Genomic DNA, 126,050 nt, shown 5'->3' on the forward strand with positions numbered 1-126,050 from the left:
CCTGTGCCATCTCCCCAGAGTAGGGGTTGCAAGCATGTGCTGCTGTGTTTTGCTGTTTTACCTGGGTCCCAAAGGAGCTGAGCTTGAGTCCTCATGCGTACAAACCAAGTACTTTACTCACCAAGCCATACCCTCAGCCCTGCAGTTCTTTGGTATACACGATCCTTAAAGCTTGATTTTTACTAATTCTAATTGCCAGCCAGAGGAGTCTTTCTTTTGGTTTAGTTTGGTTTGGTTTCGTTTTTCAAGACAGGGTATCTCTGTGCAGCTCTGGCAGTCCTGGAATTCACTGTAGACCAGGCTGGCCTCGACTTCCGAATTCAGAGGTCTACTTGCCTCTGCCTCCCAAGTGCTGGGATTAAAGGCCTGCACCACCACTGCCCAACTCTACCAGAGTTTTTAAATGCTTTACAGGACAGATATTAAAAGGATGGCCTGGGCCTGTTAAAACATGTAAAATAAAGATTTTTTTTTTTTTAAATTGGAGGCTGGAGAGATGGCTCAGTGTTTAAGAGCACTGACTGCTCCTCCAGAGGTCCTGAGTTCAAATCCTAGCAACCACATGGTGGCTCACGACCATCTGTAATGAGATCTGATGCCCTCTTCTGGTGTGTCTGAAGATAGCAACAGTGTACTCACATATAATAAATAAGTCTTTAAAAATTGGATTATTTTAATGTTATAAATATGAGCGTTTTATCTGCATGCACGTGTGTATATGCACGTACGTGTGTGTGTGTGTGTGTGTGTGTGTGTGTGTGTGTGTGTGTGTGTGTGTGTGTGTGTTAACTGGAGCCCAGAAATGCTGGGGTTCACATGACAGCTGTTCACCTTGGCTGCTGGCCAGAAGCCCTATCTCTGTAGAGTGTGCCTGGACTGTAGAGCTCACACCTATCTGTGGGCATATCTTCCCTTGAGCACTTCAGGGGAAGGAGTGGCAGAGTCGGCTACCCTTGTCCCTTATGCTCTTGACAAGCACTCTTTCTGCATGTTGGAGGGAAATTCAGCTCCCTTCTGTACAGCGTCCAGCAGCAGCAAGTGGTACGCTCTGGTGTTTTAGCTCTTAGGCCTGGGTGCCTGCTCTCAACAGTGTGTGTCTGGATCCCAACCCTTGATACCAGTTAGTGTCACAGTAATCAGGTCAGAGTGTCTGGATCCCAGCCCTCCAGAGTCTGGTGTTCTAGATCTCGGCCTTTGACTGCTCCCTGTAGCTCTCCTAGCAACTGAGGCCTTTGTTTTCTTCCGATTTGCACAGCTCTTGCCTCCACCACACTTGTTTTTATTGCTCCTACCCTAGCTTCTGGAAATCTCCATCTGTGCTTTTTTTTTGTTTGGTTGGTTATTTTGGGTTTCGTTGCTTGTTTGTTTTTGTTTTCTTTTGAGGAAGTATATCACCACATATCGCTGGCCGGCCGGCAACTTGCTCTGTAGATCAAACTGGCCTTGAACTCACGGGTAGCTGTCTGCCTCTGCCTCCCAACTACTGAGATTTAAGTCATGACCTACCACCCACAGCTCCAGATGCCCTCTTATTGCTACTCCCATTGCCACGGCTGCTATTCTTCCGGTTATCCGTTCAGCGGGCTTTATCTATAACTCAAGTCAGACAAGACCCCAGTATGGAGACAGGAGATTGGCAGGAAGTCCCACCCCTAGCTAAGGAACTGTTGGCAACTGATAGTTGCTAGGAGAAGAAGAGTCAGGTTTTTGTTTTTGTCTTTAAGAATGTAGCCCTGGTAAGTGGACCGTGCTCCAGTGGAAGGCTGTGAATCCAAGAATCCATGGGCAGCACAAGTTTGACTTCCGTGGGTTTAGAAAAAGGAAACAGAAGACAGGAAGTTGGGTGGGTAGGGAGGCAGGGGTGGATCTGGGAGAAGTGGAGGAGGACTTTGACTGTGATCAAAACACATTGTGAGGAAGAACTCATAAAAACGAAAAGGGAAAAGATCAGAACTGAGAAAGCAGTGGAAAACCAGTACCAGGGGCAACACAGGAAACTGCCTTCCTCCGACTCACAAAGGGTTTCCTTCACGTAGCCTATCCATATAGCTGGAGCAGAACATTGGCCGAGAGGGTCTGGCAAGGGTGACTTTAACAAGTGAGGCAGGCCTTCATTCAAATGGGGAACTCTGCACCAGTCAAGCGTCTTCTGCTGGGTCACCAGAAGAAGTGCTGACCCTCAAGTCCTGGTAGAAATGGCTGCAGGGTCATGCAGGGTTCACGGAGGCTGTAACTGGCAGAAATCCAGGGGCAGGCTGATGAAGTGGGTGTGGCTGAACCGAGCTTTAGGAGACAGACCTGGGCTTCCGTGGCAAGCAGCGCTTCTTCAAGACCCTGCCTACCTCAGAGCAGCAGCCCGCTGGCTATTTGGCAGATAATAGTGGGGCGCACCAGGGAAGGGAGGGTCTAACAGCTACCAGCTAGGGAGTCCATGTCCCTCTGACTCTCAACATCTCAGCTTAAAACAAAAACGCCCCCGAGAAAGGATGGTTCCAACAAAAGCTAACTGTTAATGGTGTATCAATAGTATTTACTAGTCATTTGTCAATGCTTAGGTCCTTTCTTGGTGCCTTAGTGAGAATAAGTCCCCCTAACCTAGCTTGATTCCTAACTCCGTTTAATTCCTGTGTTCCCCAACAGAGCTGCAGAGACAAGGAAGCAGCAGCCACACTGGGGGCCACAGGAGGGCCCTCAGTGGTGTTCATGGCTGGCCTGGACCCCACACTGAGCACAAGTCACCCATTCTATGATGTGGCCAGACACGGCATCCTGCAGGTGGCAGGTAGGTGAACTATCTGGCTGGTCCCCAGGACTAATCGATATTGTCTTTAGGGGCTTGCAAGGTAGTGGGTTGTCACGGGCTGCCTGTCTCTAGCTGGGCTACCCGAATGAAGAACATAGAGAGAACAAGAGAACCCACCAGTGTTCCCAGACAGCAACAACAATGGTGTATGTGTCCCGAGTGCTGTCTGAACTGCTCAGGTTAGCTCCCCCCCACCTTCTTAAGTGGATGATGTCTTTAAGTGAGGACACTGCTGTGTCTCAGCCACCACAACAGACATGTGTAAAAACTATGACAAGCAGCTTGCCCTCGCAGGGTGTTAGGAGTCAGGACAAAGTTGTGCTTCATAGAAGTTAGGCCTTCGGACCTCTCAGCATGCACTTAGAACCTGACGCTAAGTCCCCTGCACCAGCTGTCATTGTTGGCTCTTTCTTCTAAGGAGCTGGGTTCCTACTGAAGTAGTAGACAAGACGTACTGTCCCCAAATAATTGAAAACCCCCAGAAACAGGAGTAAAAAATGTTCTGGCACCTGCTGGGTGTAGAATGATCATAAAATGGCTGGGACCAATGGGCACTTGGTTGTTTGAAGCTTTTAGTGTCCTTTTTTGAAAAAAAGTTTTAGACTTAGGAAGGAGGGACGCTAGATCAAATACGGAGGACATGGATCTACATATCACATACCTTCCAAAGAAAGGAAAGAAATGGTCACTTAAAAAAAAAGATTGATTTATTTATGTATATGAGTACACTGTAGCTGTCCTCAGACACACCAGAAGACAGCATTGGTCAGCATCACAGATGGTCGTGAGCCACCATGTGGTTGCTGGGAATTTGAACTCAGGACCTCTGGAAGAGCAGTCAGTGCTCTTAACCTCTGAGCCATCTCTCTAGCCCCCTAATTTAACGCTTCTTATTTAACAAGTATTTATAAGTAGAATCCTTTAGTGTGCATTTAGCCTCAGCACATGGGAGACAGAGGCAGGTAGATCTCTATGAGTTCCAGGGCTGGCAGATCTACATAAAGAAACCCTGCCCTCCTTAAAAAAAAAACAAAGGGTTGGGGATTTAGCTCAGTGGTAGAGCGCTTGCCTAGCATGGGCAAGGCCCTGAGTTCGGTCCCCAGCTCCAAAAAAAAACAAAAACAAAAACAAAAAAACAAAAACAAAAAAAAAAAAAAAAAAAAACAAAAAAACCCCAAAAAACAAAAAAACAAAACAAACAAACAAAAACCCCATAGAACAAACAAACAAACTGAAAGCAAAATTAAAAAAAAAAAAGCCTGTTTATCTTTTATTTTATGTTTGTAAGTATTTTGCCTACCTGTATATCTGTGTACCACGCATGGGCCTCATAACTCTCAAAGGCTAGAAGGGGTTGTTGGATCCTTTGGAACTAGAGTTACGGATGATCGTGAGACCCTGTGTAGATGCTAGGAGTAAACCTATTTGTTCGCAAAAGTAGCCAGGTGCTCTGAGAGACAGCTCTTAACCTGAGGCACCTCTCCAGCCTCAGAACCCATATGATTTTTTTTTTAATTTTTCAATACTTGGTGTGTGTGCACTCACTCCTGTGTCCCACACATGTGTATGTGTGGTGTGTCTGTATGCGTGTCTTTGTGCACGTATGTACAAGTGCACACATGTGCATGTGTGGCGCGTGCATGCGTGTGCGTGTGCGTGTGCGTGTGTGTGTGTGTGTGTGTGCATTTGAGACAGGGTCTCTGACTGAATTCAGAGCTTACTGACTGGCTAGACTGGCCAGCCAGCCTTCTCTGGGAATCTCCCTGTCTCTGCCTCCTCAGAGTTAGGGTTACAGATACTTGCCGTCATAGCAAGCCCAGATTCTGAGTAAGAACATTAGAGTATTGCTAAGGTTAGAGACTTGAAAATTTAGGGACCAGAAACTCGGCATGTGGTCAACCTGCACACATGTCCCTTGTACCCTTGAAAAGCATGTGTACTTTACACTTTACATGTGCTGGGAATGATATTGTGCCTTTCAGTGAGGTTAGGTTGGTTAGTGGTGATGTCATTCAAAATTTCTGCATCTTTGTCCTGCTTTGTGTCTACCTAGCACAGGAATTTCTAAAGCTCTGGAAAGTGCACTTGTTTGTTTGTTTGTTTGTTTTAAGTGGACATGACTCCCATTGGTTCTGTCCATCTTTGCTCCTTCTGGGTTTTCTGTTTTTCCACCTTAATATTATTTATTATTATTGTTGGGCTGTGTGCATGCCACAGTGTGCACACGAGGTCAGAGGACGATTTTGTGGAATCAGTTCTCTCCTTCTTTATGTGGGCTCTGGGATTCGAACTCAGGTCATCAGGCTTGCGCATGAACTCGGTACCCGCCGAGCCATGCCACTGGCCCCAGAAGAAAGAGCAGCGATGCAGCCTTTCTGCTGTGGAGTCGGTTTGAGAAAGGATCTTCCGTAGCCCAGCTGGAACAGGCGCTGGCTGAGGCCAGGGAAGACCTTAAACTTCTGAGCCCCTGGAGCAGCCAAGATGGCAGTCTTTCCTGTATACCACCACCCCAGGTGAAGGAGGTGCTGGGGAACTGAACCCAGGGCCTTTGGTGTGTTAGGGGGCACTCTACCTACTAAGTGACATACTAAGCTTGTTTTGTTTTTGAGATAGGGTCTCCCTTTGCTAGCCTCCACCTGAGTGTCTTTTTCCCTCAGTCGCCGCCTGAACACTGGATTATGTGTACCCATCCTGGTCCCTGCCCTGTGTGTGAGGTTTTGTGATGAGTGTTGTATATTTGGGGTTATTCTGTCCGAATGATGTGTTGTCAGTAATTCCCCTTTATACCTTCTAACACTTGTCTTTTTTGTTTGGTTGTTTTTGAGGTGGGATCTCATGTAGCTCAGGCTGGCCACAAACTAGACAGCCAGGAGGACCTCAAACTCTTACTACTTCTTCCAGATGCTGGGGTCACAGGCCTGCACCTCCAGCCCTCTCTCCCCCTTGCTGTAGAGTGTGATTTTCCTCACCAAGACCCCACCTAGCTGTCTCATTCTGGGAGGAGGCAGATGTGCCTCTCCATTCTTTCTCTTCCAACCTGAGTGTCCACACACATCTCTAGAGAACATGTTGTCCAGGGTCTTTAACACTTTTGGGAGAGATGGAAACAGAATGGGAAGCCTTTTCTCAGGGCCTTGTCGGGCGTACTGAGGAGTCTGCGCTTGGCCATGATAGCTCCGAGGCCACAACCAACTTTGTTTTTCTTTCTTTTTCCTTTTTTCTTTTTTTTTCGGAGCTGGGGACTGAACCCAGGGCCTTGTGCTTGCTAGGCAAGCGCTCTACCACCGACCTAAATCCCCAACCCACAACCAACTTTGTGATTGACAGTTATTCTTTTTTGCTGAGGAGGAGAGTGCTGATGGCAGAGGTGTGTGAGTGTGTGTCCTTGTGTGTGTGTCCGTGTGTGTGTGTGTGTGTGTGTGTGTGTGTGTGTGTATCTATGTGTGTCTGTGTGTATCTATGTGTATGTTTGTATATGTGTCCATGTGTATGGTATGTGTGTATCCATGTGTGTGTGTCTGTGTGTGTGTGTCTGTGTGTCTGTGTGTGTGTGTGTCCGTGTCTGTGTGTGTGTCCGTGTGTGTGTGTCTGTGTGTGTCTGTGTGTGTGTCTGTGTCTGTGTCTGTGTGTGTCTGTGTGAGCATTTGCATGTGAGTGCAGGTGCCCACAGGCTAGAGCATCAGATAGCCTGGAACTGAAGTTACAGGTGGTTGTGAGCTACCCAACATGGAAACTAGGAGCTGAACTTTGGTTCTCTGCAAGAGCAGTCAAGGCTCCTAACCATTAAGCCTTCTCTAGCCCAAGAGATGGTTGTAAAGTGTTGAGCGGGAGGCTGAGCTGAGCTTCTGGACTGAAGATGAGGTCGTTACAGCGTGGGTCAGGTCTCTGGTGTGCAGAAAGACACTGTAAGAGAAGATGGTGTCGTTATAGTGTGGGTCAGGTCTCTGGTGTGCAGAAAGACTGTAAGAGAAGCGACTTGTCTTTCTTGGCCTCTGTCCCGCCTGCTCTGCTGGCAGATGCCCCAGCGCTGGCTTCATTCACCGTGAGATATCCCTGTGGTTTGTTATGGGTCCTTCCGTGTCATGAAGGGTTTGCCCTAGTTTGATTTCTATTGCTCTGATAAATACCATGTGAGGAGGGCTTATTGTATCTTATAGGTTAGAGTCCATGGTGCAGAGAAGTCAGGCCTGGAAGCAGGAACTGGAGCTGAGGCCATGGAGGAACACTGCTTGGTCCTTCTGCCCATTTAGTCCGATCAGCAAAATGTCATCAGTATAGTGGACCAGTATGATATTTTGTGGAAGAGATGACGTAGAACTGTAAAAGTATGAAACAAAGAGCTCCTGGAGGTCCCTGGGACATTTGTGATCAATAGGTGCATACCTTGTAGCAGGATATATGCTAATCTGTTCAAGCAAGGACACCATCTCTGGAAGCGAAGTCACTAGACTAGGTTCCCGATAGTCAGCTATCATTCCCCATGATCTGTCTATCTTCTGCACTGGCCAGGTAGGAGGGTTAAAAGGAGATGGATGACATGGGAGCCACCACCTTCCAATTTCTTGATGGTGGCACTAATTTCTGTCATTCCTCCTGGGATACAATATTGTCTTTGGTTTACTACTTTCTTTGATTAAGGTACTCCAATGGCCTTCATTTAGCTTCCGTAGGTCAGGGAACCAATGAGGAAATTCCGCCAACTTCTAAGTATATCTATCCCAGTTAAATATAACTGGAACTGGGGAAATAATCACATGATGAATTGAGGGGACCCACTGGACCTACTGTGAGTAGGACTTTAGCCAGAACTCCGTTGATCACCTACCTGACCTCCATATGCCTCTACTTTAACTGAAGGGCTTATTCTGGGGAAGAATTTTTAAAACCAGTTTCCTAGGAGTGTTTGGAAGGAGAGGGACAGAAAGAGAGAGAGTGAGTGTGTGTTCGTGTTATGGGGTTCTCCTGGCTTCTGAGTGTAGAAACCCCTGTTTGCAGCAGTAGAGGACAGCTGTCTTGTGCCTCCTGAGCTGGGCCGAGACACCCTATCCCCAGCCTGCAGAAGTAGCATCTCCTGCTGGCCTCAGTGAACATTGGCTAAGTCATCTTGAGATCAGGCAAAGGGAGAAGGAGAAAGAAGCCTCCAAAAAGAAGGTGTTGCTGACGAGCCTGGGTATCACAGGTGGTAGCATGGAGCTGCAGGGGAGGGAGGACAGAGGCGCTCTGGTGCAGGGAAGCAGAGGGTGATGGGAGGAGCCACAGATGGAGGCTGTTTCATGGGACCCAGGCCTTCAAACTGATGCGGTAGTTTGCTGAGTCTAATCTGACTGGGGGTCGAGAAGAGCCCCTTGGGTTCTGACCTTGCTGGGCTAACCCCACTTTCTCTGTGCCATTTAATCATGGTGTCTTTTGGAGCGGACGTACTGTGACTCTGAACATCATCTGAGGGATTAGTGGGCCTCAGGCGTGGGCTACAGTCGGCACTGGAACCCAGTGGCCCAGGCAAGAAGACCCAGTTTGGAAGACTCACTGTTTCCTGCTGTTGTGCCCAGAGCCCATGCCAGACAGGGGAGGGGACTATGCGGTTGGTTAGAGCATAGATCTCTGAATAAACAGAGGCCTGGCCAAAGGTCTTAAGGAGAGGGAGATGAATGGATGCTGTATCTGCAAGCAGATTGTTCTGGAATCTTAAACACCACGCAGGCTCTGGAGCTTCGCAGAGGAAGTACGGCGTGGTGCTGCACGTAACAAACAGCTTTCCAGCCGCAGAGGTGGGAACAAAGCCCACCCGGGCCCACACAGTGAGCGCGTGCGATTCGGGTTTATTCTGGTTCATTATCTTTCCAGGCATTCGTTCTTCTGTCCTGCATCACGTTTTGGGGAGTAAGGGAGGAGAGACCCGGAGAATGGCTATAAATATTCCTTTAAAACACAAGCGAGTTTAAGAGAGGTCTCCTTCTAGAAGGGGGCTTTTGTTTTCTTCTGGGTCCTGGTCCTTCAAGCAAGCAATCACCGATGATTGGAGCTGCAGGGAAGGAGATAGGCAGCAGCCCACAAGGGAGCTGGAGGGCTCTCCTCAGACTTCTCTGGGAAGAGTCTCGGCTTAGACATCCAGCCTGCTGGGTTCCCAGAGGCTCCTGGGATGAGGCCAGGCAAAGGGAGAAGGAGAAAGAGGCCACAAACAAGAAAGTGTGGCTGAGGAGCCTGGACATCACGGGTGGCTGCATGGGGCTGCAGGGAGGACAGAGGCGCTCTGGTTCAGGGAAGCAGAGGATGATGGGAGTCACGACTGGAGGCTGTTCCGTGGGACCCAGGCTTTGTGTGTTGAGAGACCGGCAGACTAATGCTGAGGTCAAGTGAGCGGCTGTGGCCGTGTGTCCTGGTCCTCGTATAAACGAGACAGGATGTGGGATAGAACATCCTGAGTTCTAAGTAGAGACATGTGTGCCCTTCCTTCTGAGAATCGAGATTGGGTTGGGGGGGTAGCCTGAGGTTCAGTGTGGCCCCCCACACCCCAGGAGGGGACAGGTTCAGTCACATCACAGCGGTGTCTTCTCTGGCCTTTATCTCCTGGATCCCTGTATGTTGTAAGATGAATAACACAACAAATTGTTTTATTTCTCACCTCGGTCTGTGCAAACTAACTGTAAATGAGTCCATTTCCCTCCACTGAGTTCTGTTTCCTAAGACCCTCTGGAACACAGAGAAACTAAGATTATGAACCCAAGTGACAGGTAGTGACACTAGGGCTGCTGGAACACAGGGCCCCAATCCTAGGAGCTTCTAACAGTAGATATTCAGTCTCATGGTTCTAGGTATGGGTGGGTTGGTTACTCCCAGAGGCTCTGGGAAAATCCACCCCAACCTTCCAGCATCTGGAGTCCCGGGGTTCCTTTGTACCCCATGGCCTTTGCCTATCCCTACACTGCCCACCTCCCAGGCCCACGGCTGGATTCTCTCCTGCCTCTTTGTTCTAAATCCAAGACGGCACCATCTTGAACTTTAACCTAATTAAATCTTTGATGACCCTATTTGCAAATAAGGTCACATTTAGAGGCTCTAGGAAGTCATGAGTTAGGCTTGGGGGGTGGAAACGGTACTCAACCCAAAGCCACCTCCATAACGTCTTTCCCTAAAGCCTATCAGAGATGTCCACTCAGGGGCGGCACTGCCCGGTGCAGTGTAATGGAAGTGCAGTGTCTACTCTGCCCAGCATGGTGGCTTCCCGACACGTGTCACTGCCGAACCTGAAGTGTACAGTGAATTCCCTGAGGGTACGAGGTCCCCATGGCAGCCAGCAGCCCTTGTACACACCTTGGCCCCACAACACACGCCCAGCTTCTCAGTCCTGTCCTGTTGATGTGTGCATGGGGTGCTGTGTTCACAGATGTGGGGCACAGTGTGGAGGGCCAGGGGGCAGCAGCTCGGAAAGAATAACAGGCGGGTTGACTCAGGTCAGAGGACTCGGGAGGGGTGACATCCAGGGCTGGAGCAGGAGGATGATTTCTATGAAATGAAAGCCAGATGTGGCAGAACAGACCTATATAATTCTAGGGCTTGGGGACTTAGGAGTGTCAGAGGTTCCGGGGAATGAAGCCTGACCTTGACTTTCAGCCTCTATGCGAGAATGGAAATATATACACACCTTACAACACATACAAAGATGAGAAAGGTTTAAAAACTGAAGTTTAAAAAATTAAAAAGAATTTTTTTTTAGGGCCTGGAAAGATGATTCCGTGGTTAAGAACGTTGAGACAGGGAGTTCGATTCTCGGTGCACACATGGAAGCTTGTAACCATTTATAACCCCAGGGGATCTGACGCCCTCTTCTGGCCTCTGTGGCACTGCAGACACATGACACACAGAGACACACATGTAGGTAGAACAACCATACGCATAAGGTAAACTAATTTAGTTTTCTTTTGCTATCTTTTTTAAAGATTTATTTGTTATGTATACAGCATTCTGCCTGCATGTGTGCCTGCAGGCCAGAAGAGGGCATCTGATCCCATTACAGATGGCTGTGAGCCACCATGTGGTTGCTGGGAATTGAACTCAGGACCTCTGGAAGAACAGTCAGTGCTCTTAACCACTGAGCTATCTTTCCGGCCCAGTTGTGTTTTGTTTTTAAAGCTGGTTGGCATATTTCTTTTCATTCCTTTGGTGACTGCCATTGTGAGGTGGATTTATGAGTTGCCTGGTTTAAATTTAGGTGTGTGTGTGTGTGTGTGTGTGTGTGTGTGTGTGTGTGTGTGTGTGTGGTGTGTGTGACTTGTGACAGTTGGTTCTTTCCTTCCATCAATGTGGGACCCAGGATCAAATTCAGCCTTGATGGTGGGCCTCTGACCCACTGAGCCATCTCAGTAGAACACCCCCCCCTTTGCAACAAGGTATGAATATGTAGCCCAGGCTGGCCTGGAATGGGAAATCCTCCTGAGACCGGGATGAGAAAAAAATAAAGGGACAGAGAAGGGAGAGATGCTCTCAACCTGGGATCCTGTTTGTGCTTCTTGCTAACTCTTGGTTCAACATAACCAAAAGACTATGCCACACCCTTTCTCTCTGTCTCTGTCTCTGTCTCTCTCTGTCTCTGTCACTCACCACACACACACACACACACACACACACACACACACACACACACACACACACACGTGAAAGGGACAGAGAACTCTAAGTGAAGGCCCTTGCAGCCAGGTCTCCTCTGTTTTTGAACCCTAGGGAGCTGGTCTCTCCCTTGTGTCCTGGTCCTCAGCACATGTCCCAGTTGTACTCACCTGTGTCCTGTGTTCCCCTGTAATAAAGTGTCAGGGCAGAGCTGTGTGGGAAACAAATCCAGCTCGCAGGAGCTGTGACATACGCTGCTGGCCCTCAGCATCGTTTGTCGCTAGTCCCGACCCTAAGTCTTCCAGTGTGCACGCTGGGGTTCCGTAGAGATAGAAAGAGCTGCCCATAGGGCTCATGGCCTGTAGTGTATGCAGTGTTTGGGACCTCAGCAGTTACCTTCCCTCTGGAGAGAGGCTGTGTGGTCTAGCTCACTAAGTGTCACTCTATGCCTGGCATGAGCCTGGGCTCAGCGGATAGGACATGAGAGCCATCTGAAAGGGCTCCTGTCACCAAGGCTACCATGGCTGCCACAGTATCGGTTATATGCTGGGGACAGCTTGTTTCTTTCCTAGCCAGCTGAGCTGTATGTATCTCTCTGAAGCGGAAGACCATCCCCTGTCCTGGGTCCAAGGAGACCAGAAGCTTCAGATCTGGTGGCTGTTGACAGTCCTCAGAACACGTTCGTCCCCAAGGTCTAATGGCAGTCTTGTGTCCCAAGAGCTGATCACAGCACAGGGTGACTTGGCCTCCTGTATTGGATGTGTGGTCCCGTCCCATTCAGGGACAACTGGCCCCTGACCCCTCTGGCTTTCTCTAAGACTCAGAGTCCTCGGAGAATACTGAGGGACACTTTTGTAAGAAAGAGGCAGCCATATCCTGTACTTTGAAGTCAAATGTGGCAAAAATTAAACCCAATAGATGCCACCCGTGGGACCTGGCAGTGCTGACCTAAGCCGGCAGCTCCAATGTTCCACCTGTTAAATGGGAGTGATGGACAGTTGGAAGGCTTTCTCAGGAAATGTGTCCGTCACATATCCCCCCTGGGTGTCACCTGAGCCCCAGTCCTAGGCATCCTAGCTGTTGCTCAGTCTGGCTTGCTCTGGCCACTAGGACTTATGACTGAGGAAATCCAGCCCAGTGGCTGGAGGCTCACACCTTTGTTCCTCCAGGGGATGACCGCCAGGGGAGACGCATCTTCACTTTCAGCTGCTGCCGGTTGCCACCCTTGCACCAGCTCAACCACCAGCGTCTGCTGGAGTAAGTACTCTGTTCTCTGCCACATGCCTCTGCCTCCCAACGTGGTCACCTTGGTCTCTGTTTCCAGTGCAGCCGTAGAGAGGCAGCGAGCTCAGGATCTCCAGAATCTACCTGATAACTATCTGAGGGAGGCTCTCACCACTAGGGCTACCAAGGCTTCACCAGCACTAGTGGAATGGTGGATGTTGGCATGAATTCCCTCTTAGCCAGCTGAGCTGTGGGCACTGACCTTGGAGGCTGGAGACAGTCCGCTCTACTGAGTGCATGGAGACTTGGTCTTCCATACCTGATGGACGAAGGCTGTCTAGAGAGCAGAAGGTGTGTTTCTGGAAATACAGTAGGTCAGCAAGATGGCTGAGGTGGGACTGTAGTGGTGAGTCAGGGCAAGGCTGATAGTTACGTGTCCCTGAGTTCGAATCTCAGCCCCTCCTTGAACGGTTTGCTGTGGCTATTATAAGTGACTGTGAATTTAGTGAACTGTCACTTCTCTGTGAAACAGCAGAACTGTATTCTATCCAGCATGGAGGTGTGCCTCAGATGTGCCCCCTTAGTGCTCCCTCCAAGGAGCAGAGCAGGTGGCTAGTCTCCTTTAGTTCCAAGTACTGAGCCAACCTTTGAACCTTTCACCGGGGCTGCATCACATCTACTCTGCCTGCACCTTCACGCAGTCTTGTCCCTCTAGGGTCTTCTCTGTGGACCCTCGAAGGGGCCTGGGTCCAGGTTTGCATCTCTTTTTTTTTTTTTTTTTTTTGGTTCTTTTTTTTTTGGAGCTGGGGACCCGAACCCAGGGCCTTTGCGCTTCCTAGGTAAGCGCCTACCACTGAGCTAAATCCCCAGCCCCCCAGGTTTGCATCTCTAAGACTTCTGGAAGCCATCCTGGCAGATCCAGCATCCACCCACCCCTTAAAACTCCAGATTCATCTGCAAACACCTTTTGCCCCCCAAATACTGGGTGGTCACGGTTTCTGGGGCTTTACTGTGGCTGTCTTTGGGGAGGTGCCATGTCCCCTTGCTAGCTGTATGACCTTGGGTCAGTGAGGTAACCTCTCACCTGAACCTCAGGTGTCACCATGGGACAAGGAGAGTCTCCACATGGTTCTGGATATGGCCTGAGCATGGCCGGCTCCTGACCCCTGCTGGCTGACCGTAGCTGCTGTTTCATGTAGAGCTAACTGTCTTGTGCCCTTCAGGTATCTGAAGTACACACTGGACCAGCATGTGGAGAACGACTATACTATCATCTACTTCCACTATGGCCTCAGCAGCCAGAACAAACCATCTCTAGGCTGGCTCCAGAACGCCTACAAGGAGTTTGACCGGAAGTGCGTACAAAGGGGGACAGGGGGGTGGGAGGACACAGGGACTGAATAGGGGTGGGGTGGGGCATGGGTTATGCAGTGAGTACGGACAGATGCTAGCACCTTATTTCAGTGATGGAGAGAGTCCATTGGGGAGAAGGCTACAGAACCTCAACACTTCTGTCCTGTTGCTGGAGGCAGACATGTCTAAGGTAGCTGGAGGATTAGCATCTGGGCAAAGGGCAGTGATTATGTTTGGGTTTTTAAGGCAGGTTCTCACCGTGTAGCCCTGCCTAGCCTGGAACTCTCTATGTAGACCAGACCTCTGCCTCCCAAGGGCTGGGATTAAAGGAATGTGCCACCATGACTAGCAAGCCACTGGTTTTTGAAGGGCGACAAAGTGAGAGGTCACGTCTGCAAACACAGGAGGCCTCCTATATCCACTGTAAACAGCCATTCACCCACATGCTGCAGGACATCAGAGAACACAGCTGTCCCTGGGGTGGGATGGAGTACTTCCTGACTTCCTGCTCTCTTAACTTGGGCCAGCCAGTGCTAGGTAGAGGTAGGAGGAAGAGGTGAAGTGGTCTTCAGATTGGAGGAGCTGAACTCACCTGCTTTCTTTCCGACTCTCAGCTGGATATGGTGGGGCCTGCCTGTCACCCCAGTATTCTAGAGGCAGGAGGACCAGAGTTCAAGGCCATCCTAGGCTACGTGAGGCTGAGGCCAGCCTGGGCTACATTTGACCATGTTTCAAGAATCAAACCCAAACAAAACAACTTGGTAAAGATTTTCCCACTCTCTAGGGATGGGAGGTGGGGGCAGTGAATGGGAATTTTTATCTTGGCTCCATAGAAACAAAACAAGTGGGTGCTTTAGGCACGGAAACCATCCAAGACTGTGATAGGTGGACGATAATGAGCCCTCTGTCCCTAGAGGCCTGCAACTGGGATTCAGCTCTGATCTGTGCTGGGAGGGCCTTCAGAAGCCTCCCACCAGACTACTTCTTATCACCCTCCAAGCCGGGCCACGCTTGCTAAGCTAAGCGTCCACTCCTTACACAGCCTGATTCCAGGAGTGCTTGCCCTGTTTGAGGCTTCGAATGAGAGCAGCTCCCTCTCCGGTGGGTGTGGAGCAGCTCCAAGCTCTCCCACCTCGTGGCCAGGGCTTTGTAGATGTGATTCAAGTGATGCTCTGGGCACATGACCTCAGCTTCAAATCTCCAGATGCCACTGGTGGCCTTGCACTTTTGGCTTCCTGCACTCTGCCAAGGGACTAGATGGCAATGGGGCACTGGCCAGCACTGACTTGTAGGATGCGCCCTCTCCTCTCTCCCCCTCCCCTCCTCCCTCTCCTCTTCCCTCTCCTCTCTTCTCCTTTTCCCCTCCTTCTCCTCTGCTTCTCTCCTCCCCTATCTCCTCCCTCCCCCCCCTCCCTTCCCTCCCCCTCCCTCTCCTTTATATCTTTCCTCCCCTCCCTCTTCTCCTGTCCTTTCCTCCCCCTCCTCTCTTTCCCTCTCCCTCTCCCCCTTCCTTCTCCTCTCTTTTCCCTCTCCTCTCCTCTACTTCTCTCCTCCCTGCCTCCTTTCCTCCCTCCCCCCTCCCTCCCTCCCCCTTCCCTTATCTCCCTCCCCACCCCTCCTCTCCTCTCCTCTCCCTTCCTTCTCCTCTCCTTTCCTCCCCCTCCCTCACTTCCCCTCCCCCTCTCACTTACATCAACAGGGACACGTGACTTGGTGTGTCACTCAGTGGTGTCTGTTTGAGAAATAAGTCAGTGCAGGAAAAGGAAAGAACAGACTCAGTTCAACCTCAACATGACAAGAGCAGACCTTGTTGGTCTGAGAGGTTGGTGTCCTCGTCGTGCCTTGTGGCTTAGAACCGAGGGTACAGGAAAGCACACTGTCCAGGAACTGAGAGTCAGTTTTGGTGGAAAGTAAGAGGGCCTGGCTTTTCCAGTCCCAAAACTGACTTTTGAAACTGTGTGAAGTAGGAGGTAAGCTGCCTGTCTCTGTGACCTCTGACCTTTCTGGCTGCAGGGCGAAAGGTAAGTCGGGTTGCCTGTTCTGTTTTTATGACCTCTGGTCTCCTGGGTGCGTAGAGAGGGCAGCTGCCTTCTGGGATTCTACAGCAGCGGTTTCCTTTCTGTCTTTTCTTAATTTTTTGTTGTTGTTTTTGCTTTTTGTTTTTTGAGATGAGGTTTCTCTGTGGAGCCCCGGACTGTCCTAGAACTCACTCTGTAGACCAGGCTGGCACCGAAGTCACAGTGACTGCCTCTGCTTCCCGAGTGTTGGGGCACCGTGCCCAGCTGGTAGCAGATCCCCCCCCCCTTGGAGCTGAGGACCAAACCCAGGGCCTTGCGCTTCCTAGGCAAGCGCTCTACCACTGAGCTAAATCCCCAACCTGGTACCAGATTTCTTGAAGCCTCTCTATGCCCACGATTCTGGAGGGGTAACTTCCTTTAATTTGTACTTCACTATTATTTATTGCTCACATGACACAAATCTTGTCTCCACCATTGCCCCTCAGCCTGGCTCAGGGTCCTATCTCACTCTTTCATTCTCTCCAGGCTTCTTCCCACCTCCCCTCAGCCCTCCCCACCCCAGCCCTTCTCCCCTCCCTCAGCCCTCCCCCCCTCAGCCCTCCCCCCTCCCCTCAGCCTTTGAACCTGTCATTTCTCCAGGGATCCTGCCTCCTTTCTAAGGACTGTTTATTAGAGGTCCCATCCCTTTGTTGCTTCAGGCTGTGGTGTTATTGGTCGGCCTCATGAGTTGACAGTGAGTTCCCAGGGAGCCCTGCATGCAGTCCTCTGTGTGCCCATCCCAGCTCTCTGCTCTGGCTTAACTTCTCCCTGATGCAGCCCCTCTTCCTCTTGGCCTGGCTCCCTTTCCTCCAGATGTCCTTCCCCACTCTGCTGTGTGTCCCCAGCCAGGCCACCTCAGCTCTCTGCTTAGATGTTTTCTCTTCTCCGTCTGAGTTCTGATCCCTGTCCTGAGACCTGCGTCACACTCACCCCCTAACCCTAGCCAGGTCGGGGCCTTCTGGTGTGCTATTGTGGTTGAGCAGCTGGCTCTCAGGTGGGCTGCAGCCCTCACAGCAATCTGTGGAGGAAGCTGTGCCCTCCCCCCAGTCCCCTTGGCCTTATGCATACTACCCATAAGGCATCACTACTGATGAGTGCCCTGGGCAGATTTACTGGGTTTCATTCTGAAAGCAGCAGCTAGGCTTTCCAGGTTTAGGGCCATGCTCCACGCCCTCGTCCACCCACCTTCTGCATCTGTGAGAATATCCTTAGCCACCGGCTCTACCTCACTCATGTGTCATGTAAAACATGCATTGGGGGCTGGAGACATGGCTCAGAGGTCAAGAGCACTGACTGCTCTTATGGAGGTCCTAAGTTCAAATCCCAGCAACTATATGGTGGCTCACAACCATCTGTAATGGGATCCGATGCCCTCTTCTGGTGTGTCTGAAGACAGCAATGTTGTACTCACATATATGAAACAAATAAATAAATTTTTATAAAACAAAAAACAATGCCGTGGGCGAGCCAAGGTGGTGAGATCAGAGCCTGTGTGTGTGCAAGCCGGAGGTCAATTTCAACTGTCATCCCCTCTTAGGCACCACCCACCTTGTTTGTTGAAACAGGGTCTACCATTTGCTTAGAACTTGCCCAGTAGGCTTTCTGGCCCAGGATCCTCCCGTCTCTGAGGATTACAAGCACCTGCTGCCAGATCCCAGATTTTCTTATGTGGGGTCTGGGGTTCCTCAGGCACTTTACTTATTGAGCCATCTCCCCAACTCCTTTCTGGTTTTGTTTCACAGTAGGATCTCACTGTGTCTCCCTGGCTGGTCTGGCACTCTCTACGTAGACCAAGCTGGCCTCGAACTCACAGAGCTCCAAAGGAGTGTTCCTCTCAACTCAGTTCCTTCTGGGTTTTAATCCATGTCCTTTAATTGAACTAATGGAGAAACGGATTTTCCGAGTCTCAGGCCTACCGCGCAGTCAGTCAGCCATTCAGTGCGGAGTGTGGTGGAGTTGGAGGACTTGAAATCACCTCACCTTTCCCTTCTCAGGTACAAGAAGAACCTGAAGGCATTGTATGTTGTGCATCCCACCAGCCTCATCAAAGCACTGTGGAACATCTTCAAGCCCCTCATCAGGTGAGCACGCACCCTGTAGACCCCCATGCCTGCCATCATCTCTGAGGTGCACCTCTGTTGGAGGGCTCCATTCAGGTCTGCTTCTGAGGCATCTATCTATAGGTTATCATGGGAGTCGCATGACCACCCAGGCCATGGTACCGTGGCTCTCTGGGGTTTGTGGACAGGAAGGCTGCTCATGACGTTGATGTCACAACTAGTATTTTGAGTACACCATGACCTGAATGCCCACATTCTGCATCTGTATCTTGGTTCTGAAGGTCACCGTCGAGTTCTTAAAGCCCAGGAAGGGCTCTCGTTTACCAAGCAGGGTAACTGTAAACGCAGAGTCTGGGACACAGGCACACGGGTGCTGCTGTAATAATAAAATGCTGTCTTTTACCCCGCACGAGGTCCAGCACCGCAGTGCCCCAAGACATATGGTAGATGTCTTCATCTCAGTCAGCAAAGCCTCTCACCCGCTCTGCTCCATCCCATATCACAGTGCCGATGGTTTCTCTCTGAGCCTGGCAACAATCTCTCTACCCATCCAGTTCCCAAGGCAGGTTGCCACCATGCCAGACAGACACATCCCAATTCCATGGCAGCCTAGTGTCTCCAGCCACCACATACTCTCTTGAACTTAAATCGCCACATGAAAGAACACACAACACAGTAACCTCCGATCCAATTGATAAGATATAATTGCCCACCTAGACATACAAAGCCCTGTACATATCCATCCCTTAAGAATATTCATAACAGGGGGTTGGGGATTTAGCTCAGTGGTAGAGCGCTTGCCTAGCAAGCGCAAGGCCCTAGGTTCGGTCCCCAGCTCTGAAAAAAAAAAAAAAAAAAAAAAGAATATTCATAACAACCTGTAAATGTGCAGACAGGAATCTTAACATCCGCCTCCATGTTCTCTCAGCCACTTCTCTCCTTGGCTCCAGTCTCCTCCTCTCTAAAACTTTTCTCCCTCCCATTCTTCCTTCTTGTCCAATGACAGGCCTCGTTCTATCTTGTACCTGCCTTCACCTGCGTAATAGTATCATCCTACACATGGCTTCTCTGTCTTCAGGGAATGACCCAGGATAGCCTGTCCCCTGCAGCTGAGTGTGATATATCCAGGAAGGTCAGCCATGCTCAGTGCCCTGGTGTTGTCGTAGAGTTGGTCCTGTAGGTGTGGACACTCCACAATGGGCTTCAATGACTCGGTCTCCACTCCCCCTGGGTGCAGACAGACCACCCCGTGAGGCGCTGTCTCTATCGTCTGCTGGTATAAACTGTGAGACACGCCCATGGCCATGTTTCAGACATCCTTTCCAGAGCAGGTGAGGGCACTGACTTTTTCCTGGAAGCTTAGGATGGGTACCCCAAGCCCCAAGCCTTTCACTCCCAGCATCTGAGCCAGCAGCGCAAAACACGTGAGGACTTCTGTGAACTCTGTCCAAGTCTGGACTCTTTCTCACTGGACAGCGAGTTCTCTGACAGTATCAGGAAGAGCTCCAAGGGACAGTAAGGCCTGGCTCTGCAGGGACCCCATGAGCATCTTCAGTTCCTCTCCATGTAGCCACAAGCACCAGGCACAGACTGCACCCAGGCACATGGTGAGTGGGTGAACATCATTCAGGAAAGCCCAGTGTTTGCATAGGGCAGGTTGGGACACTCAGGTGAGGGAACACATTCAGAGAGGAAGTGGCAGTGTCCTTTCTGGTCAGCCAGGAGGACTCAGGAGGGTTCTCGGGAGGAGCATTTTAGTGCAGGGAGGGCACACACATAATGAGTGGTCACCCTCTGCAAGACATGGCCCTCAAACTTTTCTTGCTGCCACCGCCGCCTCCTCTTCCTCCTCCTCCTCCTCCCCCCCTTCCTCCTCCTCCATCGTAACCCTCTGATCCCTTCCATTTGCTGATAGCTGTCTACAGCGGCTCAGAAGTCCACAGCCAAAAGGGACATTCATGTTGTGCCCCGTGTATAGGTGAGAAAGCAGGACAGGGACAGGAGTGGGCATCACATCTGTTCTCTCCCCTCCCCTCTGACTTCAGCAGCCCAGCTCTCCAACTGCATGGGAAACTCCCATCCTCCTGCATCCCCACCTCCTACCTGCCTTCCAGAGGGCTAAGCTGTGTCTTTTCCCATGCTCTGTTCTCAAGTCTTCCTCACTGAACCACAGCCACACTGCCGGTATCAGACCCCTCTTCACTGGACAATGAGTGCCCCTAAAGGTCATTCAGGTCCCAGAGCCTGCAACTATGTCACACTCCACAGCACAGGGGTTATGCAGATGAGATTAAGCTGAGGAGATGCAGACAGAAGACAACTTGGATTGTTTTCCTGAGCTCGAGGTGAACAATGGGGTCCTTAATGAATAGCCTTTCCCAGCGCTGTCGAAAGACGCTCAAAGGTGCCACACCGCTGGCTTTGAGGCCAAGGGTCGAAGGCACCTTTAGGAACTGGGAGAACTAAGAGGCTGCGGTCCTGCCTGCCCATAGTCTTCCCTAGTGACCTGGACACATGGGAGGTACCCTAATGCCATTTTAAGCTGTTTCTTTTGCCCTGGGTTCATGGCAGCTACCTGGGGGACCACCCCTCTATATCCTAGGACCCCAGAACCCAGTGATACATGCTTTTGAATGTCTTCCTGCATCGATGTGTGTGCTTACACAGTGCATCTTCACTTGCATTCACACAAGTACACACACATGCGTGCATTCACACACACACTCCATCAATGGCTCCTGGAAAGTGCTGCGGCTCTGCCTCACCTCACGCCCCATCCCACATGTCAGCTGGCCTACAGTTCAACATGCCTTTCCCACAACCCTCATGCTTTATGGAACGGGGCATACACCACCATGCCTGGTTTATTCTAGAATGCTTTTAACTACCCCTTGGGGATTGGATTATCTACACACCTTATGTTACACACACCGAACCATCTTATGTAGTCAGCCATGCCTTCTCTACTTCTAAATGGTGTGTGTGTGTATTTGTGTGTGAGTGTGTGTGTGTGTGTGAGTGTGTGTGTGTGTATGTGTGTGAGAGTGTATGTGTGTGAGAGAGAGAGAGAGAGAGACACAGAGACACAGAGACACAGAGAAAGACAGACACAGAGAGAGAGTGTGTGTGTGAGAGAGAGAGAGACTGCGTGTGTGTGTGTGTGTGTGTGTGTGTGTGTGTGTGTGTGTGTGTGTGTGGGCTGGTGCTCAGAGAAGTCATACAGCTTCCACAGGTCACACAGCTTGTGAAGGACTCCAGACTGGGATCTAACAGCAGAATGAAACCAGATCACAGGATGAAGTGTGAACCCCACAGACTTGAGTTGGATCCTGGGCATTGTCCTGACGCAGTCTTTTCTGGCAGCTGTGGCCATAGCACAAACCTTGTCCCGTGCCTGTGCTGGAAGTCCTGACTGAGGGGCTCAAGGCCCTCCCACCAGATGGGTCATTTCTCCCTACCCTTGATAATCGTAGGGTCCAGCAGGTCCCTGGTTTGCAGAAATCGGCAGGCAGCTACAGAGAGAAAGGTGGTGCGCGGCTCCTGAGTGAGCAGGAGTGACATGGGAGGTCCCCAGAGTGCTGATGCAGATGTCACTGTCTGAAAGTTCCACAGGGTAGCTAAGTCCTTAGTAGGCTCAGTGGGTCCTTCCTGTCCACACACAAAATATTACGAGCACTTCAGACCTCGGAGGAAACTTTGATGTCCCCAGAGCATAGGCCAAAGTGTCCCCGAGTTGTCTGTTATCTGAACAGACAAGAGGTGAGGACATCCCACAAGACTTGTCCCAACCCCTTCCTCAAGACCTAGGGCCTGTGTTCTTTCTTCCACAGCTGAGGTTCCCTGGCTGGCACCCCTTGCTGTGGCTGGAGTCTGGCCCCTATGTCAGATCCACTCTTGTCCACAAGAGGGAGCCAGTGCACAGGCCTTGGCCTCCCTTGGGGCATGGGAACTGGTGTAGGCTGGAGCTGGACCCAGAATTCTGTACTCTGCTCACTCTCACGTGTGTGTCCCATCTATCAGTTCCCTGTGGTTTTGTTTTGTTTGGGCAGCAGTAAGTTGGATAATCTTAATTTCTACAATGTGGAGCGGTTGTGCTAACTGCTATGGAATCTGCCATTGCCGAGCACGGAACTTAGCTTTTCTAGTCATTCCAGTTCTGTGCTCAAGCTCAGAGTCTGTATCAGTGGGACCCAGGCCTTGACAGGGTCCCTGGGAGATTCCTGGGAGAGAATAAAAAGGCTGTCAGAGGTTGTGCTGTCTCCCCATGGCTTTCTAAGACATCCCTGGACAGTTTCCCAAGGTCCCTGCCCTTTGGTCTCTCAGATAGAGGAGATGGCCCAACACAAAACCACCATTCACCTCGGCCAGACTCCAGACTTGCAAGCTCGGCCCACTGGTCCTCTGAGCTGGCACATAGTTATGGGCAGTGTCAAGGTCAACCTGGCAGTACAGAGAATCACATGGGAGACTGGCCTCTGGGCGTGTCTGTGAGGGGTTATCCTATTAATTGAAGCAGGAAGACCTGTCCCCTGTGGGTGGGACCATTCCCTAGGTAGCAGATCCTGGGTTGTATAAAGGGAGAGGGGAGCTGAACAGTAACATACATTCCCGTGATCTCTGCTAACCTGGACAGAAGGTGACCCAGAGCTTCAAGCATCTCCCTCCTTGACTTCACCACCATGATGGAGTATAGCATGAATTTGAGCTGAAATAAGCCTTCTCCCCCTTATGTTGTCTTTGTCTGAGTATGTTACCACAGCGACAGAAAAAGAAACTAAGACACATACATCCACTCCACATAGACAGGAGGCCCTGTGCTGTGTGCACTATGTAAATTCACAGCCACTTCAAAGTGGAGACATAATTATTTTATATAGGCGAGCCTCTGGGGCCTTTGAAATATTCTGGGTAAAATATTCTGTGTAAGTCCTGTCTTTTGTTTGTTTTTTGGGGTGGGGGTTCAAGACAAGGTTTGTCTGTGTAACAGCCCTGTCCTGGAACTCTGTAGAACAGGCTGGCCTTGAACTCACAGAGAACCACTTGCCTCTGCCTTCTCAGTGCCGGGATTAAAGACATGCACCTCAATGTTTTAATCTCTTGTTTCTCCTTCCCCAGTCACAAGTTTGGGAAAAAAGTCACCTACTGCAGCAACCTGCGTGAGCTCCGGGAACACCTTCAGTGCGACCAGCTGCTCATCCCCCCGGAAGTAGTGCGGTGAGCGCCCCCTCCCCCCACGCATGGCTCCGGGGTCCAGTATCCACACACATACGTGAGGGAGAGCAAGCCGCGGAGGCTGCGTATTAGTGCAAGTACAAACTGATTAAAAACACATCCAGGCATGGGTTTGCCGTTCTGCTTCTGAGCCGTATATGAAAGGGGTTCCCTGGTGTGCCGGTGAGCCGTGTGTCGAATGAAATGTTCCAGGAGTGGCAGGCGCGGGGGCTCGGGAGGACAGCTAGCCGGGGTCCATTCAGTTCCTGCTGAATGCCTCACTGAGTGTCTGGCAAGCTGGAACGCAGGGTCAATGAGCAGAGCCGCCCTGGCTCCAGGCCTGTGCCGGCCAGTTCCAGTGTAGTTCCTGATCCTCATCGTCACTTCTCTCTGAGAATGCAGCGCTCTGCCCAGGATGCCTGAGACTTAGAGATAGGATACGTGGGTTTCCCACTGATGCCGATGGGGCTTAGTCTCCACAGAGCGCTTGGAGACGGCTCCCATGGCTCAAAGGCTGTCCCCCTGGGAGGTGACACTCCTGTTGTGTCCCTAGGTATGAGGAGAAGCTGCGAAACCTGCACAAAGGCCAGCCAGCCCCTCCCACCAAGACGCCGCCACCTCGGCCGCCTCTGCCCACCCAGCAGTTCGGCGTCAGTTTGCAATAGTAAGTGAAGGGTAGATACAGTGCTCTCCTGAGCAGAGGGACCCCTCTCTGTCCAGGGAGGTTACCCCGGGGCCTTTGCCTCCTGCCTACAGGAGAGATAAAGGGTCGAGTCCCCTCTGAGGCTGAGTGGCCACTGTTCCATGTGTGCCTGGGCAGAGGACAAGAGCTTTCTGGTCACCCTTCAGTTCTGGCTCCCTGCTCTTTCGGCCTCTTGCTAGGACCCCTCCTGTCATATTCCAAGTGAGATGTGTTCCTGAGACTTTGATGGATCTGTCATCTTCTACCTGTTTACCAGGCCTGCTTCATTCCCATGCATCTTGGGGCCCTCGCCCAGTAGCTTTCCCTGGTAGCCTATCACACAGCATCCCCAGCCTACCCCCAATCCAGGTTCCTATGTGCCTCACCCTCCGGGTCATGTTTGTCCCTCTTTGGGGACCTCGTGCCCTGGTAGTAGACCTGGGCAACATAAATTCAAGGCAACATTTAATCCTAAAGCAGCTGGAGCAGCCTGGCCGCCCACAGCACACTCAGGAAGAGCTGGGTACGCTCACTGATTGCTATGTGTTAGAAACCTGCACGAGGTTTGATTTTTACTTAAAGCTCTAGCCACCTTAAAGGCCCACGAGGAGCTGGGAACCCTGGGAAGAGTTTAAGGGAAATCTGGTGGGGGTTCAAGTTTGTCCCTGTCCTTCCTGGACTACCAGGACAGAATTCCTCATGCCCTCATGTGTGGACCCTGGGATAAGACCCATCCACATGCTCTCACGGTCTGCAGGGCATGTGTAGAAAACAAAATATGTCGCATCCTAACCCCCAGTACCTGTGGCTGCAACTGGCTTTCAGGAAGGACTTTGCAGGTGTGAGCATCGTCTTGAGATGGGGCTATCTGGGACACCTTGGTGAGCCCAGGCTAGCCCCTTAGGGTTATATAAGCAAGAGTCTGAAGCTGCAAAAGCAAGGAGTATATCCTGGAACCTCCAGGTACCAGCCTTACACCTATTCCAGACCTGAGCTGTAGAGTAATCCAAGGTGTTGTTTTAAGCTAATTAGACATCACAGCCATCAGGAAGCAGGTGGTGAGGAGGCTGTCTCATGGCTCTGTGCCTGTCAGCTGAGGAGGTGTGATAAAGCGGTGTTCCCTGAGTGAGGCAGGGGTGCATCCAATGACTTGAGTGGATGGAGCAGGATGAGTCTGCAGGGGAGGAGGGGAGCATCTTGGGATATCCCAAAGAGGACTGTTGTTCCATGTGTCTCCCTGGATCCACACTGTCTGATGGAGCTTTCTGTTGTGATGGGTGTGGTCTGCTGGACCAACTTCCTGTCTTAACAACTTGAGTAGCACCCGTGCCTGCTCCTACTGGGTCACACAGTACCTCCCCACGCAACCACACATTCTCAGAGAGGAAATGCAGTATACGGTGAAATAGTTTGCCTTCCCCCCACCTCCCAAACTAGAACACAAACTTGCCACTAAAGAGTACTTTCTCTTTTCATGGGTTATGAAAGTTTGCTGCTGTGACTCCCTGGCGGTCCACACGTCATAGGTCATAGATGCTCCCTACGGCCACCCCAAAGGCAGGGAGAGCAGGTGCCTGCAGTAACTGGGATAGCCTCTAGGGGTCGCTGGTGAGAGCTCATCGCTGGGGCACGAGAGAGACAGTTTCTGAGGCCTCTCTGTGCCCTTCCTGCCTCTATGGTTCTGCTGCCAGTGTTCCTAATGGTTTTTCTATTCAGAGCTCCTACGAAGGGCTCCTACTAAAGGCACCAGTCATGCTACCTGATGGCCTGTCGTACCCCGCAGAGCTATCTCTGTCTTCTCAAAAACAGAACAACAACAAAAATTACTTAAAATGGAGCTGGGAGTGCTTGTCACTAAGCCAGAGCAGGCTGTATTTCACCATATGCTGTGAGGGGCTATGTGTCTTGAGGCAGAGACATATCTGGGGCTCACTGGGCTCACTGGCCAACTGATCTAATTGACACCTACTGAGCCAGTGAAAAAATGACACTCAGATTGTCCTTACGTTCACCTCCCACTCACAAGCACACATATGCTCACCACCACTTGAAAACGGAACTCAGGGGAACGTGCAGATTTGCACATTGTGCACCGGAGCATTGCAATTGGGAGCCTGTCGGTGTCTGTTGTTGTTCTCACAGCTCTGCTGTGTGGCTGGGTTTTAGGGGAAGACTTTGTTTTTGTTTTATTTTATGTGTGTGGATGTTTCGCCTGTATGTGTGCCTGTGCACCGTGTATGTGCCTGCTTCCCGCAGAGGCCAGAAGAGCGCATCAGAGTTACAGGTAGCTGTGAGATGCCATTAGGTTCTGGGAATCACACGTGGGTCCTCTACAAGAATAGTCCGTGCTCGGAACCGCTGAGCCATCTCTCCAGCCCTGGTGAGGGGGCTGTTTTTGTTCACATCAGATAAGAGAGATTGACAGACTGAAGAGGGGGTTCTGTCCAAGTCTACTCTGCAGCTCAGTGCATTGAAGGAGCATAGGTGACTCAGGCAGTTGCATTACTGAGAAGCCAGCCCCACACCCCAGCATTCCTGGGTCCCGCTATGGGATTTGCAAACAACTCCAAGAGGCTCCCCTTCCTAGCAGTAGCTCACTGTTTATATAACCCCATACAAGCTTCATGTGTCTTGTAAGTTCCTGGTGAGTGTCATGAGCCTTGTGAATTTCCCTCCTCCCTCTCCCCTTTCCTCCCCCCCCCCCCGCTCCATGAGGGGATGTGTCTTTATGAAGCGAATAGCTACACAATCAGGCCACCTGGGATACCTTCGGTGACTTGAGCGCTTGCAGAATATGTCAACACAGAGTTGTCAGTGGACAGGAGGCTGCTGGGACTGTCACATCGCTAGAGTTCTTTCTGTTCCAGGACTAGTTACTGCTTTTAACAGTCAATACATGGAACGAGCAGGCGGAGCTGGAGTGCAGCTGGGTGGTAGAGCGCTTGCTTGCCTAGTATGTGTTACCACGGCGGCCACTCCAACAGCACACAGGAAAGTCCTCTTCATTATCTCTTTAGGGAGCAGCAAGCAGCGTCAGATGCCTTTGAGTACATTCTGGGCACGCCACTTTAAGACATAATCTGTGTGATTGCTTCTTTAAATTAATATTTTATGCTGTCTCATTGCCAATGACTATAATAAAATGGCTATAAACGTATTAAATAAAGCGCCAGATATGTAATTTGTTTGGACTGCGAATGAATGGAAGACATTAAAATTCATAACCAAAGCCCATTCGCCAGTGTTAATTTGCTGATTTAAGTTCACGACAGAAAGCCATCGCTTAGAATGAGCCGCTTAAGCCAACACAGAAGAAGGCAAGGGCAGGGAGTCAGAGGTCTCCGGGATGAGCCAGGGCTGGGGGGCACTCGTTTAGCAAAGCCCTGGGTTCCATCCCAGCACCGCAGAACTATACAGACTTGCTTGCCATCCTCAGGGAGGGAGGGAAGAGAGGTGTGAGTCTCCTCTGGGTACCTGTGGGTCTGGGGAAAGAGGGTGAAGTGGACCAAGCTCTCCATGTTTGGGAAATCCGAGCTCCTGACTTTATACATCCCAGTTTCCCTGTGTTTAGGGATGAGCCACTGACTTCCTCACAAACCCTGCCCAAGAGCCTTTCGGCCATGGGCCTCGCCACAGAGCATGCAGAATATGTGCCTCCTCCAGGAAGCCTTCCCTGATGGCTCCACACAAAGGAGGAGGTGTGAGCCTCCTTCCCCTGCCCCAACACCCCCCACATCCTCCACCTGCCCCTCAGAGTAGAATTAGTGTCCAGATACAGGACTGACCTACATGTGCATCTAGGAACTGGCCAGGCCTGGATTATTGGGTAAGGTTTCCTCTTTCTAAGTGTGCAGTGCCGTATGGGCGTATCACAGCTATGGGTCACTGCTACCATTGTCTAACCCCAGACCATTCCGACCACATCTGCTGCCCTTCACAAGCCCCTCACAGACACAAGCCCACTTTCTGCCCCCGGATTATGGACGTTTCAAGTAAATGGAAACCACACCACATGTGGCTGCTCTTAGCCGTTATCGGCCTGGTGTCATCTTGGGGTCCCATAGAGGGTGGCTGGATGCCTTCGTTCTAAGGCCATACCAGATTGTGTTCGTTCTCTGGCAATTACTGAACATGTAGCTTGTTTCCGCCTACTCATTATTATGTAGAATGGTGATCTGAGAATTCACATGCAAGACTGTGGGTTTCTGGATTTTCTGTTCTCTTGGCTCTATGGCTAGAGGGCGAATCATCTGCTTCCCCTGTGCTGGGATTATAAGCACATTCACGGGGTTGGGGATTTAGCTCAGTGGTAGAGTGCTTGCCTAGGAAGCGCAAGGCCCTGGGTTCAGTCACCAGTACCGGAAAAAAAAAAAAAAAAGGAAAAAAAAAAAAAAGCACATTCACCTGCCTGTCTTTTTATGCGGTTCTAGGGCTTAAACTCAGACCTGTGTGCTTGCTTGCATGTCGGGCGCTTGGTTTGTTGATGTCCTTCCTGAGAGTATCTGACCTGCTCCCTATGGGATTGGCCTAGTGGTGGGGAGTGGGTTGCCCTGGGCCCTGGTTCTGTGCTGTGTGTGCTGGCCTAACTTACTGAGTCCACAGGCTGTGGTACAAGCATCCCTGGAAGCCAGTGTGTTAGGTGGAACTGCTCTCCCCATCACGACAATGAGACACAGAAAGAGGCACGTGAGTCACAGGCTCCAACCACATGAGTAGACCCGGACATTCTCTCTAGTGAGTTCCTTTTGGCGAAGCCTATAGGTAGGAAGCCCCTCATGCCTTTTTTCCTCTCTGTGCTCAGTCTCCTTCTGCCACACGATGGTATGTGAGAAGTCCTGGCCAGGAGCCCAGCAGATGTAGGGCCCCCTGCACTTGTACGTCCTGCCTCCAGAACTATAAGAAAGAACTGTATTTTATTTATAAATAACACAGCATCAGGGATTTTGTTATAGAATATGAAATAGGTTCTCTACCTCGATAGGGTTTCAGGACCATCATGAAGCCATTTCTGATTGCCCGTTCAGAGAGGGCTGGCTCCGCAGAAACGAGGCTCCAAGTTTCTGAGCCCTGCTGCCCTGTGACTTCCCAGCTCCCTCACTACTCCAGCTGCCCCAGCTCAATAAACCAGCTGTAGTCTGTGCCCTTTGTGCGTATACTTTCAATCCCAGAACCCAGGAGGCAGAGGCAGGTGGAACTCTGTAGGTTCAAGGCCAGCCTACTCCACATAGCGAGTTTCAGGACAGCCATAGCCATGTAAAGAGGCCCTGTCTCAAAGAAAAAAAAAAGAAGAAAAAGAAAAAAAGAAAATGTGTGTGTTATATAATATATGTCACGTACACATTATGTGTATATGCGTGTGAGTCTGTAGTACCCCTTGGGGCCTAGAAAAGGGCATCATGGAGTTAGAATTACAAACAGCCATGAGCTGTGAGTTCAGTTAGGAGCTGAACTCAGGTCCTCGGGGTAGGAGAGTGTGTACTATTAACCACCGAGCCACCTCTTAGCCCGATTTCGACCCTGCTGGTACCGGCACCAGGCAATGCGACTTCAAGTAAAACAATTTACCTCTGAGCTTCATTTTGTCCTCAGTAAAAATGAAATATGGCCACTGCCAGACTCTCAAAGCCACACGAGGCACAGCAGTGACCACCAATTCATCTGCACTGTCCAGCTGCCTTGGCATCTGGGACCTCCCTGGCTGACCCTGTGGCCAAGGGACTTTGTGGGCACTGTGGCCATTCCTCCCGTCTTAGGGACTAGACAGCCATTTCAGAGGTCTGGCACAGGCTCCGGAGACAATGACCGTCTTGGAGAACTGGGGAGGCTAGCGCCCTGGGACAGACCCAGGCATTCTCACTGCCTGCAGACAGCCAACCAGCTTCATCGCCGTGGCTTCCCCTCCCCACCCCGCACTCTCCTGTTTGTGCATTCACCACACGCAGGGCATGCAAAAGTAGGAAAAGCCTGCTCTGCCTGATGCCAAGCCCCTTCTCCCAGGGGACAGGTTGGGTTTATGAGCAGAGCTACCCCAGTGCCTTCCAGGCAGATGGCTGGACATTACTGTCTCCCAGGAGTTTCTGCGAGTGCCTTTGGCCCAAGGGATAGATTTAATGTGCCCCCAGCATCTTTACAAAGACCTGACCCTGTCCTGTGCCATTGAGGTGCTCAGGAGGGACATGGTGTGACATTCTCCCATTGCCCTGGGCATACCCGCCAAGGCAGGAAGTGAGCGGGGCCCATCTGCTCTCCTGCCTGCGGTGATTGTTATTCTTGGCACCGACTTTGCAAGTCCATGGAGCAAGCCTCCCTCTGGACCACCAATAAGAGCTTGGGATTGTAGGGGTGTTTGCAGAGTTAGAACTGGGGGTGCCATGCGTACAGGCAGTGACTTCTGGTCAGGTCCCTGATTACTGGGAGCCCTGACAGATAGAGGCAGAGCGCCACTCCTTAGGCCCAAGACTAGTGGACCCGAGACTTTGGAAAAATTTCTCCCCTAAGGGAGCCTGGGTTTTCTCCACAGACAAAGGAGGTGGGGCTGAATGGTCCCAAAGGTTCTGCACACCCAAAGGTCTGCTTTTAAGTAGCAAAGTGCAGCAGAGCACCTGATCCCACATGCTGAGCAGGACTCTATAGGAATGATGGCCGGCCTGCTCTTTTCTGTGTGACCTGGACCGAGTCCACTTGTTCCCCTCTGCCATGGGCCATTTGTGTTCTGCTTGGGAACATCACCGAGTCCTGGCATGAGAATGAATTCTACCGTTGACACTATTGCCATCCTGCTTAACCATACCCTGAGACTCGGGAGAGGTGCTGCCAGCCCCCTGACTTTCCAAAACCAGGAGACAGAGGCTCAGGAGCTACAGGACTGATTGGCAAAAGCACAGCTCTGGAGAAAGCTGGCACAGGCCATCGGGCTCCCTAGCGAGCAGTGTTGCAGCTCCTGCTGCCCTGTTCCTCCCTCTCCAGGGACATCGTCTCCTCTCTGACAGCTGGCAACTAGAGAAGTTGACATGGGACAGGCTAGGAAGGGCTGTCCAATCCTGGGCCTCTCCAGAGGCAGGGCCAGCCTCCTTCCTGGTGACTATTCAGGGTCCTACATGTGTGTCTTTAGCAGAGAGAAAGCTCCCTGTGGAACCAAACCACACACAGTCAGGATGCATGGAGACCATTGTTTCTGTGATGTGAGCATTGCATGTTGAATTGAGCCAAGTATTTAAGGCCTGTCCCTAACATCCCAGGACAGCCCGAATGGGGACAGAGTAGGTTTGCTGACTGCTTGCACAGTAACAGGATTACCTTGGAGGATGTTACATGGGTGCCACCCTGATGATTCCACAGCCAGGCCTGGAAACAGACCTCAGATCATACCCACTTAACAGAAAGGGAAATGGGGGCTCAGGGAGGTCAGTGCTGGGTTTGGCTGGCAGAACCAGGGTCCATACACACTCCATTTTGGCTGTGCACTCAATTGAGCAAGTCATGTAATCAATCTGTGCCTCAGTATCCCCACCCAAGTTCCAGTCAGTCTAAAACATTTATCTAACTTTCATCAAACAGAATAGGTGCTTTCTGTAGTTATACCTGTCCTTGTATCCCAGTGTCATAATCCATCTTCCTCTTCAGGGGACCCTGAAGCCCTTCCCTTCAGTTTTGGGCCTAGCATCACAAGCAGCAAGTATGTATCAGTCAGCTGCCCCTGGTGATGCTGTGTAACAAGTAGTCTCTCCATCTCAGCATGTTACAGCAGCAGGTCTTTTCTCTGCCTCAGTCAGTTCTTGTTGCTGATGCTGTGTAACAAGTAGTCTCACTCTCAGCACGTTACAGCAATGGGCATTCTTTCCTGGGTTCCATGAAGTGTGTGGAGCGCAACTGGGCTCCAACTCACTTTATATATCTTAATACTTTTGACACCCAGACCAGAGGAGTGGCCTCCACCTGTGACATCTGATCTCCCTGGGGAATGGAGGTAGGGGTAGGGGCTGGAGCAAGTATGGTCCAGTCAGGAGATCATACAAAACGTGTGCATTGTGTCTGCTTATGTCCCACAGCAGGTTGTGTGGGCCAGCCCACGGCCAGCATATAGAGAGGCAACTCCCCTGCAAGTGAAGGTGACACAGAGACACTTACCCTATGTCACTGTGGCTCCTTCATCTGAGGTCCCAGGCAGCACTAGATGCTGGGGATTTAGAATCTCCGTTGAGTCCTCCCAGCTACCTGCTGTCGCTGTGTCTCAGGGCCCGTGTTTATCATGTACTTTTGCTTCGTTTTATTTATTTGAGACAGGGTCTCTCTGTAGTCTTGGCTGTCCTGGAACTCACTGTGTAGACCAGGATCGCCTGCCTCTGCCTCTCAAGTGCTGAGATTAAAGGTATGTGTCGGGGTTGGGGATTTAGCTCAGCGGTAGAGCGCTTGCCTATCGAGCGCAAGGCCCTGGGTTCGATCCCCAGCTCCGAAAAAAAAGAAAAAGAAAAAGAAAAAAAAAAGTATGTGTCACCATGTCCAGCAAGTACTTTTTAAAACTGAATGAGCATCTAGTCTAGTCTCCTGGGTCACAGTTAGATATTCATCTATCTTTAAAAAAAAAAAAAAGATTGATTTATTTATCTTATGTATGTGAGTACACTGTCACTGTCTTCAGACACCAGAAGAGGGCATCAGATCCCATTACAGATGGTTGTGAGCCACCATATGGTTGCTGGGATTTGAACTCAAGACCTCTGGAAGAGCAGTCAGTGCTCTTAACCACTGAGCCATCTCTCCAGCCCTCGTCTATCTTCTTGCCTGTAATACTTTTTTTCTCTGGCAAGCTCCTACTCATCCCTCGAAACCCTGCTTTGAATAGCCCCCAGCATTCCCCACACCATATTCTGAGTGGAGTTCTGGCATTCTGTTGTCTTCCAAAGTTTGAAGACTCATGGCTGCTTCATGGAGGTTGAAGCCATGTCTCTCCCCAGAGACTCCTTGATATTGTATCTTCTCTGGGATGGGGAGTCTGAAAACCTTCCCCTGGCCATGCCCCATCAAGGTCTGGAATGAATAAGCCACTACATTCTTTTCCCTCAGCCTCAGAGACAAAAATCAAGGTGAACTCATCCCCCCTGTGCTGCGTTGGACGGTGACATATCTGAGAGAAAAAGGTAAGGAGCTGCCTCTGACCGGGACTCTCAAAGGGGCTTCATTTCAGCTCCAGAACATCCCACAAGCCTGTGGATGCCTATGCCCTGTGGCTTGGAAGGCAGAAAGAAGCATTGCAGGTGCAAAGGCCCTGTGGTCACCAGGGTGTTTATGCATGAGTGTGGCTCTATGGGAAAGCTAGGGAGGAGAGGCAGGAGTTGCTAAAAGGACATCAACCTCCAGGCTTCTGCTCAGTATTTCCATGTGCTGTTCTTGGGCCTGGCTTCCTCTCCTGGCCATGAAACCAGCAAGGGCCTGGTGGGGAGGCAGCCAACTGGTGGTGTTGGATAGAAGAAGAAAGGTTGAGTGTTTTCTCCAGGGTCACAAAGCTGCTAGGAGGCAAACTGGTCATGTGTGTTTCTGCACACCCTGCTCTTAGGAGGGAGGGACTGGAGTTGGGACATCCGATGCCTGGAATAGCCTGACCCGTGCCACAGGATGTTGATACCACAGACGGGGGAGTCACAGAGTCCTGGGAAGCCCAGAGGGCAGGGATCTGGGGTGTTCAGTCTCTTCTTCCCGTAGGACTGCACACTGAGGGCCTGTTCCGGAGATCAGCCAGCGCCCAGACTGTCCGCCAGGTGCAGCGGCTCTATGATCAAGGTGATGCCGCAGGCCCTCCCTCCTGCCAGAGTCCCGATTGCCACCCCCAGTCCTCAGGTGTAACTCCAGACCCTACCTAACCCCAGAAACAGGTCTGGGTGGGGCTGCTGCCCAGGAACCCTAACCACCGTAGAAGGGTCCTGTGTCTAGACTCCAGCCTTCTAGGCCAGGTCCTGCCCCAGCTCTCACTCCCTATGCACCTTCTCCACTGACGCCAGGTAGTCACATGGTTCAAACTAACACTGCAAGGTAGGGAAATCGATCATGTTATGGCTTCCCAAGGGAAGGCCCCATCCTGCAAGCAGAGAGCTGGCATCTGAGCTGGGAGGACCCCCAAAATCACACTTAGCGAGCAGTGGTCTTGCTCCCAGGGACACTTGCTCTTTATCTCTGTTTCAACCACCCACCCCCTTGAGATTGCATGCCCAGTCAACAAACAGTACCCACCCCAGCCCACCCCCGTGGTCCAGAGCCGTGTGTGCAGGCCCCAGAGCAAGGCCCTGACCTTGGAGCTCAAACCTCCATCCACAGCCAAACCACAGGGAACCATAGCTGACTCCGTGGGCACCCTAAAAAAGAGAAACAGTAGCAATAAGAGGGAACTGGTGGGGGAAGCACCCCAAAATTCAGGTGGTGACAGAGATATCCCAAACGCACATGACTATTACTATCCCCGCACCCCCCACCGTCAGTTCCGGAGTCATGGGCTGAGTGAGGCCCTTAATTACCACATCATTTCCTGCCTTCAGGGAAGCCTGTGAACTTTGATGATTACGGTGACATGCACCTCCCAGCTGTGATTCTGAAGACATTTCTTCGAGAGCTGCCCCAGCCGCTGCTGACCTTCCAAGCCTACGAGCAGATTCTCGGGATCACCAGTATGTACTCGCTTGAACCCTGGCCTCGGGGTGTCCCTGGCTACAGACCGAGGTCAGCCTTGGTCCCTGTGGGTCAGCAGAGGGGAGCCTGGGCCTACCCCTCTCTTCATTCAGTGTGGCTGTAGGCTTAGCCATGTTGTCCGTAGGGTGGAGGAGGGGAACCCTAGCTTGCCCGGTGGCACTACGCAGGTGGGTAGCATTTTTCCTTCAAGTGAAGTGTGCAGGCCCTTCCTGGGAGCCTCTTGAAGGCTGTAGTCTCCACAGACTGCTGGTGAGCCCTCTCCAGGGAATTTAGGAGAGTCACGGAGCCAGTCTAGAGCTGACCATGTCTCAAGTTGTGGCTTTTCCAGTTGCCAGTTAGTTGTGTGACTTGGGGAGCGTCATGCAGCTCCTCTGTGCTCACATCCCTCACGTGCATTCTCTGGGGCTCAGTGGATAGAGCCTAGCATGCAGGAAGCCCTGGATCCCATCCCCAGTGCTGAATAAACTAGGCACGGGGCTCTGCAGACGTAAGTCCAGCACTTGGAAGGCAGAGGCAGGAAGATCAGGTCATCCTTGGCTCAAACCAAGTGACACCATGCTCAGCTGACTGTTGTCAGAATCAGTGCTGTGACATTCGGCTGCTCTGCCTGCTTCCCGGGGAGGGGTTAAGAGAGGCCACCATGATAGCCAAGGTGGCCTGCGTCCCTCCCGTGTCCTCTCTGTGACCATCATTCTAAGAAGAGGAACCGGACGCTGTATCACCCACAGCCCAGAGCTGGCGGCCCCTTGTTTCCCTGGAAATGTGAATCGCAGGCAACCCCTTGTCCACTGGGTTTGCTAAGGAGCCAGCTCAGTTCCTCGAGATGATGGCTTCTACTAGGAAACCTTCAAGCTCTTCATAGATGGGGATCCTGTGTCCTGCTGGGAGCAGTCACACAGTTCCAGGGTCTCCTGGTCACTGCACAGGCTCAGTGGGAGGACAGTGATGGTGTATCAGCAGCTGGGGACTCAGGAACAGGATCCGATGAACACTGGTGTGCACACCCACATCTCAGGGAGCCATGGGAAATGCTTGTTTTTTTCTTTTTTAAAGATTTATTTCTTTATTATATATAAGTGCACCGTAGCTGTCTTCAGACACATCAGAAGAGGGCGTCAGATCTCATTACAGATGGTTGTGAGCCACCATGTGGTTTCTGGGAATTGAACTCAGGACCTCTGGAAGAGAAGCCACTGCTCTTAACCGTTGAGCCATCTCTCTCAAGCCCCTTAAATGCTTGCTTATGGGTGGTTTTTTGTTTTGTTTTGTGTTTGAGATAGGGTTTCTCTGTGTAGCCCTCACTGTCCTGGAACTCATTCTGTAGTCCGGGCTGGCCTTGAACTCAGAGATCCCATCTGCCTTCCTCTGCCTCCCAAGTGTCGGGATTAGAGGCGGCGTGTGCCACCTCCCACTGCCTGGCTCGAGAGTGATTTTTAAAATGCTTCAGCTGGAGCCAGTGAGCGACTTGCTCTGTTTCTTTTTAAAACAATGTTTCAGAAATGGTTTCACCTATGTAGTCCAGGCTGACCTTGAACTCATAATCCTGCCTCAGCCTCCAAGTGCCGGGATTACAGGCTTCTGCGGCCACACTTGATTTCAGCTTAGGTTTCACTCCAAGGCTCAAACAGAGGATCAGAGGATGTAAATTAGTTGGTAGGGTGTTTGCCTAGGAAGCACAGAACCCTAGAATCCACTCCCAGCACTGCACAAACCAGGCATAGAGGTGTCCATCTGTAATCCTGTCACTTGGAAAGTGGAGGCAGGAAGCTTAGGGGTTCATGGGTATCCTCAGCCACATGGTAAGTTTGGGGCCAGTCTGGGACATATGGAATCTGTCTCAAAACTCATGGAGAGTGACTGAGGGAACTGAGTCTGTGCACGAAACAGTTACACCCAGCCCCCCACTCCCATACCGAAGTGGGATTTTCCCCAGGAACCGCACAGTGGTCTATGTCTACTGTAGACTCACAGGTAGGCGCGTTTGTCTTAGAGGAGGTCAGAGAGTAAACGCCGAGCCTTCCCCAGTCATACTGTCTCCACGGCAGCTGCTGGCTCCATCCATATAACCCAAGCAGCCCTAGGCAATGTCCACACGCAGCCACGGTTGTGTTCAAGTAGAATATTACCGAGGGCTGGCATGGTGGTGCACGCTTCTAATGCCAGTACTTGGGAGGTAGAAAGAACAAACAAAACCCTTATTAAGAGAGAAACTTGCCAGGCCAGATGTGAACTGTAGCTTCCTGGTCCTAGACTAGCCTTTCGCTGTTTGCTGAGTGACTCATTCACAGCCCTGGTTCCCAGCAGGCCACAGTTTCTGTAGCCAACACACAGAGGAGGAAGGACTGGCAGAAGTAGTAGGGTGCTGAGAGAGCCTCCTGGCCAGGCTGTCCTTGGGACTGTGCTGCCCCAGCCAGCAGCCTCATGCCATTTCAGGTGTGGAGAGCAGCCTACGGGTGACCCACTGCCGCCTGATCCTACGGAGCCTCCCAGAACACAACTATGCTGTCCTCCGCTACCTCATGGGCTTCCTGCATGAGGTAAGTGCAGCTAGCTGCCTCCCAGGAGAAGGACTGGGCCTGGGGGCCTCTTGACAGCAGTCCCTGCACAAACCGGCCTCCAGTGCAAAGTCACAGCCAACTCTACTCTTTAACCGCCAAAGGACTTCTTCCCTCCAGGTCAACCAGGCTCCTCTGAGAAGCCTGAGAGTCTGATGTGATACCCAGGGACGGGGCAGAGCGGACAATGTGTCATGATGCCACATTCTTGGCTTCCGTGTGTGGTGTATATATATGTGTTCATGCGTGTATGCATGGATGAATGTGTGTGTATGTACATGTGACAGTCGAAGGTCAACAATATCAGAGTTCATCCTCACTCGCTCTCAGTTTTGGGTGACAAAGACTCTTACAGACCTGGAGCTCATTTATCTAGTCAGCCATTACCAGCTGGCCATCGAGCGGTGAGTCCCAGGGATCTGCCTGTCTTTATACTCCCACCGCCCAGTGCCTACATTACGGGCACGTACCACCACACTCCTTTTTTTTGTGGGTGACAGGAATTGAACCCAGGTCCTGTGGCACATACTTTAGTTGCTGAGCCATCTCCCCATCTGCCCTCTACTGCACCCCCACAATTCTGAGAGCAATTCTCTCTCTCACTGTTGCCTGGCTACTTTTCACGCAAGCGAGGATACACTCAGGCCCTCTTACTGGAGAAGGGGTTCTCAAGCTTCCTCCTCCTCAAACACTGGTGTGAGCTGGTCTTGTCCCCATACTAGGACTCAAGTGCAGGTCTTCTTTGCTCTCGGGGCTCAGTTTCCTTACCTAGAAAGTGGGGAGTACTGAATCCTACTTATCCAGGTGGCTGAGTCGGCAGGAAGATGGGACCCCCCCCCAACGGAGAGCCCTTTGCTCTCACAACTGTACCCAGGAACCTGAGCTCAATTCCCCAACCATATCACAGAAGCCAGCGGGTGTCTGGTTTAGATCTTCAGTGCTGGGTACCCTGCCTCAAAGTCTGCCAAAGTGGAAGAGGTGCTAATGGAATGCTTAGGATATCCTCGGTGTTGGAATCAGAGTGTCCCCACAGAGTCAAGGCCAGGACCTTTTACAGATAGGAGGACTGAGAAACTGAGACCTCAGTGGAGATGTGGCCATAATGGATTTTGATACCGGCTGAAGCCTCCGTTCCAGAATTCTTTTATTCAGTTGTTCTTTTATTATTTGTGTGTGCGCGCTCATGTATAGCTATGCGTGTGTACACATGCTACAGCATGCACACATGGAGGTCAGAATACAGCTTACAGGGAGCAGATTCTCTCAGGCCGTGGATTGGTGGGTCCCTCAGATTGCTAGACTCTGCAGAGGTCACCGTTTCCCACTGAGCATTTTCAATGATCCCATTGGTTTTTGAGATGAGGTCTTTCACTGGCCTGGAACTGGGCTTGGGTTTTTCTGGGGTTCAAACTCAAGCTGGTGTGGCAAGCGGTTGTCAAACGGTGCCATCTCCCCAGCTCCCCCGCTCCCTCTCCAGAGCTCTCTCTACACACCAGTCTCCCTTGGGGTGAGGGTGGAATTCCACTGCTGATGCCCGAGGCTTCATTTTTTGGGTTTCCTCTTCCAGGTGTCTCTGGAGAGCATTTCAAACAAGATGAACAGCTCTAACCTGGCATGTGTGTTTGGGCTGAACTTGATCTGGCCATCCCAGGGGGTGGCTTCCCTGAGCGCCCTGGTTCCTCTGAACTTGTTCACAGAGCTGCTGATAGAGTACTATGACAAAGTCTTCAGTGCCCAGGAGGGCCCTGGGGAGCACATCCGGGATACTGTCGAAACGAAACAGGCTGGTCCTGTTACCAAAGAATTCACACAGATGGGCACTCCCCGGGCCTCACCATACCTGTCTCGCCTCCGTATCCCCTGAGTAGCTGGGGACACCTCAAGATGGAGATTGGAGATGCCCCCTTCCATTCTATGCATCTGTGTACCTGGTTGTCTTACAAACTTACTGTCTTTAAGAAGACACAGGAATTAAATGGACCCAGAACTTTCTAATAGGGATTTCGTGCTTCTGATTGTTGGGTTCATCATGGTTCCGGGATATGTCTGAAATGACATGCATGCTTGAGGGCAACTCTTCTGAACCATTACTCAACGCGACTCAAGAGAAGTGTGAATTTGTTGGCAAGGGGCCCGGAGGCAGTCACTGTTGGCTGTGATAGGCCGTCCAACCCAGTGACTCACACAGCTGTAGACAATGCATGGGTTACCTGACAGTTCAAGGGTCCTTGGGGAACGCACACATCTATCGTCTGGAGAGATTTAGCTGTCTGACCAATCACTCCTATCCTCCAGCAGGTGGCATGAGGTTCTTGGTGTCTTGGACAGAGGGGCTGCGCAAGGTTTGTGTGATCTTTGAGATCGTGGACAGCAATGCTCATCCCTGTAGAGAACGGTGCCCGTTGGCCCCAGTGGAAAGACGAGCATTGTTGACACTTCCGAACAGGAGTGGAGGTGCCTCTTGGCAGCCAGCCTGCCAGAGGGCTCCAGGTTTCTGGCCTCAGACAGACTGTCCCATCAGGGTTGTAGAATGGGCCCTTTACATTATCAAATACAGTGCAGCAAAGTCCCTTACGGAAAGGTCCATGAGCTATTCTGATTGGACAAGCTTAGGTCACATGCCCATCGTGGTCCAATCACTGTGGCCAGAGGATGTGCCGTAGGGCTAGGCCTGCATCACGTGCTTCCTGCGGGACTCCGGATCACTCAAAGCTAACAGCTGCTACTGGAAGAGCCGTGTGCCAGCTGCTCTGTTGCAGAGAGAAAGGGATGGGTGCTAAGGGCGAAAGCCCACCTCAGATAGTTGCAATCATTCCCTTCAGGCCTGGATAGGAGCTGCACCACACTGTGGTTATTCTGGTGCAGCACCTCTCCAAGTCAGGAAACAGCGGACTTGTGAGCATGGGGTTGGCTGACCATGCAGGGAGGCTCCCTCTCCTGTAGGCAACTGTTGAAATGTTCCCTCTTCTGCCCCAGAGATGCAGAGGACACAGGGATCGAGCCCAGCTTAAAAGGATTTCCTACTGCGAGCAAGGAGTGAGAGTCTGTGTCTCCGGTCATATTCCTAGCCTATAAATGAGAACCCGAAGACCCACGAAACAGTGCCATGCTGTCGAAAAACACCCATGACCCAAATTAACTTCAGCTTACAGATTGCAGTCCCTCATGAAGGGAAGTCAGGGCATAACCCAAGGTAGGAACCTGGAGGCAGCATCTGAGGCAGCTGACACGGAGGAGCTGCTCGCTGGCTTGTTCCTCATGGTTTTCTAGCTTGCTTTCTTATAGCACCCAGGACCACGGCGGATAATCATCAATCAAGAAAATGCCTGAGACTTGCCTACAAGCAATCTGCTAGAGGAATTTTCTCAATTGAGATTTTTCTTTCCAGACGACCCCAGCTTGTGACCGAACCCATGTAGGCTTCTGCTTTGCCCCTTTTAGGGGGAAAAATGAGACTAAGGGAGATGCTGAGCTTGCTCTTCCCATCTGGATAGCGTGGGGCGTACACCACGGGCATCCTTCCATCTCTGGGAATTGTAGCTCTGTGGTGATCTACAGGCCTGAGCTAGAATTGCAGCCCCTCCTCCAGCACGGTCAGCTTCCACAAGTTTGGTCTTTTCTTTCTACTCCTGCCTGGGCCTGGAGCAGAGAGTTTAGCACTCAGCCAAATGCTTAAAACATGAGAGCCGTTAGTGATTTGGACGGGGAGGTAACACAGTCCTGCAGTTCTTGAGGGTGAGCTTGCAGATGACGGTGTATCACACCACAGAAAGGTTGGGCACTGGTGGATTTTCGAGATTAAAGTAGATTTGTCTTCCTGGTAGCCATCTCTACTGGCCAGCACTGTCACAAAGTGGCCCTCAGCTGAAGTATCCTTCAGCAAATGACCTGCCTGCATTCAAGAGCTTGAGCCTGGCCCGCACTGCTGCTGAGCTCAGGGAGTCCTTGGTGCCCTTGGCTGATTCTCTACCCTTCCCCCTCTTGCCCCCAGGCAAGCTCCAGCTGCATGTGTCAGGGGCCCCATTGCCCACCCACCATGCTGTGTAGTGTGTTGTCTGCTTTCTGCTGCTGTCTTTCCTGGTCACCTGAGGCCACATGGATTGTCCTGGGCTTCATGAAACTGTTGGTGGCGGCTCCTCCTCCTCCTCCTCCCTCTCCTCCTCCTCTTCCTCCTCCCCTCTCCTCCTCTTCTTCCTTCTCCTCCTCCTCCTCCTTCCTCTCCTCTCCTCCTCCTCCTTCTCCTCCACCTCCACCCCCTCTTCCCCATCTCCTCCTCGCTCCTCCCCGTCCTCCCCTCCTCTCCTCCTCCCTCTCCTCCTCCCTATCCTCCTCCCCACCTCTTCCTTTTTGCCTCCTTTCCTTCCTCTTCTCCTTCCTCTCTGCTTCTCTTCCTCCCCCTCCTCCTTCTCCTCCCCTCTTCTCTTCTCCCCTCCCCCTCTGGTATCCTACAAAGCCTTTCTTTTTCCTCTTGTCTCTTGTACTTTGCTTTCTTCATTTCTTTTTCCATTTTCCCCTTTATTTTCCTTCCTCTTCCTTTCCTCCCTTTTCTTCATTTCTCTTTCTATCCCTCAATTTCCTTCTCTTTCTACTCCCTCTCCCCTCCCTTTCTTCCTTCTGACAACCCCAACCCTTCCTCTCTGACCCCAAACAGTCAAACAAAGTGGGCTCCCAGCATGGCTCAGTGGGGCCCTGGAGGCGGCCAACCCCCTCGTCCTGGCCACGGCCTCTGGAAAGGCCACCGTGCGTCTGCGCCACCCCCCTCCACGGTGTCTGTGCTCACAGAATAACCCCAAAGGGTCTCCGAGTTCTGCTGCCAGGGAGAAAGAAAGAAAGAAAAGTGATGGCTCCCTTAAGAGCCCGCCATTGTGAGCCCCGAATTAACAATGACATTAAATCAAGCCTCATGCATTATGCAGCGGGGTTTACAGGGAAATGCGTGTCTGCGAAATATATGTCTCAAATTTCCTGACTTGGAGAGGTGCCCCAAGATGGTCTCCTGCCGCTCCTTTGATAACAGTTTCTTTCCACAATCGGTAATTGTGGAATCCCAGCCCAGCGCTGCGTGGCCCCGTCACCTTCCCGTGTCTCGGTACAATTTCCCGATCATTCCCACAGCCAAAGAGAGTGATTATGGCGGTCACATGTGGGAAGCACACGAAACGTCCCAGCTTAAAACAATGCCAACAAAGCCTGCATGAGGACTCTAGGGTGTCCCCATCATCCGAACACAGGGGATAGATTATCTAAGCCTCCGCTTTGGCAGAGAAGACAATTTCCAGTCACTGCAGAGGTTCGGCAGGCTGCCCAGAACCTGTGGTTGACATTCACAGAAAGAACGAATTCACAGAACGATCCACTGACACCGCCCCAGACCCACGCACATTAGGGTCTGTGGTGGAGGGACATGTCCAGGAAGGAAATGGAAGTCAGAAAGTAAAAGTCGCTCATTGACGACCGAAGCGCAGAGTGATGCAGACACTGAAAGAACACTCAGTGAGCTTTGGAAGTCATCACTGTCTAGCAATGACCTGGAAGGGGGACTTGAGCATCGCTGTGCGTAGATGCAGTGAGCCTGACCATCAGGAATAGTAGATATGTCAAGGTGTGTCACCAGGGTGACCGAAGCGTATCCTGCATTTAATATGGCCAGAACCAGCCTGTGTGTATTGATTTGGATCACCGTTTCTCCTGGTGACCGTCCGTGCTGGTCGGCACCCTCACACCTCTGTGGCATGCAGTCTGGCAGGAAGACAGCACCCAAGGTCACGCCTGCACGCCCACGGCAGCTCATTGCCAAATGGTTTCATAGACACTGAATGATATACGAGCGGAAGTAGTTATTACGGACTGAATGGCGGGTGGCTCAGTGGGCAGAGAAGCTTGCCGGCAAGCCTGGTGACTGGAGTTTAGTTCCTGGGACTCACATGGAGGGAAAGAACTTCCTCTTACACCTTGTCCTCTGACCTCTACTTGTGCACCGTGGCATGTGGGTGCCCCCACTCATGTACCCAGACCCACACCCTGTCCCCCAACACTAAACAGAAAAGAATGACTGAGTGGGGTTGCAGAGAACATGACTTGGTAGAGCACTTGCTTAGCCGGAGTGAGGTCCGGGCTTTCAGCCTCCAGTGCTTGTGGAAGAAGGGAGAGAGGCACAGCGAGGTGGGGGGGAGGGCACGGAGTGGGAAGCCATGAACGAGCTGAACTCCTGGACCTAATTCGCATTTACAGAACATCAGACTCCACGACAGAGGCGTGTGTGCTCTTCCTAAGTGCACAGGATGCAGCGGCCGACGTAGACCAGAGTCTGGGTCGTAAGACAAGCTCTGCTAAATTAAGGGGGTTACAATGGAGCAAAGAACATGACGGAATAAAATTGATCCTGGAAATCAGTGATATCTGGCGGGGGGAGGGGGAAGAACCTGAGTATAAGGAAATGATTTTGTTTTTGTTTCTTTAATACGCAAGTCAGTGCATTAAAGACAAAGTCAGAATGGAAGCCTCTCCTAGCTCTGCTGATACTTTTAAAAGATTTTGTTGGTAATTTTGCGTGTGCTTGTGCATCTGTGCCAGGGCGTGTGTGTATGAGTGTAGGTGCCCGAGGAGCCCTGGGGAGGGTGTTGGGTCACGTGGAGATGAACTTACAGGTAGATGCATAGGAACCACGTGGGTCCTTTGCCAGGGCAGCAAGTGCCCTTCACTGCTGAGCCATCTCTCTAGCCACACTTTTTACAAGAGACAGAGTTTCTCACTGGTCAGTTAGGCTGGATTGGTGCATCAGCAAGCCCAAGACTTCTGTCTGTTTGCCTCCTCGGTACTAGGATTACAAGCAAGTGCCAGGATGCCTCCTTTGGACCGACGCCTCCTCTTCTTCCTCCTCTTCCTCCTCCTCCTTTTTTTTTTTTTTTGGCATGGGTTCTGGGGCTCACGCTTAGGCCCCCTGGCTTCTATAGCAAGCACTTCGCTGACTGAGCTAGCTCCCCAGCTCCCAAGAAAATAATTTGACTTCACACTCAAAATAAGCTAAAGACACGCTAATGTCACAACATATCAACATTCATGAAGCGTTAAAGCACAGCCTCCAGGGAGAGCTAAAAGCCTGTAGGAGAAAAACAAAAGAAACCATCGAGAAGCAAGGGCTAGTGCTGCGCCAGGGCAAAGAGTCAAGGGAGGGAGATAAAAGCTAACAGAAAGTTGGACTAAGAAGTATGTCCTAGTTTTGTTTGTCTTCCTTCCTTCCTTCCTCCCTTCCCTTCCCTTCCCTTCCCTTCCCTTCCCTTCCCTTCCCTTCCCTTCCTCCTCTTCCTCCCTCCCTCCCTTTCTCTTTCTCTCTTTTTGACACAGAGACTTACTATGTAGTCTTGGTTGTCCTGGAACCCACTACATAGACCAGAATGAGCCTGAGTGCCTGCTCCCGCCTTCCACTGTTAGGATTAAAGGCGCAAACCAACACTCTGGGCCCTTCGTTTGTCTTCCATTGCTCTGATAAACCCTGCGACCAAAAGGAAGAAAGGGAAGAAAGGGTTTATTTGGCTTACACACTCCAAACACAGTTGATCATTGAGGGAAGTCAAAAGGCAGGAACCGAAGCAGAGGCCAGAGAAAAACACCGCTCGCTGACTTGCAGCTCACTGCTCACTTTCTCCTACATCCCAGGAGCACCTGCGCCCGGGGTGGTACCTCCCGCAGTGGTACCGCCCTCAGTGAGCTGAGCTCTCACTTTGGTCAGTAATCAAGAAAATGCCCCACAGACTTGCCCTCAAGCAATCTGATGGAGACATTTTTCTCCCTGAGGTTCCCTTTTTTATTGGTTCTCAACCTTCCTAATGCTGCAACCCTTTAATACAGTTCCTCCCCAACCACAAAATTATCTTTGTTGCTGCTTCACCACTGTAATTTTGAACCGTAACGCATATATCAGTGCTTTCTGGTGGTCTTAGGAGACCCCTGTGAAAGGATTGCTCAACCCACGCGCTGAGAACCACTGTTCTAGCAGCTGCATTCTAGCTGGTGTCAAATCGGCAACCACCAAGACAACAAGAAGTAACCAGCCCAAGCTGGGTGTGGTGGCACATATGGAATGTTAGCCTTTGGGAAGCTGGGGCAGGAGGATTGTGAGTTCTAGGTCAGCATGGGCTACAAATAATGAGACCTTGTCTCAAACAAAGGAAAAGAAAAAAGAAATTGGGACTGGTGTGTAGCTCATGGGCAGAGCCCTTAGGTTGCCCTGGGTTCCACTGTCAGAACCCAAAACAAACAAGACCAATACATCAATAACAGCCAAGAGAATATAAACAAATTCAAAAGTCAGCCCTTCACATAAACACATGTGTTTATGAACCCCTTGACAGACAACTGATCAGGATGAGAGGAAGCACAAATTACGAAAGAAAAACCGCTTATTGATTTAGAGTGTGCGGAGAGCGAAAAGATCATCAAACTGTCACCAACAATTTTATGCTAAAATCGGCCTACGTGATAATTCCTTGGATAACTCAATGTATTGGAACTGACAGCAGAACAGACTAACCCAACAGCCCCGTGTATTAAATACGTTGAAATGTTAGATGGAAATGTCTTCTCACAAATGAAACTCTTGCTCCAGACGGCTTCCCTGGTGCAGTCTAACAAAAGAAGACTGTCTCCGGAAACAAGGGGCATGTTTCTGAATTATTTAGTATCACGGTGTCCGAGGTGTCAGGAAGACAAGCAGAATTTACCATCCCAGGAAAGCGTCAGCACAGAACACCGCACGTCAAATGCAGCCCCCGGCGGAAGCTCCTTTTGCTGAGCCTCGAGCAAGTAGGGCTTATTCCCAGAATTTAAACTTGGGTTAGTGTTTGAAAATTAACATAAATAACCACACGTGCAGAATCAGGGGACGCTCACATGACTTAAAAAGCACGGCGTATGCATTTGAAAATATTAAAAACAATCGTGATTTAAAAACAAACAAAAAGCCTGGGGCGGGGGTGGGGGCAGCAAGAGGGCTCAGCAGTTAAAGGCAACTGAGGCTCTTGCAGAAACTAAAGTGTGGTTCCCAGTAGTTGAGTAGTTAAGTAGCTGTAACTTCAGCCATGGGATCTGTCTGACACACTCTTCTGGTCTTTAGAGGTGTCCTGAACTCATGTCTGTCTCTCTGTCTCTCTCTTTTACACACACACACACACACACACACACACACACACACAACAGAATAGAATAGAATTCCTATGTACCATACTGCTGACTATCAACTTGATGTGATCCTGAATCACTAAGAGAGAAGCCCCGGGGCATACCAATGAGGGATTTCTCCTTTAATCAAAGTGGAAAGGCCTGTGTTGAAAGGGTGGCACCTTTCAGTAGTTAGGAATCAGATACAGGGCTGTCCAAGGGAAAACCGTTTGTCCCTCGTCTGCCTGCCTTGGCCTCTTTCTGGTGAGCGCTGCTGTCATCCTCCACTGAGGCCAGAGCCCAGCCTCTTGGACTTTCCAAGCCAAGCAAACACCAGTGGGATCCTCCAGGCCTTTGGCACTGAGTTGGGACTCCTGAGGTGTCCAGACTCATAGACTGAGCTACTGAGTTCCCAGCCTGTCCCATGTGAAACAGCCTCTGGGCCATACCTTGTAAGCCAATGTCATGACCTCTGCTTTAAACATGCATTCATTCTGCCCGTTCTATTCCTCTAGAGAACCCTGACAGCATCGTACTTATGTGACGTTATTGAAACTTTATCATTAACAAAAGACGCCAAGTTCTCACCCCTTCCATTCCATACTGGACTAGACGTCCATCTGCTGTAGGAGGCAAGAGAAGTGAGCTACGGACAGGAGGGTGGTGGACAGGCACGGTGGCACTCACCTTTAATATGGGCACTCGGGAGGCAGAGGTGGGCGGTCCTCATAGTGACTTCCAGGCCTGCCAGAGCTACATGGTGAGAGTTGTGTCAAAACCCAAAGCAGACAGACAGACAGACAGACAGACAGGAAGGAAGGTAGAAGGAAGGAAGGAGGGAGGGAGAGAGGAAGAGGGAGGCAGGTAGAAGCGGCTCGCACATGCCATTTGTTAGGGTGGAAGTAGGAATGTGTTGGGCAGCTGTTAGAATGTGCAGGAAGATTTGGTGGGTTTTCAGAGTGCAAGCCAATCAGGGAAGCGTAGCTACAGAGAGATCTGAAAAGGAAAAATCAAGGACAGGCAGCTATCAAGGAGGAATCCAATCCCTAATGGACACCCTAAGGCTGTGAGAGTCTCCGAGACCAGAACAACCTGGAAGAGCTTCCTCCTCTAAACTGGGCTTCTGATCCTGCTGGAGAAATGCTGGCTGCGGCCCCTAAAAGGGACGTTAGCCGTTGATGGTCCCTAGTCACTGTAAGTTGCAGAGAGCCAAGGCAGAGGAAGGTGCGCAGGCAGGAAGTGGGCTATAAATGATATCTCTTTACTTTTATTTATTTATTTTTTTTGAGACAGTGCGCCATTATATAGCCCTGGCTGTCCTGGGCACATGCTATGTAGATCAGGCTGGCCTCAAACTGACAGAGTTCCATCTGCTTCGGCCTCCCTAACACTGGATTAAAGTGCCTAGCAGTAAATATTTTAAAAGCACACACGTTGGCTGGGGCTGTAGCTCATTGTTTATCTAGCATGTACGAAGTCATGGGCTTGATCACAGCACCACATGAGCCAGATGTGCAAACACCAGCAATGCCAGTTCTCAGGAGTTAGAGGCGGGAGGATCAGAAGAACAAGGCTATCCTTAACTACATAGTGAGTTAGCGGCCAGCCTGGGCTACCAGAGACCCTGTCTTGTGAAGAGAGGGAGAGAGAGAGAGAGAGAGAGAGAGAGTGTGTGCTTTGTGTAGTAGATACTCACTGCCTGTGCCTAACCCCCTCTTCATCCCCTCTCATTTTGATGCAATGCCACTCATTCCTCAACTACAGCTTCAGATCCATGAGGCACTAGGTCAGGGGCTGTATGTGCAGGGATTGTGCAGTGACCTCTGGCTGTCACACAAGGATCATGAGGTATCCCATATCCAGAAGGTAGAACACAGGGTGTAGTCGCAGTCCTGCTAAACCAGCCCCTGGGCTGTGCAAGCTTGTGTTAGAGGGACTCTGTTTTCCAGTTCTCCAAAAGGAGCTCTGATGTCCCCCCCCCCCGCCTGCTCAGCATGGCATCCTGGCCAGGAAACAGGCAACCTCGGGCCAGCAACTTTGTTCTCCGACCCCTTTGTCTTGCAGCAGATTATAATGGGGAGTCGATTGTCCACTTGATCAGGCTGAGAAGCACCTCAGAACTTAGTAGAGCTCACGCGGGGCATGTCTGTGAAGGTGTGGGCATTTTGAATGTGAGTAGCACCATGTCTACAGGCTGGGGGTGGGGATGAAAAAGTTGTGGATGGAGATATGGCTCAGAGGTTAAAAATGTTGACTGCTCTTGCAGAAGACCTGGGTTCACTTCCTAGCGCCTACACAGTGGCTCACAACTGGGTCTCCAGTTCCAGGGGATCTGATTCCTCTTCTGACTTCCAAGGGCTCCTACACGCATGTGGTACACATACATATATATATATTCAGGCATGTGCACACAAGCACACACACAATTTAAAATAAGTCAAGAAATGAATGTATGAATAAATATTAGCCAATTTAAAGGGGGAACCAGAGGGATAGTTATTACATAAGTTTATCTCCCCCGACCCCCATGTGCCCTTTCCCTGTATCTCTCCTTCCTGGCCACTCTGGTGTGCACTGCTCTGCCCAGCCAGGCCTCCCACCACCCACCATGATAGGTTGAAGCCTTAGAACATTCAAGCCTAAAATAAATCTTTCCCCCTTCAGGCTGTTTCCTTCCAGCCTTTTGCCTAACACATGGATAAACTCTTGTCTTTCTAATAGAGAAAGTGCAAAATGGGTTGTGAAGTCTCAACAACCAGCAGGAATAGGCAGGGGTGAGCACAGCCATGGGAGCTACTGCCAGGGAACTGGGAGAGCTGGAGTCACCATGGCCAAGGTCAAGTCTTGAAGCAGCCTGGGGAGGCAGTGAGCAAGAGCCCTGTGTGCAGTAGGAGCTCGCTTTGTGAACTGATAGAGCAGGAGGTGGAGATGGTATTAAGCAGCAGACAGGGACGCAAAGAGAGCAGGGTCTGAGCAGGGCTTTGTGACCCTGGATGCCACAAGAAAGATGGGTGAGGTAGACTTAACTTTAGCTGAGCACACAGGGAGCCGACCAGTTGGCACGTGCCCCACCCACATCTGTCACTAGTAACTGAATAGGAAGGAGCGGGTAGATGGTGGCAGCGGTGATCTAAAGCTAGGTGACAAGAGGGCTAAGGGTCAAGTGACAGTGTCCCGTCACACTTGTCGTAATGACACAGTTTAACCAGAGATGGGTGTGGAGATCATAAGATCAGGGGTGACTGGCAGGGTACTGTTGGGGAAGGAGCCAGCTCAGTGGAGCCTGTGCCGTATCTGAGATGTCCTTCGGTGATGTCAGTCTGGGGTGGCTACCAGTGTAGACACAGGAATTGAAGGGACAGCTGTCCAAGGAGCACTGGAGAGAGCAGATGCTGGTGTAGACTGGAAGTCTCCAGAATATGGAGGTTAGGTAAGAGGGGACAACCTGAAGTAAATATGGGACAGCATGAGCTGCTTCAATAGTGAGGCGTCATTGATAAGTCATGTGGGTCTCATGAGCAGGGCACCCACTGGATCTGCCTAAAAGTCACTAAGGACTATTTAGACTGTCCCGGGGGAGTTATGAGATAGAGGGGTGGAGGTGGGCAAGAGAACAGAAAACACCTAGGGACTGGGAAGGAGGGTATGACGATTGTTCAGGAGACAGAGGGGTGGGGAGTGTATAGACGGTGTAGCCAGAGCTAAACTGTGGAGCCCTCAAACCGTGTGCTCTCCTGAGCAATCGCACTAGTCCCTGGCTGCAATGAGCATGCGTGGTGGGCTGTTTAGGCTGGCAGTGCATGAACGCATGCGTGTTCCCGTCTTCAGCTCCCCAGGCAGCATTCAACGGGTCCTTCTCCCGCCATAGCTGCAGGTACACAGGTGAACCCGGATCACCAGGCTGATTCAAGGCCCTTTGAAGGGTCTGGAGCTCGTCTGCTCTCAGGAATGGAAACACCGAGGTGGTGTGATGAGCTCTTGTGTCCAAGAGGCAGAATGTCTGAAGAGGAGCGGGTGAGAAGCGTGAATGTGCCAGGCACTCCACTCAGGGACGAGCCAAGGTAGTTTCGGTGCGTTATGTAATATGAATCTGTTACCTCCAAGGACTGGGGTCGACACCTTGAGCTCTCGCTTTCCTTTGGGGTGGGTAAAGTCATGTGACCCTGGCTTTCAGCCATTTTTAAACCCACCCAGTTGTCCCAGGGTTCCCTAGAGCCTCACACTGGAAGCAAGGACACAGGACCACCGGGGTTTGAAATTGGATTTAATGCATCATACAGAAGGAAAACTACACTGGTATATTTAAGACAAACACTTTCTCTAGCCACTATCCACTGGACGGTCCCCCTTGGTCCCAAAAAGAAAACCCAAAACTAAGTCTCGAGACGCGTCAGCAGCTCCCCCTCCCGGGTCCAACCTTCCAACATCCTCCCACGTTTCTTACAAAATCGAACTCAATCCATCCAGGAAGAAAATCAAACCAACAAAAGAACCTGAAGACAGTTACGCATCGCCAGCCGTGCGGTAATGCATAATCGGCACCGCGTAACCAATATATAAAGGCGTGTGCCTCACAGGGCCCACGTTGTTCATCAATAAAAGAATATAAAAATCTTGTTCAACCCAGTGTAATGTGTATTAAAATAGATTTGTATCCTACAGCACAGTTTCTCCCGGAGTCGTGAGAAATGACAAGGGGGAAAGTAGCTGGTGGCGGGATCCCAGCCAGCCTTCCCACTCTGCACGTGTGTCTGTGTGCACAGGTGTGCGTCTGTGGCCCTGGCGCATGCACGCGTGCTCACTGCAATTCGGCACCGTGTGATATGCTCGGCGGGGAGCTCTGTGGCTCCTGGTCACATATGGGTTGTGCTGTGTCCCTCGGGACAGGGTGAGGCTTGCGAAGTGGGCTGCATGGCTCACAGGGGTGCAGAAGCCCCCAGGGTACCTAGGAGCCTACCCTCCCTGCAAATAAGGAGACAGCTTTGAGGAGAGCATTGAGGGCTCTGGAGTCTCCAAAGGCCAGGGCCCCAAGTGGCACCACCGTCCTCTCTGCCTTCCCCCTGGATCTTTAAGTCCCTTCTGGATGCTCCATCAGGTGCCTCTCAGGCAAGGTTACCAATTCCTGTATCAGAGCAGAGACTATCAGATGCAGAGGGAGGCAGGCAGGGGTGCGGTTCACATTACGGATCATACAATAACAACAACAACAACGAAAAAAAAACGCTATACAAAAAGTGTGAAGCTCTTTTTGGCATAGTGTCTTTAACTGGCAAGAAGTGGGCAGGGCGCTTGGCGGCTCCTGCGAAGGAGAGAGTGCTCTAGAGGCTTCTGGTTGGGAGTTGAAACCTGCCAGGTGCCTCCCCTGCTAGGTGACTGCTCCCTCTAGCCCAGAACTCCATGAGGAAAATTCCAGGGATTGGCAATAGGAAGAGGTGGGCAGCGACAAGAGCATGAGTTAGGGAAGGATGAGGCAGAGCCTAGGCCGGGCAGCCCATGCAGCGGTGACCCCAGGAGAAGTTGGCCTGTTACTTGGCCAGTTAAGTGACTGATTTCCAACATGGTAATACTGATGGATTAGGGGCCAGCAGGGCACAGGGAGCCACAGGGCCATTGGGGAACTACCTAGGTTAGCTACCCTCTCTTGTTCCAGAGGCTCACCCCGCCCACCCCACTAACCAGCTACCTGTTGTCAGCTTGCCTCCTCACAAGCCATGTGCGGCCCAGTCTGCCTCACTCTCTGAAGTCTAAAGTCTTCCTCTCTTGAGGGGGACACCGTAAGGAGAGAGCTGGCCATAAAGGCTGAAAGCCAGGGAGGCCTGACAGCCGAAGGTGAGGGCCTCCTGTGCCTAGGTCTGAGACACCCTCACCTGGCGTCCAGGTGTCCCCTGCAACTGGTGTAAGAATCCACCTCAGGCTGGTTCTGGCTCTGGGACACCCATCTCACTCCTCCTTTCTCTCCTCATCACTCTGTCTAATTTATTTTTGTCTAAAATTCATAGAGTTTATGAATTAAGGCTGACAGATCCTCCAGGTCTTGAGAGCAAGGTCCCAGTAACTTTCCATGAGTGTTATACAGGTCCCTGGGGTCAGTTGTGGTTCTGGGGGTGCTGGAGGGAAGTGCGCGTGATGGTGGTGGTGGTGGTGGTGGTGGTGGTGGAAGGCTTGGTCCAGGCCCCCGCCAGAAGCGGGGTGGGGCTGGTGGTTGCCACAGCGACCTGAAGCATCTGCTCACCCTGGATCAGTCTGAGGAGGGCCCGGATGCGGTCCAGCGATGACTGTGTGCCCCGTTGGCGGGCCAACAGGCTTGTCTTCAGCTCCAAGCATTTCTGTCAAGGGCAGAGGTGTTGGAGGCGGTCTCATAATTATGTTCTACAGCATCCTGGCCCAGCCACCTTGATGAGCACACCTTCTCTCACAAAGCTGTCCCCTGACCCCCACCCCCAGCAGAGCCTGGGGGAACTAGGTAGATGGCTCAGTGGGTAAGAACATTTGCTGTGCCCATGATCACCTGAGCTGGCATCCCCAAACATACACCATATATGGTTGTAGCCCCGATGTTGGGAGCCAGAAACAGGTGGATCCTGGGAATTCAAAAGCTCAATTGCCAAGCCAAAACTGCAGATGTCAAGTTTAGTGGTAAAACCCTACATGTACGGAATAAGCGGAACTCAACAGAAGACAACCTCCTCTGGCCTGAACATGCGTGCACACAAGTATGTGTGCCTGCACATGCATTCACACCTCTAGCCCCCTCCCTCTCCCTCCATGCCTGGGATATAAAGTGTTCGCCCAATATATGTGAGGCCCTAGGCTCAATCCCCAGCACCATTATAATAAATAAATATAATAAAATAGAAAAAATGCTCCTCCAGGGCCCCAAACTATTAGGACTTCCATCCCTGGTGCTGTCAGCACCATCTGCCTTACCATCACCACCACCATCATCACCATCACCACCACCATCATCACCATCACCACCACCATCATCACCGTCACCACCACCACCATCACCATCACAACCACCATCATCACCATCACAACCACCATCATCACTGTCACCACCACCATCATCACCGTCACCACCACCATCATCACCGTCACCACCACCATCACCGTCACCACCACCATCATCACCGTCACCACCACCATCATCACCACACCACCACCACCATCACCAACCAACCACCATCAGCATTTTGTTTATCATCCATCTACAGAGGACTGTGTTCTTTTTATAGAGGAGGAAGCTGAGGTTCAGAAAGGCGGGACCTTGCCAAGGTCACGTAGAGGCCGCTTGCTAAGTATTCATGGACCACATCAGAGCTGCACCCTGCACGTCTGGGCCCGTTGAGCGGTGCTGGTGACTGGGTTCAGTGTGTGGATAATGGGGCACCCCCCGCCCCACGCCTGTGCTCACCTTCACAGCTGAGGTCAGCTGCCGGTCCCGCTCCTCCAGCTGCTGGTGCTCAGACTGCAGTTCGCTGCCTCGCTGCAACAGCTTCTGCTTCTCCTCTTCTTTCACTGGGCGAGAGAAGCCAGAGCCGCTGAGGGGCAGCTGAGGGGCAGCTGAGGGGCAGCTGAGCAGCGAGCGGGGCCGGAAGCGCTCTCCTATGGACCAGTCTCAGCCACCTCTATCAGAGTTCTGGCCCAGAAGAACCTGGACCCATCCAGGACCCCCAAGGTCCATATGAATGCAGGGGTCCTTTCCCACTCCCAAGGACATCTTACCTGTCTTGTGGGTGACATAGGAGTGTACAATGGCCAGCATTCCAGTCCAGGGCACACCCTCGTCTTTCTTTAAGGCCTGTGGGGCAAATGGGACCATAAGAAAGAACACACATAGAGATCCTAGAACTTGCTGAGACTATCCCGGCTATGTACTCCCAGGAAGGCATGCTCTCAGATTCCCAAGGGAAGCCAGATTCCCAACTGTGATAGGGGGACAGCAGCCATTATCGTCTGGTTCACTGGCACTGCCCAGTGAGATGCTTCCTTCTGGGTCTCTCTCCCTTGCAGAAGCCAGGGATGGGTGCCCAAGACCAATGTCACTCCCTTACACACTCCCTGCTCCTCCCATGCTGGGGATCACCCAGAGCACTGTCTCAAATGTGCGGGGCAGAGGTGTGAACCCTTCTGCCCACACCTTCCGCTGGCACTTGGGGCAGACCCACACGCCCTTGGGTGCCGTCTTAAGGGGCGGGTCCAGGCAGCTGAGGTGGTAGGCCCCTGAACAGGTGCCGCAGGGCTGCAGGCTGGCTCCTCGCTTGCAGGCAGCACAGAATTCATCATGGGTGATTTCACCCTGCAAGAGAAGGGAGGGTGCGAAGTGGTTCAGCCAGGTCTGGGCAGCTTGAGGGAGCAGGAAGGAGAGACTCCTCCTCAGGGTGATAATGTACAGGCATGCTGGGCAGAGGTAGGAGGGGTGTGCCCTGACAGGTGGGGTTCCAGGGCACTCCTGCACACCCTAACAGGGCACTGAGCACAGGAGTCTCCTCCCTCCGAGTAGGGCCCAGCAGTGACACATTTCGTGTCTACACTGCCTCACGGAGGTGTTATGGCCAACACAAGCTACACCTTTAGTCCCCTCAACTGCATACCCATCTTGCAGGGACCCCTGCCACTTAGGAGAGACATTCATGATGGAGACATTCATGATGGGGATAAGGACAGTTGTCCCTTGGACACTGGATAGAACAGGACAAAGCACACCAAGTGAACCCCACTCATTCATGTGCCCAGCAGTGTGGTAAGGGATAGGGCCTTTTCTGACCCTCCCAGAGGCCTCAGCACAAGCTTAGGGACTGTGTTCCCCTCCCATCAGCAAACTGCCCCAAGGAGAACTCTGCTGATGGCCTACAACATCTGTCCAGCTATCCACAAGGCCCTTGTCACCGTAAGACTGAGTTTCTGACCCCAGCGCCAAAGAGATGGGAGGGGACGGCCCTTATCACAAGTGTCTTGACACCAGAGGTGTCCCCAAAGGAGGCCTCTCAGTCTTCCCATCTATATCCCCTACCAGTGCAAAGACTCAGGAAGGGTGAGGGACTTGCCCAGGGTCACACAGGGAGTGGGAACGGCAGGTAGAACCAGGACCACAATCCTCACCTCCTGCCTCAAAGCCAAGGTCCCCAGAACTAAGGACTCGTGGAAAAGGTGGAATCTTCCACCACCTTGTATCCCTTCTCTGGGCAGTCTGGGCACTGGTAGTTTCAATAAATTGCCAGGCCCAAGGGTACCCGTGTTTACTACTGCAGGATGACCTTGGAGAGCAATGTGGTCATCCAAAGCAAGCTGCAAGCAGTGCCCTGGGCATGTGAGCATGAGGGCCGAGGTTCATTGGGAATTGGATGAGAAAGTGGGGAAGGGCTGTTGAGAGACTTCAGGCCACAGAGTCGCCTGGTGCCAAGGCTGAGTTCCATCCCTATGACTCACATCACGATGAGAGACCTGAGCCCCATAAGTTGTCCTCTGACCTCTACACTTGCATGACGGTGCACATGTGCCTACGTACGGACACAGAGGCACTCAAACACACACGACGTAAGTAAATGAAAAGAAATAGGTGAGGGAGAGGCTATGCCCAGGATCCAGGTCCTGATCAGCTTCTGCCTCGGGAAACAGGGATGTGGGCTTGGTGGGTGGATAGTGTCACAGCATCACAGTGAGCCCATGGGGTGGGCAACAGAGAACCAAAGATGGCCAGCTCTGTCCCGGGTCACATAGAGAAGCCAGGCAAAGCCAGGGTAAAGATCAGTCTGAACACCCTCAGGACCAGGCAGTGGAGCCCAACAGTGTCAGGACCGGGCAGGAGGCAGTTTTCTGCAGCAATGCAGGGTTCAGCCTGGCCTGCAGGCTTGGTGCTGTGAAAGCTTTGAGTACCAAGGGAAGCCTAAAGCAAGGACAGATGCCCCACACCCCTTCATGTGAAGATGGGGGTCACGTACCTTCCAGCAGGGGTCCTCATTGGCTAGCACAGGGAGGAAGGGTGGAAAAGATATTAGTGGGGGCAAGAGGAGCATGGGTCATGGCTGGGGTCCCCCAGGCTTAGTGTGACAGAGTCCTTGCCCCAGAGCATGATGGGAGTATCACGAGGCCCAGTGACACCTGAGTTCTCAGAACCCCGGTGTGATGAGGGAAGACTGTGCCTTGGTCCTGGTCAGGACCTACCTGGGAACAGGCATCTGAAGTCACAAGGATCATGGGTGGCACAGTGAGGTGCCTCAGAGATGAAGCTAGAATTCAGAGGACCCCTCGGAGTAACCCGTTTCCAGATCCTTTCGGCTGTGGATCCTTTGCATTTTAAGCCATGACCTCAAACCACACACAGAAAGAGCCACTAACATTTTTTTTCTTCCAGGTTCCTAGTCAAACCATCTTCAGTGATGCTGTTCGTGGTGGAGGAACTGTCACCAACTTAGAGCAGACCCATTGTACAGATCAGCGGTGCAAGGGCTAGGGAATGACTAATGCTGAGAGCTACATAGAATCCTGAGAAGCAGGTAGCCATTTCCTGCCTCCAAAAACATCGGTAGTTGCTTCTTTGCTTCTGAGACAGCCTATAGTTTCAGGCCGGTCTGAAACTGACTGCAATCTTCGTGCCTCAGCTTTCCGAGTACCATGATAATGGGGCAAGAGGCTCCCAGCCATGGAGGATGGTTGGCACGGGAGAAAGAGCCCCATTGAGCTGGGATGTAAATCCCTGCCTGTCCAAGCTGGGCCCGCACCCAGTATTTCTAGATTAGCTGAAGTTGTCCAACTGCCCACAGCCAGTATAGGAGGGAAGGCAGGGTTGGGATGAACCCCAGTCCAGTTGGGAAGTGAGTGCCTACTCTCTCCAGAGCTGTCCAGTAGCAGACAGCATGGCTGAACAGGCAGCATGGGGCTCATGGTCACACCCCGGGTGGAGGGGTGGGGAACAGGGGCATCCTCTACACGTGTCCTCATGCCCTGTCAGCTCAGCCCTTTGGTGGACAGTCCTACCCCAGTGGCCTTCGACCTGGTTCTCAAATCTCGACACTGGTGCACAGCAGGAACCTATGTGACTCTAGTGGGCAGTGTGTTCCTAGTGCCATTTCTGTATCTGACGGGATGGAGCCCGTCCCAGCAGCTCTCTTCCTTCCCCAGGATCCCTGAGAGCAGAGGCTACAGGAAGCTCCTAGAGAACAGAGGAAAGCCTAGACTTTGGGAGCGGTATGGGTCTGTGGAAGCCACGGCTCTAGCTGGCACTTACCTCGTGCTGTGAGGAACAAGGGGTTGTGGAGATAACTGGAGGCCAGTCGCTTCCTCTGTAAGGACAAAGCAGAGGCTAAGACTCACTCATATGTATGCTTATTTCACTACAATGCCCTGCCCAGGACTCTCCTAGGACAGCTCCGACATCAGACTCTGGAGACTGGGCAGATGCTCTGTGCAGAAGACACCGGGGCTGGAGGGAAACAGATACCAAAGGACCCAGGAACTCCCAGTCCCGAGTTGTCTGGGGCTGGAAAGTCCCCAAGCATGCTAGGTTATGGACAAAGCCAGCGCCGCCCTCCCAACCTGCCCGCCGATCTTTCTCTGGTTCTACTCTCAAGTAGGGAAGTGGAAGCATATGAACTGGACCCCTCAACTCATCTCCTAGCCTGGGGCCCAAGCCTTGAAATTGCAGAGGCTTCCCTAAACCCAGGAGAGCAGAAGCCTTAGTTTTAGTGACCTCACATCCCCAAGACCTTGATGGTTCCAAGGGGTTCTGGCTATGGCAGAAAGGTTGTTCTAGAACCAGCTTTGAAGCTTTCTCTCTCAATGGAGCCAAGTTGCATTCAAGGGCAAGGAAGGGGCATGCAGAGGGCTGCTCTGGGCTGGCAAGCTTGTCTAAGGTTCGAGGGTCACAGGGTTTTGAGCTGACTGAGTGGCCAAGGAGATTCCTTGGCTCTGAATGGAGAAACAGAGATCATTGAGTAAGTTCTATGCCCAGAGTATTGGGGAAAGTTTCTTAACACAATAACCACAGGGCTGAAGCCCTGGTGACAGAATGTGTGTTCTTGGTTGGAGACTAAAGACAGTGTGAAATTCTTTCTTGCTTTAGTTTCATGTAGCCCAGGCTAGCCCTGAACTCTCTGTGTTACCAAGGATGGTCCTGAGCAACTGATGCCCCCTGTCTCCCAAATGCTGGGATCACAGGCATATGCCACTGTGTCAGGTTTATGTAGTGCTCAGGCTTGAACTCAGGACTTCATGGATGCCAGGCAAGCACTCTACCAACTGAGCTACGCCCTCAGCCATGGACATTCACGTGAAAGGTTCCCATGCCTGGGGCCAGGGATTGCTCACTAGACCCAAGAGAAGAGAATGGGATGTGTGCAAGAGCAAGCACCTTCTAGGACAGGATCAGGGAGGGCTAGGGACAGAGCAAGGGACAGACGGTGGATGGGGATCAGGGAGCCACTTTACTTCCCGGACAGGACACTGCAGAACTGGAGCTGAACACTGCTCCCTGCAAGGGTGCCCCTTCCCAGCTAAATTCAAGTTCCTAAGACCATGATTCGGGACCCACATCCTGGAGAAGGGACTAGGGCCTGGGGACATGGCTCAGCAGTTAGGAGCACTTGCCAGTCTTCTAGAGACCCAGGATGGGGTCTCTGCTTGTTGCCCACCAGCACCCTGGGTTGAGAGAGCACAGGCCTAAGATGTTACAGTCCGTCAGAGCAGAGAAACACCACAGGAGCCTCTCAGGCAAAGGGCAAGCTACAGTGGGCTCTGAGAAGCATCAGTGGGCAGCCTGGGTCCCTGAGCCTCCACATTATTCTTAGGAGGACCCCAGTTCTACCTGTGGCCAACAGGTGTTTGATACTCAGAGCAGCGTCTGAAAGGACTCCATCGGACAGCTTGTGGTTTGGAACAGGGTCTGACTATGTAACCCAGGCTCGCCTGGAACGCAAACTCCTCTTGTCTCAGCTTCCTGACTACTGTGTGATAGGTGTGTACACTCAGAGAGTTCACAACTTGTTTCAGTGGAACGCTTCTGGGTATAAAGGCTGGGCAAGAAGGCAGGAAGAAAGAGCTGGGAGTCGGGGGTGGTGTCCAGGGACTCCACACTGCTCCCCCCAACCCATGTGATGGCAGCCAAGTTGTCCCACCTCGGTCTCCAAGAAGCCGCTATAGGCAGGGTTGGCCGTGCTCCTCCTCTTCCTCTCCTGCCGCTTGCTCTGGATCTCTGGAAAGGCAGACACAGCAGTCATAGGCTCCTTGCCCAGCAGGTCAGAGCCTCTAGGAACTGCTTATAGCATGGCTCTGGTGGCTTTAGGATGAGTGTCAGAGAGTGGGATGAGACAGAGACACGCCCCTCAGCATAAGGCCCTGTGATATGGCCTCCATAGGACCGATCGTGTATTTGAATGCTTAGTCACGAGGAAGCAGAACTGTTTGAAAGGATTAGAAGGATTAGGAGGTATGGCCTTGTTGGAGGAAGTGTGTCACTCTGGGTGGGTCTGAGGTTTTAAAAGCCCATGCCAGGCCCTGGCTCTTTCTCTCTCTGCTTGTGGCTCAGTAGCTCTCTCAGCTACTTCTCTAGCACCATGTCTGCCTTCCGCCATGCTCTCTGCCATGGTAACAGACTGACCCTCTGAAACTGTAAGCCAGCCCCAATTAAAAGAGTTGCCTTGGTCATGGTGTCTCTTCACTGCAGTGACACAGTGACTAAGACTAGCCCCTCTCTGTGTCTCGGGACCCCTGGATGGTGGCAGCAGAGTGAGGTGTTGGTTCTTCTGAGCCAGGCACAGCTCTGTGCCGAGCCTGTGCACTCTGACCTGCCTCCTTCCCCTATCCTCTCTTTTGCACGTTGCAACTTGCTCTGCCTCCCTGTGGAGCTGTCTGGGGTGCTCATTCCTCCCTCTGTAAGCTTCCTTCTGACCACTGCCAGGGCCACTATGTGATCTTCCTGTGCAGTACCACAGGGTCCAAATAAGTACTGTGGGATCCCAGATCACAGAGAGAGGTTTTCAAAGCAAGGGCCAATTGCATATTGGGAAAAACACTATTCTCTTACCCCCTCCCCCAATCCCAACATCCAAGAAGCACAAGAATATGGCTTCCCTTACGTCAGAGATGAGAAAATGTGCAGAGTGGACCAAACACCAAAGAAGTAAAGAAACATCAGCTCTCATGGTTAGTGAATGGCAAAATTGGACAATGACCTCAGTTACTTCACTGTGTGGCCTCTAGGGTGGGGATAGGTCCCTCTACAAGAACGTGATAATGCAATGTGCAGTCATGAGATACGGAAAACAGAGCATTTCCTTAGCTTGTCTTCAATGATTGTGCCCCATTATCTAGGGCTGGGTTCCTATGAGCCCCACATCTGGATAGGACACAACTATGACCTGGGGCACCGTAAAGACTGCTGCCTCTGTCTGGGGCCCCGCAAAGCCCTACCCACCAAACTCAACCTACTGTCCCCCTCTTTACCTTCTAGATGTTCTGTTGTGACCAGGCCTAGAGCTACCATGAAGGCGATTTTCTAAGAAGAAAAGAGATAGAAAGGTTAAGTTAACACAGTCATTGGCCCTCATCCTCATCAGCCACGAACCAGTCTGAGCCGGACGGTTATATCCTGGGGATGCCCACGAAGCCACTGCTCCAGACACTCATGTTGTTCCTGGGAAACTTGGGGAACTACGATACCCAGAGACTGTCCAAGGTCACTATAGGGGGCTCCTAGGAGTAGCGACGGGATTGGACAAACACGATCCTCAAATACACTTTAAAAACCAACATCACGGGGCTGGCAAGATGGCTTTAGCCTTGGTCGAGCAGCTGATATTCAGGTGCACTTGAAGAATGAGCTGCGTGAGCTCGGCCTCCAGGAGGCTCTGGCCTCAAGCACAGGAAACACACACAGATAGATGGGTACCACTTGCTGAACCATGCTGACCTTAGAGCAGGCTCTGTGATGTGCATGTTCAGCACACAGACGCCTGGGTGAACAGGAAGAGAAGGAGCAACAGCGACATAGAAAATGGAGCACTGCAAGATGCACACACAATATCCCGGCCCTGGCCCTAGTGGAAGCCAGAACCGGTGCTGAGTCCGTTATACAAAACATCAGCATCCACGTAAATCCTACACACGCCATCCTGACTACTTTAAACCACCTCTATGTGGCTTGAATGCCTAATGTGACAGAGCCCACATATAGAACAGCGTTTTACTGTGTTGTCTAGAGAATGATGACTGGGGTAGCATCTGGGTGCATTCTGTCCAGATGTAACCATCATGGCCTGACTATCCAGCACAGAAGGGGACACAGGAAGTGCCCGACGGAGGCTGAGGATCTCTGATGCAGTCAGCATCACAGCAGGACATGGCTACACTTCAGTGACAGGATTATGCTGTGCTTGGCGTGCGGCAAATCCAAGCCCCGCCTTTCGAACTTTCAAGAATCTTTTCTCCCTCTGTCTCTCTTTTAATATTTTTGACTCGAGGTTGGCTGGGTCCATGGACCATAACCTGAGGATACGAAGGGCTGAAAAGAGCTGCTAGGTTGGGTGGCAGACTGAGCTGGGAGCTCCCTAGCAGTCATAGTAAGGAAGAGAACGGGACCAGTAACACAGGCCCCACCCAGCTGTCTTGGAAGTGTAAGGACTTTGATGAGAGACATGAATGAAGTTCATAGCCTCATGGGAGTCAAGTCAAAGGGACTTCTTACACCTATAACCTTTTTTGCAGAAAGTTTGGGACCTGTGAGCGAGGAAGTCAGAGGCAGCCCCTGGAGCAGTGACCAGCCTCTGCGACAGTGTTCTGACTCCAGCACGGTGGGCGGGCTCTGCAGTGCTGTCCTCGGAAGTTTGCCTGCAGCCTACCCTGCTCCAACCCAGCTGCCAACAGTGGAGGTGGCATCTTGAGTTCCTAGCTCTGCCACCGGGCATGCTCTGGCTCTGATGGAGACTACTAACAGCCTGTGTACACACAGCCGGTTCCCTGCAGTTCCGGGTACACGGGTTGCTTGCTGTCAAGACACATCCAACAATGTAGGGCACTCCTGCAGTGAGCACCCCACCATCCTGTGCCCACACCCCTCACAACTACCACTGAACCCCACCCCCACCCCACCCCCCGGGTGTCCAGGTGTCATTCCGAGCTGCAGGTCACCCGAAGTCCCTGCTGCTACATCTCCTGGGCTGTCCCAGTACTCTTCTGGCAGGCTGGTCAGATCTGCAGGCCTCATCACCAGCTGACCACGTTCCTTTACAACAACTGATGTCTGTGCCCAGGTTCACACCACAAGCTTGGAATCCTGATGCTAGGGAGGGTAATCCAGTCTTGGCAATTTAGTGGGATCCAGTCTCGAAAGAAGGTAAAGAAGGTTGGGGATGTAGAAGAGCTCAGAGGTGGAGTGTGATTTTTATCCTGAGTACCACTTGGACCATAGAGGTGCTTGGGGGCTCCTGCTAAGTACCCTGGGATTAGCACACAGCCTTTTGCAGCAGGCTTACGCTGCCCAACTCTCAAACTTCCACAAGGGTTTCTACACCAGGATGTGTTTTGACTGTTCTTTTAAAGCCATTACGAGTATTTATACTAATTACACAGTTAGATATAATTATACTAATTGTAAAAATGCACAATAATTGACTAAGATGCACGTTGAGAGAACAAGGCGATGTCACCCGGAGAAACTTCCCCAATGTGGAGAATACAGAACACCTCAAAGCAAGATACGCAGGTGCAGGAGAACGCTGCAGGCAGCAAGCCAGCCAGGGCTCTACCACGTAAATATGTGGAGTTCAGTCATTGCTTCTGGCTGAAACCAATGGGATGCAGAGGCTGGGGTCACAGACGAGAAGTGGCTCACACAGCAGTTTCCTATTCCAGGCAACCCAGGGCTGGTGTTTGTTTATTTATTTGGGGGTATGTTGGGCAGGGCCTCTTATAACCCAGGCTAGATTCCAACCCTCTATGTAGCTAAGGACAACCTAGAATGAATCCTCCTGCCTCCACCTCACCGAGTTTATGTAGTGCTGTGGATTTTAGGCAACCCCAAGACTGTGCATGCTAGGCAAACCCTCTACTACTTCTTCGCTACTCTTCAGCCTCCGCCCCCACCCCCCCACGCCTACTGTACACGTGCAAGAGCGATAATCAAATCGCTCGCTTGCCCAGATACTCCACTGCTCCCATTATCTACGGAGTAAATCCCCACCCTGGCTGACTGCTTTCAAATCTTCTGCCATCTGTCTGTTCAGGGCTAACCCTCTACTCTAAATCTACGTGCTGTCCAGAGCCCAGCTGACCTCTCTGGGAGTGTCCAGTCCTTTCCCACTTTGTGCCACTGCCCATACAGTACCCCCAACCTGCCCTACCAATCCCCCTGCTTCTAGTCTCCTGCAATCCTTTGTCCTCCGTCCACTACACCCCTCCTATGCGGAGCCCCACACTGACATACGTGCACTACCCTGCCACACACATCCCCCGTTCATCCCCCCAAGTAATCTCCCTCTTTTCTTCTGTAGCTCACAGATCACTGGAAGTTTCTTAACCCGTTTGGCAGTCTCTGCAGTCTCCTTAGTTTCTGCCTCAGAAGGGAGCTTGCAAAGACCACATCTGCCCGTCCCGAGTGCCCTGCTCGCAGCACTGAGAATAGTGATAGTGGACCAGTGTGAGCACAGAGGACAAGCACAGAAAGCAAGTGATATCTTTGGGACCACGGGTCACTGCCATCACCAGGAGGATGGGAGCCTAGGGGCTTAGGGAAGCCTTTGCTGCTGTGTGAACAGCTGGAGCAGGGCACGTGGTAGGGACCGTGCTGACTGGACTCCTGCAGGATGAATGAGGGTTCGCCAGGGACATTAGAGTCTGAGTGAGGAGAGCCACAGGGAGAAGACCTCAGCAGAGCAGGGATATTCTGAGCACAGCGGAGTTGAGAGTGGAGCCCCAGCACAGGACCCAGTGAAGCCAGGTCCTGTGAGACTAGCCTTGGCCAGCTGCTGTCCCACCCCGTGACTGCAGGTGACTGAAACTCAACCATTAGAATGGCCTCATTTATCCCTCTTCCTCTAGGGCACTGGTTCTAAACCTGTGGGTTCTGAATCCTTTGGGGTTGGGGTCAATGATCCTGTCACAGAGATCCCTTAAGATTGCCAGAAAACACAGATATTTACATTACGATTCATAATAGTAACATGATTACAGTTATGCAGTAGCAGCGGAAATAGTTTTATAGTTGGGGGTCACCACAACCTGAGGGACTATAGGAAAGGGTTACAGAGTTAGGAAGATCAAGAACCACTGCTCTAGGGAATGGGAAGAGGTGTCATGTACAGGTTCTAGAAAGTTCTTAGGGCATCTAAACTCTACAGAGCTATTAGTCTTGCTCTGTACCCCTCCAGCTTCCAGGAATGAACACAGACAGGAAGGAGAGGCAGGGACTACATGCTGCCAAAGACAGGAGGGCATCTCTTTCTGGGCTTAGTCCTGAGAGGGATGAGGTCGACAGGCAGAGGTCCCTGGAAGCTGAACAATGCCCCTGATCTACTGGTTTGTCCACAACTCAGAATCCTCTAGCAACCCAGAGGAACAAGGCCCTCCTACTCCTGTCTGTAGATGAATCACTACACACATTGCTGGCATTCAAAAGGCACTGGAATCCATGCTGACCATGGCCCTACCCTGCCTGCACAACCTGGAGAATGAAGAGTGCAGATTCAGATTGCTGCGCGAGCCTTGCTCTGGCAGCTCCCGCTGTGTGGTGCTACCTCCAGGCAAGATCTTCCCAATGAGGCTGTCCTAGCCCTGCTCAGAGCCTTGTCTTAAAGCCAAGAAGGGGCTGGGCCCTCCAGCAGGTCACACTACCTCAGGATTCTCCTTGCTGGGGGGCTGATCTTCCTTGGTGTCCTGAGCTCCCTGAGATGGCTCCTCCGTGGGTGGCTCGGGCTCTGCTGAACTCTCTGGCTGTGTCTTCACTTGGGGCTGAATGATGATGACCTGGAAGACACAGGGAAGGTGAGAGGGAAGGGCAGGGAGTAGCTAGGAGTCAGGTAGGTCCTGAAAGGTGTATCGCGGAGGAACCAGGTGATTGCTGTGTGTTCAAGCCTTTGTTTCCCAATAGCTGTCACCTCCCAACCCCCAAGAGAGCATCTGTGTGAGAGATGACCAGGTCCTCCTGCAAATCCTCTTACCACCCTGTGTCTCTGTAGCCTCAGAGAGGTTACTCTGTAGCTCACCCTGAGTGAACTCACTGGCAAAAACCTTGGCCATGCCAGCCTCCAGGGTGCGCTAACTCTTTACTCACAACTCAAAATTCAGGCATGCTGAACTTGGGAACACTCAGTCACCTCCCCTGCCTGAAAAGATCGGGTTGGGAGGCAGAGGGACTAGGATGATTTGGGGTTGCCTGGGGAAATGGAAAGACAACAGCTGTAGGCAAGAGAGTGAGCAGTCTGGCAGAGGGAAAGGATTTTTAAAGAGAAAACAGATGCTACCATGTTTCCCTAAAGGCCTCAAACAAGGCAGTCATCTTCAGAGAGCTCTAGAGGACATGGGGAGATGATTTTAGTTTTAGCATTAAAACTAAATTCCTCACAAGGAATCAAGTTTTTTTGTTGTTGTTCTCATCTTTTTCCCATCCAGGCAACTGGAGCCATAAAAAGAGCTCTTGACCACCTGACTCTACCAGCAGAGATGAAACAGTACTAGACTCTCTTGCAGCTACCCAGTCCAGCCACACATTAGCAGTTCATCATTCCCATATTAATTAATAGCAATTCTCTTAGGCACACTTGTTTTTTTCCCATACCCATTCACCTGTCCTCATTCATTCATTCATTCATTCATTCACTCATTCACAGATTCACTCAGCTAAATCACTACCGGTAGCACTGATCACTCATGCTAACATTTATTCATTCACCTCTCTTTGTTTCCGCAGATCACACTTCCCGCTCATTTACACTAGCTCATCCTGTTGACTGTTGGTTCACAATCCCTCCACACACTCACCTGAGTCTTTTTCCTTTGTTCTTTGGTCATGTGACTATCCCACCACCTAGCTACCCCTCTGCCTAAGCCTCAGTTCCCACTGGACAATGGCCTCTGAGCCTCCGCACACAACACATCCTCTCAGGGCTTCTGGCGGACACTCACCTTTTTGTCAGCACTGATGAGGAGGGGCTGCACTTTGATGCCGTCGCTGGCCACGGGCACGGTGGTGCTGGGGGTGATGGTGGCAGCATTGCTGGGGGAGGTGGAGATGATGGCATAGGCCACCCCGGCACTGCTCAGGGGTGAGGTGATGGCGGTGGGCTCGGTGAGGGCCTGGGTCTGGCTGCTGGGTGTTGGCACATGGTTGACGGTGTTGTTGGCAGTGGGGAGGGCTGGGCTGGGGTTCTTGATGCTGACCACAGTGGCCTTTTGGAATGTTGGGGGTTGCTTGGGTGGCCGGTCCCTGCCCGGGGTGACAGGGAGGCTGTCTGGAATCAGAGTCTTTGGCCTAACCTGGGAGGAAGGGACCAGTGTGTGGTCAGACAGACAGACACGAGTTGTTGATGGAAGTACGGTAGTAGGGCGAGCCTCAAGCAGACAGGCTGAATCCTACATCGAGGGGAAAGGACACTGCTCTGGGTCTCCTAGCAGTCATGACCTTGACCCCAAGGTTCAGGCTACTCCAACCACTATCTCGCTTGACTGGCCGTACGCTGATTTACTGATCCCCTACCCATCTATCCATCCTTGGGTTCAGATGAAGCTACTCCAGGCCACAGTCCCTTCTGCCTCAAACAAGAGCAAACCATGAGAGAGATCACACCAAGTCAACACATGACGCCTGTGTCACAAGTGCTGAAAGCACACTGCCCTTGGGCAGGATGAGGTGAGCCACAGGGATCCCCTTACAGAGCAGTAGATCTTGGGCCACGAGCACCAATTACTCTAAAGAGCTCACACACACGGAGGTGAAACACAGGCTTCAGGCAGTCTCCACACAGTGGAGACCATGGCTCCAGTCTGCTTGTGTGACCAGTCCTGGATCTTAGGGAATGTAGGTGGTCTTGGAGACACTGCTTAATGTCTTCACCTGTGCACTGGAGGTGATGGAATCCATTCGTGGTCACAAGAAGGTGACAAGATGCATAGCCAGCTTCCATGGAGGGAAACTGAGGCAAAGCCAAGAGAGGCTGACCTGAGGAGAACCATGCATGGTATGACAAGTGTCATTGTCATTAGGGCAGAGGGACCTGAGCCAGGGCTGCTGAAACTGTGTTGGCCTTTCTACTCTCTCTTGCTCTACCCTAGTGACCCTGGGGAGACCCTACTGGACCCTGGCTCTTGGGAAAGTCACCAAGAACTTGGGGTGCAGCAGTCAGCAGGCATCGTGTCTATGAGATCTTCCATAGCCTGACAAAAGCCAGCCCTTGGTTCGTAAGCCTTATTATCTCTTGCTCTAGTGGGTCCTGAGCAAACCAAACCAGCTCTCCCCACCTTAGGAACCATGCCATAGCTAGGTAATGTATCCAGCCTGCCTTAGGTGAACCTGCCGTTTTATCCTTGTCAGGGTCAGGACCGGTCCCCAGATACACAGTACCACACAGGGCTGAGGAAAGGGTTCTACCCCGCCACCCCTCAGCTGTGGATGTTAAGTGCTGAGGAGAAGCTGTCTGCCTCTGAGGAGGACCAGTCGAGGTAGATGACTTCTTAAGGATGCTGGGAGGGTGGGTGGGTGGGGGGAGGAATGACACTGCTGGCTCCTCCCTGGCCACCTGCACCGTAACACTGGCCAGATGACATTCCCTTACTCAGACCACACATGATGAATAGCCATGGGGCACATGATTGACACCAAGCACAGCTTAGGCAGGCTCAAGCGCAAGCTGTCTATCTCAAGGAAATATTTAGGAACCTCAGAACCTTTGATGTTTCCCACAGCCCCCATGGAGACCCTGGTCAGCATTTCCCCATGGGATAGCCTCAGCCTGCCGCTTTCCTTTCTCAAGGTCTGCCTCCACCCCTTCGAGCTACCTAGGCCAGCAGAATGGGTCCAGGTGTATGCTTGGCACTTCTCGGTCAAATTGACCACCTGAGAGCAAGCGAACCCAGGGCAGGGGCAGAGGATTGTGGGACAGCGAGGCTGAATGAGAGACAAGCCCAGGAGCTGTAAGCAAGAAAAGGAGGTTGGGCAGGCAGAGCACGGGGAGTGAAGAGTGGACACAGGAACCAGGTGTCTGTCAGTTGCTTCTGTGGGAATGGGAGCAGCACAGACTGCTGGGAAATGGAGAACAAGGGAGGGGCTTCCTAGGGAGCAACCAGAGGAACCAGTATAGACCTCAGCTGAGCCCCTCCCTTGCTGAAAAGCCTCGTGGAGCTATCCACTGCCAACAGACAAGGACAATAATGTGGCCTCATCTCTGACGCCAGGATCCCCATCAGTTGCTGTAGCTCTGTCTGTTCTCACCGCTCCCTCAGGGGAAAAACTCTTCCCAGGACCTCTGCCTTGGTTCCTTACTCTGCACCTTCTTCCTAGAGCTCACTCCCAACTTTGGTCTACAATATTCCTACCCCAGGAGACCTTTGTGGATATCAGCATTGGACCAGTCATCTCAGAGGTCCCACCAGCCCTTCACACCCCCCTGACAGGTCCTTGAGACTCTGACCCTCTTTGGAACAGATGGGCACTTGGGGGATGCATTAGCTCATAGACAAGGGTCCAAGAAGCTACTTGCCTTTATCCTTGAGCTAGGGGCATCTGTTTAGCCCCATAGCTCCAAGACAGACAGATGCTGTCCTCATCCTGAATCCTGTCCCCTCTACGGGTATGGCACACATAGCGGGAGCTCAGCAAAGCTGAGTCATTGAAAGTAAAGGTGCTAGGTAATAATTCTCAGGGGTTTAGGCGTCTGCTATATCCTGGGTGCGTGTATAAGCTCTCCCTGTGACCATCAAGGCCAACACACACAGCAGAGAGCCATCTGCCCCTCTGAGGGAGGAGCTTTCCATCCAAGAGGTAAAGGGGCTGGGTGACTTGCCCAGTATATGGAGTCCATCTGGGGAGTCTAGGCTGGCACTGACGGCCTGCACCCTGCAACCCTTACCACTTCCCAGGAAAGGTGTTAGTGTAGAGTTCCTCAGACCCTCTGACTGACAACCTCAAGATATGCACGTGTGTGACCAGCACAGAAAAGCACTGAGAGGTAGTTTGCCTGGCAGTATCCTCTCTGGTTGATGCTAGTCAGACTTACTGCTTTACAAAAATTCCCGGTTGTGAATCCACTCAAGGATTTCACAATTTCTCACTGTCTGAAAAACCAGATTCCTCACTGTGAAAACTCTGAACCAAATGTTTTACCTAATGAATGGACCAACGGGATGGAGAAAGGAAGGCACCTCCTGAAGGAGGGACCCAGAGACAGTGCTGAGGGGTTGGGGAAAGACAGATGCTTACCTGAGGTAGCACTGCTGCTCCTTGCCCGGCCAACCTCTGCAGGGAGCTGACCTGAGGACCTGTGACAGGCACTGCAGTGGAGGATCCCAAAGCCTGAAAGACAGAAGGTGGAACGGTCAGAGTCCAGCACCCAGCCTGGGCCATGATCTCAGAAATGGCAGGATCCACTCTTGCTCTCCATGTGCCACTGGAAACGAGAGAGAGAGAGAGAGAGAGAGAGGGGGGGAGAGAGAGAGAGAGAGAGAGAGAGGGGGGGATGCGTGCACATGCACAGCAGCTATATTCCTGCTGGCCTTGAACTTGTCTTAGCTGAGATTGACTCTTAACATTGTATCTCTCTGCCTCTGCTTCCCAAGTGCTGGAAACTGTCAGGCATAGTGGTACACATCTTTATATAAGATGCAGAGGCAGGAGGGTCTCTGAGTTCAAGGCCAGAGTGATATAGAGACCCTATCTAAACAAAACCAACAATGATACAAAAAACAGGGTGTGGGGACACACGCTTGCAATCTCAGCACTGGGAGGCAGATAAAGGTAGCTCCTTGCAGCTCCCTAGCCAGCAAACCTCGTCAAATAAACAAGCTCCAGGTTCCAATGAGAGACCCTGTCTCAAAACCCAGGGCAGATGTTCATACACATGAACACACATGAACACACACACACACACAAGCTCTGAGGACTGTCTGCCTGTCACACACACACACACACACACACACACACACTCTGAGGACTATCTGCCTGTCACACACACACACACACACACACACACAAGCTCTGAGGACTGTCTGCCTGTCACACACACACACACACACACACACACACACTCTGAGGACTGTCTGCCTGTCACACACACATACACACACACACACACACACACACAAGCTCTGAGGACTGTCTACCTGTCTGCACACACACACACAAGCTTGAGGACTGTCACACACACACACACACACACACACACTTTGAGGACTGTCTGCCTGACACACACACACACACACACACACACACACAAGCTCTGAGGACTGTCTGCCTGTCACACACACACACACACACACACACACACTCTGAGGACTGTCTGCCTGTCACACACACACACACACACAAGCAGGACTGTCTGCCTGTCACACACACACACACACACACACACACACACACACACACACACACACACACACACACACAAGCTCTGAGGACTGTCTGCCTGTCACACACACACACACACACACACACACTCTGAGGACTGTCTGCCTGTCACACACACACACACACACACACACACACACACACAGCTCTGAGGACTGTCTGCCTGTCACACACACACACACACACAAGCTCTGAGGTCTGTCTGCTGCCTGTCACACACACACACATACACACACACACACTCTGAGGACTGTCTGCCTGTCACACACACATACATACATACACACACACACACACACTGAGGACTGTCTGATACACACACACACACACACACACACACACACACTCTGAGGACTGTCTGCCTGTCACACACACACACATACACACACACACACACACACACACACATGCTCTGAGGACTGTCTGCGTGTCACTGTGGACTCCACATCACTGTCATATGTACCAGCTGATGTAACTGGGGCAGCTTGCTCAGACCCATGGAGGTGGGAGCCAGGCAAAGGTGGCCATTCCATTAACATACTTCCAGGAGATTCCTGGGAACCAGAGGCCTGCCTGGAGAGAGCTGCCACACTCCAGGAGGTTCTGCCATGCCCAGGCCTATACCTCACTCCACTGTTTTCTAGTGGGGTTCTCCCCATGAATGGCTGTGTGAAAGTAGGGCCCTGAATCTTGGGAGTGAGTCAAGGACCTACTTTTCCCAGGGCCTCTCTTCTGACTAGGATGCCTGTAACTAGGCTGGTTCTGCCCATGAGGGACACAGCATCCTTCCGTGGGTGTCTTTGTGAACCCCTATGTGCTTGTTGTGGCCCTGTGTGCTTTTATGTTGGGTGTGAGGAGTCTTGGGGTCCATTTCTGGGGCCACTTTTCTTAGAATCCACCTTGGTATGGTTTCCATGCAGATCCCTCACCTCTGGGTGTTTCTTTGGCTGCCTCTGTCCTGTAAGCACTGACACCCCTTACTTTATTCAGAAAGCCTTCATTTCTACCTCAGCCCTCTTTCCTGACTTTTGACTGTCGCCTTAGTAATTTATACTTGGGGAAGAGGAGGGATGGGAAGCCAAGAGAGGGAGAGATGGTCAAGGTTTGCCCGAGGTTTTCCTGAGACCCAGAGCCTCCAGAGAGACAAGGACAGGGACAACTGTGCTTCCATTCTGTGCTTGATTCTAAGTTGCTGAGAGACACAAACAGCTGTGTATTAGGGGTGGGGTCCTGCAGGCCATGGGAGGTTTGCATAACAGAACCTACTAGATGCTTCGATCAAGATCCTGACTGACTTTACCCAACCTCACAATGCGACCATTGCCTGGATTGGGGTGCCCGGTCTGTTCTTTAGAGAACACTAAGTATAAGGTGCCTTTAAGTAAGTACAGGGTTCCATGAGTCAGGCTCCTGTGGGGACAGGTTCTGTACTGTCCTATAAGACCATGGCCTGGAGCACCAGAGTTGACAGTTCTCAGTCTAAGCCCACACTCTCCATGCTTCTGTAAAAAGTCAGTAGCAACCACTATGTCAACAGGATGCCAATATCATATGGCCTGGTGGGAGTCCTCCCAGAATACCCCTGTCACCTCTCACAGATGGCCCGTCCTCTGCCCATGCTGCACGGACTGCGTGCGCTCTACTCAGCCTGGAAGCTCGCACAGGCATCCATCCTTCCACAGCCTCATAAAGCGCTCATTAATAAGTGGGAAGGCATTTTTGTCTGTGAAGAGCTGACCTCTCTGCTCCATGCCAGAATTTATCGATACAACAGAAGCAGTCGCTTCAGAGGTTGGACCACTTAGAGCCGCACTTCTGTCAAGATAAACGAGCTACTGATGACGACATTTATAGCTCTGAGCATTTTAATAGGGGGAAGAGGGGCCATAAAAGTCAAAGATAACTTTCCCGTATTAGCTCAGTCCCACAGGCAGCCTGGGAGACGGCGAGGAGAAGGCAGCACGTGGACAGGAGGCAGGTTCAGGTTGGCCCTTCCATCTTCAGGGCAGAAGTTCGTGTGGCTCTGGAAAAACTTGTCTTTGGTGAACATTTCCAAGCGTCACGGAGACGCGCCCCAGGAGCTTTGCCAGGGATGAACGAGGGAGTGCAGACGTTCTGTGGCATCAGTTACACGGGGCCACTTAGTGTTTCTTGCTGATGTCCCCAATGGCCACAGAAGGAACTTGGGCCATGAAGACTAAATGGAGTGGCTCTGTGAGGTGGGTACTGAACAGCCTTGGAGTGAGGGGACAGTAGGAAGGGTGTGAGAGAGAAACATCACCCCAGGACTAAATAGGACGGAGGGCAACCTGGAGTCAGCCCATCCTGGTGACCTCCTTTGGAAAGGTCTATGTGTGAAAGGCTGGGCCCAGCAGGGGGTCCCTAGATTTGGGGACATAACCTAATGGAGCTGTGGGACCCTGTCTTTCCCTCTTCTATTAGTGCTTCTGGTTCCTGGACATAAGGGGTGCACTTTGCTCTGTCGTGTACCCCACATGCTCCCAGAGGCCCAAAGTGATCTTGGACCTCAATGTCCAGAGCCATGGGCTAGATAACCCCACTCTCTTTCAAGTTATCTTGGGTACCTCAGGACAGCGACACAAAGCTGAGAAACAGCCTGCTGGTTGGAAAGCTGCATCTGCCTTGCCTTCTCATCTCTAAGTCTACACATCTGCCCCCCAGCACAAACACAGCATATTAGGGATCCAGTGCAACCTATGGGTGGGCCAGAGGGCTTCTGGCCTGAGGCTCTTGAGTATCTCCTCCTAAATCCAGCCGGAGCCAGTCTGCTAAGCTGAAGCCAGCGTGAGCCTTCCTGAGGGAAGAGCTTCCATCACACCTGCCTCTGTCCCTCTGCTGTGGCTGATGCGGCCAGCTTGGCTCTCATCTCTGTTACCATCAAACGCTCCCTTCCCACACTCCACACACTCCTGCACTTTCCCACCTCCCATGGCTTCTGTGCACCCCCTCTCCAAGCCCCAGACTACTGCAACTCTTAATGACAATACACAACACCCTCTATTTGATTCTGGTGAAGAAGAGGGTTCCTGTGAGGGTGGAGGACTGACCAAATGTGCTGGGTGTGGGATCCTCCCCCAGACTCTCAAAGAGCTTCTCTTCAGTTTTCCCTCCAAACTCCAGGTTTTGAGTGGTACACAGGACATCAGAAGTCACAGTGGCAAGGCCATCACACAAGAAGCTTTATGATAGTAGCCAGAAGGGGTCACCATAGCAACGGCCATCACAACATCCAGACTGGACAGGGAATGCGGAGCCAGGGAATGTCTGCTTGTGTGAGTGGCCTTGAGCTGCCTTCCAGGGACACGTGGCTTGATTCCCATTCATGACTTCAGATCACTGACTTCCATGATTCTATGAGGGCCCAGCAGCTATGACTGCTCTGTTCTATGAGTCACCAGAGAATCGCATCCTCCAGATGACTTCCCATCCCTAAGTCACTGGGTAGTCAGGAGGTCCAAGGGTCAGAGCCACAGACGACAGCTTAGAGGTCATAGGACTTAAGTTCCTTGAAAAGTTTTATATGCTAAGAGTGCAGAGCCCAGGAGAGTGAATTCTAACACAGAGGCTTGGTCAACTTACAGAGAGTGGCCCCTTCCCCCTGCAGTTCTAGAGCAGTGGTTCTCAACTATCCTAAGTCTCTGACCTTTTAATACAGTTCCCAACACTGTGGTAACCCCAACCATAAAATTTCTTTCATTGCTACTTCATAAGTGTAATTCCATTACTGTCATGAACTATAACGTAAATATCTGTGTTTTCCAATGCTCTTAGGTGACCCCTTCGAAAAGGCTGTTTAATGCACTCCCCAGGGGGTCAAGACCCACTGGTTGAGAACCGACATTCTAGGTCACACTTGGAAACACACAGCCTTGTTTTGTGTACAACTGGGGAAAACCAGGGTTCTTCGGGTGGAAGATGTTTTCCTAAGGCTGCATCACTAAGCCAAAACCTCAGAGCCAAGTACCCTAACCCATGTGGTAACATACGTGAGAGGGCTGTGCTCACAGAGGAAGTTGGGCCCTGCCTGTCCTGAGACTGCACTCTCTCTGGTGCTCCCTGCATCTGGGAAGTCACAGCTCAGATGGGGTCGGCACGAGGCTTAGGTTCATGTGACCATGAACCTACACATCCCAGCAACGGAGACCAGTTGTTGAGAGTTGGAATGAAAAGCCAGTTTTCCTAACAAGATACTAGGGTGGGTCAGCCAGAGAAAACAAGGAAGGACCAGCTCAAGCAAAGGTTCTGGATGCTGGTCTCCATCCTGCCGAGATCCGTAAGGACTTCCTGGTACAAGGGGTGTCATGGTGGAGATAGAGGAGCCAAGATGGAACTGGGGTGAGGCCAGGTCACATGACTGGCCCTTCAGAGTCTCAGATTCATTACCTGTGCAGTGGGCCCACAGACCACTGTCACACTGGGCACATAGATGAAGGTTTCTGTCCCCTGGGCCATCTGACCCCTCTGGGTTGTGTCATGTGGTTTTGATCATGATGCGTCAGGGAAGGAAGGACCTGGTGCTACAGGCAGGGACTGCTACTTGCCCCTCAGGGTCGAGCCTAGGATAGCAATGAGTCACAGGTTCAGACATTTGCCTGCGTCCCAACTTCCCTGAAGGAAGGACTTGGGACTGATCCTGAACAGTTAATATGTTCCATCTGACCTTAGTCAATCTGTTGAGGGGGAGGAGCCAGGCAGAGGGCCCTGGGGTCTGAGCCCAGGATGTTCACTGACTGTGGCTCCCAGGATGTCAGAGACAGAATCTCCAAACCTCTGATTCTCTAGCTGGACCCTGACTGGTCAGGATAGCCCCTGTTTAGATGGCCATAGCCAGGGTCTGACTTTCTATGCCGGGTGAGGCTCATTCCTCCTTCTGGCTGGGAGGGGGAGGGGAAGAGCGGAGTAGAGGACAGCTGCTTTCTTACCTCCGCTCCATGTGGCCCAGCCTTGGCGGACACAGCCAGAGTGTGGCGGTTTAATTGCATCTGGGTTGTGATTTCCCTGCATTCTTACAGAACTGCTGTGATATGTGACTCAGATAACAAGTGAGCCCCAACACCGGTAGCTGCTAATAAATATTAATATAACATAAGCACCGCTTTGACTGTCATGGGAACCGGCTTGTTATTCACAGATGAAACTCAATGGTTGCCTTTATCACTGTTGGCAGCAAAGAGCCGCTCGCGAACAATGCTGCTGGCACAAGGTTCTGGGCCTGGCCCCTGCACTCCAACTTGGGTGTCCCCACTCCCGTTTCTTAGACACAGAGCCTCCACCAGCCTCAGCTTCTTCATGGGTGCTCCCTGAAGTCTTCGCAAATACCCAGAGAAATCAGCAAACTGTCCTGCCTCTCCCCCAGCCCACTGCTCACAGCCACGCAGGACACAATGACAGTCAGGACCAATGCCAGGTGCACCAACCTGAATGTGAATTCCCATCCAGCAAGGGCACAGTCACTCTATATAGCCTTGTCCCCAACTCGAAGGAGCAAGTACCCTTCCTGTTACCAGGACAAGAGAGGAGGGTGGGAGGCATCTGCATACCAGGCAACGGACCATTGCAACATCTCTGCTGTCCTGGGTCCTGTTCCCCTGAGGACAAATGTGTACCACACACCATGTATCCACCAACAGGAGAGATGGAGGGAAGTGTGCAGACACGAGGGGTTCGTGAAGCTGACCAACCAGAAGGCAGCAGGTTGGGGCTTATGCTCCCCCTATGTATACACTGTACAGCATCCAAGAAGCACAGGACAGCACCACTGTCCCTAGGTGGGGAGATAAAGTCACCGAGGATGTTCAAACACTCCCTGAAGCCAGAGGAATTAGACTCAGCCATGTCCCCAGAGAGTCTTTAACACACATCCCATCACGGCAGTTACACCATGGGACCACATGTGGTTTGGTAACATGCAGCCAGGACAGCCAGGGAGGAGTAAGGAAGGCATGGGAACATGGTAGACTCCTACATCTGCTACCCTGCAGGGCTCTGAGCAGGGGAGAACTCAGCAGGAGCTAATCATGGGGAGGCCTTCTGCACTGGACAGCTGGGGACAAGCACGGGAAGTCAGAGAGCAGGAAGGCTTCCTGGAGGAGGTAGTGTCTGGGCTGGACCATTAAAGTTGGGCTAGAATGTTCCAAATGGGCAGTAGTAGATGAATCACAGGAACCAGAAGGGAGGACAGAGAAGCCAGCAGCAGGGGCACGCGGGAACCAGTGGGAAGGAAGGTGGCAGAGGAGAGGCACAGGCAGAGGCTCTGTGTATGGGGGCTTTGAATGTCATGCCCAGGAGCTTGGTCCCTCTGGAAATGACAGAGTGGGTCTTAGCTAGTATAGCTGGGGTGGGAATATCACTATTGGATCAGAGACGCCATGTGCATAACGCTGCGTTTGAGCCTGGGCTGCCCACACCTGAGGCAGTCAAAAGGTTAGGTTCTCATCCCCTTTAATGCGTTAGATGCCAGCTAGCTGCCTCCCTGACTTGCTGGAAGGCCATAGCTAGGTGGGCAGGGCAGGGCAGGCCTATGGACCCATAAGGTCCTTCCATGCCCTGCAGCCTGCTCTCTCACAGAAGGCTAAAGATAGCCCCCAGTGCACAGCAGGCGCCAAGCACTAGCTGTCTCTAGGACTCTCAGGGAACTGCCAGACTGTTAACCTATTCCTTCAAAGCAAGAGCTTTTGGGAAACTGGGCCCTTCACATCTTGGGAAACGAGTTATTTGCTACAGCTATGAGAAGCAAAGTGACCAGGGACAGTGACACCCGGCCTCCGTGGCTCAGCTGTCAGTGCAGGTGGCCTATGGAGCTGGTGAACCTGACTGAGACTTGTTCAGCTAGGGTAAGGTACCCCAGGCCACTCAAACAATTGCAGGGGCCCTTTCAGAGGGCAGTTGTCAATCAGCATGAGAAACACTAGAGGCTACACTTGGCTGACATCGGAAATACCCTTTCTGCAGCTCTGCGGTAGTGGAGTAGCTTAATTAACTTGAAAGGATGTAATTTTATGCTATTTAGTACAAATGCACACTCTAAATGGCACTGCAGTCTAAAGATCAGAGGCTGTGATTGGTGGGGGAGGGGAACAGCATGGCCAGGAGATCCTGACAAACACAGTAGTGGGGGACGTTCTGGAAACTTCTGCACGTAAATGGAAACCTCCGAAGTGACACAGCTCAGCTACAGAAGGCGGCCAGGACAATTGTAGCTGAAAGGGCTTCATCTTCGTCTCCGTCAGCTCCCCTGCAAAGATCTTGGGAAGAGAACTGAACTCTGGGGCCTAGGGGGCCAACGGGACTCTCCCATCCACTCTGTCCACCTGGTGTGGGGCCTACCTCACCCTTCCTGATAGTAATGCCCAGGCTGAGGGGGACATCTCTAAGAGAAGCTGCCCAGACTCACAAAAGCTTGGGGGGCTTGGGCAGGAAAGATGCAGAGGAAGGGGTAGGGCCTGGAACCTCTATGGAGGGACCAAGGAGTTAGTCTCCCCCTCCCTGTTCCCAGAAAACACATCAACATGTGACATTGATGAGTGGGGCTGAATGACAGCCCGGGAGCCTAGGGAAAAAGGAAATGACATAGACAGTGGGGGTCGCTCCTTCCTGTGTTCCTGGAGCCAGCATCGCTTGGGCCTCAGGGCCCAGCAGGCCCTGGGCAGAGCCAAGTCTGTGTCCTTACAATATGTCCTAAAATGAGGGTGTATGCTAGGCCCCACAAATAATAAACAGCCACTCAGAAGATCCAATGTCCACCTGCCACCACTGACACGTCTCTCAACAACCACGTCACCTCCATCCAATTAGATCCTCCTGAATTGGTGGAAGGTCCTAGCACCACAGGAAGGCCCGTTACGTGAACTCGTCTGGAAAGGACCCCAGAGTAAGGAGATGCAAGGTCTACCTTTAAGTAGCTTGGGGTAGGTAGGTCCAGGGCCACTGGTCCTTAGTTGGGTGGTAACTACATGGATGGAGACATTCATCCGCGCTTTCTAGGTTGCACCTCCAGCCCTATGCCTCTCACTGTACATGACTTGTACCTCATTTTAAAAACGCTGGCTCTTGGGATTGGGGATTTAGCTCAGTGGTAGAGCACTTGCCTAGGAAGCGCAAGGCCCTGGGTTCGGTCCCCAGCTCCGAAAAAAACAAACAAAAAAACAAAACAAAACAAACGCTTGCTCTTTCTTCGGAGAGGGAGTGAGGTTCGCCTTATAGCATCCCACACCCCAGTGCCTGAGGCCAGTCCAGGTTTATTAGTGAGAGAGTCTGCTCTGACTGAGGCTATGCTTGAATATTCCAGAAGGCTGGGATGCTCTAAGCCAGTGTTTTCAGCCTTCCTAATGCTGCGGCCCTTTAATACAGTTCCTTCTGTTGTGGGGACCCCCACCCATAAAATCATTTCTGTTGTTACTTCATAACTGTAATTTTGCTACTGTTATGAACCATAACATAAATATCTCTGTGTTCTGATGGTCTCAGGTGACCCCTGTAAAAGGGTTGTTCAACCCCAAAGGGGTTACTGCCCACAGGTTGGGAGAGAACTGCTGTTCCAAGCTAATCCCTGGTTTCTGTTAGCAGTGACCTTACAGGACTCAACTCATTCCCACTGTGCTCAGAGCCGCAGAGCCTCAGACAGCATGCTCCAGATGACCTTTGCCCATCACAGGAGGGCTTGCAGAACACACTCTGAGGCCCCTAGCTGTGCCAGCAGAACATACCATGGGCTGGCAGGGGGCCTAGCTTGTTTTCAGTCAGAGATATGGAGGGATTCCTGATAAAGGTAGCAGGAAGGTGGCACAGGTGACCAGAAGTCCCGCACTGCCTCCTAAGGGTCCCGGTGGCCCTGTGTGGCAGGTGCCTTATGGGAAGGATGATCCTGAGTCCCTTCTGTGGTTTGTTTCCCTCTAAGTGATGGCCCCTCCCTGGCCGCAGGCCACCTGCCCCTTTGGTGTGGAATGCTGGGAAACCAATGCAGTCGTGAGGCTAGAGAATCATGGGCACAGGTGTTCAGCAGGTACCCGGGGAGCCCAGTACAGGGGCAAGGAGGACCTGCTCCATACTCTGGAAGGACGAGTCACAGGTACAAGCAATTAAGCTATCTGGGAGTGCTCTTTAAGGACTTCCCCGGACGACAAAGGGACTCCAGGCCCAGCAGGATTGGACATGTCTCCAAGCCCAGCTGTTCAGCAGGCTGAGGTGTGAGTGTGGAGGAATTCAAGGAGAATTCAAGGCCAACCCAGGTTTATTAGTGAGATTCTGACTCAAACAAAAACAAAAAACAAACAAAAAGCAGAAGTGGGAGTTAGAAAGAGAAGGTAAGGTTGGGGGAGGGAAGGAAGTAGGGATTTCGTGTATGATCAGGAGATTAAATTTAGATCACAAAGGGACAGAAACCTCCTGGCAGAGGCATGGCCCAGAGGTGCTGGGTGTTGGGGTCAGAAGGGGCCTCTGCCAGAGGGAAACCTCTGCCTTTTAAAGAGTGGCTAGATTGGAGGACATCGTCAGGGCACTCTGGGTACAGGCACATCAGGACAGGAGACCTGGAGTCAGGGCTTGGTGGCCCAAGGCCCATGTGCCAAAGTTTCAGGCTCCTTGGCATCTCTCGGGATGCCAGAGCCCCTCCAGTTCAGTGGCTCACTAGGCCACCCTGGGAGATGGGGTAGTCCCCGCCTTCAGTGAGGCCGGCCAGGAGCGCAGAATGGGTGTGGGGTTGGCCTGCTCAGCCCAAGAGGTAATTTGTTTACACTCCTCCTGGCAACAAACACCCCTTCTGAGGGAGGGAAACTTTACCACAGGGATACTCCAGTATGTGTCCTGACATGCCACTCCGGGCTGGCCAGTAGCCATAGGCATGTGCCTCAGAGGCCTGTCACTATGGCCGGGGGAGCTGGCACTAGTCACTCAGAGGTCCCATGTCTAGGCTTTTCCCATTGCAACCCAGGAACCTTTGTATCCTCAGGGTGTCTCCTCACAGTGTCCAATACACACCCGGCACTAGAAGGACCTAAAAACCCGAGCTGTCACCTGAGTGATGTAGGACACCATGGCTCAGGCAACCTTTGACGAAGCCATTTACCCTCCAAAGCCTCTGTTTTCCCATCTATAAAATGGAATTGTGCTGGTTTTATAAGGGGAGTTTGTGAGATGGGATGAGGCAAGTGTCACTTGAGGACAAGGTGGCCCTGCCCAGCTTTATCGTTTTGGGGGCAGGAAGCCCAGGCCTCATGCAAGCTGGACTGAGCAGTCATGTGTGTGCCGAGATGTTATGCTGCCAGTTGGCATGGCTGCCTTCCGGGGACACAGCACCCCATTGTTTCTATGAAGCTTTGTGAGAAGGTTGGCATTCCTAATCAGAAATGTGTTGAAAACGAACTTCAGATCCCAAGTTGTCTGGATTGAAGAAAAAAGAGAGCCAGGCTCAGTACCTGCCACGGGAGACACACATATCACATGACCACCTTCTCCAGTGAGATAATGGCAGCACTCTCTCTGGGAGCTCCAGGGTGAGACTGCAGACCCCTTGTGCTGCCCCTGGGGAAGCCTCCCAGCTCGCTGCCTGCAGGGCCTGGAAGAGGTGGCCCTGGGAAGCTGCAGCAGCCAGTCCCGTTTATAAGGTACTTCTCCACTGAGGTCCAGCTGGGAACAATGTCATTCCATATCTGTGAACTCTGATAGCCTCCTGACCTTTGTTCCTGAGTCCTCTCCATGTGACACCCCACCTGAGTGCCCTCACCTCCCAGCACCCGGCACCTGCTAGCACTTGATCTGTGCACCAGGTATAAGACACACGCTGTTTCAAAGGTAAGGAAAAAAGCGAAAAAATCTCATTACTATTTTAAAACATTAATTATACGTTGAAAATGATAGTATTTGGGACACGCTGGTTCCGTAACACTGCAGTCAGTTGCCTCGGTTCTTTCCACTCCTCTCAGGGGCTGACGAGGCAGAGCGCAGGGGTATTCTGAGGTAATGGGAATAGTCCGCATCTCATCTCCACGGGGGTGTGAGTTACCTGCACGCCTGTGACTGTCAAAACTCATCAGACAGTACAATTAAGACCTGTGAATTTCAATGTATGTAAATTATATATCAAAGAAATTACACATTAAAAAAAAAAGTCAAACACCCGTTACAGCTCCTTTTTAGAAAGGCAGAGCTCTAGGGACAGCTGGGGGAGCACCCATGGGGTGAGCCGTATCCTATGGGGGCAACCCCAATACTGTCTCCTCTAGGGAGCTCTGATGTATTGGAATGGACTCGCCAGTCTGACTATGACTATTGGAGCCTGGGAGAGGATCCAGGATGAAAACATGGAATAGAATAGGGTAAGGGCTTCTCGGTAGCACAGGGTAAGTGTTGGAGTTCACAGAGGTTATGCTGCTGCTGCTGCTGCGCGCGCGCACACACACACACACACACACACACACACACACACACACACACACACACACCCCCGCTTCGCTGATCACCAGTGCAGTCTGAAGGATGATGCTTGCACAGGAAACCATAGAGAAGGGGAGCCCAGCCCCAGGACAGGGAAGAAAAGGGACTTCAGAAATCCACTCTGGCTCCCAGCTTGGTGCACCACGGCTGGAGAGCGGACACGAAGTAAGAGGTACAGTGTCAAACACTGCACACATCTGCTCTGTCCCGTCAGGAGCACACAGGAAGTCCCAGCAAGAAACCTAAGATAGCTCAGGCAGGGCTGGGGTCAGGGATGTTCCCACAGAGACAGACATGCAACAGGCCAATGGCCAGTGGGAGCTACACACTCCACCATCAGATCCTATTAATCTAGGGTGTAGTAGGAAGAAAGGACAGGGAATCAGGAGTCAGACACACCAGGCTCCACCCTAGAAACAACAGCTGTTTGAGCAGTCAGCGTGCAAGGCTGCTGTTGGATTCAGATAAGAAGGAGGGTCACCATGCACTTGGCCAACGCCCTCTCTAGGAGGGTCTTCCCCCTCTGGGAGCAGTATACACTTCAGACATAGGTGACAGAACATTTGTGGAAACTCCTGATACCAGGAAGGAATCGCGTGGGATCCAAACAAATGGGTGAAGTCAACTGATAAAAGGCAAAGTTACCAAGATAAAGTCCTGTCCTCCAAAGTGATCAGAAGCCCACAAGCCAGAGAAGAGCTGCAAGACCCCAGCCACAGAGGCCCATCTTGTTCTGTACCGGGCACAGAACTGAGTGTTCACCATGAAATTCTATGAAGAGGCCCAGGACACACCCAGGGCACTAAGAGGACCTGTGCTTACAATGCGATGCCACCTAGCCTCCGAGCTGAAGCAAAGTGCCACTAGGCAGTTGGGGAGCCCCCAGTGAACAGGGATGGCTAGCCCATGGCATAAACCACGGGTGTTGTAGGGGAAGATGTGAGAGGTGCACAGGTGCCTTGGGGATGGGTTAGAGATGCACACACTGGCTGGGGTATGGGTGGGGGATACACTATGTAGGACTTCATTCCAGACCTCTCATGGCCTTCCAGTGCTTTGAATGCCTAGGGCTCATCTGAGGCTGAGGGTTCCACTCTTGGGGTCCCTGTGTCCTAGGGCACTGAGATCCCCTACCCTGTCCATTGACTTAGACCCTTCACACTGAACTGAGGACATCAGCCACTCAATTTATTCCCCGTTCTATAGATGGGGAAACTGAGGTCCAGCCCAGGCAGGAGCAGAGAGCCTTGAACCACACATGTTCTCACTCGTACTCAGCAGGAGGAAAGCCACGCAAATCTAGGTCAGCGCCAACAGGTCCTTTTCTTCTCCAGGCATGGCAGGCACTGACCTGGACCGGCAACTGTCTTCAGTGACAGGTTTCTGAGAGGAAAACCAGGGGATCAGAAGACAAAGATAGAGAAGCTGGGATCAGAGGGCTTACCCAAGCTGTGCCTTAGGCCAAGCAAGTTTACTGAGAAGTGTAGTATCTTATATACTCTCTGCAGAAGGAAAACATGACAGACTCAGCAGAAAGCTGTCCCACAGATGGACAAAGTCAGCGGGAAGCTAGCCAAGCAATGTTGCATAAAGGGAACACAGGGTGTCTCACGTGTGTCACCGACCGAGCTCACAGAAGCCTTGGGACCGATGACCTCAGCCCTTGAGGAGCAAGAGTTGAGTTTCCAGGATCCAAAGTTGCAGCTTCCCAAGATCCTGACCCCACGCCATTACTGTCCAGCCAAGCATGCTCCTGGTTTTAGACTAAGAATTACATTCCTTCTCTGTACCATCAGAGCCTCAGGGAAAGCCTTGGACCAGCCTGGCTCCCAACAGTCTTCCCCTCTTTTATGTTTTTTTTTTTTTTTTTTTTATTTATTTTTTTTTTTTTTTGGTTCTTTTTTTCGGAGCTGGGGACCGAACCCAGGGCCTTGCGCTTCCTAGGTAAGCGCTCTACCACTGAGCTAAATCCCCAGCCCCCCCTCTTTTATGTTTTAAGGCCAAATGATTTACTCACGGCTGAGTGTCCAAGAAACTCTGATGTTCCCTAAACCAAGAGAAGCTTCCTAACGATGTGAAAAGGGTCACTAACATAAGCAGCCAGAGTGTAAAATTAAGAGGATATTAAAGGATGTCAAAAGGGTTGAGTCCCTAGAACTTGTTCAGTACATCTTTGGCCGGATGAGAAACTGAAGGCACCTAAGTACTCAAGGGTTATGAAATCTAAGAAATCTAAACCATCATTCTCATCATGTAGCATTTCCTATAAACTATTTTTTTATTTTGTTCCATTTTTATTTAGATTCATTGTAGCCTAATGGCATAGCGCAGACACAGCTAAAGCCAGCACGACCCTGAAAAAAACAAAATAACTGATGTTGTATACATAGCTCTTAAAGGATTTAACTTTGCCTCTAGTTTTTTATCTATACGTTCTTGTGTTGCCAAAGCCAGACAGATGTTAAAAGCAAGCAGATTTTGAGTGGTGGTGGCACACACCTTTAATCCCAGCACTCAGGTGGCAGAGGCAAGAATTACATCTCTGAGTTTGAGACCAACCTGGTATTTGGTATCTGGGTTTCGGGATGGCCAGGGCTACACAGAGAAACCCTGTCTAAAACAAAACAAATAAAACACAAAACAACACCCCCCCCCAAAAAAAATAACCAAAAGCAAGATGACTAACAAAATGGGAAGTTTGCACATGTTGCTTAGGGCCACTGTGGAAGCAGCTGTAACAGTGACACTGTAACAGTGACTATGGACTGTATCTCCCCAGACTGTAAGCCAAAAAAAAAAAAAAAAAAAAAAAAAAAAAAACCTTCCTATCTCTTGTTGCCACAGCAACAAGAAATCTAACACATCCAGTCTCCCAAGTGCTGGGATTACAAGAGTGTACCACCATGCCCAGCCTCTTGTGCTTACTTAATAAACATGCCTTTAACAAACACTCCTCCACTGCTGGTGGGCGTGCAAATGTGTACAACCACTCTGGAAATCAATTTGGCAGTTTGTGAGAAAACTGGGAATAGTTCTACCTCAAGATTCAGTTATACCACTCCTGGGCATATACCCAAAAGATGCTCCATCATCCCACAAGGACACTTGCTCAACTATGTTCATAGCAGCTTTATTCGTAAGAGCCAGAAACTGGAAACAACCTAGATGTCCCTCGGTTGAAGAATGGGTCAAGAAATGTGGTTCATTTACACAATGGAATACTACACAGCCACTAAAAAACAAGGATATCATGAATTTTGCAGGCAAATGGATGGAACAAGAAAATATCATCCTGAATGAGGTAACCCAGACCCAAAAGGACCTGCATAGTATGTACTCACTTATAAGTGAACATTAGCAATAAAGTACAGGATAACCATGATACAGCCCACAGACTCAAAGAAGCCAGATAACGAGGAGGGCTTAGGGGAGAATGGCTGAATCTTTCTCAGAAAGGGAACTAAAGTAGATATTGGAGATGGAGGAGGGAATTGGATGGGAGAGATGGGGAAGAGAACAGGACAGGGAGGATCAGGTAGGGAGAGTAGGGGAGAGAGAATGGAAATCACAGATGGGCAGGTGGGAGGCATCTCTAAGACTTGCCAGAGACCTTGGATGGGGGAGACCTCAGGGAGTCTATGGGGTGACTCTACCTGAGGCTCCCAATGGCGGGGAACCCTAACAACGGGAGAGCCCCAAGAGGCCACCTCCTGTAGTCAGGCAAGACTCCCAATGGAGGAATAGGAGAGCAACCCACCACAAAACCTTCAACCCAAAATGTATCCTGCCTACAAGATGTGCAGAGACAAAAATGGAGCAGAGATGGAGGGAATGGCCAACCAGTGACTGGCCCAATTGAGACCCATCCCATGGGCAAGGACCAATCCCCAACACTATTCACGAAACTCTGCTATGCTTGCAGACAGGAGCCTAGCATAACTGCCCTCTGAGAAGCTTCACCCAGCAGCTGATGGAAACAGATGCAGAGACCCACAGTCAAGTAAGACGGAGCTCAGGGAGTCTTGTGGAAGACTTAGGGAAAGGATTGAGGGACTCAAAGAGGACAGGGACTCCACAGGAAGACCCAAAGAGCCAACTAACCTGGACCTTTGGGGGCTCCTGGAGACTGAAATGCCCACCAAAGAGGAATGTGGGCACACCTAGGCCCCCTGCACATATGTAGCAGATGTGCAACTTGATCTTCATGCAGGTCCTCCAACAACTGGAGTGAGGGCTGTCCCTGAATCTGTTTCCTGTCTGTGGATCCTGTTCCCCTATCTGAGCTGCCTTGTCTGGGAGAGGATGTGCCTCGTTCTGCAGAAACTTGATATGCCAAGGTGGGGTGATACCCAGGGCCCCTTCCCCTTCTCAGAGGAGAATGGTGGAGGTGCTGTGGGAGGGGAGGACTGGCAGGGAATGTGGACTGAATATTGGAATGTAAAGTGAATAAATGAATTAATTAATGTGGCAAGGGGAACATGCCTTTGCCACCTACGTCCTACCATCAGCCCATGTCATTAGGCAGGGCTCATGACAGAGCAGAGAGAGCAAGGTGCAGACAGATGCTCCAGCTATTATCCAGGTAAGCACGGTTCCAACAGGCTGGACTTGAGGAAGCAGCCAGGTTCTGTGAGGGGAGCCAAGGGTTCTCATTTGCTTTCTGTTGCTGTGGTAGACATCACAACCAAAAGCAACTTTATGGGGTAGAGATTGGTTTTAGTTTACAGATTATATGTAGGTCACCCTTAAGGGAGAGACCCGGAAGCTTGAACTGGAGCACAGACCATAAAGGAATGCTGTTCTAGGTTCTCATATCCAGCTATTTCTTACACCACCAAGGACCACCTACCCAGGGATGACATCACTGACAGTGGGCTGGGCCTTCCTACATCCATCAGCAATCAAGAGAATTCCCCAGATGCGTCCACAGGCCAATCTGATGGAGGCAATTTCTCAGATAAGTTTCCTTCTTCCTAGGTGACTCCAGTCTGTGTCAAGTTAACAAGTAAGACCAGAGTCCCTAGGCACCCCTGACCTTACACTGACAAGTCTTTTCCTTGCTACTCAACACTTAACAGAATGACAGCCAGGACCCAACACTAAGCCACCTCCACCCCACCGTAGTCCTAGAAAGAGACTGAAAATGAGACCTCATAGTCAATGAATTCATCAATATTTAATTTACTCATCGCGGGTGGCAATCTACTGAGCTTAGTGGCAGAAATACTGGGGTTTACCGGTCAGTCAAATGGTGTGAGGTGGCCGCCTGCCTTCAGGAGCTGGCTACGTCAGGCTTGTGGAAGGCGCACATCTTGCAGGGACCGCCCCGCGGTACCCACGCACTCTCGGGCTCAATGCCAGCTTGAGCCTGACTGAAGTCATAGGTGATCCCTGGGAAACACCTGCCACTCAGGAGCACCCAAGGCAGGAGTTTCATTTTTAAGACCCACATTGGAACCAGCAAAGAATGTTTATAGAAAGAACCAAAGAAAGAAGGTGCTGTCCAGTGGGTAGTTCCTCTTCCAGACCTCTGATTAGAATTACATGAGTGAGGGTGGAGTTCTCTAATTATTCCGAGATGCCATAGAAAACTGGAGACTGTTCACAAGTAAATTACTCAAGTAAGTAGGTGGCCATTGTTGCCACTGTCCATGACAGTCTGTCTCAGCCTTCCTGGCCTCAAGAGCCAGTGGGCATCACCCACATGACAGTCCCACAGCCAGACACTGCTCTCCTCTAGTACCATGTGTACAGCCCTGCATCCTCTTCCACCTCAGGACCTCTGAACACCTTCATGCCCAAATGCCACAGTGCCTCCTACCAGCTCTGCTGCAGTCCTGGCTGCTGTGGAGGGACCAGGTCCTGAATCATGGCAACCCAGGAGCCCAGAAGTCACACATCAGCTCCTTGGGAACATCTTTGCTTGCATTCATTTCTTGCAACCCTTAGGAAGCCTGGGGGTCAGCTCCACATTAACCGTTGAGGGAAAAGTGCATTTGTGCGGAAGGGCTGCTGCATCATGTCTGCTCCAGAATCTAAAGAGCGCTTTCAAAGGGACTCTAGACTTGAGCCTAAATAATGCATGGACAGCCTCAGGAGTCAGCCAACTGCTTTCCATGCCTGAGTTTTCACGGTCTTGGTTTTTCACTCCGTCTTCACAACTTCCCTGGCTCAGCGGCGACCTCCCTTGTGCAACCGTGCAGGGGCCTTTCCACGACTCCACCAGAGGCCTCACCACCTTCGTGGTCTTCCCCCCAAGCCCATGGAACCCCTTTCCTGTGTTCAGATTCCTGCTATGTTTTCTGAGTATAACTCCTTATTTGGGGGGAGCATCTGGCCTGGGGCTCACTGGGAAAGGCAAAGGGAAACCAATGCTCTACGAAGTAGCTTTGCATGATCATAAGCAGAACGTAAGCTGGAAGCTGCACCCTCCACATTCCGGTACGCAGTACTAACAGCTTCTGCTGTGGGGGCTGCTGGGGGGGTGCATACTCCTCCATCTCTCATAACTAAGCATGCACTCACTCCCCCCCAGTGCTGAGGGTCTTAGGAAATCTTGCATTCTGTAACACCAACGGTCACAAATTTTGCTGTGTTCTTTGCTAGAGATGCTCACTTTCCTTCATGCTGTCTCAGCACTCTCTTCTGGGCATCAGATGGACACGTCCCGTTTTCCCAGCTTCCATTGCAAACCCATCCACTGAGCCTCTGTGAGAGACCTCAGACCCTCCTGTTGCTGCTGGTTGCTTGATTCTCCATTACACATCTTCCTCTCAGCTCCTCTTTCCTGAGTGCTGCTCTCTGCACGATACCTTGGAGAATAAGATTTTGGAACTGTTCCTCTGCTTCCTACAGCCCTCACCTCCTGGACCTTCTGTGACACAGCACTCGTGGCTGTGGTGGGTGGGGGGAGAGGCGGGGAGCTCAGCTTCCACACTGTGGTGATTTGAATGAGAATGGCTCCCGCAGGCTCATATGTTTGAATACTTAGTCGTTAGTATGATGAACTGTTTAGGAAGGATTAGGAGGTGTGGCCTTGATGGAGGTGTGTCCATAGGGGCAGGCTTTGAGGCTTCAAAAAACACGAGACATTCCCAGTGAGCTCTGTTTTTGCATCATGCTTGGGGATAAAGATGTAGGCTTTTGGCTACTGCTCCAGTGCCATGTCAGCCTGCTGCCATGTTTGCCTGCTCCACAGGGAGCTTGTTCCAGCTACTCCACTCCCTCAGAGGGAGCAGGCCATCCCCATGATCAGAGAAGTATCTAATAGTATGTACTGCATCACAACCAGTGCATGGCCTTTGACTTTCCTGGGCCGGCCACTTGGTCCCCAGTGGCATGGAGTTCACTCACACTGCACATCACACCAGGCAGAGGCAGTGCTGTTTGGTCTCTCACTCACTCAGATGCTCCCCTTCTGGAGGAGGGCTGGTCTTGGGAGAGCTCTTGAAAAATATCTAATGAGAGATAAAAGCTTGGCTTTGAAATTCAGATTCCTCTGTTCTTCCTCACGTCTTACAGACACCAGGATCTAGCTTGCCTTCCCCAGGCCTACAGCCTTAATGCCCTAATGAATATCTAGAGGGGGATTAAGAACATGTCAGCTTGACTTTGGGAAAGTGGATAATGAGTTCTGCTGTAAACATTTCCTTCAGGTAAAGGGAGGGCCTTGAAAAGCCACATGTCAAAAACCTCCCTTTCATAAGTGCAGGAGGAAGCTGTGCACACAAGGTACTCAAAAGGAACCTGAATTCAACTGCAAGACTCACTCCAACCCTCCCTCCCCATGATGGGAGGGAAACTCTAGGCAGTAGCCACTTCTATGAGTCCTCTCAACATGTCTCTATTTCTTAAAGTAACTAGAAAGCAAAACCAAACCTTAGAACCCTCGACTCTCTTCACACTCCACCCTGGCAGAGCTGACCTTTTGGAGCAAATACAATCCTACCCTGCTCCTCCTCCAAGCTGTGTGTGTGTGTGTGTGTGTGTGTGTGTGTGTGTGTGTGTGTATTGTGTGAGTGTTGTGTAAGAGAGAGTGTGTGTGTTGTGTAAGAGAGTGTGTGAGTGTGTGTGTAAGAGAAAGTGTGTGTGTAAGAAAGAGTGTTAGTGAGTGTGTAAGAGTGTGTAAGAGAGTGTGTGAGTGTGTAAGAGAAAGTGTGTAAGATAGAGTGTGTGAGTGTAAGAGAGTGTGTGAGTGTGTGTAAGAGAAAGTGTGTATGTAAGAGAGTGTGTGAGTGAGTGTGTAAGATAGTGTGTGTAAGAGAAAGTGTGTGTATAAGAGTGTGTGTGAGAGAGTGTGTGAGAGAGAGTGTGTGTAAGAGAGAGATGTGTGTGTGTGAGAGAGAGCAAGAGAGTGTGTGAGTGTGTGTGTAAGAGAAAGTGTGTGTAAGAGAGAGTGTGTGAGAGACAGAGTGTGAGTGTGTGTGTAAGAGAGTATGTGTGTGTAAGACAGTGTGTGTAAGAGAAAGTGTGTAAGAGAGAGTGTGTGTGAGACAGTGTGTAAGAGAGAGTGTGTGTGAGACAGTGTGTGAGTGTGTGTAAGAGAGAGAATATGTGTGTGTGACAGAGAGAGAGAGAGAGAGAGAGAGAGAGAAAGATCTGGTAGACCAAGGTGCTTAGGGCCCAGGACTGCTCCAGACCGTCCACAGCAGCTGACTATGATTTGCCTTGTGCTCTAGCACAGGTGTGATTTTGCCAGCAGCAGATTCATTTCTGATTGTGTGATGTCTGGAATTCTGGGGACTTTTCAGTGGGCCCCAAGAGACAAGGTGGGTTGATGGTTGTTGGTTAGTTGTGGTTTGTTAAGTAGTCATGCATAAAGAAAAAAATTAGGTATCCTGACTTCAAAGGTCAAACTTGCCCCAAGGAACTTGACATTCCTAATCAGCAGGAAGCAGTCTAGCTAACATGGCCCCGTTCCCCCTCTAGCCTTTATTCTCTCCTATCCATTCTGAAATATGCTAACACATGTGGAGCACCTACTGCATACATCAACACACATGGGGCTCTTCTGAGCTCCTAGCTTTAATGAGGCACCACAGCAGGTGTGCCTCTTGCCCTCAGAGGCTGGGTAACCAGCCAAGGAAGACCTAGCTGATCACTGTGAAATCTGGATGAGGTGGCCTTAAACCAGTACTTAAACCATCAACAGGAACGGCCTAGGAAGCGTGAGCAAAGCCAATACAAAGTGTGTATATTTTAACACTGATGGCATCCACACTCGGAGCTTCCAGGGAGAATGTTCCTTAAGACATCTGGCTCAGACTGACCACTCCCCCCATTCCCTCAGAAGTACAAAGAGCTGTGAGCCAGGGAGACAGACCACGATGCAAGCCTGTCACCCTTTGCCCAGAGGCTTCTGCGAGATGTTATAATCATGGACAGAGCTAAGGACAAATGATCTGTACCACCAGGTTTTGGTTTAGTGTGATGAATCCTCACACACGCTACTGACACGCCCGTGTGCTGGTGCCACACTAAGCAAGGTTTACTCTCATACACTGTGTCCTGTTTCAGCACTAGACATGCCCGGGTGCCAAAGCCTGGAACCAGAGCTAGAGGATGGGGCCCCATGCTGTACTGCATGCAAATCAAGAGAGAATCAGAGAGAGGAGATAGTCACACAGACGGCAGGCATCCATCTCCCTCCCGAGCTAGGTTTGCTGTTCAAATCGGAGCTGCCGAGTGTGAACGTTATTTAGATTTAATAAGCCCTGGGTGGCGGGTGGCGATGTAGGCATATCAGCAAATAGCAGAGCATTCCCTGTTATTGAAAGTTTCGATCATGTAACATTGCTCAGCACCCGATCATTGAACAAGTAAATCAAAATGAAACATGAATTAGCTAATGAATGCTGTCGGATTTAAAGCCAAGAAAATCCTGTCCGTCTCTCTCTTTCCCAGCATGGAGCCACAGCCTGCCTCCTGAAGCCTGATTCCCCATCTCCTTCTACTCTATTCACACCACATCCACAGCCCAGAGCCTTTAAGAATGCAGAGAATCTTCCAGAAGCCCACTTTGTGCACCAAGTCCATCTTTTCTCAGGGTGGAGGCCACAATCTAGGAATGACACTTCAGCTCTCTTCAGTAGCCCAGCCCCTCGGGGAGACCAGTCCAAAGGGCACCGGCACCTGCCTGGACTTGGCTGTCACCTCTGAAGCAGGAACTGACCCATGACTTGTAGCATTGCCTGCTCCTGTTTGGCCACAGCCAACCTGGAAGTGTGTGACACTGGTCACTCATTGGCATCTCCCATGAGCCTCAAGACTCGTGGACTCAGGACTAACTAGGTGCCTTCCTGTTTTTCCTGTCACCCAATGCTCCACTATTCATTCCATCTCCCTGCCCTCAACATCAAAGAGGTTTATGACTGTCTACTCTTGAGCACAAGCCGTGCACTGTGACAGTCTCTCAGGGGAAATGGGATGGCTGTCCGTGGTCCTGAACCAGAGCCCACACACTGCCCGCAGTACCATTTCTGGTGCTGTCCATTGTGCTGACCAAACAAGGATCAAGCCGGTCCTAGAGCTGTCCGTGGTGCTTAGCGAGCAGGGACCCAACTTGGGACACTTTCACCTATGGCTGCCAGCCTCCGTTCCCAGCTTACCCAGGAGAGGGCGCGCACCCGTTTTCCTTTGCCACTACATTTTTAGCTTGATTAAAAACAAAACTTAAAGTGTTTATGCCACTCCAGGGGGAAAAGGCAAATTACAGCGTACGTTTCAATTGACACAGCTGGCTTCACACCCTGGTCTTCCACCTTGTCTCTGAAACTTGCACGGCCTTCTCTGGGAAGCTGGAGGTACCAGAGTCTAGAGGCCACACACCTGGTCCTCACCCTGGACACAGACACCCACACCTGCAGGCGTGCTTTACGGACTCACACAAATTCTATTTTACACTGAAGATCAGAATGATAAAAGGTCGAACATTTGAAAAGTAACGATACCCAAATTAAAGGAAGCGGGGAGTCTCAGAACAAGAGGCCAAGGATGCAGCCTTGGTCTGCAAGGCCTGGATGCGCCCTGGAGTCAATGGTGTGAGTTTGATGAAAAGCCCAGGAACCTGGAGTCTGTCACAGGCAAGAGCAGCCACAACAGCAACTCACTCAGGAAGAGTGGAATGCACCCACACCGGCCCTCACCAGCCCACACAGGCTCACACCAGCCCACACAGGCTCACATCAGCCCACACAGGCTCACATCAGCCCATACTGGCCCACACCGGCCCTCACCAGCCCACACCGGCCCACACAGGCTCACACCGGCCCACACAGGCTCACATCAGCCCACACTGTCCCCAGCCTATTGTATAGCACTGCCCACATGGAAGGCTCTTCCTCACTTGCTACCCTACATGTCAATCCACTCTGGACATAGCCCCAGGGTCACAGAGACACCCAGAGGTGTGTTTTAGTCCCCTCTTAGGCGACTCTCAGTCCACCCAAGTGGACAATCCAGATTACCGTCACAGCATCTAAACTCCCTCTTAGCATTTTAAATCCTGGTGGAAGCTGTGTTTCATTTGCCTTTTACAAACACACATTTAGTGCACACACGGTACTGTGTAACCACTTCCTCTCCCTAGTCCATGAAAGGGGGACTTGATGCCTCCTCTCTGCAGAATGTGTATCTGACTGTGGTGGAGAAACTAGGAATCCTGGGGGAGGGCAAGTTGGGGGGGTCCTCTTCGTTGTTTGGGGCCATGGACGCACCTAGCTAAAGAGTAAATGAATGTGTGGAGCTGTGGCCGTGGAGCTCCCGGGTTGACCCAGATATATATTCAGCACCTGATGGATGTGAGTGACCTCAGGCCAGGCCTGCGCCGAGGGAGGCAGCACAGGTCTCTTAGAAGGCAGCCTCCAGTGAACGTGAGCAACAGGGTTGGAGGAAACTGTGCTACAATAAAGATCTCTAAAGACCTGAGGGCGAGGCTGGGGAAAGGCAGTGGGTAACGGGCTTGCTGCACAAGCAAGAGGACCTGAGTTCAGATCCTCAGGACGCACAAGAGCTGGACACAGTGACATGCGTCTCTGGTCCTCTGTCTCCTGTGGCAAGATAGAAAGGAGAATCCCCAGCAGCTCACAGAACAGTCAGTTCAGTGCCCAGAGTAACAAGCAGTAAGAGGTCTTACCTCACACAAGGTGGAAGATGAGAACCAATGCTCGCAGCTGTCCTCTGACCTCTGCAGGTGTGACACAGAACTCTCATGCAAGCTTACACCATGCATGCACATGAGTGCAAACACACATACACACACACACACACACACGCGCACCCACGCACGCACACGCACACATGCACTCACACGCGCACACAAACACACACACACACAAACACACAGAGATTTAAAAAAGAGAGAGATGAGAGGGTACAAAGGAGTCCCCTGGTCACTGGTGGTGCTAATTTAGGGTAGTTTGGAAGCGGGGGGTTCCAAAGGCATTGCTCCCCACCCTCATCCCCTACACACTGTGCAGTCACTTTACACACAAGTATAAAGTACTGTACCTGAGTCTCTCCAAGGTGACTAATTAGCTTTTACTCAGTCTGACCATAATTGGTCCAGGGTCGGCCACCCCAGGGAAGCAAGACACTTCACAAGGGTACTGTGCCCTCTCAGGTTAACCCGGAACCGGGAACCAACATCTGCCACCCCGCTCTGAGCTCCGAGTCATCAGCACGGCTAATTAGCACTAATTGTAATATCGTTTCTGTCTTGTGGCTAATACATTTAGACTTGCTAATCAAATCAAACCATTCCACCTTGCCTCCTGCCTTCAAATAAACATTTCTGCAGAACGAGAAATAAATAACTCCCCGGCTTTGTCGGCTTCTCTGAGCGGCTGTCTGCAGACATGGGTGGGGGTGGGGGTCGAGAGCGGGGTGGCCAGCTGTTTGTCTCCGGGACCAAGGGCATAAAAGGAATCTGAGAAAGTCCAGGGCTGTCTGGATTGCTCTGAGAAAGAGAGAAAAGTGAGAGACCTGGAGCCTGGAAGGAGGACAGGAGGGAGGAAAAGAGAGGGAAGGAAAGGAGGAAATAGGAAGGGAGAGGGAGGGAGGGAGGGAGGGAGGGAGGGAGGTGAGGAGCTTCCTTGTCACTTTTTTTTTTTTTTTTTTTTTTTTTTTCCGGGGCTGGGGATCGAACCCAGGACCTTGTGCTTCCTAGGCAAGCACTCTACCACTGAGCCAAATCCCCAACCCCCCTTGTCACTTTCAGTATCTTTGGAGATAACTTCTCCAGCAGCCCCTGGCGAGGCTGGTAGCTCCCTGGAAACTCTCCTTCTCCCACCAAGGTGGGAAGAGATCTGCCTCTGCCTTGGCTCTGAGCTTGCAGGCCCTAGGTCTCCATATCTGAGTTTGCCTAGCACTTCATCCAGCACCCGGCACGCAGCAAGTGTAGAAGAGAATTCCTGGAGCCACGGAGCAGCCAACGCGCAGCCTAAGGATTAGGCTGATATCACTGAGGAGGGCAGCAAGAGTCAAAGCCACCAGGCGATCACCTGCCGTTTCCAATGGCTACAGAGTGGAACCGGCTCAGAAGAAATCTCTGCTGGGCCTGGCCCTGAACTGTGCTCTTTCTGGAGGGAGCAGGGACCACTGTCACCTATGTGGTCACACACAGCCCTCTTCTGGGGACCTTCAGGAACACAGAGCTGACAGTAGCAGGTCCTAGGGCTCTCTGCTCAAGGACAGGAAGGAGTAATTCTGAGAATTTCTGGAAAGGAGATTGACAAAAGGGTGACCATGAATGCAATTTAGTGTAAATGGACCAGTTACCATGGCAATCCTGTTGTGGAAATGACTCGTCTCATACACTACCCCACTGCCCAGGAAGGGCTGTGCTGCCCCAGGGAACTTCAGGACTCCCACATGGCGCCTGGCTGTTCTGTATCCTGGCAAACACCATGTTCTCAATTACCATTCTAGACAGAGCAGGAGTGTGGGCTTAACCTGGGTCTCTACAGGTATGACCTAGACCACATCACTCTCCATTCTGAGCCTGTGGTTCGGCCCAGCGAGCCCCAGCAGAGCCTGGCCATGGCCCATCTGATGGCAGAAGGGAGTGAATGAGCCTGACGATAGGATAGTGAGCACCAACTGTAGGCGCAGGCCTTCTGCAAGCCCTCAACACTGGAGCTGCTAAACCCATTTCACAGAGGAGGAAGCCAAGGCTGGGAATGTCAATTTAACTAAGAGGGGCAGGTCTGCTAGCTGAGTATGGACCTCACCAAGCCCATGTCTTCCTAACTCATCTACAGGACCACACAACTCAGCATTTCATGGCTACTTACCGAGCAGTGACCACAGGGTTCATATACGAACTAAGACAAGGGAAGGCATCCCACGTGAGATGAGGCCGTCTACTGTCATTAATTTCAGACTTTGTTCCTGGGAATTATTGTTAACAAGGTTTATGGAAGGCAATGGAACTTAGGATTTTCCATGCAGCGATCACTGCTCACTTCCTAAGTGGCTCATTAGAGATAAAGTCACAGAGTAGCAGTGTTGGTGATGGCGGAGGCTCCAGGGGCTGAAGGGAGAATCCAAGAATGAAACAGTAACCAAACTGTGACCGATTGGAGCCAGCAGCATCCGGAGACAAAGCTCCAGGGGACGACATAAAACTGGGTTTGGAATGGGGCGAGGCTGGGTCTGAATCATCTATCATGGGGAAAAGGGATCAGATATCCGACTTCCCAGCAGTTGGCTGTAACGTTAGCCAGCACTGGGGGCTCTCAGGGAAATATGGCCATCCCTAGGCCCTGGGCTTAGGACACTCACTGGTGCAGGGCACCATACTATAAAGACTCCTTAGTGGAACTGAACAAAGTCTGAGAGGAGCCCCCTCCTCAGAGCCAGCAGGAAAGCGAGGAAGAGCACACACAGGGGTTGGTCCCAAGCAACAGACCATGGGGTAGTAGAAGAGGTTTGAAGCCTTGTGCGTTCTTTCTCTGTCTGTCTGTCTGTCTGTCTGTCTGTCTCTCTGTGTGTATGTGTGTGTGTGCACGCATGAGACTCGCGCACATGTCCATCCATCCTTCTGTCCCTCTGTCTGTCTATGTGTATGCCTATGCCTATGCCTGTGTGTATTACTGAGGCCTCACTCCCCCTAGAAAAGCCTCTACCATCACTAAATTATAAGGATATAAGGACCTTTGTGTGTAAGTCTTTACGCTTTTTTATTTTAAAGAAGAAATGTTCTAAAATCTAGCTTAAGAAAACCCAACACAGACAAACAGAAACATTCGACCTACAACTGCTTGTGACCAAACTGGAACTGTGTTTCCTTCCTGCTATGGAGGTAAAATTAAGTACAGTGAGAGGCCAGTAAAGGTACTTGCCACCACACTGGACAATTTCAGTTTAATTCCGGCATGGTGGAAAGAGAGAACCAACTCCCACAACTTGTCCCATGACCTCCACAAGCAAGCCACGGCATAGCCATGCATACAATCAATCAATAAAAATATGTGATCAAGTATAGCTCAAATTATCACATGTCTGGCTTCGCTCCACTACACCTGTGGCTTTGCCAGAGTCTGGGATAGGGAATGCAGTGAGGAGACACCCTGATCATACAAAGGTTCCTGGGCTGCAATGGGGAAAGCCTAGACATGGGACCTCTGAGTGACTAATGCCAGTTCCCCCAGCCATAGTGACAGGCCTCTGAGCCATGTGCCTATGGCTACTGGCCAGCCCGGAGTGGCATGTCAGGACACATACTGGAGTATCCCCATGGTAAGGTTTCCCTCCCTCAGAAGGGGTGTTTGTGTGTAGTGCCAGGAGGAGTGTAAACAAATTACCTCTTGGGCTGAGCAGGCCAACCCCACACCCATTCTGTGCTCCTGGCCGGCCTCACTGAAGGCAGGAACTACCCCATCTCCCAGGGTGGCCTAGTGAGCCACTGAACTGGAGGGGCTCTGGCATCCCGAGAGATGCCAAGGAGCCTGAAACTTTGGCACATGGGCCTTGGGCCACCAAGCCCTGACTCCAGGGTCTTCTGTCCCAATGTGCTTATACCCAGAGTGCTCTGACAATGTCCTCCAATCCAGCCATTAGAAAAGAGGGAACCTCAATTGAGAAAATGCCTCCTTAAGATCCAGCTATAAGGCATTTTCTTTCTTTTTTTTTTCTTTTTCTTTTTTTTTTTTTGGTGCTGAGAACCGAACCCAGGGCCTTGCGCTTGCTAGGCAAGCGCTCTACCCCTGGGCTAAATCCCCAACCCTTATAAGGCATTTTCTTAATTAGTGATTGATGGAGGAGGGCCCAGCCCATTGTGGGTGGTGACACTCCTGGGCTGGTGGCCCTGGGTTCTATAAGAAAGCAGGCCGAGCAAGCCATGGAGAGCAAGCCAGTAAGCAGCACCCCTCGTCCCCTGGTCTCTGCATCAGCTCCTGCCTCCATGTCCAGCTTCAGTTCCTGCCCTCACAGCCTTCGATGAGGAGCCGTTACACAGACCTGTGAGTGAAACAAACCCTTTCCTCCTTGGGTTGCCTTTGGTCACAGCAACAGTAACCCTAACTTAGACCAACAGGATCAGACTGAACTATCCCGTCCAGAAATAGACTTGGGGTAAGAAAACACCTTTTAGAAAAATTCAAGGAAAGCAGTTAATATAAAAGACAGGACAGTTTCTTCGGCAGTAGCTGAGGGTCATTTTGTGAGAGGCTTTTAGTGATGTTGAGTTCCAGCTCTTGGCTTAGGTGGTCCTTGTAAGATGATTCCTGAGGCCATACATCAGGTTTGTATGGTATTCTGTATCTAGGAGTTAGCTTACAATAAAAAGACAACTTTAACTCGTAAAAGTCCAGTGTGTCCTAAACCATAAGACGCTGACATCTGCACAGGCTTTAGTGCTCGTGAGACTATTATTGCTCCCATTTTACAGATGGGGAAAGTGAGGCTTAAGAGATCCCATGCCTTACTTAGGTGGGTGAGGTAGTCCAAGGCTCTCATTAGCCTGTGATGGTTATTCTTGGTTTTAAACTTGACTACATCTGGAATTAACCAAAAACCAAGCAGCCGCGTACACCTGTGAGGGACTGTTCTTCCCCTTCACTAAATCATCTGAAGTGGGAAGACCCACTTTAAGTTTGGATCTTTTGAGGTCAGAAGACCCACCTACAATCTGGGCCACACCTTCGGCTAGCAAACCTATATACGGGACTTGGAAGAAGGGAGCTTGGTCTCTTTGCCTGCTAACTCTCTCTGGCAAGTATATTCCTTGGCCTGGCATTCGAGCCTTCCTCTTCAGGATTCCAGCATATACTGAAGACCAGCTGAGACCTCCAGCCTCGTGGACTGTAGAACTACTAGAGTCTTGGTTCTTCCACTGGTAGACAGTCATTATTAAAGTAGCTGGACCACAGCCTATAAGCCACTGTAATAAATCCCCTTTCTATATAGAGAGAAATTCATTCTATCAGTTCTGTTCCTCTAGAGAACTCTGACAAATACTGGGTTCCTTATCTGTGAATCTCCTCAGGCATTCCCTGACATTAGTAAAGTATGACTGCCGTCACCATTATGCTAATAATCACTCCATAATAATCATAATAGTCATCATCAGTATCACCATCATCACTATGGTTGTTATCACTACCACCACCACCACCACCTCCCTTCACTCACCATCCTCTCCATCAATCATCAGCTTTACTATTGTTATCACCATCATCTCAATCATCAGTACCATTACCGTAGTCATCTGTGACATCATTAGCATCATCACTACCTCCATCAATCATCACCTGTCAACCATCACCATCATCACCATAATCACCATCTCCATCAATGGCCTATCAATCTTCATCACCATTACCATCACTATCACCATTATCATCTAATCTTCGCCACATCCCATCAATCACATCATCATCTGTCAATCATCACCATCACCTCCCATCAATCACATCATCTTCATCTGTCAGTCATCACCATCACCTCCATCAATCATATCATCATCATCAGATCACCTCCCATCAATCACATCATCATCATCATCATCTGTCAATCATCACCATCACCTCCCATCAACCATCCCCACCAGTCATCACTTGATCACAATCTATCACTTTGACATCATTATCATCCCTTTCATCACAATAATCATTATTGCCAACTTTCCAAGAAGAAAAGAACCAACAAAGGTTAAGAAAGCAAGATCAACTCTTATCTTTCCAGTTTTTCAGGTGTCCAGACTAAGTGTCTATCTCAAATAGAGCCAGAGTTCTCACACTTCAGAGGTACTGGAATCTTGTGGGTGGCACATGACAACACAGAGCCCTGCACCCGATGGTGAAGACCCAGACCCCCTCCAGGTGGAGAGACACCAGGTACTTGTATAGGTAGACAGATGTAGGCAGGCAGTCAAGGGCCTGTTGTGATGGACAAGGTGATGGCAATGCTGAGGGACCTGCATGAAGCCTACATCCTGGTCATGAATAGCATGCCTCAGTAAAAAATCTATGACCACGGGGGCTGGAGAGATGGCTCAGTGATGAAAGAGCATTAGCTGCTCTTCCAGAGGTCCTGAGTTCAATTCCCAGCAAACACATGATGGCTCACAACCATATGTAATGGGATCTGATGCCCTCTTCTGGTGTGTCTGAAGACAGCTCCGTGTACTCATAAATAAATTAAATAAATCTTTATTTAAAAAAAAAATCTATGGCTCCCTGTTCTTAGGAGTATGGTAGAAGTTTCCAGCATACCTTGTCTTTGCTTATGAGTACATACATTTTGCTCCATGATTTATCAACTTAATCTGTAGCGGGGGAAGATCTGTTTAGCCCATTGTTTCTTCACTGAGAGCTTTAACTTTTCAGACAAATCACAATAAGATATGCACTAGTGCTGATACTTTTGTTTCAAGCCTCAGCATTGCCCGTGGCCACCAATAGAAGTACAGGTGTAGACAGAAGAGGGACATCCAGAATCTCAGCACCCAAGACACTGATCTGAGACCTGTCATGGCTGTTAGATGACAGGGGACACCACGTATGTTAAAAGGCAGTGCTTGGCTTTCAAGTTCCCTTGCCATTAGCGATACGGGGCTTTTGTGGGATTTCTCTCTGGAAGCACAGCACTCTACCCTGTTAGGGGGCAACCCTGGAGAGGAGAGCAACTGAAAAGCCTTTTCCTCCCCTTTACAGACACACAATGGCACTGCATCGTCAAGGGTATAAAGTAAGCAATAGCGGTTTCCGAGCACTTCCGCTACCACTCAAGACTGTGCGTCCTCCTTCTACTTCTGAAGTACACCTCTTTCCTTCACTGACAGACCACAGCAGCTCCAAGTGTGGCTTGACATCAAGTGGCAAAGCTATGCCCAGCAAGTTCCAGCACTCAGGGTTTCCAAGTCACTTACAAAGGACTTTAACGACACTTCTCTGCTAATGTGGAGAACCACATTTCCTCACAGACATGCTTAGTACAGGGCACTGCCTCTAATAACTCAACCACTAGCAACAGCAGCCGTATCACCATGTCCAAAACCACTACACTCTGTTAACCACTATCACTGCTAAACTGCCATTATCATCATGAGAAAAACACCATCAGGGTCATCACCACCCTTATTCCATCGGCAAGGTTATCATCACCACGAGCATCACAATCAGGGTCACCACGCACACCATGGTCACGATAATCTTCATGATCACCATCACCAGCATGGTCACCACCATCAACATTGACATAATTGTCACCATCTTGGCACGGTCACCATCACCAGCTCAGTCTCTACCGCAGTCATAGTCACCATCACCATCATCAGCATCACCATCATGGTTACTATCACCAGCATCATGATCAACACTACCACACAGTCTATCAAGAAGAATCCAGAGTTCCCTTCGTGAGAAGGAAATGATTTAAGACTGGGTTTTGGTTTTTTTTTTTTTTTTTTTTTTTTTTTTTCGGAGCTGGGGACCGATCCCAGGGCCTTGCGCTTCCTAGGCAAGTGCTCTACCACTGAGCTAAATCCCCAACCTCAAGACTGGGTTTTAATGTATAGCCTGCACCTCATTGAGAGAGAAAGGAGGGGGTGGGGGAAGAGGGAGAGGGAGAGAGACAGAGACAGAGAGAGAGAACCCAAGAGAGAGCATTGTCTCGGGTGAAAGTCCAGTGACCCCTCGGGTGTTTGGTGAATCTGTCAAATGGTCAAAAGTGTGCAAGGAAACCCTGCTGAAGAACCTGAGGCCAGACTGTGAAAGGTCCCATCTGTTCATTAGAAACACCTCCTGGATTTTATTCCTCAGGCCCTGGCTTCTGAACTGGAGCCAACTGCCTCCCCATGAAGGCCCAGGGCAGGCGTGTAGTGTTCTAGATGCCCATGTGGCCTCCAGCAGGATCTTTTCCTCTCCCGTGTGCACCCAGGTGAGAGGTCAGGCAAACATCCCAAACAACTGCTATCGGCAATGGAGCTGGTGAGAGCATCGGGCAAGTCAGGGTCAACGTTAGCATAAACAACACTGGTGACAATACAGAGGACCGATACTGGGAACAGAAGCCACCAAACCTGCTGGCCTTTCCCAAGAGAGAGCGGCTGAGAGGTGAGTAGGGCAGTTGCAGAAGTGGTAAAGTAAAGTTGGCAAGATGAAAATGTCCGGCTGATGTGAGAAGAGGCATCAGAGGGAAGTCCAAGGCAAAGGGCATCTGTGCAGCCAACAGCGGAGGGGGACAGTCAGGAGATGTGAGCAGAGACCATGTCACTTTCAGAAGCCACATGTGCCAGGTTCTGCAACACCCATCATATACCATCCTACCTCCAGTCCTACGGCACTTGGTAATTCCCATTTCACAGACTGGGTACACTGAGGCCAACCGGGTTCAAGAAGAGCTTCAAGCACAAGGTCACAAACTAACAAGGCTTGGGGGTGGAATCCGAGCTGATGTCATGGAGAAGTGTCACCACTAGGTTTTCTGATCCCTGAGCACAAGTGCCCCCCACCTCTGCCATCACCCAAGTGTCTCCCCAGTTTACAGAAAAGGAGAAACGCCTACCAACGTATCAGCGGTGTGTCCACAGAGCCTCTGAGTGCTGTGCGGGGATGTCGGCCCTAAGCTCTGCTTCTAAGTAAGTTTCACAAACATTAGCCAAGTCCTCCAGGGGTTCCTGCCCAGTCACTCCCACCACTTGGCTCCTTCTGTGCCAGGGAACTCATTCCTCCAAAGCGAGGCTGCTCCATGTCCAGATGAGGCTCATGGGAGAGGAGCCCACCTTTTCCTGAGGTTAGCAGGTCCCGTTCTTCTACCACTCATCTTTTCTGAGCTGTGGACTGATTGCTGGTAGAGATGGGGAGGAGATGAGGGTGGGGAGACTCACCAGCCCTCAACCTTGGTATTTTACTCATGAGATGAAAGGTTCCAGTGCGTTAACACATGGAATGGTGCCTGCCACCTCAAGAGACTGCTACAGAAATGTTACTGTTTTAATGAAAGACAAGGTTCAGGGGAACCAATTGCCCTCACCTGTGATGATCATACAAGAGGGACAGAAAAGTACAACTCATATAATATAAAGTCTAAACAAACACCACAGCTGGTCTACACTTTGAACACCTACATTTTATTTAATTAATGGTTTCTTGAGATGGATTGTCTCTGTGTGTAGCTCTGGCTGTCCTAAAACGAAACTCATTCTGTAGACCAGGCTGACTCCAAACTCAGAGACCTGCCTTGTCTCTGCCTCTGGAGTACTGGGATTAAAGGCATACGCTATCACTAGTCAGCAATCAAGGGGATTTTTTTGATACTTGATATTTATTTGGTACTGTTGTCTGTCAGGGAGTGGGTGTCTCCTGACAGTTTCCCCAGCCCCTAGCACGTCTTTGCCTTGGAGACATGTAGACATGGGCATACTTTCTCCAAGTGTAATAAGGTGTGATGACAGTCAATGGCACCCCACTAGATATCCACAGTGGCATTAAAAATGCAGGCAGGCAGATCTCTGTAAGTTCTAGACCAGCCTGGTCTACAGAGAGAACTCTAGGACAGCCAGGACTACACAGAAAGACCCTGTCTCAGAAAAAAAGAAAGGAAGAAAGGAGGGAAGGAAGGGAAAGAAAGAAAGAAAGAAAGAAAGAAAGAAAGAAAGAAAGAAAGAAAGAAAGAACGAAAGAAAGAAAGGAAAGACAGATGGATGGATGGATAAGAAGGAAAGAAGAAAAAGGAAGGAAGAGGAAGAAGGAAGGAAGGAAGGAAGGAAGGAAGGAAGGAAGGAAGGAAGGGAGGAAGGGAGGAAGGGAGGAAGGAATTTCCCTTAATCACAACACTGAGTAAGATGGGCAGTGGTCAGTACCAGGCTCTGTCTCCAGAGAATAACCAAGTTAACAATCAGACATGTCTCAGGACCTCTGTCCTGAATTTGTCTGGGAGGAGAAACAGTGTATCCTGGCATCCCATTGTTGGTACAAAGTGTATCTTTGCACCCCAAAGACTGAAAGGAGGTACTTGTACACCACATACTTGACAGCAGCCATCTTAAGAGTCAAGAGGGAGAAGGAACCCTCAGGATGCCACAGATGACAACACAGAGGTCTGTACATGGGAAACTGTACCTTTAAAAAGAAGGAAACTGCCGGGAAGTGGTAATGCAAGCCCTTGATCCTAGCACTCAGGAGGCTGAAGCAGGTAGATCTCTATGAAGTCAAGGCTAGTCTGGTCTACAGAATGAATTCCAGGACAGTCAACTCTACACTGAGAAACCGTGTATTGAAAAACCAAAAAAAAAATAAAATAAAATAAGAAACAAACAAACAGGGGTTGGGGATTTAGCTCAGCGGTAGAGCGCTTGCTTATGGAGCGCAAGGCCCTGGGTTCGGTCCCCAGCTCTGGAAAAACAAACAAACAAACAAACAAACAAACAAACAAACAGGAAATTCCCATTCTTGTTTGAGCATGGGCAGGCCTGGATGGCACTGCACTGAATGAAATAAGCCAATATGTGCTTGTCTATTTAAGGTCCCTAAAGGATACTTAAGATGCAGAGGTAGAACGGGAGCAGTAGGGTGTTTGGAGGAGGGGGCGGAAAGCTGTTTAGTGGGGACAGAGTTTCAGCTCTAGCAGATTTTGGGGTTCTGGAAATAAGTCAGAGTATCAGTGATACACCAGCGTGAATGGACTTGAGTTGCTGGACCATGTATCGAGTAACAGTAAGATTTATATTACCTACATTGTATCACAATAAACAGTTTCAAGTCATGGTTTCTTTCTCTGCAGAGAAGGTAATGAATGATGCTTGCAGGAGTAAGGGAAAAACTTCTGAAATCTGTTGTCCCCTCCCCCAACCCCTGCCCCTGCTGCGGGAGGAGCCTTGGGCAGGCTCCCTCCACTTGGAACTTTCCTGTGGAAAATGGAGAAAATGTTACAACAGACCTGTCTAGAAGGAACTGAGCACTGCAGACCCAAAGCTGTTGCCAAAACCACAGGAGGCTTGCTCCAGCACGCCTGCCTGCTCTGTCAGCTCTGTCAGCCCTGCTGTGCACCCATTCAGGGTTGACATCTGCCCTCCAGCAGGCCCTGGGTTGTCTCTGAGTTGGGACAGTGGGTGAAGGCTGCATAGGAGAAGGCATGCAAAGCCCCAAGTAGGGTGCTGCTGGTGACACTTCGTGATGGCTAACAGGGTAAAGCCAGGCTACCGCCTCCTCTCCAGCTTCTGATCTGTCACGAGTCTCTGACAGGATTGCACAATGCTTGAGACACGAGACCCTCTCCCTCCGTACCCAGCACCCAGGGGTCACTCAAGGCATACTGGTGAATGACTTAACTGATTGCCCAAAAAAGTCCATCGTGGGTCCAACCCAAGGTACTCAAACTGCAGCCCCAGAGGAACAAATGGTGCCGGTAGCCAGAACACCTCCTCCCAGCAGACTGTAGGACAAGGAGCATGTTATTGGAGGAGCTTGGCCTCATGTGGCCCCAGATCAAGCAATAATTAAGAAAGCTGTCAGTGCTGCACACCGGCCAGGCCTAGGGGATGAGGTCAGCAGACAGGGTTGGGGAGCAGAAGGGAAGGTCTAGCGGAGGCTGTATATATGCAGAAGGGGCACACAAGGAGAACTAGGGTAAAGACGTAATGAGTGTGCCCTGGGAGTGCTTCTCTCCCAGGCATGGCTTGAGCAGTGTCTCGTGTGGAGTTTGGAGATCCAAGAGGGAGCTACAGAGAGCCATCCTCAGCTCAACTCCACTCACAGCACCACACAGCACAGCAGAGGTACCGATCACAACTCCACAGTCTTTGTGTGAGTTCTGGGCTATCATTCGTGTGTTATAATTGTGGCTTGAACTGGACCCTCTGCAGCCCAGCATCTACAAGCTCCTAGGATGTGGAAGACTGTGTAAAGACCACAGGGTCTCACAAAAAGTGCAAACTCTGATTCGGTGTCTCCTACTGGTACCTCCAAATACCACTCTATAGGATGGCTCCACACGGTGGAGTGATAAGCAAGGTCAAGCCGCAAAGGGAACAGGAAGTGACAAAGTACGGGCACTGGCCTCTTTGAGCTTTCAGGTGACAGAACTGGAGTCAGAATGAACGTCCTCAACCAGGACAGGGCTGTCTGAGCCCAGGCAGGGATCACATCGGTAAACCACTTGGAATGGTGTCAGGCCACCTGAGCTTCCAGTCCAAGGCCCGGGAACAGGGAGGGCACAGTTCCTCACAGCTCTTCAGTCAGACCTGTCCCCAGTTCCTGCCTTACCATTGTTGATAACGGCAATAGTCACATCCCATAAACCTGGACACTTGCAGGGACAGCCCCCACTGAGAGGCGTGTCTACACGGCATGAACTGACCCCTTAGCATGACCATGAAGGATAAATGCTCCCCCACAAGTTCCGTCCATACCCAATTCAGTGCTCTCAGCCCCTTCATGTTCCGGACAGCTGGATGTGACAAACACTGCTCACGGGAGAGGCAAGGCAAGTGACAATGTGGTAGAAACTGGAGGGATCAAGATGGTTTTGTGGAGCCTGTCAGCCCCACTCAGGCTGCTTACCAGGCTCCTTCAGCCCCATCACCAGTAGGTAGGTTCTCCACACCTCTGAAACTCTGTGCCGCTCTCAGAGCTCCCCACAACATTACAGATCCAGAAACTGACTAAAAAAAAAAAAAAAAAACACAACTCAGCCTCTTGGTCAAGCAGAAGGTCCATTCTCCACCGACCTTCACACCGTCACTGTCAGCAACCTGGTTCTCATGGCTGCTTCTCCAGGTGCCAAATTCCCCGCTCCTGATTCAAATACTCACTACCAAGCAATGGGTTTGGAAAATCAGCCCCTTACCCCACCCACCATGGAGGAAGCTCAGCGGCCAGTTCACCTCAGCTCTCCCTGTGAAAACACACAATTATGGGGAAGCCAGAGTGTAGTCAGTGCAAGCCTGGCATCTCTTCTTCTAACAGGGGGGCCATGCCTAACCTGTAACCCCCCAGGTGCGCCAAGCTCAGGTGAGACCCATGGTTCACATCTACCAGGAACCTTGACCTGTGACCTTAACTGGAAACAGGGCCTTTGACCCAACTGTTGAGGTCATTCCAGGACAGAGAGGCCCTTAAACCTAAAAGACTAATGTCCTCAGACAACGAGGCACAATGGAACAAACTTATAGATGTAGGGGGAGCAACAGGCTGTGGCCATGGCCCCACTCATACATGGAGAGCTTGCTTGACATGCTCAAAGAGGTCAAGTGTCCACACGCCAAAGAACACTTGGGCCTGAAGCTGGGACAGGCGGGGAGGCTCCTTCCCTGGAGCCACTGAGGAAACTCGGTTCTGCAGATACACTAATTTCAGACTTCCGGCGTCCAGACCCACTAGCTAACTCACTGTTGTGTTAAGCCCCAAACAGTACTCATGATACAGTGGCCCCAGGAAACACACAGCTGAGGGACAGTTACAGCACAGAGGATGGTAACTTGAGATGTGGGAAGCCCCAGTCCAGCCCATATCCTAGAAGCTTCTCTTCAGGCTCTATCTAGCAGGAACCTCTCTGCTGCAACTCCCCACTTAGAGGTTGTGGCGGCGGCGGCGGCGGCTGCTGCTGCTGCTGCTGCTGCTGCTGCTGCTGCTGCTGCTGCTGAAATGGGAGTGGCTCGCACTCTCACTTCCACTGGCATCTCTGAATTACGGTGATCGCAAGACCGAATCCCAGATTAAAAACAAACAAACAAACAAATTACTCCATCCCGAGAAGCATAAGAGAATCCACAAGGCAGTAAGCACCACTTGTGGGACCCTAGCTGGGCATAGGCTGAACACCTTGAAAGCTTGGGACACCGTCCCTCTGTGTAGCAACCCCAGGCCAGAGAGTCCCGGGACTAGACGAGCATGTTTATCTTTTCTATTGATTAAACAAAGCCTAAAAGAGGCAAACACAGCCCTGGGAAAGCAAGGGAGGGGTACACACACATTCTTCTCTTGAGTCACCAGGGCTGGGGCACTAAGGGGGTGGGGGATAAATTACTACGCAAGTCCAGCCGCACTGGGATGTAATAAAATGTGTTGCTAAGATACAAGTACCAAGGAAGTTCATTAAAGGCCGCTTTAACCCGGGCCGCCAGACTCTTCCTCCTTCCAAGGCGGCTTATTTGGTGTTGTCCCCTGTGTTTATAATTAGATCCATGGTAGAAGAGGCCACGCCGCCCATTCACGTCCACTCAGCAGAATGCATTAATAAAATAACTTGGCTATGCTGACCTCAGTGTTGGGGTAGAGCTGCAGGTCTGTTTTACTTTAAGAGCCTCCCTCACTGATCTAAATGACAAACACCCTTGAGGAGCCTCAATGGCTCTGTGGTTATATAATCTCTCTGGTTATGCTACGTTCAGCTGTGTTCACCTCGTGGAATCTTTCTCACACCAGGACGACAGAATAGTTACACCTGGGAAGCTCAGTCACCTCACAGCCTCCCAACATCTTAAGAGTCTCACGGTTGCAGAGTCTCGGTGGGTCAACCCTCATGTTCTCTGAAGTAACCACCATGCGATGCTGACAGGGAACAAGAGGTGAGGGAGGGAAGCCACTTCAAGGCTATGACCCAGCCCAGTGGAGCTATCAGAGGGTTGACCCAGAGGAAGAAACTAGACCTTGTCTGAGAGAGCACGTGGCCGCCTGCCCCTGCTCTGGATGAGGGAGGAGGCTGCCAGTCAGTGCTCAGGGATGTCACCCCTGGCCAGGAGTGTTTGGAAGCCTGCATCCTCTGCACTGATCCACAAATCAGGAGGCTTCATTGTGCATTCACAGAGCATGGTATGTTAGGCCAGGTCTCAGGAGCACTGGACCATGCTGAGGTCTACCCTATCATCTGAACTCTGGGAACCCGGGCTGCCGCTGGCCCTCAGAGAACCTTGAAGTCCTTAGCATTTCTGAACCCAGAATCTCCATGTTAGGGAGAAGCAGCTAGCCTCGGCCTGAGTTGGCAGTCATGGCCTTGTCTCCGTCAGGTGGAGTAGTGGCCTGGCAGCACAAGTCCCCCAGAAGCTCTTCTCTAGATGGTGCCAAACCTGACCCCAGCAGAACTGAGCCTAGAAGCTGATTTAAATGGGGAAGGGGAGCCAGGACAGCAGAGAAACAACCAACCCTGCCTTAGCTCTCTTCTCCATACTCACCTGTCCTCTGGCCACACAGGTCCCTAATGCAAACACTAGACCATCCTTAAGGAGGCAAGTCACTCTTCCACCAAGGAGTGTGAGAGAGTAGCCCGTCCCCACTACTACTGCAGGCCTTGGTTCCAATGTCACCTTCTTGGTAACAACCTCTGACCTGCCTACATTATGTACCCCATATTCCTGGCCCTGCTGTACATGGCCAGAGTACTTGCCACCCCATAATTGCCGCATGTCGCTTGCTGTGTTTGTACCTGCCTGAAGCTGCCAGCACTACCTGTCCTTGTCCTGGCACCATGTTGACCCACTACTGTCCCGCACAAGCTAAATGTCACAGTGTGTTCTGCCATAGCTACTGCACCCTTCCCGTATGAGCATGTGCCATGGACACATACATGTACAAAGGTGACAACGGTCACAAAGGGACACACCAGAGAATATGCAAAAAAGGCATAAGATGTGGAGAGCTCTGTCACCCTAGTGTCCTGCCAGTCCCCAGTGCTCAACACTCTGGGCCACTTGGGAGTCCCAACCTTGGCTTTAAGAAACCAGCTACGGGTGGCTCTCTGCACACCTTTCAAAGTTTCCACCTTTGCCATTATGCCTGCAGCTATGACAACCTCACACCAAGACCACACCAGTGTCTAGCATGTCCTTTTCTTCCTTAGTCAGAACAGACTTGCGGAGGTGGGAGTGCAGCATGAGCAGATGGAATTGTCACCTAGCAGTCTGCCCCGGCATACATGTCACCACCAAGCAGTATCATTAAATCCAGGTATGCAACACTTCACGATCGCAGGGATCAGTTCCTCTTGGTGAGTTGTATCTCACAGCTCTGCACCGGGCTCTCTGATGTGTGTTTTAATGACTCTGACGTTTGTTTGTACGTGTAGATTGTCTGCTTGAATGACATGAGATCACCCCCCACTTCCTCCCTTCTTACTTCCCTATTCCATCCCTGCCCTCTCCCTCTCCTGGGGGCAGAAGGCTGCCTGCAGCTTGTCTCAGTGACAGTTCGCTGGCACCTGTAGGCAAAGCCACCTCAGCCCCACCACCGCCACCTCCTAAGACTCTGTTATACCCGTTAAGGGATCAGAGAGCAGGCATTATGTCCCCCAGTGGTCTCACTAGTTATCCATGTCTAGCACCTCTATTTAGGGGGTTTACCTCTGTCAAGGGCCCACTGTAGACCTCTGTCCCCAAATTGAGACCCCAAATGCAGCAAGGAGTATGCACAGGGTGGGTACTGGAGCTAAGGCGACCAGCCTTCCTTTAAAGCCCTGCGACTAATCTAAGCCAACAGGCTTCACTCACAACTCTAGAACAGAACACAGCGGCTCTGCCCACGCTGCCCATCCTTCCTTGTGCAGCCCAGAAGTCCGCTGCCATCTAAGAATCACTTTAGAGTCACAGTGTGTCGGGACCCAATCTCTGAAAGCAGCAGTCCCTGGGAGAGGCCGCTTCTAAGAGAAACAATTATAGGACTCTCTTTCCTTTGGTCACAGCATGGTGGGTGAAGATTAAACCTTCCAGATAGTTCTGCTCACTAGACACAGTCCCCAGGCCCGTTCTACTCATGGCCTCACTCTCTCTTCTGTGAGAGGACGTGTCCTCCGACAGATCCCCTTGGTCTACACTTCTGCTATGTGCGACCATAACTCACTGCCCAGTTCTGGGGGCTGCTGAGAAGCGTCTTCGTCTGCCAACTCTCAAGTCCAGTGCCCAATCCCAGCTGTGTTCACAGGAGTCTAAAGACTTAGAGCCTCTCTAAACTGCCAGAGGACACAGTGCCTCACCCTTTAATCTCCAGCACTCAGGAGGCAGAGGCGGGAAGATCACTCAATTCAAGGTCAAGGTAGTCTATACATCGAGTTCCATCTCAGCCGGGGCTACATAGTAAGACTGTCTCTGAAGAAAGAAAGAAAGAAAGAAAAGAAAGAAAGGAAAGAAAGAAAGAAAAGAAAGAAAAGGAAGAAGGAAGGAAGGAAGGAAGGAAGAAAAGAAAAGAGAGAGAGAAAAGAAGGGAAGGGAAGGGAAGAGAAGGGGAGGGGAGGGGAGGGGAGGGAGGGGAGGGGGGGGGAGGGAGGAAGGAAGGAAGGAAAGGGAAGGAAGGAAGGAAAAAGCAACTCTGAGGTTTCTGTCCCACCTGAAAAACACATCTGTGTCTGTGTTCTGTCCCTTGCAATTATGTTGATACAGAAACAGTGAGAACGGCTTCTCCACTCAACTGCTACAGGCTGGGCATCAGGCCTAACACATAGAACACAAGCCCTCACGAATTGTTGAGACCCCACCCAATTTTTGGACTCAAGACCAAAGCCAGCTGCTTCCTCAGACGGAGGGTTTGACTTCTTCCTGGATGCCCTGCCCTAGGAAAAAAATTCCCTGTGAATACATCATTTCCTTGTCATTAAGAGGACAAGGGCCAAGCCCCGTCCCCCACAAGTGCAGTCCAGCTGAGAGCCAGGGACGCCTGTCAGTGACCATCAGAAGGAACCAGAAGGAAGCTGCCAGAAAGAAGCTGCAGAAACAACTTCTCCTACTTTGGAGACATGGAAACCAGGAAAACATTCTTAAGGAAGTACACTTGTCTCCTTAGACAAGAGAGACTATTTCGAAATCAGAAGAATCAGTCCACCTTAAAGCAGAACAGGATGTCAGCTGCCATCAAAGAGAAAGACCCAAGCTCGGAAGAGAGAGGCTCAGGCCAGCGTTGCACAAACAGAGTTGGGTGTTGGTGGCAGGCAGATGCAGGGGCTCAGCAATGGGTCCAGCGTCTGTCCACTCTAGTCCCACTCACTAGGCCTCCTGACCCAACCTGCCACATGTTCCCAATCTGGGCCTAGGCAGAACAGGGAGACAACGGGGAGAGAATCTGCCCAGACCCCCTTGAAAGTTTTAGGACTTTCTATATCTGTGGAAAAGTCCTACTACGGCCACCAGAATAGTCTCTGACTGGTGGGAAACTGTGCCCAATCCATGATCTCCATTTGCTCTGACCTGAATTTCTCTGCAGACTCATCTCTCTCTCATGCACACACACACAAACCACCACCACCACCACCACCACCACCACCACCATCACCCCATGTAGCCAACACGGAGAGCATCTCCACTTACTAACTGTGGGACCTCCACATTCCACTCACTCCACCCCCGTGGCTTAGCCTACTCCCGAGTAAAACTAAAATTACCAGCAGTCCTTCCTCAGAGGGCCAGCAGGGGATGAGCACTGAGGAATGGGAGGCAGAAGGGGCTCTGAGATGCAGGTGTCCAAAGGCACGGTGTAGATCGGCAACGCCAGGAAAAATAAAGATGCCAAATCCCGAGCTTCTGCAACATCTCATTTAACCAGCTGCTGCCTCTGTAAAACCACTTTACGATCCACTTGCCCTGTGCTCTATGGTCTTATCTGGCAGCAAGCTGTTGCTTCCCCCGTTTCTTGTTGAAGGACTCAAGCCTCCAAAGTGGGGAACACTGACTGGGAAAGACTAGGACTCCAAGGCTGGGACTGATTTAAAGCTCGGGTCTACTCAGTTTGAAAACCTGTGACACAGACCTTTGTTCTTGGCCTCTTAAAGGCCAGTGAGAGCTTTCTGAGAAGTCTTTCTATAGGGGAGAGCCAGATGAGCCAGCACATACCCTAGGAGGCCTCTGGAGTCCTCCCCACAGGTGATAGGAGCCTCCACTGCCAAGGACGAGACCTGAGAACCGGTGCTAACACTTCCAAGCAGAACACCAGCTCGCACGCACAAGTGAAATAAGAAGACAGAGAGTCCAAAGAGACAAAGGCATCAGACGGAGAACCTGCTCCATCACAGGGTGAAGCTCATAGCCAGGAGCTCTAATGAGGCATCCAGGGATTACCAAAGTTATTATCAGCGTCATCTCATTGAGAAACTTCAGGCCTAATTGAAATCAAGGGCACGGTTGTGACAGCAGGTTCTTTGAGAGGCAAAATATCAAAGTGAACTCTCTGGACCAGTTGAAAAGGATGCCACCATCAGCAGTCACCATCATCAACTGGCCCCAGGGGTGACGAGTGCCACCTCCCACAGAAACAGTTACAGCATACTTCCTGAACAGTGTGTAGACCCACTGGGAATTTTGGGTTTCTTCAGGAGGCTTGTCCAAGCACAAATCTAAAAGCAGTAATGCCACTCACGCAAAGTTTCCCTGGACTTTGGGGCTTCCGTGAAACTTTCCCAACCACTGTCTCACTGTCTCACACCCAGAAGGCCTGGTTGGGGAGGGATGTCTCATCCCTGCCCGAATTATAGGAGGCAAACAAATGCAAAAGTGCATAATGGCTTACCCAAGGTGGCCTGGCAGCACCTAAGAATTTGGGGAGTGAGGTAAGGTTCTGTACATCTTGCCATACCCAACAATGCTGAACTTTCCCCCAGAGAGGATGCTGATGAGGCAAACAGAATGGACGATTCCATTCTCTGAGAGACCTTATCATCTGACCTTAGGAAGTCTCCCTTCTCTTATTCTCTCAGTGGAGAAGACTGGCCAGCCCAGCCTGATCCAAGACTCAAACAACCTGAGAATCAGGTAGGAAGGTGTTTGCTCAGCGGCCCTGTGACAGCCTCTTTAGGCACAGGCAGTACCACAAGGCCACGTGTGCACTGTCTCCACCTTCTCTGCCGGTGCAAATTCCCACCTAGGAGCTGCCCCTCAACCCAGGGACAGCTTACTGCTTCTTCAGCTGCCAAGAACTGTCTTGACTCAAACCTTCACTGTGCCTTGGGGAAAGAGTAGACAGAGGTCCTTCTGTGGTCCATCAGTAGAGACCACAGAGAAGCCCTCCACAACCCAAGCACTGGACAGGAGCCTTTACATACCTGCGGGGTTAACTGGAGTGTTTCCAGCAGAGGCCCATGAGGAATAGGAACAGATGTATTCACAGTGTCAGAGAAAGGCATTCACCTACACTGTGTGTATGTGTGTCTGTCTGTCAGTCTGTTTGTGCATATACCCACCAGGGCTCACACTGGTAGGGCCCCTAAGGCAGGATGGGAACTAAGAGCTAGAAACTGCCTGGGGAGTCGGGGTGGGGGTGGGGTGGGGGGTTGTTCAGGGAGGTTAAAAGTTTGAGGTCAGCCAGGGCTACATAGTTAGATCTTATCTCAAATAAAATATTAAAGGTAGAAATTCTCCTTTATCCCTGAAGTGCCACTTCAGAGCATGAGAATGACAATTATTTTCCTGGTCTCAAAGATCCATGGGGCTGGAGAGCTGGCTCAGCAATTGGGAGTGTTTGCTGCTCTTCCTGATGGACCTGGGTTCACCTAGGCATCCACATTCCCCGTGACTCCAGCTTCAGATATCAGGTCTCCGTCTGGGTTCGACAGGCATTTGCACACATGCGTCACGCACATACAACACACGGAGCGGGCTGGGGTTTGTAGAGCTGACTCAGCAATTAAGGACACTTGCTGATCTTCCAAAGGGCCTGGGCTCAGATTTCAGCCCCCATGTGGAGCAGCTCACAACCACCTGTAACTCCACTCCTCCCTGGGGTTTAACTGCCAGGAAGCCTACCTCTCACTTGCAATGTTTACTCAGGCCACCAACCCCACCTGGCCACATCTGAGCTCTGAGGACACAGCCAGGTTGCTTAGCTTCAAACTCACACCATGACCTTACAGCACCTTCCTGAAGTTCCTTAGAAACTCAGCCATCTACACCCAACTCTGTCAGGTTTCCAGGGAGTGGGTGTCCCTCCTTTCTCGGTCCACCCATTTCTAAGATCTACCTTTTGGTCCCCAGAAGCATCAGCTCATCTCTACTAATCCCTATTCCCTCCCTACCCTGAGAACAAACACAGGAAAGTGCTCCCTCCCTCTAGAGGAGCTTAGGACCTAACAAAGAAAGCCATGCAAGATGAAGTCAGCAGGCAGAGGACAGCCAGACCTTCTCAAAGGCAGAGATGTGCTTGGGGTACAGGAAAATTGCCAAGGAGCAGCCAAAATGTCTTCTGCCAAGTGCAAAAGTTGGAATGAACTACCCCGTTAGAGGATGAACGGCAGGGGGCACCCGAGGGTTCTATTCAGGAACAAAACCAGACCCCTGAAGGTCGCAAGGCCCAGAGTGATCATAGCCCAAGTTATGGAAGTCAGGAATGATGAGTAACATAATAGGAAGGGCTGGACAGGTTCCTGCTAAAAGGTACAACACACTCACATGTCCATCAACAGGTAAACAGTTAAGCAAAGTGTATTCTTTCCACTCACAGGTTATTCAAATATAAAACATGCATCATCACAGCTGTATTTGCATGCAGGTTCAGAAAGCACAAGTGGTCCAGGGCCAGGAAGAAGGCAGAGCCTAGCTTCCTGGTGATGAATGCCCTCAAATGGATGGTAGTCATGACCCGAGGCCTGTGATGCAGGAAAATCATCAGAGTTCCTGTGGGTGATTGGGATGAGGGACTTGTGTCTCCAAGACACACAAGCAGAAAGGGCTTTTGAAATCTTCCAGGAGAGGACAGCACTGAGCAGGTCCAGGGTGGTGGAAAGTTGGAGAAACTTTCCCACTCGAAAGCATTTGCCCCAAGCAGTTTCTTGCAAAGTAAAACACAGAGCCTTTCTCACCCGTGTCTTCTCTTATTGTGTAACCATTCTGTTAACACGGGAAGAAGACTGAAGTTTACTTTTCTAGAGCAAAAAAAAGCCTCAGAAAACAAAAGAGCCTTTCAGCAGACAGTCTTGGGGAGAGTGCACTCAGAACGAACAAGCACACAGATTCCGGTGTTGTGCTCTCTGGTGTATGAAGACATGATTCAATGCTTGTCAACACCTGATACATAATCCCTTTCAAAATAACCAATTTTTACTGCCACACTTGAGGACAGTCCCTCAGAATCCAGAGTCCATAAAATCGATACATCAGGTAGTGTCCCAGACTCCACGGTCACCTTCAGGGTCTCCCTGGCCATGCCACAAGAGCTTCAGCAGCAGTTCAGACCGAGCCTCTGTTCACTCAACTCACTTTGGATTGCAGGGCAGGCCAGGTGGGGCTGTGCTGAGCTTTAAAGGCTGTGCAGAACTCCAAAGGAGGGGAAGAGGCTCGGGCATTTATGACTCGCCTATTTACACAAAGTGCTTCTTGCTTGACAATGCAGATTAAAATGTTACTGCATCTCAGCATGCGTTGCAAATTCTCAGAGTAAAACCACTGAGGCAGCTAATAGAGGCTTCACACTGCGTGGCTTACGTCCGTCCTACTTCAGGTCCAGAGCCTGCCTGGCAGGCTGCCTGTTATTTGGGGTCACCATCCCACCTTTACACCTCCCTTCTTTTGGGGGCAGGGGGGGATAAGAACTCCCCTTGCAAAACACAGTGTGTGTACCAGGAACTTGTATTCAACCACAAGACACTCCCCCACCCCACCCCCAATGATGGGAGGAAAACTGTACACAGAATTTCTCTCCCTCTGACCAAGCCACTTTTAGGAGTCCTCTGAATATGTCTCTATTTCTCAAAGTAACTGGAAAGTAAAACAAAATATCCCAGTGCCAAGGGCAATTGCAGGGAGGGCACTGTTTGCTGGAGTTACCCTACTGCTACTGTGTATCTAACAATAAGTTAACAAACTGTAGTTTCAGAGTTACCCTACTGCTACTGTGTATCTAACAGAGGAAGTTAACCAACTGTACTCTATATATAGTTTCATCACTTGTCTGTGAACTTTTAATTGAAACTTAAACCTTTTTATTTCATATTCCAAGGGCCAACACAGGAAACCATCTCCAGGGGTGGAAAGGCTACAATTTCCTCCCAAAATAACTATAGAGAGATTGTATCTTTAAATTGTTCCTCGAATTAAAATATACACTATACTACACTTGACTTATAAAATGTTTTGCCCTCACTCCTGGACTGCAACTAACTTCTCCACGGCAAGTTTTGGGCTAGTCACCTCTGGCCTTGTAAATCCACCCAGCCCCAGCCAAACTGCCAATCACCACCGGAAGTCCCCCAGGAAGCACAGGCAGTTAAATCCACCAGCTCATTGCATAGGTGAACTCGGAGAGCCCCTTGCAGCCAGCGTGGGAGAAGCAGGCAACTCTATTAGCATGCTGAACCCAGCCTCGGGGGGGCCCCCTCCTCTCCCTCTTTTATGAGCCCTTGTTATATAAAGGCCACAAAGAGAAACAAAAAAGCAGACTTGCCTTTACAAACACAAGTTCCGATGGCCAGGCCAAACCCTGGCTGCCTACCAAACGTTATTTTTAGGCATCTAAACGAGAAACATTTTTAAAAGGCCAGAGAACAAAAGTTTTCTGGCTTCCTTTCTTTCTTTTAAAGCACTCGACACAAAAAGATGGAGGCACTGTTCCTTTGCAGGCAATACTCCCGAGTTCAAATTTAAAGGCAAAGGCGTCCTGGGGGTAGGAGGGCTCCTCCCCCCCCACACCCCAGCGGCAGCCTCTACCTTCAAACAGGATTTTCAAAGATTTCCTTTGTAGCCTCATCAAAATTCCGGCATACGGGATAAATAGCTACTCATTTACTATCATAAAAAATTTAAAGCCCTGAAATAGTTGCCACAATCCAGAAGAAACGATCGCACAGAAGCTCAGAAAGACCTACTCCAGATAGTGAAACTACCGGCACGAAGAGCACACATAAAGAGACATTGTTGCGAAGAGAGGCACCTAGCACTGTTTTTTTCCTTTTAAATCTTCTACTCCGAGCCTAAGACTCCACAACTTCGCGTTTTACCCAGGCCATCACACTGTTCCAGATTTGTTAGATTTTTTTTTTCTTAAGTATCTGGTTTGATTCTACACAGTGATTAAACATCTTTGTGCTCTGCGGAAAAGGGTCTTCCAACCCCTCCCCCTCCAAAAAATGGCATCGAAGCAATCAAAATGGTAATGCCGGGCCTGGGTCCCCTCCCCCCGCGAACTCCCCGACTTCGCCGGGGCCGCGCGCAGGCCCCCCTCCGGCGGGAATGGAAGCTTCCACTCGCGGACGGGGGCGCGCAGCCGGGGGGTTTGGGGCGGGGGGGGGGGGCGAGCTCCGACCGAAAGGGGCAAATGCTTGACTCCCCAGCCTACGGTCCAGCCCGCGGTCCCTATGCTCTTGCGCTCTCCCTCCCACCACTTTGCAACTTTAAAGACTCGGCTTGGAGCACCGGCCTGCGAGCCGAAGCATCCTCCCGGACAACTGCGAGCTCCGGGCCGCTGGGGAGGAGGGACCCCGTGGGCTGGAGGAGGGGGAAGTCGGCCGGGCCGGGGGGTCCTCCGGCTCCCCTAGTCCGGGACGGGCGGCCACATTCCGAAGGAAGCGAGAGCAATGCCTGGGCCCGGGCAGCGCGCGGGGGGAGGGAGGGGCGCGCCCCCGCCCGCCGCCTCGGAGACCCGGGTGCACCATTGGCTGTGCAGCTCAAAGTTCTCGGCCGGCGGCGCGCAGGGGCGGGGGCGCGCGCAGAGGGGGAGGGGCTCGGGGGCGCGCAGCCGGCCGGGCTCCGGCGGCGGCATCTGTTCGTGGTGCTGAAACCCGGAGCGCTGAGCTCAGCGCAACTAACTCACAATGGACAACTTTTCTTCACCGTGGGGGCGGCGGGCGCGCACCCCCATGGCTGGAGGTCCTCGCGGGTCCCCACATCCCCTTCTAGGCATAGGCACTCAAGTTAGGGCAGAACTGGGGGTCCCGGGGGCGCCTTTCTTTTGTTCCCCGGGAGCTGGCGTCAGATTCCGAGAATAAAAAGTGAGGCCGGCGGGATAGCCGGGAAGGGGCCAGCTAGAAGGATCACCAAACCTGGTCGGCAGTGCCACGCGGAAATGGCTTCCAAGGAGTTTGGGGTGCAGGCCCAAATTACCGCCCCCTTGTGTCCCCCTCCCACCGCAGCAGGGATCAGGGAATGCCGAGGCCGGGGAATGTCCACGTTCCCAAAACATGTCCACCGCTCAAGATGGACGCCGGGCAGCAGGCGCCTCGGAGGTACGGCGCAGATCTTTGGCCGGCCGCCGGAGCCTCGCGCTCCCGCTCCCCTCAGCCACCACAAAACAGCTCTTTCTATCAAGAAAGGGAGGATGGCAACTTTGAGGACTGCTGCCATAACCCCACGGGAGTCGGAGCGTGCGGCGACCGTACGGGCACTTTTTAGGGTGCTGCCAAAGTGCCCGGCGACCCTCCCTGGACCCCGGTTCCCTGTGGGGCATAAGCCCCCTCCTTACTTGTTTGTCGCTGAGCGCTGCGATCCGTGGCTGCCTTTCGTGGAGCTGCTTCTTGAGGTCGCCGTTCTACGGAGACACAGAGGAACGGGCTCAGCCTAGCCGCCCCGGTGGGTGGGTGGCAGGCGAGCCCCGAGCCCTGCATCCCCACCACCCAGTGCCTGGCGGACCAGGCCAACCGAAGCGCGCCCCAACTTTCCAGGGCCGCTTCCCTCACTCGGGCCACCGTGCAATGTCGCGCGGAGCAGCTTACCTGTGGCTGCCGCCTCATTGGGGCAGCTCCCGGGGCGGGGCGGGGGCCGAGGCCACCCGGCGGCGCGCCCCGAGCCGTGCAAGTTTGCAGGCCGGGGTGCGGGTGCGAGTGAGTGTAAGAGTGTGTGCCGGGGGAGGGGGGACGAACAAAGAGCCAAGTAAACACGGCGAGTCCGTGTCGAGCAAAGCTCATAAATATTCAAGTCGCGTCCTAATCTCCCCAACACACACACACGCGCACGCCGCAATACCGCTCGGGCACCGGCCGCCTCTCGCCCGACTCACAATCACCAAACTACTTTTGCTAACAGCGAGGGTAGGTGCCGGGTTGGGCCCGGAGCAGGAGGCTAGGAACGGGCCTGTCCATACATCCTGTTCCCTGGGAAGCTCTAGGAGGGTCCCCTTTCCGGGTGCCCTAGTTGTGCAAACCGGGCAACCGCAGAGAAGACGCCACGCTGGGGTCCCACGAACCCTGAATCTGCAAACAGTGCTGGATCGCACGGGAGCGAAGGGGAGAGGGAGACCCAAGGGTTACATCCCAGCCCCGGGACATGCTCCGGGAAGGGGCCTGTTTCCAGCACCTCTGAGACCAAGAGTTAGATATGGAGCTTGGGTCCTTCCAGCTTCCACTGCCCGGACCACTACTGCTCCCCAGCCCAGGTTCCCGGACCACCTACCTGGTGGCGCGCGAGTTCCACTGCGAGCGCCTCGGACCGGCTTTGCAGCTCCATCGCCGCAACTTGGGCAGCACTTTGCGCTCACTTTGGCCGGAGCTCGCAGGAAGTTGTGCGGCTCGGCGGGAACCAGACCGGGAGAACTCGGATCCGGCGTCCCGGGCACTGAGAGACACGAGTCCCCTCCTGCAGCGCCGATAGGAAAGGAGGCTGACGAGAGGGAAGAAAGGCGAGCTGGCGCCCAACTCTTCCGGCTGCCGCTAAGTTGCGCCGGGTGCCCGGGCTGCCTGCGCCGCCCGGCGCATGGCCCCCCGGCGCCGGGAGCCCCGCGCAGCCCCCCAGCGCGCGCCCTGGCGCCGCCCGCGCCAGCTGACCGCCGGCAGGGACTATATTTCCTCCGGCGCGCGCGCCTGGATCTCGCTGGGGCCGCGGTAAAGTTGTGCCTCGGCACGATGCTAATTCGGCAGTGCCCGGATGGAGCGGGCCGGGGCGGCAGGGGGCGGTGCCGGGAACCCGCCGCCCGCCCCGCCCCGCCCGCGCGTGCGCATTGCGTTCGGCCCGGCGACCCGGCTCCGGGAACAAAAGTGGCGGCTGAGCGGAGCGCAAAGTCGCGGCTCTAAGAGCCGAGCGCCCGAGCGATCTCCTCGATGCGTAGCCGAGAGCAGGGAGAGCTGGGAATGCTTTCACAGCCTCACTCCCGGAGCGACACTTCTCGCAGCAAACTGAGATGCCCCCCTCCTGCTTCTTGCACCTCCTCCCTCCTCTACTTCCCCTTCTCGCCTCGCTCTCCGGTTTTATTTAAATCACCCGGTCCTCTCCCGCAGCGCCCAGCGCTGCGAGTCGGAGACTAAATCAGTCCTGTCGCCAGAGTCCCAGTGCCTAATGGCCGCTGTGGTGTTTAAACAGTATGAAAACTGATCTCTTGACTGGTCCTTTAATGATTTTTTTACACTCACAATTAAACTCTCAACAGATGTCACTTGCCTTTTTTTTTCCAGACAGTTGTTAAAAATCGTAAACACGACAGGTCAGTGTGACATAAAGCAATCATAACTACAGCTGCGGAGATGACATTTCAGAATTCCCAGTCCCGGGGCCGGGGTCAACGTCTCGGAGTCGAGATTACTGCGGCGGAGTTTCCTGTCCTCATCAATTAATGTCGGGGCTTTGTGCCCTGCTGGGAGCTAGCACACTAGTGTATTTCAAAGAGGCAAGGGAAAGGGGGCCTCCGTGTCAGAGTAACCCTGAATTGACAGCGACTCAACCAACTCTTTCTGTGGGTCACAAGAAAAGGAGGAAGGAAGGAAAGGAAAGAAAATGCAGGCACATTAGTCAGAAATATCCCTACCAGTCAGAAATATCCCTTCGATGGATGCTAACAGTTTACATATTTCCTTAACCCCTCAGCAGAAAACACACATACACACACACACACACACACACACACACACACACACACACACACACACACACCCCAGAACACCAGTGTTGTTAGGGTCATATGCAGTATTGATGACAATCGACAAAGATAACATGACAACAATCTAACCGGTTGACTGGACTGATTTCTCCCACTTCTGGGTTAGACTCAATTCAAGACAATGTCTCTCTCTCTCTCTCTCTCTCTCTCTCTCTCTCTCTCTCTCTCTCTCTCTCTCTCTCTCTCCCCCCCCTTTTGTAGTTAGTGGTACTGAGGATCCAGGGACTAGAGCATACTAGGCAAGCCTCTGTACATGAGCTACGCTTGAAGCTCCACTCATGGTCTTCTGCTAGGGAGGACTGGAGCTTAGTTGGGGACTGGTGTTTGGAGGACCAGGAGGGGCATGTGCTAGCCAAGAGGCTCCCTCCTGTGATTTCTGTAAATGTCATTGGCTTTTTGGCAAAAACTCGGGGTTATCTTCCTGGCCATGTGGTCCTCCCATAACAGGATAGACTTTCTGGTTGTCTTTGGCTAGCACAGACTCTAGCAGATGCGCACTGAAGGAGATGTGCGGTCGGATGGTGATGGCCCAGCGTGTTTTGTAATTTTGCCCACTGTGGATGGATTCAGGCTTCAGTAATGATCAACATGTCACCTACTTCCTGGGTCATGGCACAGACCAATGGTGTGGGAGCTCTCTGTCAGTGCAAGAAAGGCAAAGTCAGCAACCAAGGATCAAACCCAGGGCCTGGCTGATTCTAAACAAATGCTCTACCACTGAGTTATGTCCCCCAGCCAACTGCTTTGGAGACTCTGGACTTTGGTCCCCCTTGCCTCAGCTTCCTGAGTAGCTGGGAGCAGGTGTTCTTGTCAGCAAACATGGAGGTTATCCTGAGCTCCTACAGGCTTCTGAACACCAGGCTTTCCTCCCTTCACCTGACCAGTGTTCTCTAGAATATTCTGTCCCTCATTCCCCATTTTACAAACCCTTGTCTTCCAGATCCACTTCAAATGTCTTTTCTGAGATACCCTCCCCCAGTGTCCACAAGAAAACTCCTGTCACCCTCTCTGGAGGCAAACCAAGCAGTGCTTACTCATGAGAGATACTGGGAGCCCAGGCTGGACTCTACCCTGGACAACATCAGACAAGTTTCTCTACACCTCCCAACTTCACTTCTATGCAACATGGGAATCTATCACACCAGACACAAATACTCCAGACCCCTCAGCACCTCGCCCACTTCTACTTAGTAGAGAGGTTGGATTGCTATCCATTGTGTAGCCCTGCTTGTCTCCAGCCTGACCTTGGCAGCCAGCCTGCTCTAGGGGAACTGTATCAGCAACGTTTCTCTCTGTGTGAGAAAACACCGCAACAAAGGCGTTTTAGAGAACAATGAATTTATTTGGGCTTATTGTTCCAGAGGAATGAGAGTCCATCATGGCAGAAGGAGGCAGCAGAAACAAAAGCTGAGGGCTTACATTTTGCTGCAGGAAGCAGCAACAGGAAACTGGAAATGTTGCTTTGACACTTGGAAGCCTGTCCCCAGTGTCATTCTTCCTGCATTAGGACCACACTTTCTAAATCTATTCAGATAGTCCCATCCTCTGGAGAACATAGAAGGTACCCACAGGGGCCGTGGAGGCACCAGAACCCATGTTCATTCTATGGTTGTGGAAGGGAATGGCTGTTTGTAGGTAAGGTGCTACGCCCTGGCATGCAATTCTGGCTCCAGTGGTCACTAAGGGCCAGAGTAGCACAGCCTCTACACACAGCCTTTCCAGCTTCTAGCATTTCCACTAGACTTGCACTGACCTGAGCTCAGCACCCCCTAACAGCAGTTCCAACCCCAGCCCCCCTCCCAGGCTCACCCCCCTCTCAAGTCCTTTCCCCCCACCACACACACTACCAGTCTTCCTATGTATAGCAGGGTATGTATCTGGTTGTCATCCTTAACTCCAGGCCAAGAACTTCTAAGACCCTTGACCTTTCCTGATAGGACTGAATGACCCCTGTCATTCATTAAGACAGTCTTAACTGAGCCTGCACTGAGGGTGTGGCTGACGGTGAGGGTAGACAGCCTCAGGATCAGGCCAATAACCAAAGTAAGAATCCTGCTGTCCAGCCAGGCTCTGGAGGCTGGCTCACAGTGCCTGGCCAGCACTGGTTAGTACATTGGAAAGGTACTGTGGAGACCCCGGGGGCTGGGCCAAGGCAAAGTGACAAGATGAAAACAAGGACAAAGAGTTGCTATCAAACTATGTGCTAGACCAGGCTGGCCAGGCCTTCTCACTACACCACATTCAGTAACTTGTCATACTTCTATAGATATAACGATGACCAGGCCCAGCCATGTTACAGAAGATGATATAGGCCCTTTCATGTCTGTGGCAGAATAAAACTCTACTGTGCATAAGTTCCACATTTCTTCATCCCTTCATCCATCAAAGAACACCTAGGCTGATTTTAAGACTTGAAGGGTCAGAATATCTCTATACTGGCTATCTTGGTTAGGATTTTACTGCTATGTACAGATACCATGACCAAGGCAACTCTTACGGATAACATTTAATTAGGATTGGTTTACAGGCTCTGAGGTTCAGGCCATCATCATCAATGCAGGAAGCATGGCAGTGTCCAGATGTGCATGGTGTTGGAGGACCTAAGAGTTCTATATCTTTATCTAAAGACCGCTAGGAGAAGACTGGCTCCCAAGTGGCTAGGAGGAGGGTGTCATCGTCCATGCTCACAGTGACAACTTCCTCCAACAAGGCCACACCTTCTAATAGTGCCACTCCCTGGGCCAAGCATATTGAAACCATCACACTGGTTGACTTTGATTCCTCTGGGTAAATACTTGAGAGCGGTACATCTGCATTGTCTGACTCTTCTGTTCTTAAAGAACCTTCATGCTGGTTTCCGTAGCAAAATGATAGGATGTTAAGAGGTAGGATTCAGGGCTGGAGAGATGGCTCAGTGGTTAAGAGCACTGACTGCTCTTCCAGAGGTCCTGAGTTCAATTCTAAGCAACCACATGGTGGCTCAGAACCATCTGTAATGGGATTCGACTCCTTCTTCTGGTGTGTCTGAAGATAGTGACAGTTTACTCACAAGTATGAAATAAAGAAACAAACAAATCTTTTTTAGAAAAAAAAAAAAGAGGTAGGATTCAGAAATCAGAGACTCTGCCTCCAAATCCTGTTTGGGACTCTCCAGTGGCTAATGGCAGATGGGTGCCCATTCTAGTTAGCTACCCATCAGCAGTTCAGAAGAGTGGCTCTTTTGGAAAGATGTTCACGGACCTGCCCTATACTGCCGTGTGGGCTACGTTCCCATGGCTGATGGTGACCTAGCCACCCAGCTGAAAGGGGGTCTTCTCTGACTTCACAGAACATCTCTCCCTCCCTCCCTTCTTTGTTTTCAACCTCACTTTCATCTTTGTCATCTGCTTTTGGGGGGACAATTCCAGCTGGCCTGGAACTGGCTATGTATCAGAGGAGAACTCTGAAGTCCTTTCCAGTGTTGGGAGC

The 126,050-nt window shown here is 51.4% G+C and overlaps 2 protein-coding genes across 2 annotated transcripts; one reads left to right on the forward strand and one right to left on the reverse strand.

Annotated features, from left to right (window-relative positions):
- The first annotated feature begins 2,645 nt into the window (after positions 1-2,645).
- On the forward strand, positions 2,646-39,221 carry Arhgap8 (Rho GTPase activating protein 8). Its single transcript, XM_032918943.1, has 11 exons — positions 2,646-2,782; positions 12,577-12,664; positions 13,855-13,986; positions 18,036-18,122; positions 23,217-23,315; positions 23,866-23,976; positions 33,058-33,131; positions 33,694-33,771; positions 34,521-34,649; positions 37,105-37,208; positions 38,794-39,221. Exons 1-11 carry the CDS (start codon positions 2,704-2,706, stop codon positions 39,088-39,090), a joined length of 1,278 nt encoding a protein of 425 aa, XP_032774834.1. The 5' UTR covers positions 2,646-2,703; the 3' UTR covers positions 39,091-39,221.
- An 11,412-nt stretch (positions 39,222-50,633) lies between these two features.
- On the reverse strand, positions 50,634-121,569 carry Phf21b (PHD finger protein 21B). Its single transcript, XM_032918934.1, has 13 exons — positions 121,106-121,569; positions 120,180-120,245; positions 69,787-69,879; positions 66,498-66,848; positions 65,208-65,339; positions 60,825-60,876; positions 59,498-59,574; positions 57,613-57,667; positions 56,327-56,349; positions 54,526-54,684; positions 54,111-54,186; positions 53,800-53,903; positions 50,634-52,708 (listed from the first exon to the last, which is right to left on the reverse strand). Exons 1-13 carry the CDS (start codon positions 121,157-121,159, stop codon positions 52,469-52,471), a joined length of 1,482 nt encoding a protein of 493 aa, XP_032774825.1. The 5' UTR covers positions 121,160-121,569; the 3' UTR covers positions 50,634-52,468.
- Positions 121,570-126,050: the final 4,481 nt, after the last annotated feature.

The sequence above is a fragment of the Rattus rattus genome, chromosome 1 (genome assembly GCF_011064425.1).
Source record: "Rattus rattus isolate New Zealand chromosome 1, Rrattus_CSIRO_v1, whole genome shotgun sequence".
Classification (NCBI taxonomy): domain Eukaryota; kingdom Metazoa; phylum Chordata; class Mammalia; order Rodentia; family Muridae; genus Rattus; species Rattus rattus.

What these genes read in the sequence shown, in the direction of transcription:
- Arhgap8 (XM_032918943.1), top strand. Translation starts at nt 2,704, where the DNA reads ATGGCTGGCCTGGACCCCACACTGAGCACAAGTCACCCATTCTATGAT. An exon ending in GACATATCTGAGAGAAAAAG is followed by an intron (nt 33,132 to 33,693) that starts GTAAGGAGCTGC and finishes TTCTTCCCGTAG; the next exon opens with GACTGCACACTGAGGGCCTG. An exon ending in GCAGCGGCTCTATGATCAAG is followed by an intron (nt 33,772 to 34,520) that starts GTGATGCCGCAG and finishes TCCTGCCTTCAG; the next exon opens with GGAAGCCTGTGAACTTTGAT.
- Phf21b (XM_032918934.1), bottom strand. Translation starts at nt 121,159, where the DNA reads ATGGAGCTGCAAAGCCGGTCCGAGGCGCTCGCAGTGGAACTCGCGCGC. An exon ending in CTTGTTCCTCACAGCACGAG is followed by an intron (nt 56,350 to 57,612) that starts GTAAGTGCCAGC and finishes TCCCTGTGCTAG; the next exon opens with CCAATGAGGACCCCTGCTGG. An exon ending in ATGAGGACCCCTGCTGGAAG is followed by an intron (nt 54,685 to 56,326) that starts GTACGTGACCCC and finishes CTTCTCTTGCAG; the next exon opens with GGTGAAATCACCCATGATGA.